General features: G+C 37.6%; 6 protein-coding genes across 14 annotated transcripts; 3 read left to right on the plus strand and 3 right to left on the minus strand.

The window, feature by feature from the left end:
* Positions 1-8,665: 8,665 nt before the first annotated feature.
* On the minus strand, positions 8,666-9,500 carry LOC108134565 (trypsin). The gene has a single exon (XM_017254918.2). The coding sequence runs from the start codon at positions 9,482-9,484 to the stop codon at positions 8,708-8,710; it is 777 nt and encodes a 258-aa protein (XP_017110407.2). The 5' UTR covers positions 9,485-9,500; the 3' UTR covers positions 8,666-8,707.
* A 7,254-nt stretch (positions 9,501-16,754) lies between these two features.
* LOC108134558 lies at positions 16,755-17,802 on the minus strand. The gene has a single exon (XM_017254910.2). The coding sequence runs from the start codon at positions 17,673-17,675 to the stop codon at positions 17,253-17,255; it is 423 nt and encodes a 140-aa protein (XP_017110399.1). The 5' UTR covers positions 17,676-17,802; the 3' UTR covers positions 16,755-17,252.
* Positions 17,803-42,786: 24,984 nt separating this feature from the next.
* Positions 42,787-43,850, plus strand: LOC108134562. Its single transcript, XM_017254915.1, has 2 exons — positions 42,787-42,884; positions 43,278-43,850. Exon 2 carries the CDS (start codon positions 43,286-43,288, stop codon positions 43,631-43,633), a length of 348 nt encoding a protein of 115 aa, XP_017110404.1. The 5' UTR covers positions 42,787-42,884; positions 43,278-43,285; the 3' UTR covers positions 43,634-43,850.
* An 11,095-nt stretch (positions 43,851-54,945) lies between these two features.
* Positions 54,946-101,163, plus strand: LOC108141852 (protein spire). 5 transcript variants are annotated; one of them, XM_041710630.1, is made up of 17 exons: positions 54,946-56,275; positions 67,740-67,798; positions 82,811-82,928; positions 83,591-83,700; positions 85,380-85,497; positions 85,557-85,639; positions 88,448-88,578; positions 89,446-89,557; positions 89,859-89,991; positions 94,526-94,599; positions 94,663-94,882; positions 96,177-96,263; positions 96,555-96,700; positions 97,550-97,894; positions 97,959-98,162; positions 98,226-98,551; positions 99,747-101,163. In XM_041710630.1, the coding sequence occupies exons 1-17, from the start codon at positions 55,660-55,662 to the stop codon at positions 99,964-99,966; spliced, it is 3,102 nt and encodes a 1,033-aa protein (XP_041566564.1). In that variant the 5' UTR covers positions 54,946-55,659; the 3' UTR covers positions 99,967-101,163. The 5 variants fall into 5 exon arrangements, with proteins under 5 accessions (XP_041566564.1, XP_041566565.1, XP_041566566.1 ...); XM_041710631.1 differs by having other exon boundaries at positions 85,560-85,639; XM_041710632.1 differs by lacking the exon at positions 96,177-96,263.
* Positions 101,164-101,172: 9 nt separating this feature from the next.
* LOC108141853 (la protein homolog) lies at positions 101,173-103,514 on the minus strand. Its single transcript, XM_017265444.2, has 2 exons — positions 102,427-103,514; positions 101,173-101,649 (listed from the first exon to the last, which is right to left on the minus strand). The coding sequence occupies exons 1-2, from the start codon at positions 103,408-103,410 to the stop codon at positions 101,455-101,457; spliced, it is 1,179 nt and encodes a 392-aa protein (XP_017120933.1). The 5' UTR covers positions 103,411-103,514; the 3' UTR covers positions 101,173-101,454.
* Positions 103,515-104,117: 603 nt separating this feature from the next.
* LOC108141841 (rho guanine nucleotide exchange factor 7) lies at positions 104,118-121,289 on the plus strand. Of its 5 annotated transcripts, XM_017265430.1 has the most exons (9): positions 104,119-104,525; positions 109,898-110,282; positions 110,349-110,549; positions 111,221-111,641; positions 111,734-111,973; positions 115,369-115,798; positions 116,421-116,657; positions 117,877-118,752; positions 120,244-121,289. In XM_017265430.1, exons 2-9 carry the CDS (start codon positions 109,945-109,947, stop codon positions 120,435-120,437), a joined length of 2,937 nt encoding a protein of 978 aa, XP_017120919.1. In that variant the 5' UTR covers positions 104,119-104,525; positions 109,898-109,944; the 3' UTR covers positions 120,438-121,289. The 5 variants fall into 5 exon arrangements, with proteins under 5 accessions (XP_017120915.1, XP_017120919.1, XP_017120920.1 ...); XM_017265426.2 differs by lacking the exons at positions 117,877-118,752; positions 120,244-121,289 and adding an exon at positions 112,046-114,320 and having other exon boundaries at positions 104,118-104,525; positions 116,421-116,525; XM_017265431.2 differs by lacking the exon at positions 117,877-118,752 and having other exon boundaries at positions 104,120-104,525.
* The last annotated feature ends 1,453 nt before the right edge of the window (positions 121,290-122,742 follow it).

The following is a 122,742-nucleotide window of genomic DNA, read 5'->3' on the forward strand; positions in this document are numbered from 1 at the left end:
CCAAAAGGAAAGCTTTAGATGAAAATAAATTAAAAGTGAATTCACAGTCCTTGAGCTGCTTTTTTTAAAGAGTTTCAAGCATTGTTAGGGTTACAGAAAAGTAAAAACAAAAAAATTAAAAAAAAATATTATAATATTATCACAAATGCACAAAAAGTAGGACAACAAAAATTTAAAAAATATTCAGTATCAAAAGTATACACAAGTATAAATATTTCTGCAAAAATCTAGTTTTCTTAAGGCAGCTTAGGAGAGTAAGCTTCGAAAGCGTCCACAAAGTAAAATGACAGGTTATTATTTAAAGTATTACATACATTAATAAAAATCCTGCAAATATGCAAACAAAATATCAAAGGAAAAATGTAATATTGAATTTCTATTTCCAACCATTAAGTAAATTAAAAAGATTTTTGTAGATCAATTCAAACTCAGAAGCAAAACAGCAATAACAATTCTAGACCTGTTGACAGAATTTAAAACAAATAGTTGGCCTAAATACCCATTTGCACACATGTGAAATGAACGCACAGCAAAAGAAAAACCGAAACAAAAAAAACAAAAAATAAACTTTTTGTATAAGCTGCTCCTAATAGTCAACTCAATACAGACATACAAAAATAATGGCGCAATTTGTGTGAGCAACAGGAAAATATATTGCCATGCATTTTTTATGATTTTTTCCGGAAAAATGACGAAAAAAACGAGACACCGTCAAAACAGCAAAGCGGCAAATGGGAAATGCGGCAGCAAAGCGAAAACAATTTAAGTGTCCTTCGGTTGCCACGCTAAACGCCTTCAATTTAACGCCAGACACACGCCACAGGGGCAGCAAGGGGTAGGAGTGTACCAAGGGGGGCAGGGGGAGGAGGTCCTGTGAGAGTGTGCGAACTGATGCCGCAGTGCGTGTTGACCGCCAACGCCGCTTTTGCCGCCACTTTAAAAATCTGAACGCATGTGAATGGCATTCGAAAGTATGCTACAGCGAAAATCACTTAAGCGTTGAAAATTTGTACTGCAAAAAAAAAATAGAACCCTCCGAGCTGAAGTGAAACTTTTCCGAAAATGTTGATGAGGTGTGGGAAGCAAAAACAGCAACGGCAATGTCTAGCGAGAAGGTAACAAAACTTTCAGTCAAGAAAAACATAAAACTTTCGCCCCACTGCCGAGTCAGGCTTTCACTCTTTACCACCCACCCCCTTTCCACCTAAAACTGGGAACTCTTACTCATTTATAGGATGGAGATGTTGAGTAGCTTCCTCAAGTATGTGTTTGGTTGGTGGGAGCTCCTTATGCATATGTATGAACACTCAAAAAACCAATATTTACGTTTTGCTATACAAATGGCAATCTAAAAAAATCTTTAAGTCAGATGTTTATTTAAGCAGTCCAATTTGTAATTAACGTTTTAGATTTTACACTGGATTTCTGCTAATTTTAGGCAGAAAAAATTCAAATTGAGTAGAACGTTTTGTTTAGACGTAAAGCTATAACAATTTTTTTTTTTAATTATTTTAGCCGCTTACTTTACTAGGCATTCTAGTCTATAAACTGACAATTTATTTAAAAAAATAAATTTAACAAAAAGAAAATGAATTAAGACTAAATAAACTGATGACTGATTTAAAAATAAAAAAAATATAGAATCTATTATATGATCTAGGTATTTATGCAAAATTATTAATTCGTACTACGTTCTAAAATCTAAGTATTTTCTTTATTTTAGAACAATATGTTTAAATTCCAGTACAGAAGATATATCAACAATTTTAGAAAATTTTGTATTAAAACCTTTTTTACAGTGTATGCGTAGGACGGCTGCAAGTGCACTCTGCAATTATGATAACATGTGCGCCCTTGCCTCGTCTGTCCCCTGGCTCGGTGCTTTGGGCCACTGCCTGCTGCCAACAAAACAAGTTAATAGTTTTTACGCAAAATTTTCTCAACAGGCAGCTGCCTTGTTTCAGATTTTTGCGGCATGTTGAGCTCTGCTCGGAGCAGCTTCCCCTGGTGAAAGTGCATTTGCTGTTCTGGTTTGCCGTTGATTCCTTTTAAGTTCCTTTTGGTTTATCTTTTTATTGTTGAAATAAAATGGGTATGGGTCGTCAAATCGTTTCCATTGTCTTATTTTTCAGCTAGGCCTTCTGCTTTTTGGGTTCTGATTTTAAAAAGTTTATTAAATTCTTAAATCAAAATCCTATTTAAGGCTAATATAGAGTGCAATTTTAACATCTGAAATAATTTTGCAATATATATAATTATTTTTCATTTTTATTGGCTTTTGTACGAGAAACAAGTGAAACAATTATGATAAGGGAGTTTAAATTGATGGCAGCTTAAAGAGGGAAAAATTAGCCAAAGCTTTTGCAGACTCACGAACCATTGACCCCAATCATTCCCTACACTGGTTCACTTCACCGCCTTGCGACCCCGGAAAAAATGTCGTTCCCTCTTTGGAAAATACCAAAAAGTTGTTAAAAAAAAGAGCCAAGAGGAAACTTCTGTGGAAACATTTCCCATTCAACTTCATTCGTTTGAAACCGAACAATTCCAAGGCCTTTTGCAGCCACTTGTTGTGGTTCTGGGTGGGTGATATGGTGGTTTGACGTTGAAATTGGGAGTCTGAGAGGCTCTAGCCAAAAACACATGTAGACCACGCTCCCTTTTTTTTCAGTAAAAAGTATGTTAAGCCAAATAAACTCTGCAGATAAGAAAAGTCAAAAAAGAAGTTGTACAAAAGTAAATTACATTTTAACCAAAAAAAGATGTTTGACACAAAAAAATGCACGAAAAAAAAGAAAAAATTACGACAAGGATTACCATAAAAGGCCTACCCAACCCCCGTTGTAAAAATGATTGTGCAAAAACTCAACCAGAAATAACCACAACAACAACAACAACCAAAAACTGTTGAAAAGTTTTTAAGTGCAGAATTTATAGCTAACGATTTGTTGTCTGGCCCTGGTCCTCCGGCTTTTTTGGTCCACCCCCGATCCACTTGCACTTAGTGCTTGAGCAAAATCAATATGGCCTGGAAAAGCGCATAATGAGTGTGCCACCGTGTATGTGAGTGCATTTTAGAAAATATGAAAAGTCGAGGAAAGTTTATGGCAAATGAGTAATGAGTGGCTGAGCCGGGTTGACTATGCAGCAGTTGAAATCTCCATTGGCTTCTCCTTCCCCAAAAATTTTTGCAGTTGAAATCTCCATTGCCTTTACCTCCCCCATTTGCATTGAGCCCAAATTTGAAAACGTAACGTTGAAGTTAGCGAAAATGGATGTATGGTTTATTTAGAATCAGGAAGGCAACATATTGTGAAACTTATTTATATATATAAGTTTGGTTAGGCGAAATAATTTTGTTATATATTTTCGAATTGATTCTAAGTTGGGAACCATCAAACAAATATCCTTTTTGCCATGAAATAGTCGTACAGGGCAAATGGAAAATCGGAATTTTTGGATTTAGAAAATTATTACTTTTAAAAACTTGTTTATAAGTTACTTTGTTTAAAATATAATATTTTATTACTTATATTTAAATAATTTGTAAATTGGAAAACAGCGAAAGATAAACGTATCGAAATAGGGTTCTAAATTCACATTAAATGTTCTCCATAACTTACAGCACTTTAAAATCGGCTATAGGATCTTTATATTTCTTAACTTAATATTTTCTATACACAAAACAAAAAAAATTGAAATTCAAGCTCAACACATGGGGATTCACCAACAACGTTCATTCACTTTACTATTCGTGATACAAAATAAGTTTTTGTTGAAAGCTACTTCCAGGCACTTTAACATGTTGCAAGCTGCAATTGCTGATTCTCCTTTTTTTAATTAGTTTCTGTTTGTACTCTAAAGTTTGATAAGCACTTGAAAAACTTGTTCCGCTTGACATTTAAATGCGTATACGTATGTTTGAATTCGTATGTGTGAGTGCGTGGGCAAGTACGAATGTGTGCCTTGGTCGTGCGAATTAATTAATTAAATATGAAATGGGTGTGGCTTAATTGGCAGGCCTGGGCTTCGAGTTCACTATTTACTCCGATCAGCTTAATTCAATTTGCGTTCAGTCAAGAGCCAAGCCGGTAAAAATCCACGACTTTACCATTATCAACGCAAACTTAACTTAATTAATTTAAATATGATTGACGATGTCACATCCCCCACACACATTCAGCGCAAAGGCCAATGCAAACAAACTATAAAAAATATAAAATAGGTATTGTGGGGAGGATGGTTTGATTTGTGACAAGTTAAAGATGCAATTTATAATCTATATGGAATCTCAATTGATTGTGAATTTGATGCATGTTATTCTTTGATGATAAATAAAAAATTATAAAGCTATCAAAGTTATTTCAAAATATTTTCGTTTTTTATTTAAATATTTTTATTTTTAAATTGATTTTGGGTTAGTAAAATGAAGTAGAAAATGCCAAAAAAAAAAATGCCCATTTATTAAAAAAAAAAATCCGATTTAAATATGTTCAGTAATAGCTGAAACTTTTTAAGCCCCCCGATACTGACGCAATCAGAACCCAAGTTGACACAGTTTCTCCCTTTATCTGCCAGTCAGGCAGACGGGCATAAATTATTATTATATTATGCAGAATGAAAAGGAAAAAAAAAATACGAAATCAAAACTTGACGTTAAGACATCGACCGAGGTTGAATTTTTATGCGACTAAGTCCGCTGTCTGGCAATTTGAACGGCCCCCGTCGTGAAATCGAGGAGTTTTGGGCTGGGATAAAATACTCGTAAACCTGGTTTGAATGATGAAATAGCGATGGGAGGTCGAGAGTTAAAAATGGCTGATTACATTTGAATCCCCCTCATAACTGTCAGAAAGTTACTTTGCTGCAGACTGGTCTGCTCGTGGCCTGCCAGCGGCAACGTGGCGTATGTGTGATGTGGATGGAGAGGGAGAGGGTGCGGAATGTCCGGGAACGAGAGTTGGCTGTCATTATGTCATAAACACATGAGAATGCGAGATGTTTATACTTAAAAAGCGCTCATAATAAGGCTGCCTGTCAGTTTCCTGGCTAGAGGCCACCGGTCGTAGACTCTGCGATCCGATACAATGCAATGGAGCTGAGCTGAGCCGAGCTTCAACCTGTCCTGCAGTTGGAAGCTTTTGTTCTACGCCACAAGAGTTCGCCCCCAGCACGCCCCCAATTTAAAATGTATCGCCGTAGATTACTTCAATGTATTCCCCTTTGCAGTTTCGGTTAAGTGAAACTCAAAGAATTTCACTTGGCATATGGAAAATACCAATTCTGAAAGCTTTTGTTCGGTAATTTAAAATTAAAATTAAATCATAAAGGCTTAAAGTTCATTCAATATTTTTAAAAAAAATTAATATTTGGCTGGAAATTGATCACCCTTAATTTGTTCTTAGTTGCTAGAAAAAATTATTAAAATTCAAAATATACTACTTTTAAATAGTAATTTAAAATTAATTGCCGTTTTCAGTTTCGGTTAAGTGAAATTAAAAGAATTCCTTTATGTTTGCTTATTTAAAACTATAGTAATATCTTAATACGCTTTAGGTTCGATAAAGTCCACCACAAATTTATAGCATTTGCGTAAAGAGCATTTTTGGCCGGGAATTTATCGGGTTCAATTTTAATTAAATACAAGTTAGAAGAAGGCGTATGAAAACTTGTATATAAATGTTTTGGAATATATTTTAAATTTTTTCTAGATTACTTTTTTAGTTTCTTATTTTCGTCACCAGATTGGACCTCCTATATATGAAAAAAGCCATACATGTTATGGTTGCACTCTAGTCTATGTGGCGGCTCCCTGGCTGAGTGCCCAGACTGGTGCGGTTGCCAATATTTCGCAAAACGTTGTAATTAAAATTGTTATCTTTTGAAATTGAAGCGCACATACATATAGAGTAAGTGTGTAACGGAAAACCGGGCAGTACGTCAGCGATTTGTACTATGCCACACGGCTGGCATATAATTTTACACCTGTCTCGATGACTAGGATGCTTGATGCCCGGCTGCCGGGCTCATAACTGCCACCTAACCCGTTCGACCTGGCGCCATTTCCCCCTGAATCCTCCTCTGAATCCTCTTCTAAAACCGCCTCTGGTACCTCCTCTTGGATTAAACGATGCTGCTGCAGTCTATATATAGCGATGCATGGGTCAAATGCCGGGACACAATGTGAGATATTTTTGGAATTTTTCAAACTTGTGTGTTTTTCGGGGATATGATATTCTATGAAGTCTGGCAGGGCTGCAGCTAACAGTGGGGTTGTTTCGGAAGTAAAACTGTATAATAGAGGATAGATTAAAAGAGTGCTCTTTACTCGGTCAACAAGGTGAAAAATTACCCGTAATTTTAATGAACAAATCAGAAATCAGTGTGAGAAAAGTTAGAAGGTAAAAGAAAAAAAAATAAAAAAACACAAAAGAATACTGTTCAGAACTTTCATACATAAGAATGGATTATTTTCCTATTTAAATATAAACACTACGCCAGCTAATTCGTTTGTCAATTAAATTCAATAAGCAGCAAAGCGATTGCATGCATCACAATTCACTTTAGAATTAATGATTTGATTAGAAAATATTCTTATGCAAATTGATGAAGATATAATACATATTTATTTGATTGAGGGGAGTAAATATTTTGAATTTACATCTTCAAATTGAAATTTCAGCTTCATCATATATATAATCTAAAAATCTGGTTTTATTATTTAATGGCATTCCTGTTGAGTCTTTTTACATTGTCACAAGCGACGTCAATCTGAGCTGGTAACCTATCCTGACAATCCTTACATGCCACGACATGACAGCAAAAGGAGCAGGAGAAGGGCTTGCCTATAACTTGCTCATTTATTAAGTGGTAATAGACTGGCTCCTGTTCACGCAAAACAAGACAAGCCCCAAAATATGCAAAGAATTGTGCACGAAGTGGGAGTTGCAAACTTGGCCATTTGGGCATGGTGGCCACAACAATTTCACAAGAAATTCGTGTAAGTCTGTTGACGTCCTGCCCAACATTTTACTCACCAGATACTTGGGCATACTAATTCAGGGCCATCGTCATCCCCAAGTCTTTGTTGTTGGGCTTAGCCATATCCATGGTCGTTTAAGTTTGGGTTTGGCATATGTAAAACTTTTAGCAAACATGACAACACACAACCGAATAATATCGCATGCCATAAATTACACTTAAGTATTTAACAGCTTTATAGAAAACAACCAGTGGTTACGCCCCCCAAAAACGGAGATCGAGCCAAGCAATAAAATACCGACGAAGGCGTTTGGACAGAGTGGGCGGCAACACGAGTTGCCAAGAGTGTGGTCGTATTTGCATGGCTCTTTGTCGCAGTCGTATACTAAAATTTTATCTAGTATCTAAATATATTTTTCATCAAAATTCCAGTCCAGTCTGGCTGTGGGCGGAGGTCCTCAGGTTCCCAATGTCGTCTGGGTGTGTTTAGTCTAGCCAAAATCGTGATGACAGCGAACCAAGTGGTGAAGCAACAGGATGAGCTTCTCGAATTACTTTAAAGGTTTTATGAAAGCGGTTTTGGTTTTATTGTTTCCAAATTTTTTTGCTAAGCCAGCCAGTCAAGTCAAAACGCAAATTTCTTTTGAAAGTTGAAAATTGGACATTAAACGAATCGTTTACATAAACTATTTGTCAAGAAAACTAAATACTTTTATAAAAATGTGAACAAATTTTCTTTTCCTTTATAAAGCGAAATGTTTCTATAATGCTCGGAGCGTGCAGTTCCACGATCACGAAATAGATTTGAAGAAGTTCATGAAAGGTCTACACGAGCACGAGGTCGTGCTTTGAAAGATTTGTTGTGTGCTGCATTTGATTACGACCCTCTTATCGACTATTATATACATGGATATATTGGAATGATGGATGCTATATGCCCACATTGTGAAGCGGCTATATTTAGAAGAATCGTATTTTTCACATGGACAGTTACATGTTGCATGCTCCAGAGTCGGTTTACACCCATTACATTGCACATTGTTTATTCATTTATGCACCGGGCAGCAAAACTAAAAACGTAGTTTATACAAGTGTTTTGGAGAATAAATAGTTCATATATTTGTTAAGAATAAATTTTGAATTTTTTATTGAATCGCTATGACAATTTTATTATGATTCGTCTTTTTGTAAGATTTTCAATGAATGCGTTATATCAATTAAATGGAGCGAACGGATAATATTATACTAATGCATCATCATAAGCCGCAAATACTTTCTCAATAATATCTTGGTTGATTCTCATTCTAAATTCATAATACTATTTAATTGTATACTTACGAGCTGCGAAGCGAAGCGTGCGGGGTTAGCTAGTAATTCTTTGAACATTAATCCTAAAGAGAATATTACAGAAATCTCTATGGACTTGAAATAATTTATTAAGGTGTTTAAAAATACAAAATAAAGTGTGTTTATAATATATAATACGGAATTCCGATAGATTCTTTACGAAAGAAGAAGTTCATATTTTTCATTGTGTGTTCCATGACACCTTTATAAAATTGTTTCTAAACCATCCGCATATTACTTTTTTTAGGTTGTCTTTTAAGTTTATGCTTATCAGACAACAAAATTAAAATGAAATATTTAGAAAAGTTTCACCAAAATCCAAGTCAGCGTACAACAATTTTTCATGAAATACTCGATTTGTCTCATTTATTCATTCTGTTTACAACGAAGCACTGGTCTCCTCGATCCAGCTCTTTAGGGCGGCGACATCGGCATAAACGCCGGGGTAGCCGGTCCAGGCGCATCCGCTGCCCCAGGAGACGACGCCCACCTGCTTGCCGTTGGCCACCAGAGGACCGCCGGAGTCACCCTGGCAGGCGTCCTTCTTCTCGCCGGTGGCACAGACCATGGTCGGTAGGATGGATTCGCTGCCGTAGCTGTAGGTATCGGAGGCACAGTCCTTGTAGTGCAGCAGATCCACCTCCACCTCGAGCAGGGAGTCGGGGGAGGAGCAGAAGAGGAAGCAAGTGGTGCCCCAGCCGGTGACCACGGCACTGGTTCCGGAAACGGGCTCGGAATCGGCCAGTTCAACGGCCCTGATCTTATTGGTCTGGCGGACGGGGGTGCTCAGCTTCATGATGGCCACATCGTTCACCATCAGCTTGCTATTGTAGCCTTCGTGGGACTTGAAGGCACGCACAGTGACCACCTCGCCACCGGAGCTCCTGGAGGTGGACCCCAAGCGAACCTGCAGCTCATCGGCGGCATAGGATTGCATGCAATGGGCAGCGGTCAGGATGGTGTCCGAGCTGATCAGACTGCCGCCACAGAAGTGGGAACCCTTAGTCGTCTGGATGGACACCTGGTACGGGTGGCTCTCGATGTCCGAGCTTTCTCCGTTGACAATCCTTCCGAACGGGAAGTCCATGTCAGGATGTCCCTGGCACATGGCAGTCAAGGCGACCAGCGCCACCACACTCAAAAGCAAACGATTCATTCTCTTAGCGATCACTAAGCTCCAGTCCATTCATTACCTCGTCTTTTATAGTCCCGTGAACTCAACCCTGGACCTTATCGACTGACCATTCCACTGCTAAACTTCCAAGTTGTAAATCAGAGTCTCTCTATCAGGAGTCTAATCCATCGACGCTCTTTTTAAGTCTGCTGATTAAACGTTCAATAAAAGCGTGCCCATCCAAGGCGTTATCTGCAGATAGTAAATCTATCTGCCAAAGTGCTCAGCCAGTACCCATAGATGGGGAAATCTACGATTTGTTTGTTAATATTACTCTGGCTATTTTTGTGCTTCTCAAGTGGCTTAATTCAATGGGAGAAATGATCTTTCATAGTTACTGTTGTATTTTTTTTTTTGTCACTATAAACACTTTGTTATGAAGCATATAGTATTTTTCTTGAATTAACACACATCTATAAACAAAATGTAATAAAAATGTACTCAAAATCATACCACCTATAGCAGCTAATAGTATATAATTTTAACACCAAAAAGCAAAAACAAATAATTTGATTTGGGTGTAATGTTTATGAGAAAGTACTTAAACAGAGTAGAGAATTAAGAATTAAAAATAAATTATTTTAATAAAAATAATATTGTTATCAAGTTAAATTAAAATGTAGATAACTAAAATGAAATGAAATACAATAAAAAACAGAATACATCAAAACTACTTCATATATACTTTTCCCAATATTTTTCCATATCTTTGCATTGCAGACTTTAAGGAAGTAAATAAATAAATGCTCATAAAACATTTAAGAGTATACACATATATATGTTCGATCCCTTATAAATTATAACCAGAATTCAAATATATAAAAACATATTTCATGGTTTCTCCCCTTCGGAAGGTCATAAACCAATTATGACTAATAAACCAAGTCCCTTAACCGCTAAACTACAACCACTTATTATTCAGTTATCTTAACGTTTTACCGATGTTTAAACCTATAAATGCATTCACATGCGGGAGACAGCTGCAATCTGCTGATCCCACAGGGGAGCAGTCAAAAAGGAACCGCTCACAGAATAAGGCTTTATCTTATCATACAGACTCTAAAGCCAGACCGTAACTAACTTACCAAGGACATCGTGTGTCGAGTGAAGTTTAGCGTTTGGCGTTTGGAGTTTGAAGCAAGGACTTCGAGGGCCACGAACAAGACAAACGATGGGCGAACTGAGTTGACCGGCCACGAGAGCAAGTGCAGCAAGAAGTTAACATGACCATGAATTTGAGCTGCCAAAGTTCATTTTTAATTTAGCGAACACAAAGATCCGCATCCCAAACGCACTCCAAGGAGAACAATCTATTAAGCTCGACGAACAGGACGGGAGTGGGGCATTTCACGAGATTCGAAACCCGTCTCATGTTCTTCTTGTTCCGAAAAGTTGTTGATATCTATTACCGAAGATTTGAAGCAGTTCGCCGGCATCTCAACTCAACTTAACTTAACACCTGCAGGATTCGCAGTCGAAGGAGGATGTGTATCTGCTGTGGCAGGGACTTAAAGACAGTTGCCAGTTGAATGGAACCGACTACCACTGCCAACTGGGCAACTGGGCACATTGTGGGTGGATTCGGATGGCCCTGGCACATCCACATGTCTGACATGACAGTTGGTTATGCCGGAGCCACAAGGCACGTAGCGCATTGCAGTTAAGATTTGGATTTCCTTCGCCGGGCGTATCAAAGGAAACAACGCAAAAAATCTAGAAAATACTACAAAACACTTATCTGGGTGACAAATAGAAAAAGAGCTGAATAAATGGCGGCAGGGGTGTCCAAGACGGGGGGCCAACATTGAAAGAAAAATGTCTGTGAGTAGATTAAAAAAAATATGAGCAGGGGGGGCTACAAACGAAGCGAAGAGCGACTGCAAAATGGAGCTATACAAAGCGAGGAAATGGCTCACGTTGTCGTTATAATAAAGGCACGACAAAACACAATCCCACAGTGTAGCTGTAGTGTAGGAAAAATGGATTTTGAAAAAACCAGCGCCATATATTATGGTATGAGTAAGGATTAGAATTAACTCAAAAAAATAAGTTTGAATAAGAAAGCTTAAGACGAAGTACATTATTATTTTAAAATAATTTAAAGGTATTTTATGGTTTTTGTTCAACAATGAAATTCGTTAAAGCATGAACATATATTTGTCTGTTAAGCCTGGGATCCCATTCAACTTTTACAGAAAAACAAAAATAAATAAAACGCATTCTTTCACCAAAATCTCAAAAAAAAATATTTTGAAAGACAGATGGCTGTTTAGGAATTTTGAAAAAAGAATCCATTTTTTCAGAGGTAGCTAAAATAACAATTTTTTAACTTTGAAATCTACTATCTCAAACGTTTACGTGGTGGACTATTTTTGTTGCTGGAAATTATTACAAATATATTCATTGATTAATGTAATAAATAAAGGTTTAACTATCTACATAGTCGATGGCATAAGCAGCTTGTTATATAACCAGCATTATTAGACTTAGTTTTTTAAACAACTATCCAAAAAATACAGGTTTATTTTGTAAAATTATTCAAACGATTTTAAATAACACGTTTAATGCACTAACTTTTTCTTAACAACATGTAATTATTAAAATGATTTAACAAATAGTGAACTGTTAGATGGTTAAGTAAAGTTACAGAACTTGAAAATGACTATATCTATAGTCCTTTTTAAGTTCAGTAAACTTAGCTTAACCATCTATCCGAAGTAGAACCACTGTATCCGCGGTGCAATCGTGGCCTGATGGTCATGGCTGCTTCATATGTGTGCCGCTGTTGTCTGTTGTCTTAGCCTCGACTGCCTAGGCAACCTGAAGGCGCTTTCTCCACCGTTTTTGCGTTAGTCTGCTGTTGCCATTTGGTTTTTCACTATTTATTTTTTCCATCAACTTACGTATTTGCTGCTGTTGTTGTTAATATTTGCAAGGCGACTTTATCTTAACAAGATCGAGGGCACAGGACGAACAGTGGCAGGAATGTGAGTGTGCGTTGCGCCATTTCCTATGTCATTTAAAATCATTTTGCAAGTTTTGAGCAGACCTTGAGTTTGTCTTTCTGTTCCACTTGCTCCTCTACTTGCGTCCATTCTTCCTTCAGCAAGGACTACTGCTATGCTGTGTTCAGTTCATGTGCACGGATTTGTTTCGTTATCGTTTGTTGGAGTGTCAGAAAGGACAAGCACAGGAACGAGGCCAAATTGCTGGGAAAAGGGAGCCAAGTAATCGGTTGTGTGGGTATGAAGGCACTGCATACGAAGGCCAGGGGTTCAGTTAGTGCTAAGTCCATCAAGTGAGCAGACAAATTCCCCCGTTTGATCCGGTTCGATCTCAGTTAATTTGTTTATAGCTTCACCGCAATAGGTGGTAAGGTACATAAAAAGCTGGTACCAACACTCAGCCCCGGTGCTCGGTGTTTATTTAGCTTAAATTAACTTGACATACTCTCGTTACTCACTTCGTTTTATGATTTTGTGCCAGCTAAGAGAACATTTTTCATTTGCTCAATTTCAGTTGGATTAACTTTACCTTTTTCAGTTATGTTGAAAATAATATTCTGACCCACTCATAAACCACTTTCAACTTTTCGGACAGACACTCTACTAAATCATAAAAAGAGATGAAAATATGATGTATCCCAGTCCCCAGACCATAAACCATTTGAAAGGAATCAACAAAAAGCGAAACAAAGCTCCCATTCCGAGGACATATTTCCACCATAAAACTCCTGGCAGGAGCACAACCATTTCTGGTTAAGGCGCCCCACACATATGAGCCATAAAAAGAGTAACAACAAATACTGAATTTGTTATTAAATAACAACATAACGATATCTAATTTCAAGGGCGGGGATGGGAGTAGGCTGAATAATATTTAATAAATTGCGTTAGATTAGATAAAGGTATGGTGGCGATATGGGGGACTGACTCTGGTAACTGGTAGGTCATAACCATTGCATATTTTTCCCGTGGGGTGCCATTGTGGCCCATTGTTGCCATGGCTTCCAGTTGGAAGTTGGAGGCTCCGCCAGTCGGCCTATTAACCACATTTTAAGCATAATTGAATTTCGTGCATAAATTTCGGTTTATGGGTCGTCGCAGGGAGACCACGACCCGGCCAGATTATTACATTATTTACTGAGTGTTGTGTGTGTGTTCGGTACGTTTTGGGTACATTTGTTGCCGGGCCGGAAAGAGACGGCCAGATGTCGAGCAAAAGAGAGGCCAGACCAGGTGGCGCCACCAGACGACAGAGGCATCAATTTTATATGACTCTCTGTGCGGCCCGACTCCCTCTTGTTTCATGCTTTTTTCCGCTTTTTGAAATGGTTCACTGCCTCCCGCTGCTGCTGCTGAAAGCCCAAAAAATATTTATTAAATTTCCCTTTTATGATATAAACACAAACATGCGACCATACACAAGCGAAGGCTGAAATAAGCCCAGCAATTGGTTGCAGTCTCGCCTTTAATATGTTTTGTGGTTAGATTGGGGATAGGGAATAGGCTCAGCGGTCTGAGATGAGGAAATAAGTACCAGGCTAGATGACCAATCGGTCGAACGAATAATAAGAGTAGTAAATAAATAACAAATAAGTTATGGCATACTGGTCTCATAGTTTTTAGTCAAAGTTTACTTTTGATGTAAATAAAGGATGGACATTTGCAACAAAATGTATATATTTGTAAACGTATATAAAGTAAAAATTTATCTCAAAAATATTATATTTAAATAATTTTTTATTGAAAAACTCTACTAAAACGATTCTGGACTTTCAGGCCAATGGGCAATTTCTGTTGACTTCAATCAATTTTTGTATACTTAAATAAATTACTTAATTACTTAATTTTATCACTCATGAAATGGTGAAATAGCGTCAATAACATCAGGTGCACAATCTAAATCAAAAAATCCTTATCTTAACCTTCTTAAATAATTCTCAGAACTGGCAAAGGTAATAACTTCTTTGGAATGCGTAGTTAAATTGATATACCACTATTAATCCTTAGCTGCAATTACCAATATTCAATGACAAACATTCTAATTCTCAGCGATTTCCAACTGAGATCAACTAAATCCCAACTTGGGAAATCTTCTGTGGCGGAATGAACAAATCTTTGGCTCCCAAGCTAGCAAAACCAAAGTTTCCAAACAAACAATTGCCGCTCCATTTAACAGACATTCCCTGCGCACACACACATATGCCGCAGTCATATGTTAAGCCTCAAAGCGGTGCCACAAAAAAAAAAAATGAAAAAGGAAAAGGGGCAAAAAATGCCAAGTATGTACAGTGAAAGTTCATTGCCGCTTTTTAGGCGCCAACAGAAGCTCACTGTGAAAAATTCTGAACAATAAAAAAAGGCAGCCATGAACAGAAGCAACACATCAACTTTTTATTAGCTGCAAAATAAACACAGGGAGGAGAAAGGGGCTAAAAAACAGAGAGCAAGACGCAAACAAGAAAACAAACAGCCGACAACTTAAAACGCAAACAGCGGTGGCAAGAGTTGAGTAACAAATATTTGTAACGCGGTACAGACTGGCCCAAATCCCACCCACCATTCAGCCCCCATCCTCCATTCAAGCCCGGCTATTTGCCTTTTTTTGTTGGTTAAGACACTGCCAAGGACCCAGTCAATGTCGAGCTCCTCGCCGCGGTCCTTCGCGACTTAATAAATCTTATTAAAGTGCGCACAGCCTCTAAAGTACGCTACGTTTTTATTTTTTTCTTTTAAAAGGCCTATGCCAAGCGACGCGGGGGTCTGTCTACCTTGTTTTTGCTTTACATAAATATATTTCTTACTCCTCCGCGACTCACTATTTGGCATCGAATCAGGAGCAGGAGGGCAGACTTTAATGTACATCAATTTGGGTTGATTGTTGGACATATAAATGGCGGGTTGGGGCAGATTACAATTGAGTTTTGGATGGGGTGGAAAAAGTTTACTTAAAAAAAATGTTGTTATACATTATGACTACGTAAATTCGGGAGCCTGTTTCTTGTTTTTTAGTGAATCGTTGCTACTATTTGTGGCAACATAAATAACCGAAGCTAGTTTATTGGTAAATTTTTTTTTGATTAAGCTAAAAAGTATGCTTCAAAGTTAAAGCATTAACAATATTTTTAGTACAAAATGCCCCATATGATAAGGGGATTTTCCACAAATGAGAAGTTAGATTTTATTTTTTAAATTAGTTTTACTGGAAAGTATTTAAATAGCTCTCTTCAATAATAATGATCCTACATTTTCTCTTTCAACAAAAAACAAATTCAAATAATTTATTAATTTACCTTAAAGGTTTGTGATATACCAAAAACTTAATAGCTTTCACAAACTATTACAATTAAATAATAATTATAGTATATATATATAAATATTTAATATAGTATAGAGTTTTGTTCAAACGAATCTGCCAAATGTTATGTTATTTATTTAAGGCTTTCTGTTAATTACATTTCCTGTTTACAAGAGATATTCTTAGTTCGTTCGTGTTAAAATATTTGTTTATTCCTTATTCCTTATTTCCTATTTAATTTTTTAGAACAATGTTTATGTGTTGCCAAGTTAAAGGTCTTCCCTCTCCAACAGCAACATCTTCAAATATCCTTACAAAAAAATGTTTCTTGTCAACAGAAGGTTTCCCTCGAGCGAAACCTTGGGGATTGGAGATTGGGGATGTTGCCACCAGCCGGTGCCCATAAATTTGCGGTCTTAATTCAGTTTAGTGGCCTGCCCTCGATTTTGTTTTGCTGTTTTTTTTGTCGGCCCTCTTAATCGCGCTAAATTAGATATAAGCCGATGGCCACAGCTAAAACGCAGATTCAACTGGGCTCAACACCCAAATGGCGATGAGGACTACAGTCATTGCTTTTTGCTCTTTTACTTTGCCATCTAAAACAAATTATCGAATTTGTTTGTTTTTGTGTGTGTGGCCAAATTTTTTATTAGCTGCTTAGCTCTTTATTTGGTTAATAAATTGATTTTCCCTTTGTTTCTTTTCGAAGAAAACTGACCAAATAGAAGATAATTGCCGGACAGTAAATTAAGTTTGCCCGTGCAGACAGCTGTGAGAATTCTACGTAATTGACAAAGGCATTTCCCCCGATTAAAAACGGAATTCCCAAGGCTTCTCTTATCTTATCGTTGATTTAGCTGATATAGTTGTTCAAGTGTTTTTTTGTTGGTTTACTAGGAATTCCCCAGAGAATTGGTCATATATTTAGTATTTGGTATCTGATTAATGCTGATTGAAGGTATAAAGGGTATTGAAAATTTTATTTTAATTTAAATAAATTTTTACAAAATCTTTAAAAATTTGTATATTGCTTTGAATAAATACAAATGCTTTGGGCCACTTGCAACAATTCCTGGCCCAAATCGACGTCATCACCATGACTTGTATAACCTTTTGACATATCATAATAATTGTGATAAGCATTTGCCGAGTGCAATCAATCATTGGGCATATGGATGGCGTCCAGTCAGATTGATTGCCCATTGGATGGGCATTGGGATTGGGATTGGAATTGGGGAACGGAGAATGGGGAATGAAACTGGAATCGCTGTTGACGGATATCATCTCAGAATCGAACTGTTTACAGTGCGTGTTTTTCCACCGGACAGGGGATAGGGAATAAGTTTTCACACGTCCATATTCTCCGCTTCCTTTTTCCTGCCCGGTTTCTTTATGCTTTTTTTTCAAGGAGCCTTCTGCCACCTTTTCCTCGACTGAATAAACACTATGGCTATGGCAGCAATGGCTGACCACCAGTGAGCAGCAGATTTCTTTTGTCACGACTGAGGCATCCACGGGCCGCCGAGTATTTCTCGTGGACCAGCTCGAAGAGCTCCTGCTGGAAATATGCGTGCTCCAGCCAATGGGCATCCTTGTGGCCACGTCGTATTTGCTTATCCCTCAACCGGAACTCGCGCCACAGCAACTGGATGTGCAGCCATTTTTTGGCAATGAAGTCCAGTGTTTTTCGCTCGGATGGCGTTTTCTTGTAGTTGGAAATCGCATGGAAAATGAAATTCGCACTGATTTGTTGCTGCAGCGCCAATTGGTCCAGCACCAGGATTTTTCCCTCCTCCTTTCGACCTTTGTGACCCTGGTGACCCTCCATAATCGGATAGCTGGCGCTCAGCTTTAGTGCGACAATGTTTGGCATAATTTTTAGCTGTTTAATTTATCGCTCGCACTGCCACTTGCTATAAATTATTCGCCAGACTCGGCTTATTCAATGAATTTAATTAATACTATTAGTATACCTGCAGCGCACAAAGCCCAACGGTTTCGTTGAATTTCTGCAACTAAATGCATCGAATTGACTGTCGTGCTTTTATAGCTATTTCAGTTTGACTTTGATAAGCCCCGGCACATTAAAATAAAATGTCTAAATGTGTGGTTTTATTAATAGGTTATTTCATACCTGATAAAAGTCGATGACGTATTAACGCGTGATTCAAGGCGACTATCAAATAATCTACAGGAGAAGAAAAAGTGCGGGAGAAGTTTATATTCAATCTGAACTAGTTGTTAATTTATACCCACAATAAATTTATTGTAGAGTAACTATAAAATTAATATAAACATTAATTTGGGTTACAATTTATAGCTTAACTTATACTTTGCAAAACTTTAGAACTACTTAACTTTGTTTAAGATATCATATCAGAAAAGCAAATTACTAAATTAAGAACATTTATTTTAATTGACGTTAGATGATTACAAATATTTGTCGAGTTTTTTATACAATTTTCTTGTCATTATAAAGGGTAGATTCTTTAAGTTTATAGAATTTTTAAAACTGTGTAAATAAACATTTATTTTAAATTTATTATACCCTTGCAGACGGTATTACAATTTCAGTCAGAAGTTTGCATAGCAGTGAAGGAGACATTTTCGACCCTATAAAGTATACATATTCTTGATCAGTATCATCGATCTAGCCATGTCCGTCTGTCCAACTGTCCGTCCGTCCGTTTCTACGCAAACTATTCTCTCAGTTTTTAAGCTATCTGCATGGAACTTTCCCAAAAGTTGTCTTTATTGCAGGTAGTATATAATTTCTGATGAAAAATCGAGCATTTAAATTTTTTTAAAGTAATGCCTACGTTTAACCCTCAAAAGTCTGTTCAAATACCCTATATTGTACGAGCATGTTTCGTATGTCACGTTGAGTGGGCGGAAGCGGGCAGACAGAGCCAAAACGCCAGTTATCAAATCACACTCACGAATCCAACGGCTGATTCATGAGGGCCAGTCGAATGTGCGCAATGCGCTATCAGGGAATTATTGGCCGATAAGCTTGATAAGCCCCAGTTCGCACGCACTTAACTATGTACCTCACACCGCCGAAAACCCCTCGATAAAGTGGCTACAATAGGAATAGGGCCCGTCCTAACATATTAGCCTACTCAACAAAATCGCTAGACCAAAGTCAATGAACACAATCGTTAAACGTTACTCTAGGCAACAAAATTTTATCACACCCAATGGGTGGGATTTTGGAAATGGAAGGGGCAATTACAAGTTCGAGAGAAATGTTTTGGGGATAAAGCGTGACAATGTTTGTCGTCAAGTGTCGCAGGCTCATCGCTGATAATTGTAACGATTATCCACGCCCATGGCATCATCATTATCATCATTGACGACAACATTATGAGGAAACGCCTTAGTTGAGCGGCAATCTATTCGACCTATTGCTTACACTCATGACTTAATTACGTTTCGACTGCATTTGTATATAACTTATTGTATTACAAAAACGATGTGAAGGCCAATTAGAAATATTACATTCCTCCATTATAATAAATTTTCTAATTTTTGTTTAAACATTGTAAGCTGCCTTTTATTTCAATAAATGTATTTATAAAATATATCCTATTTAAATGTTATCATCACACTCCACAAACAGCATAATTCGTGTAATTTATCACGGCTATTTTATAATATGATACAGATTTTGATGCCAATAGCGTGATATCGGATTTGGCATAATCACTATTTGCATCATTAAGCAAATAAAATGAGCTGTCAGTTGTGGCCTTTTTCATTTACTTTTACTATATTTTTTAGTTTCTGATATTTATTTGTAATCTGACTTTATTATAGCGGCATTAAATGGGCTGTTAGCACTGCTATTAAAAAAAAATTTTAAATCAAATGAGCTGTCAATTACGATTATTGCTGAAAATTTGTTTTACTGTTTGCAATTTGCTTATTTAACTTTGTTTTTGATTTTAAATAATACATATCGATGTAATTCACCCACTTACTTTTTAATATTCTATATTTGTAACTTTGCGCATTTTCTCAAATCCATTTTAAAATTAAATTGTGCAGATATACATATGCATTTAATTTAAAATTCAAAAATGCGTAAAATGTGTGGAGCAATTAAATGTCTGGTTGGAAATGAAAATAATTATGGGTAAGTTTGAAATAATTAATACTTTTAAATTGGTTTATAAATTCTTTTTAAGAAAATAATAGGCCCAATTAAAATTTTTTTATAGAGGAGTGTACCAAAATTGAAAATCATGAATAATTATGCCTTACGGCTACAATCAAATTAAGCTTTTGACGACTTTCAATCCACTTATTGCTATGGTGGTCATTAAACATAAATTATGTTTTTTATAGATATAGAGGTATTAAATTTTAATTAGCATTGATCTTTTAAAATATATACAATAATGCAGTCAAATATAAGTTATAAAATGTTCAAGCGGCTTGAATGACTTACATCGGAGACAACAGTAGTTCTGCACCTTCCGTTATATAACCGCCCATACCATCGGCCATTCCACATTATATACGCTTCATTCCTCTGCACATTTCATTGGTCAATTGACTGTGAAAACCTGTGAAAACAAAAACACAACCGTGGGAGGGACAGCAGAAGGACCGAGGTCCTGGCCAACAGGCCATGGAAAATTACTAATGCATTTCTAAAGAGTTTTTCATCAACTAAAGTCCCCAGCAGCAGTAGCAGCTGCTTACTGGATGTTACCTGTAACCTGACTCTCGCTGCCATTCTTTAAGGCAAATATCATTAGCATTATGATGCCACGTCACACCCACACCCACTTCCATCCAGCTGGGTCCCGAGCGGCAAAGTCGTTGCTGTGGCCCATCATCAACCACGTTCCATATGCACATTTACACAAGCCGCTCGGTGGAAGCCACACTTTCATACAACCGGCGGACATATCAAACCCACTAAGATACACCTACAATCGTATACCCTTTCAGAACATTTCCAACAATGTTCTATCAGATTAAGTCTTCTTGAAAACTTCTTCCGTTAGTTGAAAACTGGGTTTCAAAACTAGCTAATGTGTGTAAAAGTATGAAACAATATATTTGAAGTCGACAACTTTTAAACGCCTTTAAAAGAGATTTTAAAACTCTGGTGATATATAAGCTCAAACAATTTGATTAGGCAACTTAAAATAATACTTAAATATTTAAAATTAAATTTCTACAGTCACAAAAATGTTTAAGTGAATCTTTAAGCTATGTTCCTAATGTTCTTATTCTTATCCGAAGCCTTTTCCCCAGATAAAGCTAAAAACAAAATAATTAAAGTGTTGAATAATAACTGAAAGAATGCAAATGTTATTCAAAAGTTTTGAAGTACTTCGGATAATATAGACATGAAAGTTCCTGAAATGCTTACTCTTGCCTTCCTTAGTCACAGTAACAAAGACAAGTACTTCGAATAAGAACAAAATGAACAACAACGCGAAAAGGGAAGCCAACGCACGATGAGTGAGAAAAATCATGTGCGCAAATACAGAGCAGATTGCTAAATCTATTGCCCGCTTGTAGGCGCAAATATACTCTATGGGCTGCACAGTGGCACAAAAGTCCCTTTATTTAAATAATCAACAATAAAAGAATTGAACCTTTAGCAACAAAGCTAAAAATAAAAAAAAAGAAGGTCATGTCTAATTATTTTCAATATTATCTGTATTAAATATATGTATAGGTATATAGGTCCATTGTTTTTAGGTCCATTGTGCACTGAAAACATGTGTGTGAGGAGAAAAGGTGTGCTTGTGTCAGTTGGTTGCCTGTGTAAGTGTTGCAATCGAGTTTGCCTAGTGCAACTTTTTGCTTTTCCATATTACTTGAAAAGCAGGCGATGCGAGCGATAAATATATACAACATATTTCCATTTGCAGGATTGCATAAGCTACAGCCATCTGGCCGTATTTCAGTATTTCAGGATGTTTTTGCGGTGCCTGTGGTGGTGTTAGTGGTTGTGCTGGCTTAACCCAAACACACACGCATGGCAAACTCAGCCCAAGTCTGGCATTATTTTATTCAATTTTTGTCAATTTGTTGCTTGGATACTGGGGTACTAAGATCCGAGGTAGAGAACTTGAGTGGGGGTAAGCCATTCAATCAGAAAGATATTTCACCTCTACCCCCCGGTAAAAATGCACTGCATACATTTGGGTCCAAACACTGTTTACTTTATACCGGGGCCAAAAGCCAGCCTGCCAGCAGAAATTGTTATGAAATTCTCGGCTCACTGCAATTTTTCTCTCTATCTCAATCTGTGTAAAGTGGCCTGGATGTTTGACAAGTTGTTGGAGTTGTTGTTCGTGTTTTTGCTGCCTTTATTGTTGTTACCCGATTGTGCTCTGGTTTAAGCCATTGATTGCATTGAGCCTGCTCCTCGTTCATTTTTGACTTTTCCTGTCCAACCAGCAGAAGCAAACTGAAGTTTTTAAGTCTTTTTAAAAATGTTTTAGCCCCTTTCCAACTCTGTGTCCTTTTTTGTGTGTCTGCTAGTATGTGTGCGTAGATGAGAACATAATCTGACTGATGTTGACTGAATGGATAGGCATTTTGGTAGGCCTTCTGCATTATGATGACGCACAAGTCAGAACAAGCATACTCTGTCTGCTCTAAAACGATAGTTGAAGGCTTACAAATATCCTGCGTAGTCAAGTGGACCCGATTTTGCTGAGCCCTATGTATCCGATATTAAGTACTTGTAATTGCCAGTTGGGCAGTCGGATTGTGCGCATTATGAAATGCCAAATACCAAAGTTAATATAGTCTTGACATGCATTAAAATTAAGTAATATGAACGGAGCATCGCCTGAGGATTGGTTTAGAATTATTGCGTTTCAACATCGGATTCAAAGAAACTGAACTAGGAGTTTCTAAGAGATTACGACTAAGAACATGATATTAATTGTCAAAATTTAATACACACTGTTGGTCACTACTATATTGGAATTCATATACCAACCATAGCTCAACAATACTACTTAAAGATAGTTGAAATTTATTTTAAGTTTACATTATTTGTAAAACTTTCTTTTTTTTTAAAACCAAATTGTAAACCTTTTCCAAATTGTAATATTTTATATTGTTAATATTCAATATTTCATTGAAACTTTTCCATTATTATTTGGAGGCTAATGTAGCTAACGCAATAAACATAAGTCTGTACTTGCAGCGTTATATTAATAAACGAAATGAAATCTTGAAAAAAGACTTGTAAGATCAATTGTTTTACTTCTATTTTTACAGAATTCAAAATAGCAATTATTAAATTTCGAATGATTGCGTTTTAGAATCAGATTAACAGAAGCTGAGCTCTAAGTTACTTACCTCTGTATAAAACGTAGCGTTTTTAATGATCCATTTGAATACATATTGTTGGGCACTATTTGAAGTACCAAAAATGGCTCTATAATACAAAAAATATTCAAATGTATCAGATTGAAGGTTTTTTCAAAATTACAAAATAGCAATACAACATTTATTGCCTAAGAACATTTAATAAATAAAGACTAAAATTGTATTAACACTTACAATAACTATCCGATTGATACTACATAGTTAATATGCATTTACCATATAAACAATACAATGCCAAAACAATTTTTCCCGAAAATATCGCATAAATTTAGTCTTTCTTAAATTGCAGCATATTCGCATAGATTCCAACACCTGCAAAACATTATTACACCCCGCCGGCGGTGCTCAACTATTTTATTTATTTTGCCCCTCAAATGCTTTGTTTCGAAAAGGGCGTTATTTTAATCAACGCTTTGCCGAAACTCGCCCAGCAGACAACACACCTGCTCCTGCTGCGACCTTTGCCCTCGCAGTTGCAATTGCCTCTGTCCGGGAGCATAAAACCCACCGGTGGAGGGGTTGGAGATTGGGAGGGGAGTGCGTTACATAGCTTGCAAATAAATTAGAATTTGCTACAGCCAGCGGCAAGCAAATTAGAAACCGCTTGAACTACACGAGGCGAAATGTGCGTGTTATAACTGCCAAGCACATAGATACTAACACGCACCTAAATACACGGCCAAAAATGAATACAAATGCCGCCAGCTAAATGTGCGTGCAAAAGTAAACACGAAGCCGTCGATTTAGGGCTGGGGTGGGAAGTGGGCGTGGGAATGGGCGGAAGTAAGGGAAAGTGGGCGGAAGTAGGGGGCAGAAAAACAACAGAAACGCCCCGAGATGAAAGTCGAACAAAAGCCAGGAAACGAAAGAGTAACCGCAAGTGTAGTTCTTGATTGTACAGAAGTGACTTGAAAATCCCCAAAGAACCATTGAGTACCCTATATCATCCTGTTTTCAAAAATTAAAAAACAAAAATAGAATATATAAAAAAAAATTTTATTTTAGTTTTGAAATGTTATTATTTTCTTGCAAAAATTTGTATTTGGAAACTTGTTTATTTAAAAAAGAAATTAAGGGGCTAGAAACTGAAACATTGCTTTTTAAATTTGTGATATCAATTAAAAACTAAATGCTGTTCAAATAAATATTCTATTATTATTTCAGCCAATTTAGAAGGAGCAAATTCTCTTCGAGAAGTAAAGAGAAAACAAGGGATACCTATGAATCGTGTGGAATTCGGCTTTCTAGTAGACTAACAGAAAACACCTTTAGCCACTTTTTAGAGCCAGTCAACGCCTCCATCGCCCTTTGGGTTCTTCCACTGCTCCTCCTGCCCACCACATGCATTTCAATTAACGGCCACCGAAAGCACTCCACGGGCAAAAACACGTGCTTGTATCACCCTGGGCACGCCCACACAACAGTCGCGGAGGAGTGGCCGCCCATGGAAGGCTGCTCCTGACTCCTGGCCACATATCCTCATTGTTTATGCTGCGGGGACTGCACTTTATCAAAGCTCCAGGCCGGGGCCAAAGCTAAAAACAAACTGCGGTCGCCAGCGCCATTTTGACTTACCATCCGCCATCTGTTCTGCTTCCCTAGATCGAGGGTATTTCCAAGATAAGCTTTTATTTTTTTTAGGATAAATGGAAATCATATAATGTTTCCAAGACCTTTATATTTCATATAGCTCTCTTCCCTTTTTAACAAAACTCTAATTAATTGCTTACAATGATTTACATAATACAAGCTGTTTTTTGTAAATCCCATTCGTAGGTGTTAGCTAAATTAAACCATCACAATGAACCAAAATCAGGTTTTTGTCGATTATGTTAAAAAAAAACCCTCAATAGCATGCAAGCTAATTAGTTATTAATTGTGCTGGTAAACGCAGCTTATAAAAACCAAGTCTTTTTTTAAATTTGTATACTTCACAAATGAATTACACCCCAACATGTTCCTTTTATGCTTATATTATCTAAATATTATTGTGCCGGCGAATTCAGTGCACAACTAACCAGTCTCATTTGTAAATTTTCTAACCCTTACAGTCCCAGTTACTCCAGACATATTCTTTAAGTTATCATATTTATATTCAACCTGCCAATTTAAAATGAAGGTTATATTCAACCTGCCAATTTAAAATGAAGGGTAAAACCAATTCAACAGTTCAATTAAACTTGGCACTCCTATAAATAGTATCTTTTCCACCACATACCCTTCAAGGGTACTTGGGTCTCTGATTTTGCTGCACCACCTGCCTCGAATGAAGGGATGTGTGGGAAAAAGCTTTTCAACTGGCACGCGCACGCACTTCCGGTTCTTGTTGTCTGTTAACTGCAAGTTACCTACCTGGAGTCGGTCAAAGGACCAAGCTCCTTCCGCCCAAGGATGTTTGGGGAGCTGTTCGTGGGGTGTGGGACTGCGCACATAGCCCGCCAGCCATCGCCATGGCTGTATATTTTTGTTATCCATCGGAGGACAATTTTGTCAGCTGCATATGCAAACAATTACCGCAAAATAAAAGGTAAACAAAATTACTTCCGAGCAATTTCGCGTGCAAAAGCATGACGCACACCCAGGACCTCCTGTTTCCATTTAACCACTCCACCGTCACGCATCCCTAATGCATGTGTCTATATGGCAAATTATAACTTTTGCTTGTTTGTCGAAGAGTCCGCGGTGGAACGCTGAAATGGTGATGGAAACAAATTTACTTCCTGGAAAAAATAAAGGGAAAACAGCAAAAAAAAAAGGTTGTTAATCCTGTTTATAAAGTTTGAAACTATGATAATACTTTAACGGTAGAAAAATAGAAGGTGAGAGTAGAAAAAAGCTGTATCCTACTTCAACTTAAATTTAAGTTAATTTATAAGTCAAAAGCTTTGCTTATGGATACTCAATTTAAAGCTATGAATTGAAATAAGGAAATTACATTTAGAGTGCTTAAGGGGGTATACTGTTCTAGAAATTTGACAAAATCAAAATTTTGTTAAGCATATTTTGAATGTTTAGACATACATAAACATAATACTTACAAAATTTTTCAAAATTCGAATTGATTACGTTTTTTTGACTCTCCATCGCGCCTGCCTCGGACTTGAACAAAGCGATTTTTTTGAAGACCCCAATTTACAGGCCTGTATCTCAGCGAATGTTGTTTTGTTGTACCCTTGCAGAGGCAATCATAATTTAAGTTAGAAATTTGCAACGCAGTGGAGGCAAAATTTCCGACCTTATAAAGTATATATATTCTTGATCAGCATCACTAGCTTTTGGTAATTTTTTTAAAATTCTTTTTGACTTATTAATAATTTGACAGTTTAGAATTACTTAAATAAAATTATTAAAATCGGAAAACGATATCATATAGCTGCCATAGAAACTTTCGAATAATTGAGCTGCAAAATCAACATAGCTTAAATGTTTTTATACATATGCGCAATTAATTTATAATTTTAATTTTTTCAAGAATACTTAATTTTTGCAATAGCTGAAAGGGTATATGAACTTCGACTTGCCAAAGCTTGCTTCCTCTCCTTATTTTTTTGTCTTCTTAAAATGTCAATAAAAACCATATAAATAACTGTACATTAAATATGTTTTTCATTACATATTTATCTATTTTGAAAAAATGCCTAAAATTCAGGCTTCTAGACCAGATCACCCCTTAAAAGACTTTGTGATATGTTTTCATTTCTTTTTGATTTCGTTCTATAGTTGTGAACAATGCTTTTGCCTGAATCTTTTTCGAATTATTTCTTGTACTCTTTATATAAAAATTCGACTCTTCCAAACTGCCCACGATTGACTTAATAGTTTGAAAGTGGCCAATCTGGCAATATTATGCCTTGCGCTTGATTTGGCTTGCCAGTAAGTTTAAAAGCATTGAAACAGTTCCAAGCAATTAATTTATCCACTTAACACGCAAACTTAAAGTGTAAATATTGGTTTCTTTTGCTCTGGTTTCTGTTACTCTTTCTCTCTCTCTCTCTCTCTCTCACTTGCTTTCTCTGTCTCTCAATTTTAGTATTTTCCATCTCGCTCACCGCAACCGCAAAGTATGCAATTATTATATGAAAAGAAATCAAGTGGAGAATAGTTGGAAGGAGTTACTCGAGTACAATTTCAATGGTGCCACAATCGACTTTAAAAAGCAGTTGAAAGTTTAATTTTTTCCTCGCACTTTTAATGATTTTTGTTGTAGCTGTTGGCTTTTGGGGTCTTTAATTGGCCCACACTCGACGGGACTTCGGATGCAGCTCACAGTTGGGCGCCATTATTATTTCCCTTGCGTACCAGAAGGCGTTGCCGTTTACCTCAGTCACCCCTTTTCGCCTTTTTCGGTTCAGTTCGGTTTGGTTCGGGCCAGGCCAATAAAATGTCTGAGTTTTGTCTCCATCTCCATCGTCTGGCCCCCTCCGAAGCCCACTGTGTGCATTTTAGTCTCTTATCGGCTCCGGGCGCTTTGCCTTAAGGCGTGAATGGCTTGAAAAGCAGTCGAATTGTAAAGAGGACTGAGGGGTACGAGTGCCAGGAAAACCGCTTATCAGGCAAATTTCTCGCCTTGTGTTGGCGCGTATTATTGAGAAATTAAGCGCACAGCGTGTGCATTCACACACAGCACGTAGGAAAAAGGGGTCCTTCCAGCCACAAAGCGGAAGTTCCAAGCTTCGCTATTATGTATAACCAGGCAACATCATCAGGTGCAGCTTGACAAAAGTTGAGGCAAAACTTTAAAGATAAAACTGGAGAATGGAAGCGAGGTAAAGAAGTGTTATGTATATATATATTTATATGCTGTTAAAGTGTTGGTCAAAAGACTATCGAGAGTATTCTTCACCGTATAAAGGTAAAATTAAAATTATAGATTTGAATTAGAAATCATTTTTTACCAGATTAGTAATAACTTTCAACCAATGCCGATTTAATTTAAAAAAAGATCAGAGGCTTTTATACAATTTAAATTATATCTCCATGCAATTAATCGTCTAAGCTACTTGTTCGGTAAATGATCTGCGTAATTTAATGTGAAAGTTACAAGTGGCACACCGAAATCAAGTTTCTGATAAAGTCTTATTTAGTAGACCAACAGCAATAGTAGTTTAGCCAGCAATCATCGAATTCTCAGGTTATACATGACTATTCGATTAAATTTTAAAGACAATCAACTAAAAGGGACTACTGTTTTCATTTTAAAGGCTACTTTCGGCGACCAGCGTTAAAGCGGTACGAGTCCCAGACACACGGTGACAAGGCAAATAAGTCACTGGCACTTAACGAGCGGCGCTGGAAAAGGATTTGTATAACGGTGGGCGGGGTCGTAACAGGCTCTACAAACATAATCACAGGCTCAGCAATGGCCGCAGGCGGCAGGAGGAACAGGGACGAGTGCAACTCGAAGTGCATCCCGCCCAAAAGTATGCAACAATTTATGCATGTTTACAAAGGCAATTTCTGCAACACGACGGTGGGCAGGTATGGCTGGTTATAACGGCTATATGGCTATATGTCCGAGTCCTGGGAGCGGCAGCAGCAAACAAATGACCAGTGCCCACTGGTCAGGACTTTTTGGAACGACCAGGGTTTTTGGCACACCGCAGAGCATAGACAAACATTGATCACTTACAGGAAGCCACGGGGACTGGACTGGACTGGACTGGACTGCACTGGCAACTACTGGCCATGGCCATAAGCCAACTGGCCATTTTGTCAGCTGCGCTGAGTTGCAGCAGCCGTCGCATGTTAATATCTGCCCCGGCATCCCAGTATCCCTATCCCCATGGTTCTGTATCCTGCCGAATCCTGTATGCCTGTATGCCGGCATCCTGGCAGGTCGTCCGAATCGAGGGAATTGCTCTTGGTTGTGGTGCGTCTATTGGTCAATGGATTAAAGCCAAATGTCCGCGTGGGAGATGTGCAAAGCCATTGGTGATAAAAACTGCCGCTTGACAAACGTTCTTTTCTAATTGTTTGAGGTAAATTTGTGTAGCCTTTGCTCAACATCACATAACTACTATGTCAAATAAGTTTGTTTAGCACATAAGATTTTCCATAAAAGAAAGCAAGGAGAAATAATTTGAAAAGCAATAACTTTTACTATAGTTTACATACACACACAAAAAACACAGTTCGAATGTTAAAAAATAACTTGTAGTTTAATTTTCAATAATATAAAGCTAATAATGTTTTATTTTGAGCCATTCTTCTCATTTTTAAAAGTTTAAGCTAACAAGCATCTTATTAAGGCGTATTTTATACTCAGATGTTCAAGATTCATGTAAGAAGAGTTTAATTTCTATTTTTTATTTCGATCCACAATTTTTTTCTTTTATAAAATAGACATAGCCCTTTGAATATTAATAAAACAAATCAATTAAGGAAACACTGAAGAAAGAAGTTAAGCTTTGGCACCTTTATAGTGGCTAAGAATGTAATTTAAGGCATTTTAATAAATTCAAAAGGCTTAACTTCAAGTTAAGTTCGGTCTTTATCATTTTACCTTAACTTTACACATTTTCAAGATATGACAAAGCAAATCATCAGATTGATTTGTTTACCAAGTCACTACCTTGCAACACAAATAGATCACTCAGTGACGTGAGTCATCATCATTTGGCAGACAGCTTTAATTAGTTTGGCAGCGAAAGCTAAACCCCCACTAACCCCCAATCGCGTATCCAGGCAAACCGAATCCAACCACTTGCCCTCTCAATTCGGGCGATCTTGAACCAACAATTTCCGCTACCAATAATATTGGCAAACATTTTGGCGCAGTGTCAATTAATTTGCCACACACTCGCTGCTCGCATTTCCTGCCACCGCGCTTTGCCCACTCGACAACAAAACTGGCAAAATGAAGTTGACGTTGGGTGTTTGGATGGTTGGATGGCTGGAATGGAATGGAATAGGGGTTCCCGCGCGGTGGTTGTCAGGTGTTTGGCATTCGGGTGTTGATGTCACCTGACGCCTTCTGTCGTGGCTTTCAGTTGCCCCTTTGACCCCGTTCCCTCTAAACTTTCCCCTCTTTAGTCAGCTCGCCAAACAGCCCAGCAATTGCTATTTAGCTGATTGTGCGGTTTCGCCTTTAAACGTCTGCGATTTAGCCCCACCACCATCCGCATTCAAGCCACCCATCTAAATGTAAATGGCATAAAGTGCATGCACTTAATTAATTACAGCATTTTGTCTTGTCGCTTAAAGTGAATTAAATTATGCTTTTGGGGCGGAGAATTCAGGGATTAAGCAAATTAATTCATTGAAATATTATATTAATAAATCAACCAAACCAAAATACAGAGGATGCCTTTTCTTACAGAAAATAAAAGTCATAAGCGAATTGGATAAAGTAAAAAAGAGTTCTAAATTCATCAGCTTATAGGATTTAAGATTAATTTTTACGATTTAAGCAGTTTAAGGAGCTGGTAAATTTGTTGAAATTATAGCCAGCCTTTTGCACAATTGAAAACGTGCAATGAAAAACGTTCACCACACAGAGAAAATATTTTAAAGTGAAGTAGAAAAACTTCAGATTCGATTACCTATTTAATTTCAATTTAAAATTTGCGCAGAATGTAATAAAAGTTTGTGGAAAGGATACATGGAATGGATTTTATTTTGATCGAAGCAAAAGTGCTACATTAAATTCCACTCAATGTTGACTTTAATTAAAACTGCACTTTATTAAAGCGGTCCATTGTTTACCAAATATGCAATACATCTGAGCATGTCAATATGCAATCGCTTCAGCAAATTTACCCGGAAAAATATGAACATTTATATAAATGTATCTGTGTGTTTATTTATCTGCCAACTGTTAACTTCATATTGCATTTTATTTATTTAATTCGATTCGTTTTCATTAACTTAACTCTCGCTTTGCCATCTGTCTAACCGTGGTTGGTACATTATTTTATTTTATTTTGGTACTTTGGCTTTTTCGCTTTACAACGCTGGCTTTACATCAAGGCGGGGACAGGGGAACAAAAAGGACCCCGCACAGTTATGCAAATGTAATTAGTTGCATGACCGAAACCATAGAGCAATATTTATGGCACAGACTGTGCCGAGAAGTGAAAGCGGCCTCTGGTTCAGCGTAAGTCCCCCCCCCCCATTTCACGATTCCCCTACTCTGAACTCCTCCTCCGGTCATGTGCAACTGTTGTTGCCGGTCGAGAGTATCTGGGAGATACTTTTAATTTTTTACGATTTTTGTGGGCAAGAGAGCTTTATGTTACCCTTTTTTTTTCCAGATCCCCGTGCTTCTTTTCCCTTTTTTATTCGGTGCCGTTTAGAATATTTCTCTGGTCTGCCCTCCTTGTTTTTGTTAATTTTTTATGGTCCCAGGGTCCGGTGATGGGACGGGTTTTGGGAAGGCAAAGGGATTCGGTTTTATGGCGGAAATGGCAACGCTTGCCACAAAATAAAACAAAAGATATTTGCAGTGCGGTGTGCGACGATAAAGTAGACTAGGTCGAAATAAAGATAAAATAGGCGATCGTTTTGGCTGCCCCAACACCATCCGTCGTCCCTCGAATTCCTCTTGTAATTGCTGTGCAGCTGAAAATCTAACAAAAAACGAGGAGTGTTTTAAATATTCTCCCTGCACTTTTGCCATGCCTTAAAAGAAAACTCTTTAACCAAAAAAAAAAAATGAGAGGGGGTGGCAAGCCGAGGTAAAAGGAAAACAGTTGGAAAGGAAAGCAGCTGAAAACTTTTGCCAGCCATTTGCCGGTGAAAATTGAGATTTATGAGTGCACCAAGGTGGGAGATAGAGAAAGGGAACGAGACACACACAAAGTCGGTCTGCATCTATTTTGCTGGGTTTGTTTTTGCCAAGTTGGAACTTGGCATATTTCTCCATTACGAACGGCGCTTGCAAATTGATTTGATTTGATTCGATTTTGAAGTCGATAAGCCCACTCTTCCGGCCCGTATTACCTTCCTCCCTCTTTTGGTTTCCTTTGGCTCAGTTCCCCATTTATCCTTTTGCATCCAATCGACAGACTTGGAAGCAACACCAAGGTGAGGGAATTCGTAACTTCTGCTGCCTTCAAGCAGTTGTAGTTCGCTATCAGGACCCCTTTTTTTCCACCTCCCAGTTGATTGGCAGACACAAAGTGAAAGAGTGGGTCCAAGTGAAAGATGGGGATAAGCCAACAGACAAATGATTATGTAAATATCTGGCATCTGGTCGACGAGAGTGGCTGGAAGAGATCTTTTCTTTCCAGGCATGTACAGATTGCTTTTATTAATTAAAAACGCTGTCCACTTTTATAACAGCAGAGCGAACAGCTCTGAGTGCCTTTGAGACATACATTAAAAATTGCATCAAGAATATACAAAGGATGAGGTAAGGCTTCTTATTAATAACTTAATTTACCTCTTTAAAATGTTCTTACATATCCATTTTATTATTTTTTTATAAAGTTATACAAACACCCCGAACTTTAATAACTATGTTGGCCAACAAATATCATTAATATCATTGCATAAAAATACCAATATTTTATCTTACAGCATTTTATTCAGACTCATCGGTTACTTAAAACAACTGCGCGAATCTTTCGTAATATGCACGCAATTAAATTTGCATTCAAATAAGCTTTGCTTTTAATGTTCACTTTATATGAATTATCGCACACACACATCTCTTAACTGAAACATCCGTGTTATTTTATACATTTTAATTTGGCAAATTTGTTTTGGCACCTATCCCTGTCGCACCTTTGTTCCTCTCGCTCTTTCCCCTTTCGAAAAACCAACAATGAGCCATAGCTAAATACTAAAATGTGTTGCATACTTTGGCACGGCGAACGAAAAATAGGCGCCAGACCACAAAATTGCTGGGCACACACAAACAGCCGCACATGCATTCCAAGCAGTAACACCAACAAACATCTGCAAAACCAAAACCCAGAGCGGGAACATACGGGTTAAGGGGATACGCGGCTCGCGATAATTATGTATGAAGCAATTATTTTGCGTGTCCAGCAGCAACAACCGCGGGCGGGCATGGCGGCTATAACTGTTTTGTTTCCATGTTTAGGGTTATTTGAGTGTGCGCACAGTCGAACTTCGTTAAAAGGGATTTAACGACAATTCACTCAATTAACATATTAAAATGAGAAAAAAAGTGGTGTCAAAGAAATCACTAGGGTTTTTAGATCACCGGTAAAGATGTCTATGAGTATTCTGTGAAAAACAGAGCATCGTCTTTTGGAATAAATCCATCGACTTTCTTATTTAAAATATAAAAATATAAAATTTCAGTCAGAAATTTACAACGCAGTGGAGGAGACATTTTCGACCCTATTAGGTAGGTATTGCAGGTAGTACAAAAGTCGGAACGAGCCGGATCGGACGACTATAGCATATAGCTCCCATAGCAACAATCGGAATAATAAATGAAAAGAAGTTACAACTTTGCTGTTTTTTAATTTTTTTTGTAGTGCTTCGACTTTTAGTAATGGTTAAATATTTCAGAATTACGATTTAAATTTTATTAAAATCGGACGACTATAACGTAAAGCTTCCATAAAACAACAAAAATATTAAAAAAATTTTTTTTTTTAATTTAACTTTTATATTTTGTAATTTTTTATTAATCTTTTTGAATTCTTAATAATTTTATAGATATTAGGAACTATCGAATAACTGAGCTGCAAATCATCATAGCTTCAATGTTTTTAAACATAAACGCAAGTAAATCATAATTTTAATGTTTTGAAGAATATTTAATTTTTGCAATAGCTCCTTTCTTGTTTTAATAGATTTCACAATTCTCTGATTGATTTTAGTGCCCTTTTTATATTTTCATCGGGTTTTCGGTCTAAAATTAATCTAAAAAACTAAAATTACCAAAAAAAACAAACAAACAAAAACAAAATTAATTGATATGTCGTATCAATACTAATAGCATAAGTCGCTCTTTGAATAAAAACATTTTGTCAGATGTTCCACAATAACAATTATTTTTTTTAAAGGCATCTTTAAATACTCAGTGGATTCCAAATTTCTTATTGCAAACTGTTTTTAAACAGTTTTCTTAAGCCAACTAAAAAATTATAGGTTTAGATGTTTGACTGTGCATTTGTGTAGCTAATGGTGTGAGTGTTGTTGCTGCCGCTACGTGAGACCCACACAAATTGAATACGACGAGACTGGCAACAATTTCGCTCCTGCTGCTGGGCTTACTAACAACAATCGCAGCAACAACATCGCATATTGGTTAAATGCCTGACTGACGTCTATAATTATAAAGGGGGCAATGGGTGCAGCAAAAACAATAATAGCGTTGGTGGCAGGGTTAAAAAACAACAACATTTTGAGCAACATTTGAGCACGTTTGCCGCGTCCTTCGCTTATCCAATCCATTTTCCACTCACACTCTGTGATTTTCACAGGTCAAAAAAAATAAGTGGAAAATATATATAATTAAATCGCCGGCCCAAAAGTATTCAATACAAAAAAACACCCAAATGTGTATATCTGTTGGTTTGTATTTGCCCCTTTTTATAAAGTGCTTTTTGTGTTTTTGCCCGCCTTTTACTCTTAATTTCTCTGAAGGATTTTGAACAAAAACAAGGAATGTAAATCAGAGTTTATTGGAATGGAATTTATGGATACAAATGCCCGCTGTTAAATCTTTCATTTAAATGTACATTTTTTTTTTAGTCCAATTTATAATATTTTTATAATTTTTTGCTTAAAATTACAAATAAAAGAGTTATGGGGCTTTAATCCGATTAAACTATTTTTTACGCTTATCTTTGCAAACTTTTTATTAAAAAAACCAAATTAGTTTTATTTAATTGTAATAGGAGTCAGGTGTTCGACAGTAAGTTGTATCACGACTATTTAAAATATCTTTCAGCAATTCAAACACATTTAGAAGCAATTCCAGATTACTTTCCGACATTTTTGCAATGCCAGACATTGCAGAGGACAGGATCCAAAGGACCACCTCTGGCCGGCAGCCGTTTAAATATGTAATGGGGCTGTGGGTCAGCTGGCAGCGCTCCCTGAGCTGCTCGGGATCGAAGGTGAAAACACATGACCCGCTCACTCACACACACCAAACTAATTAAGCTATTTATTAGATTTGAGGTTAAGTTCAACGGCAGTTAGTTGCAGTCATTTGGTGGTCAGATGCGAGTTTCCTAGTCCATTCAGGAGCTGGCCATGTCAGAATCTCAAAATGGGATGGAAGGGGATTTGGGCGAGGGATAAAAAGAACTGCAACGCGCTTTTGGCTTATAACTTTAACTTGGTTTGCTGTCCTTTGAGCAAAGTCCCCTCTGAGGTTGGCATAAGCCACTGCCGAGAAACCAGCACCATTCCAATTCCATCCGCAAAACCCTTCAACGTTCCGTGCACTTCATTAAAGCCACATAAATCAAGTCAAGCGGAGCGAGAGGGAAAACATAACAACAGCGAGCCATCCATTGACAGCACTGGTTGATTTTTCCTCTGAACTACCTTTTTCTGGTTAGTTGTCGGGACTTTGCGGAGGTGTTGATAACCGCAAGGTAGTGCAAATTCAACCGGAAAATTTCACATGCACTCGATGCAATTAAATGATATTGCCATTTCAGTTTTATCGACTGCTGCAACTTGGAAACCCCAGTCGCATTTACCATTTCCAACATAATTGCTTTCATTGCAATTCGTTTACATGTTCCAACAAGCCATGAAGGTTGCAATATCTGTTCATTGTTTTATGGGACTTACATAAAATGGCTTATACCGAATTGAGTTCTGTGTGAAAAAATATTCTGCAATTATGTGGTTAATAGTTATTAAATCCTTTCAACATGGCGACAAACATAACACCCTTTTTATCCATTACTAAGTACCAAGTCTCTCTGATAAGAAATGCTAAATTTGTTACCAAAAAGAATGTCCAAATAGAATAAAAGACAAAAATGTGTAACTGGAAGAGATACAAAGTGGCCTACGGCCGGATTCACGCAATGTTGGTAGCATATTTCAACATTGTTGGTCGTTTTTTATTTTTTTTTGGTTACGTTGCTCTTTTTCCCTAGTGACAAGCCCCTTACTCAGCCAATGTTACTACACTGATAATATAATAATGGGAAATTGTTTAACGTATTATAAATTTCTTTCAAAACAAACGGCTGTTTTAGAGCAGGACGAAAAGTGTCCTTGATATACAGGCTATACGCCTTTTACACTACGAGTAACGGGTACAAAAACGTATGTTACTTGAATAAATATTAAAATTAAAATTACTGAGGACTTTTATAAAACCTAATAATTAATATATACTTTTATGTTAAGGGAGCTCAATTTGTAAATATGTTTTAAAGTATAAAATAAAATTGCAGTGTCATATCCTTTGTTCCTACCCTGATTTCGCATGTAAATCTTTTCGCATTAATCCACGGCCTCAACAGTTTTTCATCTTCTTGTTATTGCTGCTTGGGCTCACATAATGAATGAAAAAGAAAAGAATCCTCATGCTAGGGCAGGCCTATCCATATATGGGGTATGTAGGTGTGTACTTCCACATATCCACACATGTTTGGACGTGGGGATTGTCCCGCATATGTCCGCGAACGGCCATGGGAAAATAAAATTTAATATTAATGCACTTAACACTTTTTCACTTACGCTGTAAAATTTATACATTCACCCAACGTGATACAATTTTTATCATTTTTTTAAAGCTCTCACACTTCTGGTGCACATAATTGCAAATTGATTTTTTTAATGATCATGTTGGGTAGCTCTCCAGTTTTTTACACTAGGTAATGGAAGAGTCTGTTGGTTAGTGATTATTCATTAACTATTGGAAAAATTCCATATTAATTCTTTAAAATGTTGTTAAAATGTTTATTCTTATGAATATAAGAACAAAAAGGTGATAAAAGTCTTTACTTTAAATTGCATCTAAGATAAAGCAATATTTGTATATATTGGTAAACGCAAAAGTTTCATTTAGCACAGCATTCTTTGGGGCACCCTTTTAAAAGATTTAAATCACAAGTGATTTATGCCTGATAAGCTTGTCGGAACATTGGGTATATTATAGTCTGAAAACTGGACGACGTTATTATTTCCCGCTATTGTTTTTTTTTGTTGTAGTTGTGGTGCTCATTAAGGCCTTTTGGGCAAGTGATTAACACAAGCTGTTGCATACCCTGGGCGAAGGTTGAGAACACCAACTCCCCCACCAACACACCAACATAACCCAGAACAGCAGCAACAGTAAAAAAATTAAGTGTTGCTGCCTTTAGGCTAACCCATTTCGGGTTGGTAAAATCGCAGGCGTTGGTGCATGAAGGACCAGGCCACATTTATGTACATGTAAAAGACAATTGCCAAATGAGTGAGGGAGAGTAGAAAAAAATTTTGGGTGTGAAATGAGAAAATAGTTGGGCAACACGAACAATAAATAGCCGTAAGGTACAAGCACTGATGTGCAATTATATGCAGATCTTGTTGAAGGGTCGTTGCAAAGTTTAATGCGAGTTTAAGCAAACTTAAGTACCCCTTTTACAATTAAAAACAAATCCAGCTAACTTTTGTGGATTTACCTAGCTTGCTTACCGATATAGAAGGTAAATGAAAGACAAGTCCGTTAAAAAGTTCTTGAGAATTATCATTCAACTTTTTAATCGATGCATGTTAAGGGACTTCTAAAGAATAACCAAAACTTATTATTTATCGGTATTTAACTAAAACTATGTTATTTTCTTGGGAAAAATGGTAAAGTTTAAAAAAGATTATGCACATATATGAAAAAAAATGACCACAGGATTTATACGTTGACAAAACGTTTTGTCTATAGTCCAGACTCTTTCACGTTTTCATGTACCAACAATAAAAAAAACCTTTTGGAGAACATAAGCCCAAAAAAAAAAAACAAGATCAAACTGAACTAAACCTAAGCTGCAACACGAACACCGGGCTTAAACTTTCAATTAAGACCGATATGTGCTTACACTTCATCGCCTCAAATCACATTTGATGCGAGTTTTAGTTCACTTTATTTTTCGCTCTTTTCCTTTCACTGTGTTTGGCTAGTGAGGACTTTTCGCATTGTTACCACGAAAACGAAAATAACAACTACAATCCCGGAGCACTTAAATCCCCATGTAATTACAGCCATGAAGAGCAGTAGAAAAAGAGGGGAGGATGTGAGCTTTCAATACTGTCTCTCATTGTTTGGACCTCCCATCATATTTACTATTGGATTTCATCTGGATTTTTATTGTTGTGCTCTTGATCTGCTGCAGTTGCAGCTTTGCCTGCCGTATTCTTGTCTTTTAACCATTCTCCGATTATTGCAAATATTTTTGCGCTAAATACTGCTGTGCCTAAAACTATATTTCCCAGCCCTCACCGAACTTTTTCCTTAGTTATTTTCATTGTGGTAATTGTCCAAGTTACGCACATTAATGTCCATGGGACAAGGACATGTTATGACTTACGCCAATAACTATTGCAGCCAAGTGAATAGTACCCATTTTGGTTTCATGAATAAAAAGAAAGAAAGAATAATGCAAATATTTGTATATATTTTATTGTCTTTACTAAAAAAACTAAATTGAATTTGAGGAATATTACTTTTATCATTAGAAGTTATGTACAAATTCTTATTCGATACTTATACTTATATAATTCACAGAGACTATTCTTCATGTAAGTTACAGGTCTGTGAAAGAATCAAAAAGGATTGATATAGCATTTTTGCAGTCTAATTTTTTTGACGATGATCAGTTCTTTCGTTTTGAGGGGCAGCAGATGCGCGGCAGAGCGGCGGCAGAGTACTTCATAATCCTCATAACTTCTAAAATAATTACTCGATTTAGAAACTTGTTACACGTAAAGTAAAAGGGTATATTGTATTGGATGAAAAGTATCGTACAGGTAGAAGGAAGCGTTTCCGGCCATATAAAGTATATATATGTTCTTAATCAGGATCAATAGCCGAGTAGATCTAGCCATGTCCGTCTGTATGAACGTCGAGATATCGGAAACAATAAAAGCTAGAGATTAGAGACTTGGCATTTTAGTAGTTCCTAAGCAGCGCATGTTTGTTTCAAAACGGAGTCGCGTCCACTCTGACGCCTACAAGTCCTGAAAGTATGTACTATCACTCTGATACATGTTAGTATGTAGGGTTTGGTGATGTCTGTGCGTTTCGGTCATATCTTTCGGTATATACAACAAATTTTAAAAGTTTTTATTTTAGAAGTTATGGCGCCCCTCAGCCACTGATCGGCCGGAGGGAGGGAGAGAGAAAGTAAATTACGGAACTGTTAGCGGGGAGCAGGGGTGCTGCACTATCTTAGCTTCTAGTGTTGGGGAAAAAAACTTCGTTTTTTTTTTGTAGGGGAAGTTTGTCGGCTGAGTAACGGGTATCTAATAGTCGGGAAACTAGACTATAGCGTCCTCTCTTGTTTGTTTAAATGTAATTATTAAAGTGTTTATTTCACCTTTTTTCAACTTGACCCTAACTTAGATACTTAAAAAATTGTGCACCTTTTACTTTACCTACATAAGTCTTACAACTTCTCTTTAACATAATATGATAAACTGACTGACTTAAATAGCCTTTCATATAATTAGTGTTAGAATATATGATTGATAGGTTTCTTTCTTAAAGCATTTTAATTAAATGTTTAATTTTTTCATGTTTTGATAAAAAAAATATTTCACATTTTTTATTTCCCTGAAAATCTTTTTATAGTTCCTCTTTGGTAAATAACTAAATACGCGTGACAGCATTTCGAAAACAATTTCAAATATAACGACAAAATTCATAAATTACGCTCTAAATGAAGCTTTTTATTTTCGCAGCGGTCCGATCGACTTATTATTATTTATTGATAAAATTATTTAAAATGTGACTGAATAAAAAATGTTCGTCTTGTAAAAGAATGACACATATGTTTAAGGTTAAAGATCTAAGTTAAAGGTTTAAAAAACTATGCAATGAAAAATTAATAAATGTAAGAGTAATAAATCGATCGGACTTTCCGAATAAAATGCAAACCTTTTATATTCCGATATATTTTATTTAACAAAAACTGATATAATTTACAATTGATAGTCCGCTAACATCAATTTAACCGCAGCTGTTTAACCACTTAAGTTCCCCCACTCCCATATCTGTGGCTTTCCTTTTCCGTTGTTGTCGTGGTTGTTCGGGTTCGGGGCGAGTCAGCAGTCAAGTGGTTGTCTGTCTCCACTCAAGTGTCAGCAGGACTCAGGACTGTCCTCTGCTCATCACACACACTAGCACTGACACACTCGCACACCCCACACACACCCGAACACACACATCAACAAAAGGGGAGGGACACAAGCTGGCAGCGATCCAAGTGGAAAGAGGACTTAGTTGGAGGACACTGCGTGTGCCATTTTCACTTCTACTTCCGACCGTGCACACACATACACACCACCTCACACACACATGCACGTAATGCATAATATACATACATATGCATGAGTCCTTCACAATGTTGTCTGAACGCGAGTCCTGCGACCAATCGTAAATATTCTTAGGCCCTGTTTTGCTGCTTGATCCCTGGCCTCGGCACCGTCGTTGTCCCCTCGTTTTTCACCCGCCCCTCGGGTAAGTTGTGTAATTTTCCGGCTTGAAAACTTATCTCGCTTTATTCTGCTCCCTCTGTTCCAGATTTCTTTGTTATTGGTGTAGTTTTTGTTCCACTTTTCTCTAGTTGTCCAAGTTTATGAGAGCTAGAGAGAGCACAGTGAAATAAGAAAAAAAAAAACACAGTTGCAAAGGCATAAATATATAACAATAAAAAAATGAAAACAATTGGTAAAAACCAAAAATTTTATTTTATTTATCCCTTTGTTTTTAAATATATCAGTTTTCCAAAATAGTGTTTTCCAAAGTAGCTCCTTTTACTTACAGGATTTCCCTTTCACCTGACATACGAGGAAAACGCTTCATTAATCCTATTTCCTTTAAATCACACGCTCAAACAGGAAATTTCCCTGAGAATAAACTTTCCCACAATCACCTTGTATTGCCTTTTAAATCTTTAAAGCGAAACTCTCGCACCAAACTCGCTTAAAAACTTACACTCGAAACTTCATCTGCTTTTGCCGAACAAAGAGCAAACACAACACCGAAAAGAAGATCTGGCGCAGGACATGCGGGGGCGGCTGATATGGGGGAAAACGTGGAAAACCTGCGGGAGTGTAAGTGGGTGGGTGGGTGGAATGGGTCGAAATGGCCACTTGTAGGCAAACTCAAAGCGGGAACGGTCCCAGTTTCAAATATCAACGACGGCTTCGGTGAGTGCTTAAGCTCATCTATCAAAATATTTGTCGTAGCTTAAGCAACGAAAAGTATGTTAAAAGAAACTTAAAAAAATATTGCCAAAGCAACAACCAGAAAAGTACAACAACGGAGACATTCAAATAAATCCCACAGAACTTGACAAAAGGCCGCGAGTGCTATAAAATAGAATAAATCGGATCCCGGGTGCAAAGGGTTAATTGAAGATTTATGTTGTTAACTACACATTTTTGGTTTTCATTTAAATACTTTTTTAATGTACCTTTCTATTTCAGGCACACTTAAGGCTTAACAATAACGCAGGCATAATAAATATATATATTTTACATGAAAATAAAAATTAAATTCTTACTTCACTTCAAGGCTGTCGACAATAAATGATTAAAATTAACCTTCAATAAACACTTTAAAAATTAGCTATTTTTTATTTTGTAGTATCCAGTACAAGACAATTGTAGCCAACTAGCACTCAATTTAAGGAATCTGATCAATTTTTCGAATAACCAAAAACTATTAAATTTTATTTTGCTAATATTTTCACAAAAACTCTAAAATCGTTTCTTAAGTATTTTTTCAGACGACCAATTCTTGAACTAATCAAAATGTGTTGTACTACTTAGCTTTTAGCCATGGACTGAGCACTGAGCGCGGACTTCAACCAATACTTTGGTGTAGATCTTTGCTTATAATTGGATGCGTTGACTACCCCTATTTTTGTCCGCGCTTTTTAAAATTTTCTCGAATACTGAATTTTTTGAGCAATATATTATTGAGTAAATTTTGAATCCAAGTTAGTAATCTTTTGAACCCATCAACTCCGAGAGTAATCGTTTCACTCAAACCGCTTATCTTTTTATAAACTTTAATTAAATCTAAGTGTCTGAAATTATATTCGTTAAGTTGTTAAATAAAGATAAAAAGTAAAAGCTATTCTGGATTTACATAATTAAACTCATAAAGTTTTCAATTATTTTTTATTGGGTATTTGCCCTGCAAAGTTTGCTGTGGCATACCAACTTCAATAAAGCCATCGCATTGGAGATTTTCGCACTAATCCGAAAACATTCGCTCAGTTCATCGCACATTTTATATAATAATCCCATCCATCTCAACAATTGCCTGCGCACGGAATTCCAAATTACAATTTCACATCTCTTTTTGAGTGCTCTGTCTGCGGATCCGAATTGAATTGAAATCAGGCCTGCGGCTCATATCTTTCATTAGCATTTTTAATGCCTGTTTAACCTTTGTTTATGAACCTCATCAGTCGATTGTTTCCTGCTGAACTGTTTTTCCCAGCTTTCAGCAGGCTATGGGTCTTCCGTATTTGCAAGTTAGCTGTCATAATAAAATAATTTCTATTTATTCATTTTGTTTTGATCCACACAGGCGTTAACAGCTTTGGTAAGTGTTATATCTTATCATACAAAGAACGGGGTTTTATTAGTATATGGTTTATAATACTTTATTGTATAAATATAGTTTTTTTCGATTTTATTCTTTCTGAATCAACAATATGCTGAGAATGTTCTGTACAAATTTCAATCCGAGTAAAATTAGTTTTTTTTTAAACAAAAAATCGCTTTGTTCACTTTAAAGTGCTCAAAACTAAAATATAAAAAACACTTGATGACCTCAAAAAGCCTTAAAATGGATAATCGCAAAAAAATGCGTTTTGTTCGCCTTTAAAACCCTACCCCTACACAAAAATTAAAAATGGTCATGGCCTAATTTTCTTTATATTGGACATAAAAATAAAATTATATTCAATTCTTAATAATATTTTATCAATTTCAGAAATCAACATGAGTTTTACTTTGGTGCGAAAACATCTAACCCAGATGGGGGTCCTTAAGTCCCAAACTACTTTGGATCGTAGCTATATACCCATGGCCGGTCCGCCCCGCTTTCCGATGAGTACCGCCCAGCGTTTCATTATTGGCTGCGGATCACTGGCCATCATGATGATCATTCCCTTCTGGTGCCTCTTCAACATGCCCCGTTGGTCCAGGATGCATCTGGGACTTCCGCCCTTGGAGGAGGAGCTGAGGGAGGAGCCTCCGCCGCCGGAGGCGCAGGAGGCGCAGGAGGAAAAGGAAAAGGACAAGGACAAGGAGAAGGAGAAGACTAAAAAGGAAGAAAAGAAAAAGTAGATTCTGGACCACACAAAACGCACTCTTTTAAACGGTGACTTCTGAGGAACTTTTTACTGGGGCTTCAACATTAAAAACCCATACAAGCAACACTTTCTAATTAAATTCTAGAAAAATATATTGTCCCTTACATTATTCACTGGACTTGACAGGAAATTTGCAACAGCGTGGAATTATTTATCACAACCATAAACTATTAAAATTTAAATCGATGAAAGCAGTTGGCAATTTTATTTTAGATATAAATTTAAATTTTTAAGCCTTAATAAAAAAAATCCTTTGGAATTAATATTATTGCTTTGAAATTCATTAAAAAAAAGGGCCACAAATAAAAATTGAGTTCATATGCTTAGGTTAATACAATTCAAAAATTAAAATAAAAACTCACTTAATTGTGAACGCACATTTTTTTTCAAACCACTCCACTTGTGACTATCATAAATTGTCGCCCTCATCGAAAGTGAAAGTGAAGACGTCTTATTAAATCATTTCTGCTCAAGTTGTGATTTAGTCGACTTGATTTACTTTGCGCCCCACAAACAGATCCGCTTTGATGTCTGCCCACCAATTAAGGATCCGCACCAGCAGCGCAGACAATAAACCATCCATTGTCCACATCCAATTAGCTGGCTGAAACACCTCTGCTTCAAGCCAAAAGGAGAGCTCCTGTGGAACTGCTCTTCAGAAAACCACAAAACCATTTTCCTCGGCTGCCGCCTGGCCTGCCACAAATCAAAATGCTAGAAACAACATACATACGAGTACGAACATACGAAAAAAAAAACTAAATGGCGAGAAAAACCGAAAAACCAAAACAAGCCGAGGAAACCCAAAAAGCAAAGTGCCAACTTTCATTAAAAGTATTTTTGCGCTCATTGGCAATGCATTCAATTGTGGACTTTGTGGGTCTTTTGGATTGGAGTCCCATGCCTAGTTTAAGCCTGCGACTTGACTTTGACCACCTCCTGTTGTCTATGGGCCTTGTATCGCATCCAATCCTCATGATCTACAACACACCCGTGACCTTCTTTGCCTTCACTGCCCAAGAGGAGCCTCGTGGTACACGCAAACAAATTAGTTATTTTAGGCTTTAAATACTCAAAAGTTAAATGTTGTAATAACATAGTTATCTTCTTTACCTTACTCTAAAAGTACAGAATATACTTTTTTTATATACGAAATTGTAAGCCAACATGACATGGGACAATTTATTATTTTACTATTTATTATAATTATTTTATTAATACACATTTTTTATGACATCCATGGAAGCAAACATAATTTTATAATTTAAATTACCAAAATTGTGTGCCTATTTTATTGGAGAGGTTCGTAAGACAATTTATATTCGTCTGGACGACTTTGAAATATGTAGTTTTAGTATCATGTTTCCATAAAGTAGTTAATTTACTACAATTTTAATTTAAGCTGTTATTTACAACAATGTTATTTCACAACATATAAAAGTCTGTGTAAAAAATATTTCTGAAACATTTAGTTATAATTATTTTATATTATAGCTTTATAAAAGTCATCATCAATAAAACTTTAAAATTATTTTCCGTGCACAGAGAGAGACTCGAAAGAAAATCCAGAAACGGCATACATTCGCACACAAAATTTGAAAAAGTAAAACCGTCGAAGGAAAGTGAATTTCTTTTTAAGCAAATCAACTTGCCACGCCCCCCATCAGCCCCTGCCCCCACTGGGCAGCTAGGCCTGGAGATTCACAGATTTTTTTTGGTGAAATTTCATGTGCCATTAAACTGGTTCTGTCAGGCACTGGACTGTCGATCGGATTTTCTGTTTAGTTTCGGTTTCTGTTTTACTTTTGGGCCTGCGTTTGTGTTTTTTGTTTACGTTCGGCGACTGCAACTAACTCCTTGCCGCAAAATGCTTAAGATTCTGAAGCATCACAACCTTAAGGTTTTAGTGTCATGCCAAAAGTAACAGTATTTAATCTATTATTATTTTTTTTAATATATTTTTATTGACATTGTTATTTAAAAATGTTGTGAAGTAATTTCATTACCATATCTTCACAATTTAAAAAAAAAATTGAAATGTGATTTTAAACACTATTTTAGCAGTACTGTGATCACAAAATTAAAATTAACTTAATAAAATAAATAGGAAATTTGTAGCTACCAATTTACGCTTGTCTTCGATTTTGCTTATTTCTTTGTTTTAAAAAATCGAGATAATTAGAGTAGAGTAACCCAAAATTAAAATTGATTTAATAAGATTAATTTTTAAAATGTTTTTAAAATACCATATCATTTTTTTGGGATCAGAAAGTAATAATAATGTTTTGTAGAAATTTGGCTACCAACTGTCGATTTTGTACTATTTTTAAGTATCCTCTAGTACCAATTACAGCGTATCCTGAGCATGTGCTGCGTGTGAATGAGGCATGTGGCCTCCAGTTCCCTTTCGTCATCACACAAATACTTAATTTTCATTTTTTTTTCACCCAACCATTCAAGTGGAATTTCAGGCAGCCCAGGAAGCTGCCTCCTTGGACTTCTCGTAGGCGTTACAAGATCTCTTATTTTTTGGAAGGAACGAGGATTGAGTGGCGGCAGACACTTGCCACACTTGCCACACTTGCCACACGCTGCGTTGCGTCAGTTTAGTTTTAGTGTGTCAGAAGCCGCAAGAAGAAAGTTGCCCCGGCTACAAAATCCAGCCGTTTTGATCCGGTTTAGTGGTGACTACAGGTTCGTTGTTCCTTCGATTGGGCTTTTTTTTTGCTTTCTGCCGCCACGAAAAATCGTCGTCCACTTTCGGTCGCAATTAATTATGCGGCGAGCAGCAGAAAATGAAAGTGCGCTCAGGTTGCAAGTCCAGATCTTGGGTTCTCACTCTCTCTTTCTCCGGCTCCAGCGCATCCAGCGGCTGTGTGGTCGCTTTTTTCGAAATCGCAACAAGATGTTGATTTTTTTCCAATCATTAGACACAAGGCGACTTTATTCCTGGACACAGAGAAAAAATAACTCAAGCATTTACTTGGCCTGAAGAGTTATTTAAACTTAGATTTATAGTTTTTCATCTCAAAGTCATATTTAAATTTATTTATTTAAATTAATTGTAGGTATAGAAAATGGCTGGGTAAATATATTATATGTACATACATATACCATTTTTGAGATCTAATATCTTTGTAATTCAACAAACCAATGCCATGTCACCCTACCAAGATCAAATACAACATTGTTTTCTCTAACAATTTCTAAAACAAAATATTAACTTGTTGCCAAAAGCTCAGTCTTTAACATATTTTACAGAATTCCTGGTGGATTGACAAGCTCCGGAACGTATAATTTTTTAATTTACTTCTGGTATTAACAAACACAAAGAAAATATAGTCTTAAGAATCATTTTTGTTTAAGAGTGAAATATCGAAACGAGGTACTTGGCTGTTTTTTCTGTGTATCTCGAAAAGTGAGAACATTCTGGCAAAGATCTTCATTATCATCAAACGAGAACGCCGATCTCCATGGCCAGAACCATCTCCATCTCCTCCACTTCCACCGATGGCTTCCCATCGAGATGTCGTTGTCATCGTCGAACATAGCGGCCCATAAAGAGTTTGCTTTATGCCCGCCGACCATCTTGCAGGTGGTCACTTAGTTTATAGCCGGGCAACCGCAAGATCGCACACCGATCCGCGCTGATTTGTTGTCGCCATTCCCGCATCGAAGATTGCGGACTAAAGCCGGTCTAAAGAGTTCTCAGAGCGCTGCCTCTAAAATATTAACCAGAAGGAAGGACCGAAGCAACGATTACTCAGACAGATCCAATGTCAATAAAGTAAATTAGAAATACTAGAATTAAAAATAAAATAAAAATAAAATAATAATAAAATATTTGTATTTTTATTTTAATATAAATAGACATTATAAATAATACGATTTAAGCATTTATACAATGCTTGAAATGACTTATTTAAATCTAACAATTTTAAATTAATACTATCTCACATCCATGGTAAAAACAAAGCCAGAATTAGTATTAATTACAAGTATAATAAATTTTTAATTTCTTTTCTCTTATATTGTTTTTTTTTTTTTTGTAAAATGTTAATTTTGAAAACATACTTTTGAAACGAAGACTTAAAAATACATTTAAATAATGTGTTATTATGGTCTTTAAAATTTCGTTGGTGTCCGTACTAAATAGGTGTTTTATCAAACATTTAAAAAGTCAATTCTTTTCTTTTTCTTTCAGTAAAGATTTTAGAACAAATAAAAAAATATTTTTTATTGATGAGCAGTTCTTATTGATAGAACTGCCTGTTATGCCATTCCGTTTTGACTCATCGCATCGCATCGAGGCCATAACTTTTATGACCCCAATTATGTCCGCCAACACTTTTTTGACCATTTCCAGTTTACCCAGCAGATTCGGAAGAGAGGAAACCTAACTTAAATTTTTCGGGCTGTCAACACGCCAACCCCTTTGGGGGCTACCGATCGATTTGTTCCCATGAAAAACTCATTTCGACTGTGCGCTAATAAAAATTAAGCGCCAGCCAATAAACGTTGTAGACAATTCTGTTAAATAAATAATAGGAAAAGCCCCAGCCCCCACTCAAAATGGCAATCGATCGACGGCGGCGACACGATCAGCGGTTTTTATTTAATCTATTTGGGAGTGAGACGCGGAGCCTGTGACCCCGTAAGCAAAAAATTGGAAAAAAAAAAACAATACAAGCGATATGGAAAAACTGTGGCATGTTTACCCAACATCAAGTTGCCTCCGAGTTGGAGCTCATAATCATTTAGGACGAAACGCGCCAAATGCGAAGACAGCGGGTCGGGGCGAAAAGTAACTCTAGACACAAATTATATTAATGGTCTTTTGTTGTGCTCTACTGAAGATCGGGTGGTGGATCAACTGGATTTCCTTTGGGGGTTTCTGGGGGAGTGGAGTGTGGCATTTTGTCTCTGCACGAATCACGTTTTAGAAATTGCATTGCACATAGGAGGCAGCCGAAATGATCAAGCAACAACTACTAAATGTGCCCAGTCGGACCTACAGATGAACACTGAACAAAAATTAAAAACTTTTTAACGCATCCGCCACATGGAACAATCTACTTTATACTCTGAAAATATCAAAGGCGCGGCTCAATTTATTTCCAATGTAAAAGAATATTCTGCTAACTAAGATAAATAAAACAATTTTAACAAAGTGAGCAATTATCGAATTTGCTAAACTAAAACTAATCAGTTAAACTAAAACTAATTTTGAACATATGACTTTCCTGTCATTTTATGCAGTGGAATAAAAGAATCTTTCCAAATAGTTGGAAAAACTGACAATTGAAACACGCACCCGTCCGGCCCTTGAGAGTATGTTGGTGTTGTGGTCTCCAAATGTTCTGTTATTACTGGGGAAAAATAATACAATACAGGAGGGAAATAAGAACAGGTTACCATAATAGATGGTTCATGAAGGGAAACTTTGTTATTTAAAATAAAAAATTTTTAATTAAATAATAAAGAAAGAAAGTGTATTAAAAAATATTTTAATATCACTGAATAATAATAATAAATAAAAATTTCATTGACACTTAGGTTAAAATATATGTTTTATTTTGTAATTTCATGTACAAATTTAAATTAATTTACATTTGCATTATTCTTAATTGGACATGTCATTTCATTTCTTTTTTTAACAAAATGTCAATAGCTCAACTCACAATATAAATATTTGAACCAAATATTTGAACTTAATCCCAAGAGGTATTATTTCATGATTCATTAGCTATCATATGCCATAATTTTTCTGTCTGCACTTGAAGTCTTTGGCTTGAGTCGGAATTAGAGAGACAATCTCTTTGGCTGTCAGGGCTTTTTGCGCAAGTTCTGGATGTGAAGAGCTTTTGGGCAGGCAGGCTGAGCTTAAGTGGCACTTAGTTTTAATACACTGCCCTACCGTTTAAATGGACCGCGCTAGCTCACAGGCAAATCGGAGTTACCTGAAATAATTGCATGAACACAAATTAGAGCGCGCCGCATAGGAATTGTTCTGCAATTTCGGTGATTGTGATTGCGGCTCTTCCGCCGATTCCGATTCTGATTCCGATTCCTCCGCTTTCTCCAGAGGTCTCTTGTCACGTCTACTTGAGCACGGCCCCCGAGTCTTCACTCTTCCCCCAATTATAGTTCTCTGATATTTTAAGCCCCGCTCAGAAGAATGCCTTATAGCGAGCGAAAATAATGCGTATTGTGATCATTGAAGTTGGCTCAAAGAAAATAGAAAATATTACTTACTTCCCAGCAGAGATATTCTTTTTGTCATTGGCGTTTTCTGGGTTAGCTGGTGTGGTATTTGGCACTTGGGTCAATGTGCCACATGTGGCTCATGATGATGGGTTCCCAAGCAGCTCTCAATTACAGGTGGTTAGGGTTATTAAAGGGGTAGAAACAGCACACAGAATTAATTCATCCTAGGATTAATAGAAGGCGAATTACTTTGATTTGCATTTGCAAATTAGCTCGCAACTGAGACTGTAATTAGGAATATGAATTCTGGGGCCCCCATGAATATAACCCACATTAAACCCTGCACAAAATTCCCACAATCGTAAATACAAATCATAATGAAGACATGAAAAAAATTGATTACCCGAGAAGAACACGTACGATAATCATAACTCCGCCGCCCTTTTCACACAGTTTTCCCCTCTTTTTTTTTCTTTTTATTCCTGTGGCCAACTGCTTTCAAAGGCCTAATTGCATCACGTTTTTAGAGCAGCTCCACAACTGCAGGGGCACAAACATGCCGACAGAATATTACACAATTGTGAAGTGCCAGGAGACAACGGAGCCAAAGAAAAGTAATGCCCATTAGTTGCACTGCCGTGATTTCCACACGTGAGTCGAGATCCCCGCCCTAAAGCCAAAGTCAGACCCTCTGTATCTACTATATATCTATATGCATCCGTATATTACGGGTTGACGGAACGCCTGACTGGCAGGTTTTGTCCATTTGCTTTAATGAACGCCAAGTCGGTGGCTGTGACAATAATAACAATTTCCGAACAAATCCCCACATGGCAGACAATTTCAGTTCCCTTACCTTAAAACCAGATAATTTGAGAATAAGAGTCAGGAAAATGTTTTCAGCTGGAAACCCAACAACACCTTTCTTAAACCTGAAATTAAAATGAAAATTATCATAAACTGAATCAAAATTGAATCAGTTTTCAAGTTGTTTAATATCAGTTTATTTTAAAATTAGAATCAAATATTTTAGTAGTTCATTTATATCAGTATTAATATCCATATAATTTATGTCAAGCAGATAGAAGACTGAATACCTGAATACCCCCTAAAACCAGTTCCGCTAAAAGCAAAATTTATGGTTTTCAGAAATTAGGAAAATGTGTTAATTGGAGAAATAACATTATTCATTTTTCTAAACACCTTTCTTGAGCCCGAAATTACATGGAGTCATCTTACTTTAAAAAAATGTTTTGGTAATGCAAATAAAATTGTTCATTTTCTCAAACCTTTCTTAAATCAGAAATTGGAATGCAATGTAAATGGCTGATTGAATTGTTCAATAACTTTTTGTTAATTTGTTTTATAAAATCCCTCAAATTTTCAAATTTCCAGTAGCCAACTAGTTAGTTAAAATACCTTCTGAAAGGGCTTGAAGTACAACTCTTTCGTCTGCGGATTTATGCAACTTCTGGGCAAAGTGTCAGGCGCATCGAAGCGTTGCATCCTCTGCAGAAATTGCAGCACCATCGTGGCAACCATCGTACGCAATCTACAGCAGCCAAATTTGGCCAAAAAGCGATTTCATTTACCTACGTTTGACACACATTTTCTGCACCTCCCCATTTTCGTTGGGTGGAACAAAACTAAATACTGGCATTTAGACGGTGGAGTAGATGCAACTCTGGCCAAAAGCGGATGCACATTTCCGGTGTTATTTCTTTGGGGGAGAGGTTCGATGCATGACAAACAATGCTCAGAATCCACGCCCACCTACTGACCAGCCAAAGTTGAAAGTCCAGCGTCTATATGCATATAGGCAGATATATGTGTTTAACGCTGAAGCCGAGGAGCTTGGCATAGTGCCACCCGCGCGACAAATGTAATTGACCAAAAATGCAACGCTTGGCTGAACCTCCCCAATAGAACAGCAGTCGTCAACAAGCAGGGAATGAAGTCAGAAGAGAAATAGAAAGGTTACGACTTCCAAATGACCTGTAACCAAAAATAATTATCCTACAAAATTGTGTTTTTCTGCATTTTGTTTAGGAAGTCAAGATTTTGATTTAAAAACTTTTGTTATGTCTACAAAGTGTATACAAATAACATATTTAAAAATATGTTTGAAACACCGATTATTTTCAGTATAAATAGTACCAAACCCTGTCATTTTCTACTTTCAGTGATTTTATTGTGTTAGCCTAAACACTAAATTACGTTTATGTAATTTAAAATAATTTATTTTGCTTGTATTTTAAACCATTATAATTAGTTCTCTGTGTTTTTTATTAAAAATAAATCAAATTAAAAGTAAAAAAATAAGCAATAAGAAGCTTATAATTATAAAAATAAAATTTTTTGTACTTCTTAAGATAATCTTTGTTAAAATTATACATTAATAGGAAATAAACATACCTTCTTAAAAATTTTAAATTAATATTGACGACAAAGAAAATATAGAAATGTTTAAACTTTAAACAACAAATAGAGCTATTTTTTATTGCAAAATGTTTGTTACATTTTTACAAACGTATTTAATTAGATATAATTTTTTACAAAAGCACTTCCCATAAAAACTCCAGTTTTAATTGACTTATTTCTCAGCCTCTTGCCGCCATGCATATATGCCCCAATTTGCGGGGCATCATAGCTACACCTATTCTCATTTGTTTCTGGCTTTGTTTTTCGCGTGCACATTTTTTTTGGCTCTGGCCCGTTGAGTTCTGTGAGTTATTGTGAGTGATTCATGGGAGTCAGGTTCGCATATTGTGCGGAGAACAAAGACCGATCCGATCCAGCTGCAATATCCGACAGCAGTGGGTTGAAGTTCGCCACCGGCTGTTGAACCCGCCATCTATGCCATCAGATCTGGCTGCCCATTTGGCCAATAACTATTACTTTTATCGGGTGTAAGCCAACGCAGTTGTTGGCTAATTAATTCATTAGCGATTGGCTCATAAAGTTGCGACAATTGCAGCGACTTGCTTCTGCGATTTTAATGACAATATCTGCAATGCGATGCGATCCGCGGAGGTGTCGTCATTTTTCCTGGCCAGCTGGGACCAGCGGTTCCCTAGCGGAGGACACACTTTTTATGGCTATTCAATGGCGATTACGTGGGCAGGCTCCTCTCCTCGGCCAATTAATTAAGTCTTTTTGTTTTGTTTTATTTCATTTTTATTTTTTGCCAACGGATAAAAACAAGTCGTTAAAGTTTACCGCAGATGCCGATGATGCTGTAATAATATTGTATGCAAATCTCTCCCCCATCCAGCGAGTCGGCATTGATATAAAGTTTCAATTTACGGCTCATATATCATAACTTGGACGATGAGCGGGGTGCTGGGATGCTGGGCCGTACTTATGGGGCTTATTAACTCGTAAAACTGCGCCTGTCACTGATCTTTTAGTTACAAATGTTGTCGGATGCTGCGCGGTTTTCCAGAGACCTTGAATCGGCGATCGGTGAAATGCCATCCAGATTAGTAACATCCTGAGGTGGTTTGCAATTATTTTTAAAAACATTTATTTTACTGCTTTTTTTTCATAAATAACAACAAATTTTTAAAATTTAGTTTAACTAAATCTATTTAAGCAAAACTTTTACATATTCAAAAATAAAAAAAAAATGGCAAATCCGTCTGAAACTATACAAATTATATTTTACCTTTTCATTATGTTATTTATATTTAATAAATTACTTTTTTATGTTATTTATATTTTCAGGCGTGTGAACAAACACTTTTCAACAAAAACTACAATTTTCAGTAAAATATGAAATCATACATATTAATATACATTTTTTTTAAATACCAATTCAACAAGCTTCAAAAAATTTTTATTTTTGAGTACATCTTTACAAATTGCCGGATGCATTTGGTTTACAAGATTAAGCTAACATCTCAAAGTCGGACACCCAAATGAAATCAGTAACTCTCATTAAGTGCGACTCTAACTGGCTTTATAACATTTTTATATGAAGGTATATTTTAAGGTTTTATCATTTCCGCCCACTCAAAGAGTTTTTTATGAGCAAGTGCGCCACTTTTGACCTTAACACAAATTGCTTTCGAAAAATTACCAAAATTAAAATGAATACAGTAAATAAATCCAACCAGAGCATTAACAATGGCATAAAGCAAAAGCAAACGTTTCTTATCAGCAAAAAACAAAGACAGCGAAAACCGGAGTCAAAATAAAAAGCCAGAGAGCGGGAAAGAAAGAGCGTAACAAAGAGAGCTAGTGAGAGAGTGCCCAACAGCTGAGCGCGACTTCCAATTGGAATAACGAGCTAGAGCTGGGAAAATATCGATGGCCCGCAATTCGATATTTATAAATAGTATCGAATACAAAAATAATGTTTTTTTTATGTTTGGAATTTAAAAACACGGCATATAACGGGAAAAATAATTTATTGCCTTTTTAAAATTTTGGGCATATAGCTTTCCTATAGCATAATCAAAACAATAAAGAGTAAACGTAGCTACTCCATAGCTAACCATAATAAAATATGTTATTGATGTTTCCTTTGAGATCCAAAAGTTTCTGTCGAGAAAGGCTACGTGCTCACATTCTTTTATTTTAAAGATGCTCTCCAGGCCGATAAAAATTAACCAGTTGCCAACCACCCTCTCAGATCCGGTCGAAGACGTAAAAAACGCCGTTGGCGGCAGATTTTAAGCTGGAATCGGTCGGTGCGCAGTAAAATTAAAGGTAAATAATATTAAGAGTTATTAAGAAATCCACATACGGATTCCTAAAACAATTACCTACCAAACCAACAAAGGATCTGCTTGATGAGGTGAATGAGCAACTCCTATTTATTGCTGGATGTCCCATATCGCATCCACGGGACTTGTGCTCCTCATACTGGCAATATTTTTTCCATTTTTGACCGCCAACACAAATAATTTGCCATACGAAAACTCGTATTTCTATTATCAAATTGTAGTAATGTACCACTATCGTTTACTATCGAAACTAAAACCTCGATAGTGCTTCGAAGCCCAAATATATTCTCTATCGATACTATCGTAAGTGGCTGACCCAGCTCTAAGCTTAAACAAAATTTTCAAAACAAAAAAAGCTTTGACGGAATCGGACGTGAATGCGTGTCGCTGAGATTTTCACCAATTTTTCGCGTTTTCCTTCAAATTTCGCGTGTGTTTAGCAACAACAGCAACTACGAAATACTGGCACAAAACAAATGGAAAAAAATGTAAAGGGGAATATAGTTGGAGAAACACTTTTCCTGGCACTTTGCTACAAAAATATAAGCGCAAAACAAAACGAAAGAAGTGCGATTAACATAGAAAAACAAAGATTTAAAATTACAAAAAAGAGCAAATAAAATAAAATAAAATAAAGCAAAGTGCGCGACTACAGTGCTGTGAAATTACCAACAAAAGCTAACGGCAATTGCGAATGCCAAATCAAAAAGTGCACACAAAAACGTGACGCCAGTTTTTCAATATTCTCGAGCCGAAAATCATGTGTTTTTTGTTGTACCTATTATACATGTACCCTTGTGTTTTGTGTTAAATGTAGCTGACGAAACAAACAAAATAATAAATTGTGTTCGGCGAATATCTCTCGCTTTGTGTTTGTTATAAAATTCCCTTTAACCCGTTTTACCGCACACACATTTAAATATAACCCACATAATTGCAAAAAAAAAAAGGAAGAAAAACGCAAACAAACCTAAAAACAAATCGCGAAATTTGCCTAAAGAGGCGAAAAAATCAATTATATGTTTACCAGTGCCGGATTTGTAGTGGAATCGATAGCCACATAATGACGGAGCACCAGGCGGAGGAGCAGGCGGCCACGCCCCCGATGAAGGTCAAGGCCTCGCCCAACACCGCCACCCCAAACGCAAAGTTCAAGGACATTAAGGAGGAGGGATTCTTGTCCACCTCGCCGGATAGCGCCAATGGCGATGCCCAGCTGCAGCAGAAGATGCCATCGGATCAGCTGGCCATTATTTCCTCGAATGGCCTTCATCCGGAAAAGCAGGTGGTCAGCGCCCGCCCACTCATCCTCCAGGCCTTCCATCGTTGCTCCTCGCCGGAACAGTGCGTCACACTGCACAACATCCTGGACTCGTTTAAGGCCCCCCTCTCGGAGGATCAGGCCTGGGCGTTGATCCATCAATTCGCCGGACTCTATCACAAGGTGGCCGTACAGGCCCATACCTGTCCGGCGGACTACGAGGCCTCTTTACCCACCGGATTCGAATTGCACTTCCATCGCGACGGCAGCGTTCACTTCTCCGGCCAGGAGCAATTGCCCCAGAAGGAGGAGCGATTGGTTCAGGAGCGGATCCCCCAAGAGCAGGACAAGATCGAGGATCAGCCGGATCACAGCGCCAGCAGCAGCAGCGATAGCAATGCCATCGTCATCAATAGAGGTACGTAGAAGTTAACTACAAAACATTGTTCGGTCACAGTTAGTGAAAAATCATGAAATATGAACAGAGCATTTTGAAAGTTTATATTTTCAGACTTAAAAATTGCAATATTGTAAAAAAAAAAACTATCAGTGCACTCACTAAATATTTTAAAAAAGTACAATCATTTTAGACCATAAAGATTTCAAATGTGTAGTTTTCAATTTTAGTAATTACAACTATATTTTTGTTTCTCCTCTGTAAAAACATAAAGGGAACCAATTTTAATATTACAAAAAATGTGGTTTTTGTTTAGGGAAGAACAACAAAATGAATTCTAGTAATTTTTACATTTAAACAAATTAATAGCTACATATGTACAATTTTACTTGATTCTGATTGTTCTTATCAGAACGATCGCCGTACATAACTAATATTCTTTATGATCTCTGAAGAAGCGGAAAAGTTTTATTGAACATTGAAATGAATTAAAACCATTAAAAAAGTTATTTCGAATTGATAGCATGATGAACCAAACAACCCCAAATGATAGATTTGCTTCGGTATTACACAAACTTTTTCAAATGAATAGTTTCAGTTATTAGGTACAACTATTTTCTTAACGTTTGGTTAGTATTCCCCTGATTTTTCTTCAGTGGCTTCCTAAAAATATATAAATCTATTCTTTTTTTATGCGTTCGGCCTGTCAGAGGTCAGATGGGTGTTGACTTCAAATGCGGAGCTATAACCGTGATGAAAATTGGGGCTGTGATTAGCTGGGCCGGAAAACCGGTTGAAATGATTCCCCTCCGGCCAGGGCTTTGTCATTTCGGCAAACGCTTTCATTTTCAGTTAATAAGCCACAGTTAACTTCTTTTTTTCGGCCTTTTATTATTCGGACATTTGCCGTGATGTGCGTTTCCGTGTGCCATCCAACTGACTATTGGCATCGCCGTGGCCATCGGAATCCCAGCGCTTTCCAAACAAACAACCCACACTATCCAATGATGACCTCTGCATTTAAGTTATGCAGCCAGCTTTGATTGAGTTTTTTCTCCACTTCACTTCTGCCTTCTGTCTGATTGCGTGCTGGCTTGGGAAAGTGTAAACGGCGACTCCCATGAAGAAGGTCCCATCTCAGTACCCATTCCCCAGCGTTTTTCACTTTCTTTTGAGTCTCTGAATGCACCGGAAAAAAAAGAAGGATAATTTTCTGCCAGAAGTCAGAAGATATTTGGAAGTCGATAAAGATTCATATATATGTATTTCTATCGAGTGTTTATATAAAAAAAAATTATTTTAAAATGTTGGTTGAAACAGAGGTCCTTTTGTGCAAAAAGAAGGTAAAAACATAACAAGTAAATACAAAAATTTTAGTAGAAACCAGAAAAAAGAAATAATTTTTTGAACTACAATTTTGTTTTTTATGTTTTAAGATAACAACTGTTCTTTCGTTTCTTACCCCTTTTTTTTTGTAATTGATGAGGGGTATTTTTTGTCTCCCGATCTACGAATCTGGAGAACGTGTCTGAAGTCTGCCTCGCAGCTAATTGTTTAATCATTCTTCTGGGGACCTGTCAAAATACTGGCCGGTAATCTATCGGCTTTTAGATAAGCCACGTTAATTGGAGAATGCTTTTGTGAGTGGGTAGTGAGATGGGGATCTTCTTTCTCCTAGGTGGCCCTTAATGTGACTCACACAGCTTTTGGCCTGCGGCATTTACTGCATTCTACTGCATTTTTATATGCCTTCCAAGTAATGATCTTTGTATGGGCCTCTCTATTTGGCCAGGCCAACTCTCTGTTTATAGTCGGCTTTTCTATCAGCACGGCCAATTAGTTAGCTCTTATAAGCAATTAACCAGTTACATGGCTAATCTTAAGGGCACGTAGATACAGGAAGTTTGTTGGAAATAATAATTGAATTGTGTATCTGTGAGGTGAAGGAACTAGAAAAAATAGTTTCTAAAGATGGAAGAATGTGATATTGAAAATTTGTTCGTGTATCAATTTTTTTTAAGGTCTTAAGGGAATGTTATCCTAATTTTAAAAATCCACTCTTGAATGCTAAAACTCTTTCTAAAACACTTTGATATAAGTTCTTGGATTCAAAACCTTTTAGCATTGTAATTTAAAGATACACTATGACAAAATCTTAAGCTCAACACAAAAGCTTTGTTTATATTTATCATCGGGAACATTTTTCTTCGGGGCAAACAGAGATCACCTTGTAACACCTTAATTGCTGCTAATTTAGCAGCTAAAATCCAAGCCATTAGGTGAGATATCGAAAGGTTTAGCCCCGAGAACCTCGAGAACCGCCAGCAGCGGCAATTAGTCTGCTCAAACAAGTTATTACAGATGGTAGATGATGGTAGATGCCAGCAGACCCTAGCACCTTCTAATGGTTTTCGTTTGTTGGCTGCTTCTGTTTTATCCGAAAAGAATCGGTCATACAGTGGAACATTTTCGCAGGTTACATTTTCGTTTGGGAGGGGGCTTTGAACTTGCCGCATCGATTTCGATTTCGGTCTTGATTTCAGTTGGTCTCGGACTCGGAAAATCGCGCTCCATCGTCTCCTGACAACCGCATCGCCAGGCGCAGCGAATCATTGATTGTGTTGAATTCCGCTCCAGACCCTCGTAGCCCTCGGAACCCATCAAAAACCATTGGGACCATGGAATTGGAGACGTGGGAGATGGTGCTTTTGATGGGAAAACGTTGACGGCGCCGTCGGGTCGCCGCGCCCTCTGGCGCCTCGATTAGGCGCGCAGCAATTTCCACCAGAGTTTTCCACATTTTCACGGACTCCCCCAATAAAATTGGCGCTTGAATCTGTCAACACACAAACTCGCCATTACGTTTTTCATCAGGCTCTCAGAAAATTCGACAAACGGATGCACAGCAGGTGTTTGTGGTTATTGAATATTTTTCCACTGGAAAATTTCGTCCACATATTGTCTAATGGAACCTTTTCCTCAAGGTCGTGGGTCATGCGCACTTGGTGAAAATCGGAAAACTCAGAATATGGAAAATGGAAAGGGACCAATTGTTGTGGTAGGTTCTCTCTTTCCCAGACAGCTGTTGAATGTGTTTAACAACTTTTTTGTTGAGTTTCCTTTGAGATTCATCGCATTTAATCTGATTCTTCCGTTTTCAAACACATTTCGCTCGAACTAATCAAAGAGATCTAAAAGAAAGCTAGAAAAAATCCCTGTATGGGGCTCGAATCATCCGCTTGGGTGATGATATTTCATTTTCATGTCTATGACTTTCTTGTTTTCACTGACAAAACAAACAACCGGCCGCTCAACTGGTTTAATGTTTAAATAATTACACTAAAACTTACCCCAACAACAGGCAACGCAAAATGCCCCGAAACTAGAAACCCAAACAAAATTATAACGAAACTAAAGCTCTGCAACAAATTGGTTCGCTTTTTGCTGTTCGTTGTTTGAGGGAAAAAAAACGCTTGATGGTAGTATCTTTAATTGATCGGTGGGGAAATTGTGGCTAATTTTTGGTTAGCCCATGCTTATCTCTTTGTCTAGTAAAAACTTCGGGTGGAGTCTAAATAAAGAGTTACCAAATGATAATTGTAATGGGCCGCCTATTTATTAAGCCAGTTCAATTGGCGCATTTAGCTATTAAAGTTGAGTGTATTTTTAGATGAAGGAGTTTTGAAAAAGCTATAATTTAAGATAAGTTCAACGATTTCTTGCTAGTCCAATTTTTGTATTTAACATTTAATATTTCTTGTGTTCTTTTAAATTATTTTAATGGTCTTTTATTAAATATATGTTTTTATATCCTTGCATAGGGTATTATAATTGCAGTCAAGACTTTGCAACGCAGTGAAGGTGACATTTCCGATCCTATAAAGTACATATATTCTTGATCAGCATCACTAGTTTAAATTTCATAAAAATCGGACGACTATAACTTAAAGCTTCTATAGGAACAATACAAAAATTACAAAAAAAAAAGAAAAAGGGTAACTTTTCTATTTTGTATTTTTTTTAATGCTTTTTGGCTTATTAATAATTTGACAGTTCAGAATTACGGTTTTGATTTTATTAAAATCCGACAACGATATCATAAAGCTGCCAAAGGAACTATCGAATAATTGAGCTGCAAATCATGCTTCAATGTTTTTGAACATATACGCAAGTAAATGTTAACTTGTCTTTAGTTTAGATTATGTAGGTTTATATATTAAAAAACATTGTTACATTCAATTATTTTAATGTTTAATTTTATATGAGGCTTTTCTCTCGATGTACTTTGAAAACTTATATGCTTCGTAAAGCTATGAACTAAACTATCTCTAAAAACCTAATCTATTCTGAAACATAATCTCCTTGTAGGTAAATATTTGGAAATTAACCATCTCATTTAATTTCACAACTCCCAAAAATTTCGATTTGTTAACTTATGTTGACTTGTAAGCCACTTGAAATTTCTTGGAATCTGGGACCATATGTTATGTTATGCATTTATTATAAACTTGCTGCAATAGTTTATGCTTTTTTTGTAGGGGACCCACCACATGCTTTTGGTTTTCCGTGTTGGCTTATATATATTTTTTTTTGACACATCATACCCAAATTTAATTGCCAGCTATTGTTGACGCTCCAGTTTTTGGGACACAATTAATATAATAATTTTTTCATAATGACAACAAATGACATAAGCACAACGACGAACCTGAACCAAATTTCCGAGACCCAAATGCGGTGTGTTATTTATTTTTTTGGTTTTAGTTTTTGGGCCTCTCCTAAACTTGTCCACCTGTGCAGTTTGCATTCGAGTTACGAAATCCGCTGACCATTGGCTGCATTTTGAAATGGAAATACTTTGTGTCGCCGTCGGACAACAGAGTCTCAATGCAAGTTCCCCCTGAGACAAGATAATCCAAATCGTGGCTCGATTTTCCCTCTGTTGTTTGGATGACACTTGTGGGGTCCATTGATCTGACGTATTGGGGCCTTACCTTTTCGAGTGACCCTGAACCGTTTGTTTACGCGTCAAATTATAAATACATTTTGATGCAATTAAACGCAATCGAAAACGGCAGAAGTCGCTAAGTAAATGCGCCTTCGATAGAGCCACTTTTCGTATTCCTATCTTATCGTTTTGCCAGCATATAAACCCATCTATATATGTCATGCCAGGCGGTAATGCATGTGCTAAAGTATATATTCCAAATGTGTGTCGAGTGGCAGCCACATAAACAACTTGGACTCGGAAGGTAGACAAGAAAACTTGCTAAAAGGTTTGTTAACCCGTGTTTCCGACGAATGTGAGGAGTAGAAATCTACTCCATGGGAACCTGACTCTCGGATATGCGATAAAGCCAACATAACTTGAAAGAAAGTGTTGCCGTTTGATAAGCTCTACCTTTTAATATATTTGATAAGGTTCTATTTGTGGAAGTTTATTTAAGCTAAACAGTCTTGTTACGAGGGGGTCGGTTACTAAACCGTATACATTAAAAAGTGTTAGAGAACTGTTTAGGTAGACTTAAGTGTTTATTTGATTGCGTGATTTAATTTATATTTATGGGAAAATGAGAAGTAACAAAAAAGTGTACTTGGCCCTAGGTGTTACCAATTTTTGATATCTTGATATCAAGTTAGCAGAACATCCTACTAAATTTGAACTTTTCCAAAATGTTTTTAACTGAGAATTTGCCGTTATTTATCCGTAAATTGTTCGTGAAATGAAAAATTTGCCGTTATTACTTCTCAATTTCCAAATTTACCTTAATTTAAAGAAAGATCAGCAATTTGTTAAAATTCGGCTTACTTCCATTCCTACCTATATTCATTTTTAATATTTGTTTGGCAATGTTATTCTCTTTTTTATTTTGGTTATATAGACAATTTTTTAGACCAAGGTCAGCAATTGAAAACTCAAAAACTATTTTAGTTTAGGTAAATCCCAAACTAAATCTTATTTTTAGTTTTTGGTCATTATAGATAAGTTTACATTAACTCTCAATTTTAAATTCTAAATAAATCTAGTAAGGCATTGTAAATCTTTTTTTCCTTATCGTCAATTCAAACAAACCACCAGGGCGAGCAGCTAAGATTTTAAAATCTCAATCTTTCTTTGATTTTATTTAGGTAAATCCAAAGCAAATCTAATTCTGTTTTCGGAAACCCACATACATTAATAATTTTTTTTGCACCTTCTGTTGCAATCGCTTAACCGTTTAATTTATGTATTCGTGAGCACATTCATCTTCAGCCGCCGATCCAATTTCGCTTGACACATTTACTCGGGGGCGTGGGCGTCTCAGGTTGGGGTAATTCACCTTGATGGCGATTTTCCACGGGGCCGCGATGACTGCGCAGGCGCAACTAAACTGTAATCGAGACTCTCGCTTTCTACGCGGCTTGATACCGCGCCTTGATGACTGTGAAATTAGACGGCAGTCTGCAGATTGGAGACTGAAGATTGAAGGCTGAAAAGCTGAAAAACTGAAAGACTGCAGACTGCAGAGCGGTTTTATCGCTGTTATCATAACCGAGTAACCGAGCGACTGATTGACTGACTTCGACAACGACTCTGAATCGCTACCAAAGTCAAACCTCTTTCACTTTGCATTTTGCCGGCACTGAAATTACAATATAAATTTATATACACGGCATATACGTATAGAAGAAACAATCTTTAATCAGCATTTACGCTTTCATCTTTCACATTTCTCAAAGAGTGGAAAACAACACCAGCAACAGTGCCATAAACAACAATTGTTGTTGGTCCACAGCACACAGCAACCTGTTGATGAGTTTGTCGAGATACAAAGATACTCAGATACAGAAACTCGGGGATAGCCGGCTATCTTCACGGGGTTTTTGGCCTAACTTTGGCTGCAAACTATTTTAATTTGGTGGCAAATTTGCATAGTCTGCATATCTTACGAATTTGTTCGTCTATTTGTCGTTTTTAATTTGGAATCAGAGGCCATAAACATTTAAAAGTTTTGCTATTTCTCTGGCGGGGACAAAAGATGAAAGCAAGAGTGACATTAAAAGCGGTTCAGCCCAAAGTTTGGAACCTTTTGTGTCCACCCTTTTGTTGAAAATTATTTTCCAGATCTTATGCAATGCTTGAACACATGCTAATGAAAAAGAATGGGGATCATGGATATTGTGGTTTTGGGGCTGATTTCGGAATGCCATTCACTTGATTGGAAATATGTTGGAAGGAATTGTTACTAAACTGTGGTCACAATCGAATTGTGTACGGTTTTTATTTTTGTGGGGAATATAAGTTGGTATTGTGGGTTTTCTTTTCATTTAAAATAGCTGCCATCAATGAAGTACCAAAAAATATAGCCTGGGAACTTGGAAATATAGCTTTTGAGATAATGATGTATGAAGTAACTTTATGGCATACATTGTGGGAAAAATATTTACAGCTTCTGGAGATTAATGTTTCTTTTAACACAACAATTTTCAATACTTGTAAGCTGTTTAACAGAAAATAGGATTTTTTATTCTTGCCAGTGCAACAATTCAAGGTCACGTTGACTAACATATCTTAAGTTAAATAAAAACCCCTTAAATTCGATTCTTTTTCTGTTATTACAAAATTTAGTTCCGCTCAACTATTAAGTAACCGCTCCAAAAAACCAACGCCTATAATTAAGTTAATTGCCATCTATCCATCATTTCCTGATTCATTATTCATCCGCGCTTATTAATTAAAGACTCGGCATGCACTTAAGTGTAACCAAAACAAAATCGAAATTAAGCAGAAGAAGGTAGGAAACTCATCACCAGCTCCTCGCCCGCATTTATTAATTGATAAATATTTTAAATATACTTTAACAATTTTGTAAGCCTCCATCGCCACGTGAAACGCATGCCAAAAAGACTCCGCGGTTGTAAATTATGGGTTAGGAACCGAGTTGAAAAGGCAGATTGAAAAATTTGGTCTTTAAAATGCCGACGATTTTTACATTTTAACGCCTCAACGGATTTCGCTTCATCTAATTAATTTTGCTAACAAATCTGCATAGATATCGTATTTATGTCTAGATTATTCATCAATTTCCATAAAATATATGTAAACAAAAAGCAGGCGAGTCAGTCTGCGGTTGCCGTTGACTTGCACATGACTTTCCTGACATTAGAAAGTAAATTGCCATGAGGCCACTTGGTCAACCATCAGAGCCATGCACTCCACCACCACCATCAGCACCACAAAAACCCACAGCAACATTTATAAAACTTTATTATATAGTTTTGTATTGAACCTGATGAAATGCAAGTGGAGGAGTACTGGGATGATGAGATTGCCTGCCGAGGCTGTGGAAGGCAAACAATTGAAAGTCAGGCCGGCAAAGTGCTTTGGCTTTATTATTATTAATTGGATTCGACGGGAGGAAAGTCCATTGTCTGACCCTGAGACTGGTTTCCCTGTACTTGGACTTTTTTTTCGCAATTTTTCAATCGGAAATGCAATTTTCTCTATTAAAATTCGAATGTCCACACTTTCGAGCGGTTCCCTGGCAATCTAATCTAATCGAAAATGAGTTCGTTAATTCCTTTTTTTTAGCGAGCAAAGTGCACAGCACCATGTGTATAGGAAAGTAGAATCCCATTCTCTTTGGAAACGAATGTCGAATAACCAATTAACCGACTCAAAATTGACGCATTGGTCGATCGGTGAATCATTTTGAGATAAGGCTATGTGATTTTCTTCTTTTGCGTTTATTGATTTTATACATACCTAAAAGCACAGGGAAAATAATTGAAATTGAACAGAATCAAGATGAGGAAATACATTTTTCGTTATTTATTTCAACAAAAGTGGTAGCATTCACTTTGAGTTTCCGAAGCTATTACATACATATATACATATGTATATACATCCCATTTATTACTACCTTCTGCTAAATGGTTGGTGCGTTATTTTCAATACTTACAATTTGGCTGTAGTTACTTAAATGGCAAATATAAAAAAAAAACAATTATTGTTGTAAAAATGTTGAACATTAAATCCTTAAATTTAATTTAAGTAAATTTTTTTAAAATTGTTTTTAAATGTTTATAAATATTTTTACGATTTATACATCACAATGGATATATACATATCTAATGATCATTTGTTGAGATCGCTAATCTGAACATATGGCAAATACATTTCAGCAGCTTTAAACCCAAATTATTCACAGATGTTTTGGGCGCTCTGCTGATCCTCAGTAAACTTTCAAATTGTAACGCTCGCAAACTAATTGAATAACGCTCAATCAAATACACATGTTCCCAGAGAAAAATCGTTACGGCTGTCTCATAAATCAAGCATTTATAAAATCCAAACTTGAGCAAAATTCTACAGCATTCGCAATGCGCACAGGCATTCTTTTCATATGAAGCTCTTTGCTAAATGTCAATTAATTATTAACTGGAACCGCCTGTCTGCTTCGAAGCATACAATTTATTATTTAATTCATAAGTCGTGTCTCGTCCGCGTTGGAATTTCGGGCTGAATTTGCCTAAAACCCAACTCCTTTTTGTCTTCCCCCAAAAAGATTCCTCCACTTGCTTCATTTCCTGCGAAAGTGATGGACAACCCAGCCAGAGACAAAAACACATCATAATGATATCATGCTGGGCTTTTGAGCTCATCTCTTATTTTCGTGTGCAGCCTTTTTTTGTAGTATTTTTTTCGGTTTATTTCCGAAAACTGTGTTCTGGTTGTCTGACCTGCTAACTCCACTAACCTGTGGTTAGGTCAAGAGTTTAATGCGGAACCAACACAATGGAGGGGCCAGAAGAGTTAAGATCAAATGCCCATAATTCATGGGCTGTATGAATCACTCCGGGGTTGTATAACTTTTTTCTCTCCGGTAGAAGTAATTCAATTACTACCTGAAGATAAAGAGCGGAAAAAGTGTTTTTTTGTATGCGAGGAAGAACCAATAAAAGAATCGCTAAGTACTTTATCAGAGTATATAAAATCTAACAATAACACCTCTAAGCGAGGTAAAAAAAAACGTGAACATCGCACCTTCGACGCACAAAATTTCTGATATTAGATTTTTTGACGAAAAATTATTATTAGCACAAACGTTGTAATTTTAAAAATGCTCAAAAATCTTATTTGTTGAATATCTTTTGAGCGCAATATCGGATTGAGATGACTGAGATGACACTGGACGCGGAATTAAAGCCAGAATAAAAAACACCCCCTTTTCTCCGGAACCAAATGACTATCTAAACTTTTAGTATGCACAAACTCTTATGAAACCGCTACCTCTCGATTGCTATATCATTTATTAATATCCGACTATTTTTCCGTGATATTGCGGCTATATAAAGTATTCTCCTTGCGCACGCTTTCCGGTGTTCATCGTCACTACGTGGACGGCCGTCCACAGTGATATTTAGTTTGCCATAATAATTAAACAACAAATTATAAATCTTTGTTTAACGAGCACTACCTGAAATATTAAAAGCTTTAAAATAAGTGTAGTAGTAAACAATCTGAAACAATCTATTAGACAGAGACAAGTAAGAAGGAATTACCAATTCAAAATATTTAAAATATTTATGAAAAAAGAATTAAAAAATATTTGGTTGTAAAAAAAAGTGAAAAACGTATAAATATTAAAAGCTTACTGTGCAAGTGTTTTCTGAACGCAAAAATCAAGTTGATTGCAATAATGTTCGACTCCCCTGGTCAAGTATTTATTGTGGGTATGGGTATTTAAAGTTTGGGTGTACCAACCGGTTGGTCAGTCACGCTTAATAAACTGCAAAGTGGAATTGCTGGGCCATGATATGGGGGGATTGGTGGCACCCCCTTTTTGTCCCCTTTCTACCCCGTTTTTCCATGGCTTTATTGTCGCAGCTTGTAATCAAAAGCCGGCCGGTCAGCAAATCAAACCGAAAACCGACTCAACTAGCGGCGCTGCTGAGTCAACTATTTTGTATTTAGTTGAAAATTGCATTTAATTGTTAAACAAAATGCCAGGCGCGTTTTGTGGCTTATAGAGATATGAGTTATAATACAATTGCTCGAGTTGTCAATTGACAATTTTCCAGCCCGCCCCTCCCAGTCACCAGTAAGTCACCTGTCCCAGTCCCGCTCCCAGTGTACCGCTCCCCGATCTGTCTGTCTGGACAACAAGTTTATGATTGCTGAACCCGTTTGCAAGTTTTGTTATTTGTTATTTCTGTTACAATTTCTGCCGTATTTTTTCTACTCTTTTTCCCCTTTTTTATGCTTTGGGTTTGGCCATCAAGTGCGGAAGTTACAGAGCCAAGAAAATACAGACTCGAAATGTTTGCATATTTTAAAATGCAATTGGAAAGGTGAACAATTTCTGCTGTTGTTTGGCTTTCTGTTTAATTGCAATTGACTCGTTTATGATTTCCCGCTAACTGTAACCGAATTTATTGATTGCACTCGACGAAGTCTTTTATTTATTTACAATGTTTAATCTCCGTTTTGTTTGCTCAACAGCCTTCGACAACAACCATCATCATCATCATCACACGCCGCTAGTCGTTTCGCATAGAAAGGTGAGTTCTCCATGGATTGGACTTGATTTGATTTCAAGTATTTCACTGTTTTTTTAATTGTGTACCCGGAGATTTAATGGATCGTAAAGCCTTTGGACATCGTTGACGTGTCCGTCGATTGGTTACTATTAAGTGCCCTTAGATTACAGATTAGAATTATTGGCCGTAAAGTTCACTCAAATGAGTTAATTTTGTTGGAATATTGCTGTATTGTTACGGTTCCGGCTCAGATTTAAATTAAGCTCTAATGATTTATGATAAAAGAAATGAGTTCTTGTCCAGCAGAGGCGATTTCAAATCAAAGAAGCGGAAAACTTGAAACAAGAACGCATAAATATCGCGTCATTAAACACTTTGAGTGTCACTTAACTGCATTGCACTAATTAAAGCTCAGCTCACTGGTTTATAATAAGGTTTAGTAGTATTCTCAGGGAATGATTCAATCTCTTTCTATAAGTCTGTAAAAAAATAAATTAGTAATAGTTCTAAATAAAATTTAAATTGAAATTACAAAAATAAATCAGTAGATGAGCTACAAATAGTAAAGGCTTTATAGAAAGCTTTACATTATAAGCACTTAGAAAAACATACATCTTGAAGTTTGTTATTATTTTGCCAAGAAAGAACGAAATTTAATTACTATGGAATGAATAAATTCGCAGATGAGCTATTAATAATAATGGCTGTATAGAAAGTACACAGGCTAAACATAACCCTAAAAGTTAATTATTATTATTGAGGCTATAAAAAATCGTCGTGTTTTGTTCTGATGAGTTCTATTAGTTATGTGTACTCCCCAGTCAGCGGATTTTCCTCGCTCCAGACTACTCCTCTCCTCTTTTCAATCAGCCCAAAAGAAAACCCCCACATGAACACCTATCTCGAAAGGCCCGAAGCTGACATCAAAATGAACAGGCCATAAAACAAAATGAGCTACAACAAGTAAGACAAGCTCCCTAGCATAATGTGTGAAAGTGTTGGCGGCCCAACAGCCACATCAACGATTTTATGGCAATTTTAGCAGATGTTCAACACACAGCCGCACATGCGAAAGTGTTTTTCTCTTAACGAAAAAAAAAAAGCCCATGAAGAATGCACTTTAAGGTTTCAGTTCCCATAGGCCAGAAAAAGTAAAGAAACAACCGAAAAGCTACAGAAAACTTAAAAAGCGAGGCAAAATAACCGAGGAAACGCGCAGGCGCATCGGTGAAGAATTCACATGATGATCGTTAGTAACCCTGTTTGGGGGCAGGCTTGAATCGCTGGCTAGGTAATTAAAACCAACTGCAGCAGCTAAAGCAGCAACAGGGCCAACTGCATTAGGCCCAAGAAGATCGTAACATGGAAGCGCCAAGTTTCTCCACGCCTGGAAATTTTTAATGTATCTTTTAGTTTACCTCGTTGTTGTTATTTTCCCCTGCCATATAGATGCCGTTTTCAAGTGGGGTGTGTGTGAGAAATATGCATGTTTCACCGCTCAATGGAGGTCGCTCCTTAGATACCATAGCCATACTCATTCTCTACTATTCCCAACTCGCACAAGTCAATTCCATTGTCTTTCGGAATCATGAGAAGCTACCGAATGCATTCTTACCGCCTCGCTGGGGTTACCATAAAATTCTTATAATTTACGGTCATATACAAGACCTTATTAAAGTCGGAGAACACACATTCTTTCATAAATATGAAAATAGTTGAGAATTCTTCTTTTAGGTAAGGTTGCCGTTTGTGAAAAAATTGGGCTTCATTTGCAAAACAACATGTTTTATTAAAGGCATTAAAATTATTACACTGGATATAAATATTTAAAATTTCATAATTCGTAATTTAAACATAAAAAACTTTGAAGAGAGCTGTGTAAATTTGTACAAAGATCAGTGTTGATTGAAAAACAAATCAAAACATGATTTATTAAACATTTCTATTGCATTTTTTATCTTGTATGTTAATTAATATTAAGTAATAGTGATTACATTTACAAACGCATTCAGCTGGTTCGAATAAGACGCAATAAATACAATAAATTTTTACCAATTAACTCGGCCACCCCATCGTAAATTCCCCAAATTGCGATCCACTAAAATCAAGGGGCACGTTAGCGGCCGAAACGAGCTGAAATTGGACTTTATTATACAACCATTGCAAAAATTACCCAAAGGGGGGTGGTTTGGGTTGTCGCTGGTAAGGTCAGTCCTCCACACCGAAAAAGTGGGCGTTAAAAGTGCGACTGCAATGCGCAAAAATGTTCATTTGTTTGTTTAAAGCCCCCGACTACAATTTAAATTGAGTGGAAAAAAACAAAAAACAATTGTCGGAGACCAAAGACTTGAGATTTAAGAGTGACAGCGCGTGCAGTGACATTTTCCGCTTTAAACTGCACTTTAAGCATGTTTGACCTTTGTTTTGGGACCCGCGACTTGGGCCGCAGTCATTCCCATAGTAATAGCCATGGAGATATTTGCCCAAGTTGAGGTTATGCAATTGCCCAAAGGACCGACAAGCGATGCGGAACTTATGGCGCTTTGCTGCCTATCATATGACAAAGCAGACATCATCATCATTGGATATTATGCAAAGTACAAAAATTGATGATCACATATTCGCTAAGCGCGCTGAAGATAGAAAAGAGATATGTTTATGGCTACAAATTGCAGCTGGCAGGCTGGCAGGCAGCCCACTAACCGCAGAAGACTTCATCGCTTTTCCGGACTCGTGATCTGCAACTAACTGCTTGACTAGTTAAAAGACTAGCTGACTGACTAACTGACTGAATGACAGGCCGTCTGCCTTTCGGGGATGCGGACTAGGAAGTCGGTGGCAAATTTCTGCGGTCTAGCCCAGCCCACTAAGGTCGCCTAGAAATTTGTAATCCATATCCCAGATTGTGAGTCAATTTGTGATGCGCCTCGCCACACTCCACTGCGTGTTGGGGGAAAATTGAACAAAATGACTAAATCGAACCTTCAAAAGTACTACCTATCCCCATCCCATCCCATCCATCCATAAGATTAAATTTAAGGGCTTGGCCAGCTCCATTTGTTGCGCTTGCATTGCCATAAATAGCGTATCGTAGAGTTTGACGCGAACTTAAATTTTACAATTCATAGGGGGCATTTTTGTAATTGGTTTATGGGTTTCCGATATAATTTGGGTGCGCCATTTACCCGAGGGAATCCAAGTCTGAATCGGTGGCTTTGACGGCTTTTGAGACAGCCAAATAGGATTACTTCTCTTGACAGCCAGGTTTTCATATTTGATTTTGGCTCTTTAATTTCCTTTAATTGGGTTATAGGGGCCAGTTGCAAAATACTCAAAATAGGGCAGGGCATAATTAAGATGGATTTGGAAGAGTTTATATCCCGGAAGACGAATTCGTAAGGTTTAATTTCATAATTTCTTAAGAAGCTCTAGTAATCATCATTGTAATTACTTTAAATCACGAAACTGATGTCATAAAAAATATATTATTTGTTCCACAAATATTTTAAAAACTTTGAGCAATAAAAGTATTGTATTTAAATGTTACATGTAGTTATTAAATTTAATTGACTTAATTGAGTATTCTTTAAAATTGTAGCTTTAGCTTTACGTGATACAATTAAAAGTAGTTCTACTCAAACAACAAAACCCTGTAATTTAGTATACCACCCAAGGCTGTTATCTAGTGACTATTTAAACATCACATAATTTAATTTCATTTATTTGCACAAGGTTGTGCAATTTTAATCTTTGTGTCTTTCAACCTCCATAGCTTATCTTCCCTGCTTAAGTCTAAATTCATTACACCAAACAAACAATTATTTCGTTATGAAACCACCTTTTGGTTGTCAGGGCTAAATGTCTCGTGCAACGTGTTTTCATATCTCCAAAAAAAAATAGATAGAGCCGTGGCCTAAATTTTCTTAGATATCGGATGACACACTGTAGGCCAGTGTAATGTAAATCGTAGCAGACTTCAAATTTATTTTCATTTGACCGGAAAATTGGGTAACGTCTGGCCATCGATAGGGATAAATATTTCACCAGTGAAGTCACAACCCGTCGATGAGCAATTACCAATGCAAACTGCAGTGTGAGATCTAGGGCTTTGAGATTGTTGAGTACTCCGAGCAAATATTAACTCCCAAAAGCGTGCACAATTATTTTCAGTAAGTATTTTGCATGTAATGAGACCCTCAGGTTCTCTTCTTTTCCGCCCCAAACTCTGGACCTATATCGCTGAAAAAAATACCAAAAAAAAAACAAACGAAATAAGTCATAGTTTTTTCAGAGCGTGAAGAGCTGGCCTACCTGTTCCATTTAACTGGCCCGCCCGTACTTTTATGGATTCAGTTCGTCCCGGTGTAGTCGTACCTTATGCTCTAGTAGCAACAACAGCAGCAGCTACATCAGCAACACCAGCAACAGCAACAAGCAACAGTTGTTGCCACTTCCACTTGCAACTTTAGGTTGTTGCTGCTGGTGCTGCTGCCGTTGGCTAGCTCCAAAAACAATGAGTCGCCTCTGGATTGCGACTTGGTTGAGTGCCTCGCCGTTTGTTTTATGCTTCGTCTGGTTCTCTGGTTTTGGCTCTGGTTCTCTGACTCTTTCTATAGCTTCGACTCTGGATCTGCTATAGCTACGCATTAATATTAGGCGAAACATGGCACAGTGAAGCAAGTCACTTTAAAAATTGTGTTGAAACCCTTTAAGTAATATTTTAGAATTCATAAATTTTTTTTTGTTTCGGATTGAAAACTTTAAAGTTACAAATAAGTACAAGATTTTCACAAGATCGCATACTTCTTTCCGATGTTTACCCTTCGTTTATAAATTAAATCACTATTGTAATAGATAATATGAGATATAAGATCTTTTTACAGACTTAAATTATTTCATGTTTTTGTTAAATCCCTTGATATAATTAAAAAAATATATATTTTGTTGTACGATATTGAATAAAATATTAATATGAAAATGTCCTCATTCTAAGAATGAAATGATTTGAAGAAACTAAAAATACTTTTGTATTTGTATCTCCACTGTGCCACTCGACGCCTGTTGGCTTTTCGCCTTGGTGGCGGCGCAGTCACATCGCTCCTTCGGCCCATTGTTCTAGGGAATCAATCAATGGATGGCAGGCACAGCACCAGAACTGCCAAGAGAATGGCTATGGGCATGGGGATCGGATGGGGATTGGGGATGATGACCATGTTGATGACGATGACAACGCGCGCACGACGTCAACATAACAGTGTCGATCAACTAAACGTTTTCGGGCCTGCGGATGAAGATGATGGCTGAACTGAAAAGGGAATGGAACTGGGAACGGGAATGGGAATGGGATATGGGGGAAAGGTTTGAGAGGCAGCCAAGAGGCAAACTTCATGGCTCGGCGGAGCTAGAGCTACGGGATTGTCTTTGGCGCTGATTCTCTGGAGCAATTGTATTCACGAACGTCTGCTATTGCATGCACCGCCGTGCTTTTACTCATACCTTTAGCATAATCATACTGAGCGAAAAAAATCATTCTTGAAATATGCTACTTGCTATTTAAATACCCCAGACTGTGCTCAAAATATTTTTAATAAATTTAATATAATATTTTGAATAGTAATACAAAAAAAAGACCTTAAAACCTTTTTTTTCGATCCTATATTGATGGATATGTTAAAAAAATATAATAATGGGGCACAGCTCTTACGTTTAGATATGAAATAACTACATTTGTTTTTTGTATATATACAAAATTAATAGAAGTTCCTAAGAGTTTTCTCAGAAGCAGATTTCTTTATATTTTTTTATAAGTGCACTCCTTCAAACTTTAAACATTTGGGCGCCTAAACAAACATTCAATATTTGAATTGAATGCATGTCAATATTTGAAGCCTGCCGTTGACCGCCCATCATCATCACCCCCTCCCACTCCCCCTTCCTCTTCTCCGATGACCGTTAGGCAAACAATGAAAAATTTAAGAACCCAAAATCCACAAGGAGTGATTCAAGTGCAGCCCCACACTTGAAATTAGAATAAATGCAGACGACTTGGACTAGCACTTGGGCTTTCTCTGAGGGAATGAAGCTATAATTCGGGGCTCTTTCGCTGGACAAACCAAACCCAACCCAACCCAGTGAAACCCATTTCTGGGCCTGCCAGTTTGTGGCAATGGACGTGATAAAGGACTCATTAAAACATCACTTCAATGGGCCGGCCCAGCAGCCTCCAAAGGCGCAGTTGAGCTGCAGTTGAGGTCCCAGTCCCAGTCTCAGGCCACAGATACACACAAATGCCAGACACTCACTTGCTCAATTGCTCTGCCACTTTAAGGCCCCCAAACAAGACTCCCAAAGCGAACCAGTCTTTTTGTAATACCCTTTTTCCAATTTTGGGGGTAGAATGAATGGGCTAGAAAACTTAAGGGAAATTAGAAAGGGGTTAAGGGTTTTAAACGTACTTAATTTGGTCAAAACCCATTACAAGATATTTCAACAGCTAAATTACTAATCACAAATTGTTAAGATATAGGATCATAAATTATTGTAATGATCAGCGATGAACTCTGAAATGTAATTCTTAATGAATTTAATAGTGATCAATTAATCTTTTGCAACATGATTATTTTAACCGATAATAACCGCACTGCTTATAAATTACAAAAAAATTAAGAACAAACCATTATATATTTTAAAGTTAGGTACTTAATAAAACTAATTATTTTATACAGATTTAATTTAATAATCTTGAAAAAATACCCTGATTTGTCAAAGCAATTAGTTAGGATCTGTCTATTAACCAATTGCTAAAACATTTTCTTCGCCCTAATAATGAGTATCCGGAATTCGCCAACTCCTTCTATATTTTGAGCAAAATGGAAAGAAGACGCCAAACAAGTTGCTGGCTCACTTGGGAGAGTAACAGTTACTTTTCCTACATATATACACGGATATATACGTTCATCGTGTATAAATATATATATCTAATTTTTTTTTTGGGACCTGCTGCATAGAGAAGGAGTCGGAGTTGCTGCTGCTGGCGTCCAGTTTGGTGCCCGTCATGGGAAACCGCTGGCAACTGGTTGCCAGTCACGAGTTGGTCCCGGCACCAGCCATTCTATTCTATTTGCCAGTCCCGACTTCTCTTGGTCAGGCTCGATTCATAAGCACACTTGCAATTTTGTGGCATTAGTGGTGTAGTGGTTGCTCTTACCAATGCACAGGGAAAAATATGTTATCCTAGTTTTTGGGGGGTTAGAGAAATCTTCAGGTATATAGCAATAATATTTCAGGATGCTTTTAGTATTTAAAGAACACTTTTAAAATCATACATTTGTATTAAATTAGCAAAAACTCACACAACTCACATTACCGAATATAATTCCATAAATAGTTTTTAAATCGCATTTTCGATCATATCATATTTTTATTGCTTATTTTGGGAGGCAATGCCACTTCGTTTCCTTTTAGGTAATTCTTGTAAGACAATTTTAAATAATTCTAAAATTTACAAATTTGTTTCTCAATTTGTTTTAAATATGTAATTAGACACTTATAATTCAATAAAAAAACAATTTGTATGCCTCACTTGTATTGCTTTATATGGCACATGGTTTTGATGTCCCAACTGTTGTTTTTTATGCCCCAGATAAGAACAATATTATAACGATGTATATATATTTTTTTCGTCGTGTTTGCGGTCGTTTGATTTCAAGGGGCCAGTTCAGTTCAGTTCAGTTGAGTTCTGCAGTCATGTGCGAGTATTTCAATTTCTGTTTTGGTCCGCCGGTGGTAATGTGTACGGTACTTGAGCCAATTACCCAATTAAACGCCAGCGTTTTGTGCTATCTCACCGTCGAGATCACCATCACCATCGTATGATCACCACCCCTTTTAGATCCGCAGATGCCCAAATATTGATATATAGCATTTTGTAGGCTAAGGCCCCGTGGCCATTTCTTTGATTTGAGTCATGTTCTAGAGGCGTGTACAATTAGCGTTTTGTTTCGGGTTCCGTTATAATGCTGTTAGGGATTATGCTCCACCTCGCTCTTCAATATCCGAAAACTTGTTTATCGATTATTATCGATGCGTTGTTTGTCGGTCTGTTGCTGTGACTTTGTGACGCCTGGGTCTTAGGCTCTGAGCTCGATATTGATGGCCAATCTGCTGGTTGTTGCTGCTCATTGATTGCTGTAGGGCTTTGATCGCAATCTCCGATCTCTCCTTCTAAGCCTGTCTTTCAAAACGAGTGCTTGTGAGTGTAGTTGAAAAGTCTTTTCTAGGTGGCCTGGTCCAATCTTGGGACTCGAGAACTTATGCAGTTCCGGGCATTAAGCGTTTTGATTGAAGCATTTGCTATTGATGGATGGGTTGGGTAAATTGCGATTTGGCAAAATGGGTTCCCATGGATCCATGAGAGCACAAATGCGAGGAGTTAATGACTCTAAGCTCTTTGATTGTCCACTGAGGAAAATTATCTATGATTAGTAAGCGTTTTTTATTAAAATATGATTAGTTTTTAAGAATTGATATTCAAATTTTATGAAATTTTAAATTGTAAATCATAAAGCTAAAATAAAACAAAAAACTGGTGCCTCACTTACCTATATTTTGACTATTTTACAGTGCTTTCTAAAAGGCTTGTACGAATTTTATCACACCTCAAAAATAAATTAAAAACAACAATTTTTCCTATTATTTGCAGGCAAACAAATAAATATAAAAAAACAAATGAAAATAGATTCTACATACACATTTATTCTTTTTTAATGATTCATGAATATATGAGTTGCTCCAGGGGTTTTCCTGGTATCGCTCTCAGTGCCCCACATTCTCAACTTAATTATTGTCCTATCAGTTCTCAACAGATCCAAAAGCCAGTCGTATATATTTATGGTATCAGCAACGAAAGAAACTAATGGGAAATTATTATTATTCACAAATTTAGCCGTTGCGAATCGTGTGAATTGCCGTTTTCTACATGAACATAAACAATAATTGTAACACCACCATTATATCTTGTACATAGATATATATATTTTTATATATATATAGAAAATTAACCCAGTTCGCACGTCTATGCCGAAACAAACAAAAGTTTCCTAGGCAAACGAGTCGGTGGCAACAAAAGACAAGAAAACGACGAAAGCAAACTCACCTGAGGCCCAAGGCAACATGCACCTCAAAAAACAAAGAAAAAGGTGGAAAAAGGGGAAAGGTGGAAGGGCGGGGAATCAGCTGCCTGATAATCATGTCGACGGCTAATGGCAGGCGGTCTTAGCAAAATGTGCAAATATTATTTCAAGACAGTTACAAATACCCAACCAATACTTAAGACTACGCTCATATTCGCATTCGCATTCACGTTCAGATTCTCATTCCCATTCACTTTCCACTATTTTTAAGTGCGGAGACGACACCTTGTCTGATAAGCAGAGAACGCAATTATTAGATGACATGCAGCATGTGTGGCACACTGAAAAAAAAATAAAATTCTGCAATATTGGTTTTAATAGGTCTGGATGTGGATGTGTTATCAAAATTATGTGGCAAGTTAAAAATATAAACTATTATTTAAAGAATGAAAATGAAACAAGTTAAACCAGAAGCCAACCCTAACTTTAAATGCTTAAAATGTCTACCTTAATGTTCTTAAAACGGAAATAGTTCAAATTTATTTTCGAATTTTTAAAACGTCAATTTAATAATAATAATGCAATTCAGCCTACCGTAAAGGAAGTTTTAATACGTTAAACATTACATTAATACGTTTAATCGACGGCAACAGTACTAAAACATTCTTATTAAATATTAAGACATTTTTACAATAAAAATAAAAAAAGAAAAATGAAAGTTTAACTTTAAATTTTTAACTGTCTTCAAGTTTGGAGACTATTTCCTATTTTTCCTGCTGTGTGCCGTTCAAATTCATAATTCTCTCTTGGTTGTTCGACGCTCGTCTTGAATTTGGGTCAAACATACATACTCATTGGCCTCCCCTGCCATCTCCTTATCACAAGTGATCCCCTTTTGCCTCTGCCTTCCAACTTGGACGCCTGGCAAAAGAAACTGGAAAATCTAAAATTGTATAACCTGCTCCCAGCCGGCCAATGTGGTTTCCTTCAACCCACTGGCCTGTGTATCTCGGTATCTGCGGCCATAAATTTCAGCCACTTTGATCTCGCCACATCGAATGTAAAGTGCTTAATGGGCCCGAAACAGTTGACCAGGCCGAGCAAACAAACAAAAATAGGAGAACGAGAAGCAAAAACCAAACCTTTTGTGTGGCATAAAAATTGCATTGTAATTTACAAAAATATTTCCAGTTCTCATTGTCTCTCTACTGCCTTTTTATACATTTATTTTTCTTTTTTGTGTGTGCTGTGTTCCCCAGAGATTTTAATCGTTGTCGCCAGCGTCGCCTTGTCAACGTTGTTTAGCCCCCGATCCCTCCCTAGAAAAAAGAGTTCCGACCGTTTTATGCTGCTTTACATTGGCGTCGCATTTTTTGCCAATGTTGCTGCAGTGCTGCGATGTTGCTGCTGTGCTGTTGCTGTTGCTGCTGCCAACATTGATCACGACTGACCAGATAGGCGGGAGAAGTGGACAAGTCGCGAGAGCTACTTGTGTGCCGGCTGCCGATTGTCGTTTGCCTATATATATATATATATATATATATCTCCTTCTATATATATATATATATATATATACGTATTTATACACAGCATTCTTTCTATGGAAACAATTGCATAAAATGTGAATCCTGATAGCGACAGAAAAAAGAGACTAGGAAATGGTCAAGTCAAGTGGGCAAACCACAGAAAACAGTAGGAGATCGCCGAAGACGACTGGCCACGAAGAAAAAGGAGTGGAGGGCAGATGGCCAGACAAGGAGTTTTTGATTCCCCCAGATGGTTAGCAGACAATGGGTACTCATAATGGAGGATGGCAAGAGGTCTGCACATAAATATAACAAACAGAAATTTGCGACTTGCAGGATAGCACATTATTCCGCTGAGAAAAGTGGTAATAAACTACCTCAACTGTTAGGAAACTGAAAACACTTTTTTCTTACCAAAAATATTAATTAAATTCAAGTTAAATTTGGTTTATGTTGTGAAAACGTAAATTTAATTTGTTTATACATTTAATTTCTTAAAAAGACGTATTCTAAATTCTTAAATTCAAAAGCTCTTAAAGCAAATTATCTTTTAAACGTACTGTTTTGTACACCGACTTTTGTTGTTATATTTTTGTGCGTCCAAAAGAAATTCAATTGAGCGCAAAGAATTTACAAGTTTTTATTATGATTAAGGAAAACAAAAACGAATTATTTGTAAATTTAATAAATGCTTAGCATAATATAATTGCTAGAGATAGTTATTTGTTGATAAAAAAATCAACCAACAATAACAAGACATATTAAAAATCACATTATTTGTTATTTTTATACCCTTGCAGAGGGTATTATAATTTCAGTCAGAAGTTTGCAACGCAGTGAAGGAGACATCTCAGACCCTATAAAGTATATATATTCTTGATCAGCATCACTAGGCGAGTCGATCTAGCCATGTCCGTCTGTCCGTCCGTCTGTCCGTCTGTCCGTCCGTTTATATGCAAACTAGTCTCTCAGTTTTAAAGCTATCTGCATGAAACTTTCCCAAAAGTTGTCTTTCTATTGCAGGTAGTATATAAGTCGGAACGAGCCGGATCGGACGACTATAGCATATAGCTCCCATAGGAACAATCGGAAAAATAAATAAAAAAAAAATTATAACTTTGCTGTTTTTTAATTTTTTGTTTAGTTCTTCGACATATAGCAATGGTTAAATATTTCAGAATTATGGTTTAAATTTCATCAAAATCGGACTACTATAGCATATAGCTCCCATAGGAACAATCGGAAAAATAAATGAAAATAAATTATAACTTTGCTGTTTTTTAATTTTTTGTTTAGTTCTTCGACATTTAGTAATGGTTAAATATTTCCGATTTACGGTTTAAATTTCATCAAAATCGGACGACTATAGCATACAGCTCCCATAGGAACAATCGGAAAAATAAATGAAAAAAATTATAACTTTTCTGTTTTTTAGTTTTTTGTTTAGTTTTTCGACATTTAGTAATAGTTAAATATTTTCGATTAACGGTTTAAATTTCATCAAAGTCGGACGACTATATCATATAGCTTCAATAGGAACAATCGGAGAAATAAATGAAAAAAAATTATAATTTTTCTGTTTTTTAATTTTTTGTTTAGTTCTTCGACATTTAGTAATGGTTAAATATTTCCAATTTACGGTTTAAGTTTCATCAAAGTCGGACGACTATATCAAATAGCTCCCATAGGAACAATAAAAATATATAAAAGACCTATCAAATAATTGAGCTGCAAATCATCATAGCTTCAATGTTTTTAAACATACATATACGCAAGTAAATTATAATTTTAATGTTTTCAAAAATGTTTAATTCTTGCAATAGCTGCAAGGGTATATGAACTTCGGCTTGTCGAAGTTTGCTTTCTTTCTTGTTTAAAGAATATAAGCGTTATCATGTCCAGTCATTTTCTTTACTCTGGTTTTAAAATAAAAATAATTTCCATGAGTGTTTAGCTTTACATAAGTTCAGTCACTTTATAGCTTGACCTTTAGATAATTTTACACAGAAATAAACTCGAGTACTTTGCGCTTGAGTGAACACTCGCCAATTGCAGCTGTGCCCCAAAGTGCAATCAAATATTCACACCTCAGCAGACAATCCTCCCCCTCCTTCGATTTATGTCGCCTGACTCAGCAGTTCTTGTTTAAAAAATAATTTCCAAACTGCCCCCAAAAAAGGCAGGGTAAAAAAATAAGTAGCCAATGAGAACCAACAGCTAGTATAGTAACTTTTCGAGCATGGAGTTCGGGCGAAAGGTTAAACTGACAAGATTGACAATGATGGGAGTGGAGGCGGGGCGGGGGGTGGGGGTGTGGTTTCGTGGGGACCCTTTGTTGGCCAAAAAGCGAATTGGAACTTTGGCAACTGCCTTATAATTGCCGCATTGCATGTCCGTAGTTTCAACTTTGATATTAGCCCGAGTTCAGGCCATGGGGAGTAGTTTCTTTTTCTTATTTTGGCGGTGAGAATATGCGGATTGGGAACAGGCACACCCTCAACAAAGACAGTCTCATTTATTTATACTGGATGTATGCAAAGTGGGGACAACAGCAAAAAAATAGTACGCCTTTGGCATATTACACTTCAGTTTGCCATCCACAATGCACATTCCGAATCGAAAGATACTCGAAGCTCTCTTTTGGGTTCCCAGTTCTGTTCTCTCTGTTAATTGCATGGGAAAATTCACATGACGGGACTCCAAGATGAAGATGGTTCCTGGTTAGAAGTTGCCTGATATCCACCTTTATAGGCTGTAATTATGATTTTAATTGCAGGTATGGTGATTAGTAGATGGGCTCTTTTTGTTAGAGTCTAATGAGACTAGCTTCTATTAATTTTTATAGACGATAAAGAAAATATACTACTTCAAAAGAATATAAATAATTTTGTTACTTTGGGTTTTAAAGTCAGTTTTCTTCTGCTTTAAAACGAATCTGCTCACATTTATTTAAAAAGTTGATGAGCGTGAATAATAATAATAATATTCGACTGATAGTTGAAACTCGTCATCAAAAACTTAAAAACCCATAATTTTTTTTTAAGAAATAAAGTTTATTTCGTTATATTTTTTATTGTGATTCATAAAAACATACTTTTATTGGCACTAAAAGTGTATGCCCTAAAAATCAAATTAATCCAATGATGTTTAACGATTTAGTTTATTATTAAATCAATATTTGGTGTATTTAATATTTGTATGTTTAAATTATTGATTTTATGGTTTATTTACCATGTTATTTAATTGCCTGCATTAATTTGCTATTCTGTGCCAGAGTATTATTAAATGACATTTTAAATTTGTAATAAAATCGTGGTTTTAAATTACATTTTCACACAAAGTCTTTCAATTTCCACTTCCTTCACCTTTACATAGTGTATTTCCATCCCCCTCTTGGGCACACTTGACTTCCACCTCTTCCATAATTTTCCCATTAATTATGTCTCTCAACCTTCAACGCCTGCAACTGCAACAGCAATCTGCCGTAGCAGCAACAGTGCAACAACCATTGCAGCTGCAATTCTTCGGCAAATGATGTAAGGGTCCTACTCCATGGAGGGGCAAAAAACGCTAGAAGCATTTAACTGACATTTGTTGTCAACCTCTTCAGTGGTGCACAGAGCCTCTGGTGGAAATGCCACTCGGCACTGCATTCAGCGCATCCACTGCTCAGCTGTCACAATGTTTTATCATTTAATTTCGACGATAAACACAAATCTATGTGAACGTGTTGGGAAAATGTACCATGATGTGCATAAAGTGTTTGGGCGGCGACCCACACTCAGATTTGGATTGGAATCAAGATTGAGACGGAGATGAAGCGGGTTCAGTGGCTGGGCTAAAAATAACGCAACCGAATTATTACTTAACGACTTTGGCTTGGTTATTTCGCTTTGGTGTTTTAACACCTTGTAGCTTTTTCGGATAGTGTTTTCGCCAACGCCAAAGTGAAAGTGAAACAACAGTTGACACTGCACTTGGTTGTTTGAAGTTGCTGCTGCTTGTTGTTGCACCTGAACTCTACAACTTCCCAAACACCAATAACATATATATATATATATATATATACATATATATATATACATATATATATATTTCTGCTTTTCTACGAAGCTCCGTCAACTTCAAACTCCAATTAGAGTTTCAGTTTAATGAACTGCTGCCTCAACAAGGTATATGAAATCCCTCGTCTTGTCGATTTGTCAGGGCTTAAGGGGGTTGACTGCATTACACGCTGCACATTTTTTTATGGCTCGTCGGCCTTAACCTTTGGCCTGCACTTCAATCGCATTTTGCTGTCGGCATTCCTTGCCATTTTTCATCGCCTGGTAATTATTATATTTAATATTTTCCCGTGCGCTTTTTTATTATTGCAGATTATCAGCGAATTGGCGGAAATCGTCTACACCGCTTTGGACTACAATCTGCCGGAGGACGAAGAGTGCCAAATGTCACAGGAGCTGGAAAACCTATTTAACTTTATGACGATAGATGGTGAGAATAAAAATTAAAATTATTATATTATCAGTAGCCCAAAAATGACGTATAGTCTTGCCCTATCTGATTTCATATTTTTCAAAAATGTTCTAACCAAACTTATTTTGTGATAATAAAATAAAAAATATGCATAAACTGCATTTCTCACGATGACTTGTTGATTTAAGACAGTTATCAATTTAATGATTTTGATATTAGTAATTATCCGTTTTATTGTTTAACTTAAGCTAAATTTTCAATACAAATTAATTTCTACAATTGGATGAAAATATCTCAACAAAATTTATAACTTTTAAGTGATATAAAAAATTTTGAGGCTTAGTTTTGTTTTACTTTATGAGATGATGAAAAAGTCTTGTGCTTATTTTCTTTGAGATTCAGATTAGTAAACTCTCGCTGAGAATAGCATTTGAGTCATTTGATACCGGTCATCTCTTAATAAAGTCCCCCAATCGGGGTTTAGTTGACTTTATTCTATCGTGGCCTTCCCTTCCTTTAAAAAAAGGCCCCTTTTATCGGCCAAACACAAGCGTCAACAAGATGAAGGTTATGCCGAACCGCGTGCCATGAATCACGTAAACCTTATGATAAATTAAACGAAGTTATAAAAAACATTAAATTCGTATTTTTAAAAGTGGATTGAATATCACTCATTGCAGAGACAGACGATGATTGCATTGACGAGGGCATCGACGAGGGCGACAAGCGCTGGGACGACGATTCCGAGGAGGAGCGCAACGATACCAAAGAACTAGAGCACATTATTGAGGTGGGTTTCCAATTCAAACCGATCGTATCTGACATTTGCAATCTAGTCGTGTCATGATGTGCCAAAAAAAAATGGGCAGGCAAACAAAACAAACCAATGCAATGCAAATCGAACTCCCATCGAAGTGTGAGTCAGAGTTTTTCTTTATTTTTGGTTTGGGGGTGCGCCAAGATCTGACCTTTTGACCAGGCTCCAATACGCTCCATTTGCCAGCTCTTTTGACATGTAAATATATATAGAGCCAATGCATCGATATTCATCGGTGAGAAAACTTGTTTGGCTCTCGTTACAGTTAACCAAAGCGAGCTTACACGGAAAGAAAATTTCTAAGTCTATAAAATTGCGAAATGTTAATTCCCAATAAAGCAAAATAAAATAGTTTTGATGTCAGGAGATGAAAAGTGGGCTCATTCACATTTAAATGAGGTTAAAATTGATAAATATTAAATAAAATTTATTTTATCTCATATTTACTTTCTATTAAACTTTAGGATTTGTTTAACCAATTTTACTTATTAATTATCAACAATTAGTTGTTAAATCCTTCTACCAATACAAATTTATATTTAAGACATTTCTGTACTTTGTAAATGCTGGTAATTTAATTTTAAATAACATTAAACAATTAGTTTGACACATGAGTATCTTTTCGGACAGCAAAAAAATTAATACCATAGTACTTTATGCACTTTCAAGCAATCAGTTTTCTCTCTGTGCAGAAAAAAAGTAACTTGCAGATACTTGTTGTGCGCGTATCTATAACGCGGCTAACCGCAAACAAGCCGGATTCAGTCCGGGTTCTAGTCAGATACTAAGATTGCCGATGCCCGGCCGACCGACTGGAAAACAATTTCAATTGCGGCTCGATTGCATCGATATTAAATAACCGAAATAACCATAAAACCAAACGCTTTCGTAATCGTACGAAATCAGCCGCATATCTGTAAATCAGAAATCTGAATCGGAAACCGCCTTCAAACCGCTGCACTTGATTGCGCATCGGGAATTTTTCCGCGTTTTCAGGTAGAGCCAGTGCATCACCCATCCCATTCGATCCCATCGAGATGGAGGATCCCCGATTTGGCAGTGGGGCGTGTGATAAACCTCACACCGTTGCTGATTGAGCTGAAGTCTTCGGTTCTGTTTGAGTGCTCTATGAGGGGCGGGGCTGGGTGGTTCTTCTCTAATGAGCCACTTTATAGAATTGACACATTGCTGTCAGGCAACAGTGAACACTGTGTGGACCCCTGATTTTTTTCCACTTGCCTGAGTTTTCTAGCACACCAACGAAAAGTGGAAAAGTATCTGCAACTAATATGGATAAATTAGCATTTTTCCAATGTATGTTCTCTTACGGTTAGATAAGATTTGTTTTGGTGGAATAAATTGAGTTGGTCTATATCGAGATATGATTATCATGAATAAGAAGTGAAAGGAAATTGCCAAAGGCGCAAAACGTAATTAGCTTTGGTACGTAGAATTTATGTAAGCGGGATATCCGCAGATAGAAATAATCTTTTAAAGAGTTCCCAGAATATTTTGACTTCAAAAAAATGTAGTTAGGAAAAGAGCACTCACATAGTGTTTTAGAAACCCAATTTTGCATTGGTTTGTTAAGACAACACATAAATAAATTTAAATATTTTACTAATGGTAATTTTAAATATAACCCTTTTTAGACCTGCAGAAATCACATAAAAACCACCCTGCCGGAGAATCACTATAGAGCTGTTTGCAGAGCCCTCGTTACGGAGACCATAGAACTCCGTGTGTTTCTGCAACAGGTCCTGAACAATGGTAAGTACTCTTATCCATACAACCAAGCAGACTGCCAACTAATTAACAACCTCAAATAGCAGGTGCCGAGAAGTTGATCAAAGCCTCAGAATCATCGGCCACCACGCAACAAGAACTGGCGAAGCTGGGCTTCAACGACTGGGTAAGATTCTTCAAGAGTCCCCACCCCACGTTCCCCACAAAAAATCCCCAAGAAACTATAGTTATGTAATGGTGCTCCACTAATGGCCTACAGTGGCTAGCGACTCACGATTTGTTTGGCGCACCTCTTCGAGCCGCATTTTAACCAAAAACATATGTGCCATAAACCATCATCATCATAATCATTATCGAAGAGATCACGAGCATTTGTGGCGGGGTTTTCCGCTCTGGGTTGGTACAAAAAAAGTGAACTATTTCATGCATTGCCAAATGAAATTCACTTTTAATTTCAATAATTGGCCCGCGGTGGTCGCCTCCATTTTGGCCATCATCCTAATGAATTCAACACCGCCGTTCCATATACACATAGTATATATTTTCTGCGAGGTATTTTAATGGGCGCATATATCATCTATAAAGTTTTGGCGCTTGCTGTGACCTTTAGCGAATATGTCGAGGCCGTCACAGGAGTTTGCCATCATCACATCGAGCCGCTATATCGCCGTCACCCAACCTCCGAAACTCATTGAGACACACACGCAAATTGGTCAGACACGCAAACCAAAATTCGCTCTTGTTTTTTGCTTCTGTTTTTTCTTTACTTTTTTTTTTGTCGTGAAAACGTATACTATAGATGGATTTTACCGTTCGAGGTGTGTTTGATTTTTTCAATCATATAGAAACCTAAAACCGTCAAAGAACAGTTGGCAAAGTGTGTTCTAAAATAGTTGATAATAAGGTATAATAAAGCGTAATGGTTGAGGGTTTCTTAAATTCTTATGGTTTCAGATTTACATATTGGCATGCCTTAAAAAAAAAGTCCAGCTGGTTAGGTATCGCTTATGTTTCAACTCAGCAGATTGGATTACAAAAAAGCCAGGCAACTTGTATTTTTTTATTAACAAATATAACTAATCATGAAAACTACAACTTTAAAAAAAATATATAAATATTATTATAGAGATATTTAAAAAAAAAAATTGATAACACATTAATTTCATATAAACATTTCCGTCAATTGTTCTGTTGTTAATTTGTTTGCTTAAAGTATATTGCACAATTCCGGGAATGATTGTATTTATATGAACTGCTAATTTATATAATTCAATCATTTTTGATATGTTATGGAGGGTCAACAAACTCTTATAAAAATTTTATTTATTGGCTACCAAATGCTTCTAAAATATATAGTAATTTGAAGATCCTTTTAAACATAAATCCACTGCACAAATATTTTTTGTATGCCTCACTGCCAATCGTGGCATGTCCGAAAAAAATACACGGCAAAAATAAGAAACCTTTGCGTGTGGAAGAGACGACACATCATTATGCCATAATATTTGCTTATAGTGGAAGTGTACAGTATGAATACAATCAGATAATGAAATAGACCATAAATATTTTTCGCTTTGTATATATAACTTAAACCCGTAAATTTGCATGTGCCAAAAGGCGGGGATTAAACAAAAAAAGGTGCAGCTACGGAATTGGCCAATTAATTGGCCAGACGTATACAATATATCATATGTGCAAAGAAGAGTTGGTAAAAAGTCGAGTATGTTTATTTTGTGTCTGTTTTTTTGTTGTTGCTATTGCGAAACGTAATTTCAGGCCATTGTAGAGGGTTGATTAAAACCCGTCTTATCATTTTCTAGTTCTTCGATAAGAATTCTCCGCCTCTGTTTGGTCTATTGTTTATAGGGAGAGTGTTTTCTTTTATTTCTTGTTCTCTTTTTTTTTGACTACTATGAAAGAAGTGTGTCTTTAGTCAGCGGTTTTTTCATGTTTTCTGCGAAGCCAACAGCCTTCAGAATGTCACACAGCCAACTGATTCTTAAAACACTTTTTTTTAGTGAGTTTACATTGTTTTTGTTTGGGTATCATTATGCTGGAATTGCGGAAATTCAACTGGTTCTGCTTTGGTTTTTATACATTTTCTTGATGGGTTTTGGACGTGTATTGCTGCTGTCGGGGGAAAAAAGGTTTTCCGAGGAAATCTTTCTTTTTCAGCAGACATTGAGTCTGTGTTTCGGTTAGCTGCCTTTGATGATGTCGATGATTTGGTATGCTAATTTTTGCATCGAGACGATACCAATTTTGTACGCACATGGGCAAAAGTATTTCCACAGCAACTAAGATACATCCCAACTCTTGCGGAAGCTGCTGCCACTCAAAGGTGAGCTGATGTTGCTGCTGTATCTAATGTTGCTGTTGTTAGCGTAATTGAAGCGTGGCGCGGCATCTTATGTATGTGCAACATGGTGTCAAAACATGTGCTGCCATTGATGACTTCAGCTGGGGCTGAACTGAAATCGGACCCTAGATACTACTACTGTACACTCCACCTTCCGCCGCCGTTTTGCATGTTTAATGAGGTGTCTCAAAATGCATGGCCACCAATTGACGGTGAACAGGAAGACGGCGCGAATGGAAAGTGAAATTGCGGATCACTGTTACATATTAGCCCCATTGTGTGCTAAATAGTCTTCCTGCCATCTCGCGCAGCTTTCAACACACATTACTCATACGCACGGTTAACTTGTCATGGCGATGGATTGGCCCCACACAGCGGGAGTCTAAATTATTGGCTAATTAAATTGAAAATAATTGCAAAAGTGAATTGCGCCTCCCACTCAATGCCGTAAACTCTTATTTCTTCCTGTTTTAAGCACGAACTGCAGCTGTGGAGGGCACTGCAAGTAGGTCCATAGTTCCAAAGCATGTTTGTAATTGCCCTGTCCCCAATCTCCAACGATCTGTCCCAAAAAACTGGTCTCTATTGACTAACCACACCTTTCCAAATCCATAGGCACGCTTCTGGGTGCAGGTGATCGACGAATTGCGGCGGGGTGTCAGGCTGAAGAAGAGCAACCACGAACGCACACCCATCGAATATGAACTAACACCCTACGAAATACTCATGGGCGACATTAGAGCCAAGTGAGTACAATCTTTTTGCTCTATTATTGTGTTATCCAACAAAAGTTAAGCAAACATCACATATAGCTGCATGAATGTGACCAATATACACAATTATTAGTTATCATTATTAATGTTATTACATTATTATAGTTGAATGCAACTTTTGATACATTTTTTTTTTTTTTAATTTTTATTGCTGTAATAATTACGAATCTTTTTAATGTACATGATAACGGCTTACAATTGATTCAATTATATTTCTTAAAAACACCTTTCTATTTTAATGGTTTCCTATATAATACAATTTGTCAATTTATTTTAAATGTGCCATTACTGATATAAAATTATAAAGAAAAATATATTTATTTAAAATCTTCTTTAAGGGATAGGTTTAGTAGATTTTGAATTCACGATCTTTAAAAAAGACGTTTTCGGAAAAATCAATTCAAAGTTCTTTGTCAGTGAACAATCTGTTAGTTTTACTCGGATTGACTTGAAATTTCTACAGAATATTCTCAACATATTGTTGATTCAGACCAACTCCTTAATAAAGCCATTGAATAATGTTACTCACTTTGTGTTTTTAAGTTGAAGTACTTTTTATTATTTTGAATAAATAAATAATTAAAAACAAAGCTTCTTAGAAATTAAATGTGAATAAAAAGGTTTATTTATTCCACAACTTAACTTTTAAACAAGAACATGACCTAATGTTGGAAAAATGTTGCTCGTCTTAATTTATTTCTTTGTTATGTTTAGGAAGTTTTTCTTTTTCTTTTAAAAATTATAAATTTTTGTAGCCTACCATTTTTTACCTTTTCCCGACGATAAATGAAAACAATGCTTAATCAGAAACCGCATCTAAGCCCAAATTTCTCTTCACAGAAAGTATCAATTGCGCAAGGTGATGGTGAACGGTGATATTCCGCCGCGCGTCAAGAAAGATGCCCACGCCATGATCTTGGAGTTCATCAGGTCACGGCCGCCGCTGAAGAAGGTGTGTAAGACCCTCAATCCCAGTGCCACGGCAAATTCCAGATCCATCTGCACCGCCAGTTCCGAAAGCAACCTCAATTCCAACTGCAGTCCCCCACCATAAAAATCCCCATTTGCCGCTTGCACAGTGTGAAATATTGATCATGTGGCTTTCCTTCCTGTCGATTCAATTTCATTTGTCTTGATCTCGTGACCATTTCTTCTTTTTTTGTACCAAAAGAATCAAATTGTTTTTCTTACTCGAAATAAAAATTATTGGTTCACCTTTCGTTTCTGTATCTGTATTTTCCCGGATCCAACAGGCAAGTGAACGCCAATTGGGACCGCCGCGCATGTGCGAACCGTCGCCGCGGGAGCAGCTGATGGAGTCCATCCGCAAAGGCAAGGAACTGAAGCAGATCACACCGCCGGAAGCGCCAACCCTGAGGCAAAGGAGTAAGTCAACATATTATTTATTAGCATATAATTATTATTTTATTAGCATACAAATACTGATAACTGGCAATATCTGCTACATCCGGGCATGTATTATATATTTGTTTTAGAACAACAAGATCTTATTCATTCGCATATAATAACATAGTGTGGGTTGGATTTTATAAGAAATGTAAGTTGGACCGAGAATAACTTTAATGAACAATTTTGGTTGATTTTATAATTGCTAAACATAATCAAAAATACCAAAAACATATTTAAAATCAATATTAATCCAAGATTATATTTTCCATTTAAAGATACAAATTCTAAACAATTGTTATAATTTGTTATTGTTATATTTTTTTAAATAACATATCCAATAACTAAATCCTAAACAAATTAACTAATGGGCTTCACTCTCACTGACTTTTCCCATGAAAAGCCAAGCCCATTCTCGAAGGGAAAACTTATGGATTATGCACAGTGCCAGCCAAAAATAGATGCCGCCTCTAATCTTTTGCGAGCATTCATCGACTAAGTTTGGGTTCCTTGTGTTGTCATCGTCGATTCCAAATTTTGAACGCCAGCAGGCCATAAATTGTGGTCGCACATGTGTGCTTATATAGACAACCGATGTCTCCTGCCGCCCAGAAATCTAGAGAAGTGCAGAGAAGGAGAGGTGCTGGGGAAAACTTGTTACTGGCAAGACTTTTCACTGCACTTGTCGCTGGGAGAGCCCCATTGTCCGTCTGTCCGTCCGTCCGTCCTTCTCTTTCTCTGCCATGTTTGTTTGTTTGCTGGCCGGTTTGTTTGTATGTGTTTGCCGGGCGCTGTGCTGTGCGCATGCTAACATAGATCAAAAACGGCAACATTTTCCAATCCCAACACGGAAAAAAATGAGTTCTAGTTAAACCAAAGTATTGGTGAGAAATTTAAATAAGATAGTAAATATTAAAAACAATACCTTAAAAACAAGAAAGACCGACAAAATATGTTGTATATTTTTTAAAATATCAAACTTTAGAGCAGAAATATTTTAATTAATATTTATGAATCTGTTAAAATAATTAGTACAACAACAGGTTGGGATCATCCGTTTAATGTACAAAACATACATTTTTTTTCTGTGCAATCTGCATCCCGAATCCAAGATTGAAATCCCCAAACCGCTCTGTTGGAGGAAGCGTGCAAAATTGTGACACACAAAGATAGCGACAACCCGACGACAACAAAGACATTGCAACAACAGAAATAATACCAACCACATTTAAGCCAAGAAAATCCAAGAAAAACCAAGCACGACAACCTCACCTCAGACGAGGTTGTTGGCTATTGTTGGTTGTTTGGGTTGTTTTCTTTTCGGGGCCTCCGCCTCCGGCTGAAAATATTGTCCTCTGTCTTTAGAGTTATTTATAATACTGCAACTGCCAGCCAATAATGAATTGTAATTCTTTGTAAATCTTATTGACGTGATTAATTATTGAGTTGCATATTTACAAACTTAAATTCATAGATAAGAGCGGGTTAAAAACAAAAAAAAATGTTTCAAAATTGTTATAAAAAAGTGCAGTATAGACCGCTTAAATAAATTTATAAATAAACAACTTTTAAAATAGATTTTAACAAATTGTAAAATGAATTCTGTTTATTTTTCTCGTTAGTTAACATAAAATTTTTCAACAAAAACATTTTACATTTTACATGCAAATTTTAAAGCCTATCTTTAAGGCAAAAGCTTAAGATTTTTGAAAATAAAAGCATACTTAGAGGGTCTAATGCACTGGTAAAAATACCTAGTAAATTCAAACATTTTGTACTCAATTAAAATTTTGTTCTCTTTGATTATTAAAAACCGCAATGGTAGTTATTTTTAAGGTTAAAATATTTAAAAATTGTAAAATTTTGTTTTTTTTTGACTATTTTTGGACTTTGACTTTAATATCTAAAAAGTTAATTATTTTCCATATTTAAATTAAAAAATTCGCTAAAAATAATTTGGAATTACTTTTCCACATCTATTTAAACTTCAATACTATTATAAATAATGAAATTTTTAATGCATTGTATTTATTATTACGATTAAATATTTAATTTAAATATTTAATTTAAATATTTAATATAAATTTTCAATTAAATAGTCAGTATTTATTTTAACTGTTCCATTTGTGTATAAAATTTATAGTTTGTTCTTTAAAGAAAATTTAAATTGTACTCTTTTTTAAAAAGGGAAATCATTAGTTTTTTTTCCAACCTGACCCTAAACCGACCACGACTTTCTTTGTTCTTGAAACTTTAATTGCCATATCCTCAAAGGGTTTCATGCGCTTACTCATCTTCGAGTGGTGTGTGTCTTTGTTGTTGCGGGATCCTGCCGACGTCATCACCGAAACGATGACGTATAAATCACCCACGCAACAACAGCGACGACGGCTAAACAACTTTTTAGACGCTTTGAATGTCAAAACAAAACATTTGCGCTCTCTTTTTTGTGAGCGAAGCGCATGCGCGAATTGAGTCGAAAAGTGGGCAAGCTCGAGTTGACAGCTGCCACATTTCTCAGTTCCGTGTCGAGCTTCACTAGAGACGCCTCGTTGGCCCATGGGCTCTTCAGTTTTGTTATTCTATTCGGGTTAAGTGAAATTGAAAAACGAAAGCGGTGGCTTTTTAATAAAATAAACCGAGTATTAGAAGAGCCAAAAAGTGACTTTCCCAAAAGTTAAACCGCATTTAATGGAGCTGCAGGCTGGACAAAACCTTATCAACCCTCTCTGAAAAGAGAGAAAAGCGGTGACCCCACAGAGGGGTGGCTTCCCTTTTTTCCGCATACGGTATCGATCCGAGTACCTCATGCAACCGTGTAGGAAAAGCGAAAAGTGAAACGCCAGTGGAAAATGTGCCAGGCTTAACCCATGGATGCCCGGCCAGCGAAACGCTCCACGGCGGCCGCCGTCTTCCGGTCGCATCATATGCCCAGGGAGTCGGATCTGGTGGACATTGGCAGCGATGCCTCACTGTACTGCGAGTCCAGTCAGACCACCAGTATCACTCCGAATCCCAATCCCAATACCAGTGCCGATCAGGATTTGGAGCAGCCACAGCCACAGCCAACGCCTCGGGCGGCGCCGAGAGCATCGGCCTCCAATAATCCACCAACTCCCAAGCCGCGACAGGCCATCAAGTCATCAAAAGGTAGTCATCATCAGCATCTTAGACCCCCCTCGAAAAGTACACAAAAGCCATTCCCCATTGTTGAATGTGCTCCACTTTGACCTGGTTTCGATTTCACGTCTGCCCCAAAGTGGGCTAAGAAGTGGGTGGGGTTTCGTAGACCGTAGACCGTAGACCGAAGACCGCTTCCCCAAGGCAGTGTTTTGTGTTCAAGGAGCTACTCCGAGGCAACTGCGGTAATTGCCGTCATGATATGACTTCGATTTTAAGCTTCAAGTCATTAGAGCCATGAAGAAATATGGCCAAGAAAGAGTTTTAGATGTTGTGAAGACTTAATACTCTTTGTTGTTAGCCAACATATGGAATGGCGTGTGGGAAATAAGTGGTTAAAGTTTAACTTACTTAAAAACAAACAACAAGAATTTGTAATTAAAATTTAAAGGGGGTGTTAAAGTTATTTAAATGTAAAAAATATTAAATAAACACTATTTTTATTATAGATTATTCATTTTATGTAAAGTAATCACGGGTAATATGATTAGTATCTTACCCTTAGGCAAGTGTTATTCAAGATAACCAGTAAATAACTACAAATAAAACAATCCACAAACAATTAACATCTTCAACCTAAATAATCTTTTAAAAAGTATTTTTTTGCAAAATGTTCTTGTTTTTATCAACAATATATTTATATTTAAGCAATTGTTAGTTCAATTTCTTATATTAATTTTTAAGCAATTGTTAGTTCAATCTCTTATATTAATTAAGAGTGAATACATTTCTTTTAATTTTATGTGTTAGTTTTTGGTACATAATTTACTTTCTAAATTTTGAACTGGTCTAAAAATGCTCCACTCCAGTCTAGTATATATTTTTCTTGTCGAAATCCAAGACAAACCAAATCGATAGAAACATTCGTGCTTGCCGCCGGTGGTCAGTAGTCGAATGGCCAGCCGGATCACGTAGCAGCTATTACAGAGGCCGTAAACCCATAAAGTTCAAGTCGAAAGACTTGCACAAAGGCGAAGCGAACTCTTCCGCTGCAGATATAAGTTCTCAGGCGTTGCACAAGCGGAGTGGGTTTCATAAGTAGAACCATTAAGTGCGTTGGGCTTAACGGCTTTAATGGAGTAACTAACTACTACAAAAAAAGGAAAACAATGACTTCTTTTAACTTCGGTGGAAGCGAGAACCCAGTCATGTCACCTCTCATTGCACAATGAGCGAGCAAAAAGGGTTGAACAAAAAATCCGGTTTCATTACGAGTTATCCAGAGATATAGGTGCCTGCTTTATTGCCCCATGATATTCATTAGATAATCCAATCAAGCGCATTTTTCCCACCACTTTCGACTTATTGTTACGCCGATCTATTTTTCTTGCAGTGCTTCCAAGTGCAAACTCCACGCTGTCACGATCCAGACAGCGGCTCATCAAAGTGGATTTCTCCAAGTTTCAGGTGGGTGCCATGGCATTAAATAACAGCCAAAGAAATCCTATTGACTTGCGTAATATATTCCAGGACGAAGATCTCTTCTACGATGAGTCCAGCATCAGCAGCTCCCACTCCACAGCGGCCACCCACCAGCACCACCATCAGCATCATCATCCTCACCATTCCGAGATGCATCGCTGCTCGCAGCCCAAGATGCCGCCATATCCATTCGGTGGCTACATGGTGCCCAGCCAGGCACGACAAGATTGCCGGGAGACGGCGTCGCTGATGCGGCCAAGACGCACAAGTGAGTATCCTATTCTACCAGGGTATTGTGCAATATATATCTATAACCCACTCGGGCACTTTGGAGCACACGCCACTAGAGCACAAAGTACAGAAAGCGGTTTTGATTTGTTTGTAATTCGAGAACCTTTTGGATGATGTTTTGGCTAAGCACGTAGTCTTTCGGTTTCGGATTGGTTATTTTTACAAGTAATAATACTTTAAGGTCAATTACATAAAAACAAGTATCAAAAAATAAAGAAAAAAAATCATTTTAAGAAACAAGTAGAACAAAAAAATTTTCTTAGATATTTAAAATATTTAAAGGTCAAATTAAAAAAAAAAATTTGAAATTAAAATGTTTTTTCTGATATACTTGTTTTACCAATAAATAAATCATGTAAAGCTTTCTCCAATTTATATAACTGTCCGCTTATTTGTTAAGCACTTGCAATTGTGTAATGCTTATTAGCTATAAACAAAACTATATTTAATTTAGAAAACCGGTTTGCTTTATGCTCTAGCTTAAATGCCATGGCCAAAGCCATTGCCTTAAGTATCTCTCTTATTAATTTGGGTTTTTATTTGCATACAGAAAGTTGAAAAACCGCAAGACAAACATAATCAAGTTCTACAGACTTAAAATTTTATTAAATGTCTTATGGTAATTCAACTTACTGTATGTGATATGGTTTTAGTTTTTATCATTTTAATTTATATTATTTTTATTTCTTACTTTTTTCCTTTCCTTCCACAACAAACCAAAACAAAAACACAAACTTAATTTTGTCAAGGTATTTGATCGATTTTCTGTGAACACACGCTGCTAACTTATATCGATTAATTAATTTTTATGATTTTGTTTGACGCAAGCGAAGCAATAACAAGATCGAGTGAATGAATTGTAACCAAAAACTTGCACTAAGAACAAAAAACCAGTCAAAAAGAGTGTTTGGTGTGGGCAGATCTACAAACAGCAATTTAAAAAATTGGCTATCGGTTGAGGAGGCACTCAAGCACACAAAACAAGGGCACACAAATATACATCAAATAATCTCGAAATATTTTGTAAAAACGAAAACAACCAAGTAAACCTAGAAATATAATAAATTCAACTGCAATTTGCCTCTTAGTATTATTTTATATGGCACTCCCAAATAGTTTTTTCTTTGGTTCTAACTATCAATTTCAATTTCATTATTCGTATAAAAATAATGTATTTTCAACTTTGCCAAAAAATTACGCTTACAAAAAATAAACGAAAACAAACGAACAAAATAAAAATGCTGACTGAACTAATAATGAAACCTGATCAGTGGAGCCAGCAAGGCAGACGGCGCCTCCAGAAGAGCCATCCTTTACGGAGGACGAGTACCACAGGTTCTACGACACGGCCCTGGAATGTAAATATTTGCTAAGAGAATAAAACGAAAATATAAGATTATAATGCATTGCCATCTTGCATGATTGTCCCCCATATATTGGATCTCGAAATTGCATCAAGACGTCAGCCATAAAAGCATACACACATACACACATATATATAGCTTGCTTTTAAAATAAACATCTAACATTTGACATATGCCTTTTCCCCTTTCTTTCACCTCCTTCACTGTCCACGTACTCGCATATAAAAATAACTCATCCGCCCTGTTGACCCTGACTGATCCTTTTCTCATCCTTTTCATTGACAGCCTACGACCTGGCCACTCAGTGCGAGTCGAGACGGGCTTCCCTGCGCCGCCACACCATTGTGGGATGCCAGAGCAACCTGGACGAGACGCACTCCATGCCGCCCACGCGGCCCGAATCGCGTCAATCGGACGACGTCAACAAGGAGGTAAGTCCCCCAGGACAATAGTGAGGATTTTATGGGGAATGGGTCGTGGTAACTTTTGTATTATCCTTCACTAAATGAACACAGACATATCTGACTGTCATCCCTTGGGTTTTATTTCCTTAATTTTCTTTTGGGGCAATATGCTTGAATATTTTAATGTCCCCTTAATAAATCATTGATGTCTCATGTTTCCTTTTTATTTATTAACTAATACATACTCCATGTCATAGGTTTTTGCAGTCAATATAAAAACTCACAAAATTATTGACAGATTTTAAATTATTTGCTAATTATTTTCCATTACTTTTTGAATTTATTGCTGGTAAATCTTTTTCTCAATTTAATTTCTGAGCTTGAGTAATTACAATAATCCAGATATATTAATATTTAATATTTTGCATATTTTTTTCAAGACATTTATAATACAAATTTCTGTTAGCCACAGAAATCATATGTTGTTTTAAATTAATAATTAAGTCGAGAAAACAATATTTAACCAACACTGTTAACTGATTTAAAACTTAATTATTTCAACAATTTTTAAATATATTTATGAAAAACTTTAAAAATAAATGTAATTGCAATTAATCAATCTGCGCTCTAGGGTTTTATTTCCTCTACATTTTTGGGAGGCAACATGCTTGTATAATTCAATGTCCGCTTAATATAAGCCAATGTCTTTTGTTTTCTTCTTATCTGTTAAATTACAAATATTACAGAATGCTAATTAAAAAAAAAAATGTTATTTATTAATTACAATTATATTTTAAAGAAATTTGATTTAAAATTTGAATTTTTCAAAGATCTTTATTAAGTATTTGTGTTAAATCAAATATATTTCCTTCGCAGACGACCAAGAGAAGTCCTGCGGAGCTGACGCATTCCCATCCCTCAGACGAGGCCAATTCAACATCCTCGCTTGGGCCATGGAACAAGTCCTTCATGGACAAGCAGACCTGGATGGAACGGGGTGACGATCGCCTGTCCGTCACCCTGGCGGAGATCGTTCACATTCGTTCCGTCATGACCAAGGCGGAGCTGGAGGGCCTGCCGATGGACGTGCGCGTCAAGGAGGATGTTGAAAAGCGTCGCGTCTGCTTCCTGTGCCTCCGCACCCGCTTCTCGTTCTTCGGCCCGTGGGGCATCCAGTGCAAGCTGTGCCAGCGCACCGTCTGCGCCAAGTGCTACACCAAGGTAGGTTCTCCTATTCTCTCAATCTGGAGAATATTTGCTATATAATTTTTCTGGCCTTTCTCAGATGCGCATTCCCTCGGAGCACTTCCGCAACGTGCCACTCGTGCTGATCTCACCATCGCTGCTGTCCAGTCCGGCCAGCTCGAGCACCCCGTCACCCTCCCATCACGCCCAGCAGGCGCACTCTTCGTCGACGGGGAACATTATGGATGACCAGTTCCCCAAGTCGCTGATCGAGCGTCTCTTGCGCTCCGAGTCGGAACGAAAGGTATCGCTCTTGCAATAAAGCCTTCTCCTCACACATTACTTATAATCAATCCGTTTGCTCCAGACTCGCAGCACTGTGGGCAGTGCCCCATCCTCACCCAAACACCAAAGATCAAACATGAGCACGCCGGGCATCAGCGTGGGACCCGGAGCATCCTCCTCCGCCGCCGCCGCCGCCTCCGGGGCCACTGGACAGGCTGTGGAGGCGCTGCATGACCAGGCGGCCATGTCGGCCTCCTATTCCGCGGCCATGCGACCCTCGGGTGTCCATCAGCACCAGAAGCAGCACTACAACAACGCCATGTCCCGTAGCATGGAGGGACCCCGCAGTCTGCCTGTGCACAGCCCAGCATATCGACCGCTCTCCAACAACAGCACGCTGGAGAGGAAGTGAGTTTCATAACTTATATAATCTATATAAATAATTTTAAGCCAGGACATATTTTACGAATTACTGCTGAGTGGTTTCATAAATTTAACTTTATTCTACACAAAAAACATACAAAATCCAAAATTACCTTAAAAAGTATCAAAATTACCTACATTTTAGGAATGATTACCTTGAAAGTGTCAGCATTAACTATAATGTCCTTATTTTGAGGCCATACAAGTCAATTCTTAGCTTATTTTTCCCAAAACTTAAGTACATTTCGACAGATTTAAAGTAATTTTTTCTTAAATTTAATAGTGAGTAATAAATTTAATGTCATTTTGTATTTTTTTCTTACGTACAGTAGAATATGTTTTGTTCCAAAATGTATACTTTATATAAATTAATTCAATTCAGGATAAATTTCATAAAATATTGCTAAGGGGCTTGGCAATTTCTTATATTTGATTAAATTCATATTCATAAAATATTATATTTTAGATATAATAATATTTAAATTTCAAATCTGTTTGAATAAAGCTCCAATGCCATGTTAAGTATTGAAATTGAGTTAAATTTTTCTTTCGAGAATATATTCTTTCTTAATATCATGTTAGAGTTTTAACATTGAGCTAAATCTTTTCTTTTCAACTGACTGAACACTACATAAGTTTACAATTTTACTAAAATTTATTTAATTCAGGATTTTCTACATTGCTAAGAGGTTTTGCAGTTTCACAATTTTAATTTCTTTTATTATTTCTACATTATTCCCAAAACTTTAAAGTTCGAAATTCTTTTTGTGTTTTAAAAAATAAACCTCATATTTAGAGAGCGTATGTGTGCTTATTTGACTTCATGATAACTTCATTTGGCCATTTATAAACTAGAAACCTAACATGAAGTCACATAGAATTTTTTCGGTAATTCTTTTTTCAAATCATGACTAATCTTTAAAAAAAAGTATTTTCAAAATACTGTTGATGTATATTATCAATGTAACTTCGTCAAAATAAATATTAATTTTTTTTTTAATTTATTAATGTTTTTGACGAAAGCGTTTTTAATAACCTACAATTAAGGTATAAATTTGTTTGACTATTAAACTATTAAGGCATGTTATCTATTAATGTCACTTGTTTAAAAATAATAAAAATATTTTTAAGTTCAACGATACTGTAAAAGTGAGTTATTAAACTAAAATTCGTCTTCCAGATCCCGCTTTTCGAGGGGCTTCAACCTCTTCTCCTCGGGCAGCCATTTGGCCCAGACGCAGGAGCAGAAGGAAAACCTGCGGGGCGAGCAGGTGACCGTGTGCAACGACTGCCAGGGATTGGTCAACGAAATCACCAGCTCCGTAAAGCAGAAGCGCAGCTCTGCCCGGAACCGCACCATTCAGAATCTCACCCTGGATTTGACGCCCGTCTGGAAGTAGGCGGGTGGGTAATCAATCGGAAAGGATCACACTGCAGTGCGTTTTTTGAAGACCGTAGGATGATGGCAACAGAGTTCCAACGACTGACTTTGCTCCATCGCTATATAATTAATATCGTTGACTTGATGACTTTGGTAGACTCATTAACGAGAACGGACATTATTTGATTACTGACCACATATACCAGAACTGTTTGAACTTTTTCATTTTCAACGTAACTGTTGTAGGGCCTTCGAAACGCACTTGAATAATTAGCTATTTAGCATATGTATGGATTAGATCGACTGTTGTACACATTAAAGGATAGAGAGCCTCAAGGAGCCTCGTTTGTAAATCATCGTGTTAGTCTAGTGAATAAGAAGAGAAGAAGTATACCGAGAATTCCTGGCTGAAGCTTTGTACATTTTCTGCCGGCTACAGAGAGATCCGCTTGAGCGCACCCCACCACATACCTACTTATAAAGATGATAACTTACACGTCGCTATACATTATATTATCGCAATACGATGCCGTTGTTTGTAACTGTTTAATTTATGCGTAAATGTTGATTAAGTACACGTAATCATTACTCTTGTATCCGCGTATATCAAGTGCACATATATTCGATCTTAGTTGAATGCCCCGGCTCTTGCTATCGTTAAAGCATGAGCGAAGTATCATAAATCAATATTCGCAATACAATCGCCAGTTCAGAGAAAGGATTTCGGTTGTTGAACATAGTTAATCAAAAATGTGAAACTTTTGTGCTTGCGCAGATCTTTGTTTACCTTGTGAAGTTTTCGTTTTGTTCAAACCCACATTAACTACAAAAATTACATGATAGCCTAATTTAATTTAAGTCGGCGTTGCAATGCGACCCAAACTATTCAGTTAATTCATTTAGTTTTAATTCTTCTGTAAGTGCGTCTATTTTGTAAGCGACTCTTTATAATTGTACAAGCTGATGATGCAAAGCAAACCAATAACAAAATCATTATTATATTATCTACTTGTAACTGCTACTAAAGTTTTTCTAAACAATTTTTGAAAGTTTTTGTTTCTTTTCTCTGTAATTGTAAATGCATTTAAGTACTTGTAATATTAAATTTTATGATTTTAAGTTCAATTCGTTTGCAATAATTTAGCACACACACGAACACACAAAGAGATCGAAAACACACAAAACAGCAATAATAAAAGAATACAAACTAATTAATGAAATAATGTTTTGGGTTTTACAAACTGATCTTTATTCTTAGCTTTCTTTTGAAGGAAACAAATGGATTCGTAGTCTTCTATGTAAAATAAATTAGAGTTCATCTCGTTATCTATGTAACAGACTATACATATTTTTTGGAGAATATTCTGTATCTTTTACGATTATTTTCGCAAACTACAAGAAAGCATATGTTATATAAGTAAGAGCTTAAAGCTAGGTCAACTAGATCTACCGAGTAACAGTTAAGCTTGGTCTACACTGCCATCAAGGGACTCGGGTGGTGAAGGAGTTAGTCTCCACGCGACTTCTTATGCCCATGCTTGTGGTCGTTTCCTCCGTGGCGCTTTCGATTGAATCGCTTGCCCTTGTTGCGGGTGAAATCGCGTCGCTTCTTCATGAACTCGATAGCCTTGTCGATGAATTCCTTCTCCTCCTCCTCGGTGGCCTTGCGCAGCGTCAGAGAGACCTCATCGTTGAACTTGAGCTGTCGATGTGGAGGGCAGCACAAATGGTAATGGTTAATAGTGAATTCAGATTTTAAAATTTTATGTGCTCTAATTTATGTATTCATGCACACAATTGAATTTATTCTTTGTAATCATAAATGCTTTTATGTATAAGTTATAGCGCGCGAAGTGATAAAATCTTTAAGACTTAGTTTATATATATTTATTATTATTATTATTATTATATATTTATATATTTATTTTGGGCACATACAAAAATTAGTTTAACGACAAGCCATGCTTATAAAATGACTTGTGACCTGCATGTTTGACTTATGAAGACGAAATGGTACGAAGTTTTAAAAGTTACATTTACTTTTAACTAGTTATATAAAAAAATCACTTCTGTTTCACTTAAAAGAGAATGCTATACTTTTATATTTATATGACATAATGTTTGCTAGCTTTTACATTACTTTTTAGTTTACTTTTAACTAGTTGTATAAAAAAATCACTGTTCTGTTTTCCTTAAAAGCCATGTTTTCCATGTCCAAAGAGGTGCATGATAGAAATATAGTCGGTTTACAATTAACTTGTATAAAAAACAAAATTGGTTAAAATCTGCTTACATATAGAGAGGATACAAAGATATCTTTGCAAGATGGTAAGTTTAAAAACACGTTTTTAATGTGTGGGAATTTTTGTTAAATATGTATCTTAAAAATGCCCTATGTAACAGAAATTAAAGAATTACTGACCCTATTTTTTAAATGCCTAAATTAAGGAACCTTGTAATACCAGTTTTGTAATCTCACCTTGCCCTCCTCACTCTTGGCGATGTACTTATCGGCCGCATCGGCCTCTGTCAACCGGACGGAGCCCTTGGTTTCGCCCTTGGCGAACTCGATGTAGGCCACTTCGAAGTCCTTGATCTTCTCGAATGCTTCGCGAATCTCTTCGCGGCTCGAGGTTTCTGGGGCACCCTCAAAGACCACAATGGCGTTTTTGGGCAACTCGAAGGCGGGCTCCGGCTTGGCCTCCTTCTTGTTCTTGCGCTTCTCGTTCTTCTGGGCGTACTCCTCCTGCTTCTCCTTGAGATAGTCCACCTGCCACTTGCGCAGCAGCTCGCGATCATTGTAGGCCAACTTCTCCAGTTCGATGAAGGCCTTGGCCTGCTCCTTGGTCTCGAAGGTGAGGAAGATGCTGCCCTTGAACTTGTACGACTTGGTGGGCTTGTCGTAGTGCTTGCGCATGGTCAGGTTGACCACTTTCTCATGGTTGGCGGCGAAGTCGAGGAGCTCACTCATCGGCGAGTCGAGGGGGAAGCCCTTGGCGTAAGCGGTGCGCTCCTGGATCTCCTTGCGCCGCTCCTCGTTGTGCTCCGGAATGGGACGCTCCGGATGGCGACGCAGACTGAGCTTATCTTCGCTAATCTCGATAAGGCCCTCCTCGGATTTGTTGAGGGCAGCCACAATTTCGGCCAGATCCGTGGACAGCGAGGCCAAGCGCTTGAAGGTAATCAGCACGGATAGCGGCACCCAGCCGTCTTCGTTCTTGCCGATCTGTTCGCGCAGGAATTTATCCCGATTGAGATTGGCATCGCCGAAATAGTACTCCACTTGCCGAATTATGGCGCGCTCCTGTTTCGTGAAGTCGTCACCCGCGCCGCCGCCGGATTCGGCTTCCTCGGCCGCCGGTGCAGGCTGTTGTTCCTCCTTGGCGTCGCCATTCTTGGATTCCGGCACCTGCGCCTCCTCCTCCTGGACTTCCACACTCGGGGTTTCAGCAACTTCCGCCATATTAGCTGTGAGTATTTCGCGCAGAAAGGAAAATTAAACGTGCGGTGACTTAAACACGTGTGCGGTGGCAGAAACGAAATTACGGCGTTTCACAACACTGCTCGTAAAATGCTGTGGTAGAGATGCGCAAGCGGGAAACTGTGACTGCTACTATCGGCTGGGAAATATCTTGAAGTCATCTTGACTTCAATTCAATTCTTCGCCCATTTCTATTTCTTTCAATTAAATTAATAGACTTATAAAAATATTCCCAAATTATACATTTCAACGTTACCTTTTGCTCGAAATCCATTCGTTTAGAACTTCAGAACTAACCATCAACCAGCTAATTTTTTTTCTTAAAATATTTCGCAGTACTTTTATTATGTCAGGGTCCTTGGTTAAATTGCTATCTGCAAGTTTAGTTGGCGCCAAAAATATGTTTAATGCTTATCACAAATTTAGTGCTTAATTTTAGAATTAAAAAATATTTGTGTACATTTTTTCTATGAGTGATGATACATAAAGAGTTAATTTTAGAAGAAATAAAGAATTTTAACAGAAATTGTAACAAAAATAGAGTGGAAATTAAAAGCAGTGTGCAAAACTGCAGTTAACAGTGCGAGGTCGTTAGAGATGGTATGACAACGATGATCCCTGCCGAACATCGATAAGACCTATACTATGAAAACATCGAAACAGTCGATGCTGGCATCGATGTTCTTTCCATCTCTATTTCTATTTCTATTTTGGTCGTGCGCTACGTTTTATTTATGTTTGCCATGGGAAAATACTGTTGTTAATAGTGCTAAAATAGGTACTCCTGGTAAACCTAAAAAGTGCTTTTGTCGATTGACCTATACAACAAACCATCGGCACCAAAGTAAACAAGTTTTTCGGAGTACTTGTGCGTGCATTCCGCATCGGCCAGAAAACAGAAAATCGGGCAATAAATAGTGAAAAGTGAGCTCTTTTTGGTATATAACTAATTGTGTATATAATAATAAGAGTGAAACAGCCACCTAAGCAACGATTGTGAAGAAAAATTACTCACATATCTATTTTTGCACAACGAACGACAACGAACAACAACAAACGGAGCAACAAATGTTTGTTAAAACGAAACGCAGCTGAAGGTGAGTTACTAAGGAAAAGGCATTAAAATCCCATAGACAGCTTGGCTGGGAAATGGGAAAATGACTCAGGTTTTTGCATAACTATTGGTCTGGCCAAAGGTTCAGTGGCATCAGAAAATTAACCCCTACCGCACTGCGATGCGTCATCCAAATAGAGGCATCTATAGACATTCCCCACTACATCAGTTTACAGTGCGACCTCTGTAAGTCAAACTCTTAGGAAAGCTTTTCATTTCTAGAATAAAAATTTAAATCCTGCTGATGCCCAGGTAAATATTCTAAGTTGTTTTATGTACTAAAATTTTTATTTATAAATTGAATTTCCTTTAAATAAGTTCTATTAAAATGTTACAAACCTTTTACTACAGGAACTTTAGTTATCTATCGAATGTCCTTAATTAATTAATTGGTTAATTAATCGGTTAACAAAACAACATTGACCAGACAACTTTTGTCTTTCAGTTTGTAAATTTTTCCACGTAATTCTATTTTAGTTCTAAAAAGTTTTATAACTTCAAATAACCTTCAATTCTATTTTAACACATTTATTTTAAAATATGGCAAAAAACAACCTAAGGTTTTTATTTTATTGTGGTAGATAGAGGTTCAAGTTGCTAAATCTTAATTTTATGTTCTATTCGAATTTAAATTTCATTCATCTCCAATGGTGATCCTCAAAAAAATGATTATCGAAAGACTCGAGAATTGTTCTTGTGTGTTAAGTAGGAAGTTCTTCTGTATCTCAACACATTTCTTGTTCAACTTCCTTTTCCTCGTGCATTTGGTAATTTGTTGCCGGTTTTTCGGGGAAGTCTCCTATGCGCCGTCTCCAAGAGGTCGACGAAGTTCATGAGGCCGCCTGCATAATCCATTGGGTCAATAGCAAAGGCTCCTACATGGCATCCATTTCCGTTCCTGTGGCAAGTGTTTGTTTGTTGCCGCCTTCTTCTCGTCCAGTGGCATTCTTTGTGAAAATAAACTGCACTGCCGGCACGTTTCGGGACCTGCCATTTGCCTCCAAACCCCAAAACCCCCAATTGGATCCACAAAACCAACAAGCATCATTACCCAAACAATTTTGAACCGCTGCCAAGAGAATTTTCTATGAAAGGTGGTGGCAAAACCGAATGCAGATGCTTTCTTTACTTTATTCTCAAACGAGGTATTCGTTTCAGCTTAAGGCAAACACTAAGTTTAGTAGCAGTCTTTAAAAAATGTTAAATTATATAATATAATATGTTACTCCAAAAACTACTTGGATAGATAGATTGTTTTTATATCTTCATAAAACTATTCTACTTTGTTTTATTTAAAAAAATATATTTTGTTACATTTCTAAACATTTAAAATTCAAATATTAAACTTATTTAATTTAATTTAATTCAAAAATATTTTCAAATGATTCGAAACTACTACGAAACTACCTAAATGTTATGGGTACAATTAAGTCGAAAGTCTCCAGCACTCGCCTCATTTCGGTTTCCTCGTTCTGCATTATTATTGCTATTTTTGCGCTTTAATGAAAGCGTTTCAGGAATATCTGTATATTTTCCCAAAACAAACCGCTGGCCGTCAATTCATGCACTTTCATTCGTGGATGCTAGGGAACATAATTTGTTCATATTTCCGCTGTTGACCTCGTTTTTCGGTTTGTGCGATATGAGAACTTCAGATCTCCTCCAGCTATGAACTCCCACTCGCTCACCTCTTTTGTGCGCCCACATCCACCGATCCACCGAAGACTTCCTCCTCCGCCATGAAGTATCTATAAATACTGGCGAAGCAATCAAATTATATTATGTCTATATATCTGAGGAAATGCATCTCAAGTGGTGGCAGCAGCCTGTAAATCTCGGTATTGACACATTGAAGGGGCATCGAGTGCAGTTCGGTCGAGGTAGTAGTCCCTAAAAGCGATCCGGATCCGGCCGTGACAAGATAGAACTGCATAAATTTGGTTTGTCTTTGGCTCTGCCTTTGCTTGTCTTTTCTCTGACTTTGCGCCAAGCAAAACAAAAGCACAGCCATTCAATTTTCTCACATCTCTCGGCGTTGTTTACGTTTTCGGTTGCCCCACGAAAATAAACAGTCGGCAATTTAAGGTTTTCCGTCCGATGCGACGTTTTCTTCGTCAAATTGCGCATTTCCGGAAGCCGTAGGACATTCATATGATTTCTGCCTTTAGCGACAGATCTCTTATAACCAAGAGATCGCGTAAATTTAGCGAGCGTGGGCCCAGTGTTTCTGAATCTGAATTTGAATCTGTAGCTGTATCTGTATCTGGGGTTGCACTATGCTGCTCTGCGCGACGCCATGTGCAAGTTTAATGAATTAATTAAAATTTCTTGCGGTCGTGGCTTTTAATTCAAAGGGTTATGTACATATATGCATGTGTGCATCTCTGTATCTGCATCTGCAAATCTGACCTCCACTTGCATCATTTGGAACACTGCAACCACAGCAGCGGCATCACCACCTACGGAAATTTGATTGTTGCCGGCCATGGACTTTTAAAATGATTTCAGGGTCAGGCGAAGCGGTGGGGAAATGGCATAGATTTGGCTTGGCTTTTGCATTGTAATTGCAAAGCGTATTTAAGCAGATATTCTGTGCTCAATTAAAACTGTTATACTAGATTATTCCATTTTGTAAGTTGAAGAATCCTATTATCTAAAAATTATGTTATTTTGATTCAAATATTACCTAAGCTCGTAATCTTCATTTTTGTTTTTTAATTCTTTTGGCTATATTCATTCTTCTTTATTGTAAAAGGTTGAATTATAAATTTTTGTATATGCTATAAATATATGTTAAGTAAATGAATTCCATGTACCATTTCTTAACTTATTAAGATGGTTTTTAGGTAATGCGATCATATAAAGATTTTCTCTTGATTTTACTATTAAAATATACATAGATTGGTTTCTTTACCAAATTGGATATAATTTTAAACCAAAAAATAAATCATATCTACATGGAAAGGTCTATAAATTAAATCTCAGCATAAGATCTGAAAAGATATTTAATCTAAGCAACGTTGCCAAAGACATAATCCTATTAAAATCAAAATTCCAAATTATTACTTAGATAACAACATGTGTATTATTTATTCTGGTAATCTGTGACAGAAGCCATATTCAATGGACATAGCTTATGAATCACAGGCATATGTTATACCTATAAACCAACAGGAAACTGAACGGAACAGGTGAAATTTTCAAAAATAATTCAGAAAGTGGTCTGACCAAGACCTACTAATATGCAGAAGTTCCCAATTGATGACCGAACCCGCAAACATGGAAGACTTCGCATCCAATAAGTATTCCGCATATATTTTGGCACAAATATTTTTATGGGTTTTTTCAAAACACAAAGCAAAAAGCATATAGAAGCATTTTTCTGCTGCTGCCGTCGCTTATTTCTCAATGAAATAAAATTAAGATATAACACGGTCCCCTGAAGTCCCCATTTTGGAAACGATGATGAAAAGGTTGTCCCCGGATCCATTTTTTTTTTGTCACATCTCTGTTGATTTTCGGTGAAAATATGCAATGTATCCGCTCGAAAACGTTTCAGATATACTATGTGAAAATAAATTCCATTCTCTCACGATCCCGAGAAGAGTGGCACTTTCGGTTGCTGTGGAAAATTCGGCTGCCATTTGTCGCCAGTCTTTCTGTATTTTCCGCTTTTCTGTATTTTGTGTTCTGTCGTCTGGTCGACAGTTTCGCTGAAGCAATGAACGCGTGCGGTGCAACGTCTGAAAGCAGAAACGGCGGAAAACGGCAAATTTTCGATCAACAATTTATTGTTGAAAAAGTATATATCATTCTATATAACAGACTGTTTAGCGGGTAAATATACTTCAGTGTCTAAGTGGCGAGTAGGCGACAATTTAAAGGCATTTTCTTTCGTGTGTGCAATCAAAACGTGACCTTGCCTCAGGGAAATAATTTCGGTCTAAATTCCTAGGAAAATTGTTTGATTAATCTCAATAATTTTGGCGGTGTTTTCTCTCTCTCTCTCTCTCTCTATGGAGCTGTAATATAATTATTCGGAAGAGCCACTATCGAATAGACAAATTCCCGTCTGCCATATGGGACTTTGCGAGTCGGCAAAGATGTATATTTTCGGCGGTTTTTTATTTTTAGTATCCCAGCACAAAAAAAGTGTTTTTGGGCAAAATAACAAACTTGTTATTCATATTTTTGCTGTCACTCATTGAGGCAATAGCGCAAAAATGTGATTAATCTATTTATATATAGGTATATGGGTTCTACAAAGAATACAGAAAGATTATTTATTTTATTTGTCTTGTTTAGTGTAGTGTTATTACTCTTTGAGATAGAGTTTTTTCACATGAGCTACTGGTATAATATTTAATTAAATGTATAAACTATTTATTAGCATTATACCGATTTTTATGCTATAAATGCGTGATATTTAGACATTAATATTGACGAAGTGATACCAATTCCAAAAATGAAATGACTTTTATAAATGACTCATTACTATTCTTAAAGTCCATGTACCTTTTCCCCGTTTTTATTATTCGACTATTTACAAGTTGTTGTCGCACATACACAATAGATTTTCAGTGTGCTATGAAACATTGAGAATTTATTGTGTGTGGCATTAACATTTTCCAATGTCGCTGTACAGTTCATGAGTTTTTCCGAAAATATTTTTTCATAACTGCTTCTTTATATAGATGACTGATTTCATGGATCGAAATGCACTTGCCTTCAGAATTCAGAAAAGCCGAACCCATTTCCGCCAACGAAAGTGTTTAACGATTACCATAAACATTCAACGATTTGCAATGTGTTGATCTCTTAAAGAATTGTTCGAACAACCCATAAAAAACTGGCTCGTGAATATATTCAAACATGACATGGTCGTTGTTTATGATTTATATTTTGGCCTGTCCGGTTTTTCAAAATGTTTTTATGGCCCTAAGCGAAATGTTTTTCCTTTCGCAATAACTGAGTGATTTTTACCCAATTTTCGTAATGGCTTTTCCCTGCTTGTGTGACCTTGGCCATCGCTCGAGTTTTCCAGTGGGCTAGAAAATAACGTCCGTAGGGGAGTCTCCGCTCCAAAGTGTCAAGAAACTTGCGCACGCCTTTATCGACAGATGTTTTGAAAATAATTTCTTTTCCTGGGGGCCATATTTATTGCTTGCCTGGCAATTGCCAAAAAAAAAAAAAGCCAGAGGAATTCCAAGCAATCATCGCTGCAATAATGCGTAGGTGCTGTATTTAAAGAGATAGAAAGATAGATAGATATGTTGCTCACATATGCTATGCGTTCCATTGAGCAAATTGCCTAGCTGATATTTCAAGTTCAATACCTCAATTGCCTCGTTTCAGTTAAAGCAACCTAGTGCGGATCCGGAGCAGCCTTGAACAGCTCGACCATGGACCAGCCACTGGTGGTGCAGGCGGAGTACTCCTTCATGGGCAGCAACAACGACGAGTTGTGCTTCCAGAAGGGCGATCTCATCACTGTCACCCAGCGGGAGGATGGCGGCTGGTGGGAGGGAACGCTGAACGACAAGACTGGCTGGTTCCCCAGCAACTATGTCAACGAGTGCAAGGTGCAGCTACCTCTGGCGGAGACCATTCGGCCGCCGGAGGAAATCCAGGAGTACCGATCGGTGGTACTCAAGGATCTGCTCGATTCGGAGCGAGCCCATGTGGCCGAGCTGCAGGGACTGCTCGAGAATTTCCTGGAGCCCATGCAACAGACTCAGATGTAGGCATTCGTATATTAGCTGTAATTCTGTAATTTGAGTTCCTTACTGAATTTCTCTCCATGCAGTCTTAGCCAGGATGAGTACGCCCAGCTGATGTGCAACTTTGTGGAGATCGTGCGAACGCACGAGGATCTGCTCATACAGATCGAGGAGTGCAACGATCGAGTCGGCAAGCTGTTCCTTACCAGCGCTCCCTTGATGAAGAAGGTCCACCAGGCCTACTGTGCTGCACATCCCAAGGCCATTGTCATATTGGACAAGTACAAGTGAGTCTAACCTTATGCTTTTTGCACTGATAAAAAACGTAGTAAATCCAAGTATTTCATACTCAATTTAAATATTTTTCGCTTTGTTTTTTATTTATTGGCGTTTTTAGTTACTTTAAATATTAAAATATTTTTTTTGGAAAAATAGTATTATTGCTATTTTTACCCAATATTTTTCACATTAGTTAAATATTATGATTTTTATATGTAATTTAAATATGAGATATGACACTTTGGATTCAATTAGTAATTTATTCTTACTATTGCAATATATAATTAATTTTCATTAAAAGTTAAGAAATTGGTTTTGCTATTTCTTTTTAAAATTTGGCATATTTTATTTTTTAACTCTTCCATATCCTATTTGTACCTCCATTTTATGTTTAACTTTTTGTTAAACCTAGCACAACCTAATTTGATACGATTGCTTGTTTCTGTTTTGTTTGCTTACATTTATCGATTTCCAAGGAAAAATTTCTATTAATTATGATTTTCGGAATTGCAAAAACAGTTTATTTTGTTAATAATAATAAACAAAGAACGTAATTTGTTGTAAAAAGTAACTTAATACTTTTGATTATATTGAAAATATAATCACTTGGGCAAATCAAATTAGACTTAACAGCACCTATCATTAAACCATTCTAAACATATTTATTTGTACCCCCAAGAGATGACTTGGAAAAGTACATGGAACGACAGGGAGCAGCCACTCCAGGCTTACTTGTGCTCACTACGGGTCTATCGAAGCCCTTCCGCCGGCTGGACAAATACTCAGCCATGCTGCAGGAACTGGAGCGGCATATGGAGAGCAGTCATCCGGATCGCGGCGACACACAGCGGAGTGTGGCCGTGTACAAGGACATAGCTGCCACCTGTTCGGCCACACGGCGCCAAAAGGAGCTGGAGCTGCAGGTGCTCACGGGTCCAGTGCGTGGATGGCAGGGCCAGGAGTTGAGCACCCTTGGCGACATCATCCATATGGGCAGCGTGGCAGTTGGAGCGGACCATCGCGATCGATACTTTGTGCTCTTCCCACAAACGCTGCTCTTCCTCAGCGTTAGTCAGCGGATGAGTGCGTTTATCTACGAGGTATGCCACACAAGCATAATGAGGAAAAATCAATATAAATAATTAGTTACTTTAAACCACAGTGAACTTAGTTATTATCTCTTTAAATGCAGGGCAAACTTCCCTTAACCGGGATCATTGTGAATCGCCTGGAGGACACGGATGCCATTAAAAACGCCTTCGAGATTAGCAGTCCTCTGATCGATCGCATTGTGGCTGTCTGCCAGGGTCCAAATGAGGCCAACAAATGGGTGGAGCTGCTCAACGCAAACAATCCCAGCCTGCCGATGGGCATTAAACGGCAACTGAGCAATCTGAGCAACTCCTCACTTGGTCACCTTAATGCCGCTCATGTAAGTAGTCTACATTTATTCGATTTACCCCTATTATCATTTCGTTTTGGCGACACTTTAAATCGTGAGCAGCTTAGTCAACACTTAGATTCACGGGGCTACTGCACACGGTTCTCGCTCTGTGCCTACTACACGAGTCCTCCTGGTCAGGTGCGTCCACTCCGAGTGACTCTTCCACCCAGCAATTACCCGCCCACAGCTCCGTACGCCAATCTGAGTGCCCACTTTTCGAGGCTCGTGAAGGCGGGCGGATTGAGGAGTGCCATTGTGAAGATGCTGCTCTATCCGCAGGCTCGTCAGAGCATAGATCTCAAGCGGATTGCGCTGCGTAAGAAGCGCTGCCACAAGGCGTCCGCCAAGTTGAAGGATCTCAATGCCAACCAGGATTCGGGGCAGTCGGAACTGGAGCGGCAGGATGCCATCGAGTTGCCTACGGACTCGGAGAGCTACGATGATGATGACTTTGAGGATGATTTTTTGCATTCCTGCGACTCAGATCCGTTTGAATATGTGCAGTTTTACCAGAACCAGCGCAACGATTCCATGTGCAACTCCACGGGCACTTTTGTGGACCATGGCACGGCAGCCAGAAGGCACTGTTCCTCCATTAATCTCATCAAGCTGGATTCTGTGGACACGGACGAGGTATTGGCTCACAACGAACTCAAAAAAGAGTCGCTAATTATAGGATCCAGGGCTCTGAGAGCCTTGGCTCGAAAGTCTACCACTCGGAATTCCAGTGTGCACACCTCTACGGCAACTCTGGAGTTGGGACTAGGTGGCAGCGTCACCAACTGTGTGGAGGAGGAACCGCCACCAAAGCATGCCCTGAAGCAACAGAGTTCCGATGCCAGTTCCATGTACGTGCCCAGATTGGGCGGAGCCTTCACCGCCTGTGAGAACCTGGCCAGCATGCCCGATGATTTCAGCCGGGAGTCCAGTGTCCAAGAGCCACCCACTCCACTGCCAGCTTCGCCGACAGAGCGGCACAGCATGCCCACCATATTCGTGGGCAATCGCTTTAATCAGAGCAAAAACACGGAGGTATATGTGCCTACGTGGCGCGATCGCCAAGAAATGCAGATGCAGAGCGTGGATGCAGAGCAGGAGGATGAGTTGCACTCCAGTTCCGTGGATCTGCCGGCGGCCTGTCGCATTGCTCCGGATAAACTGCAGGCAGAGCTACTCTACAACTACGACGAGGTCGTGGCGAATCCTCCGGCGCTGCAGCGCGAGCTGACTCCCTTTCCGGGGCACAAACTCAATTCGGACAAAAGGGTTTCCCACAAAAGCGACAGTCCGTCGACGGGAAATGTGAAGGCGGATTCAAATGCCGCTGCAAGAAGCAGTTCCACCACCGAACTCTGCATTGATACTGCTTCTAAAAAGCGCAATCCTCCGCCGGAGAGGAGTAGGGATTCCATTAGGCGGTGCATCAGCTATCAGTTCCTACAGATGTCCAATCGCCCGGATCCTCCACCACCGCCGCCGCGCCGGGATCCGGACCTCCACTTGGACACCAAGTGCCGCTGCTGCGAGAGCTCCCAGTGTCCCAGTCCGCGATCCAGTGACAGCGGAATGGCTGGCAGCTGCACTATAACCTCACCCGATCCTCCCAACCCGGAGTCTTACTTTCCCATGGAAGCCGTAGGCCAGGATATGCTGGATAACGTGGAGCCGGAGCGATTTGATGTATGCGGAATGTTCAGGGAAAAGTTCCTTACCCCAGAGGCCACTCAGGATGTTGTGGAACCACTGGAGGATGAGCAGCCTCAGCTGCCTGATGAACCCATTACACCCACCAATCGAAAGGAGGACTTCCCCTGCATAAGCTCTGCCCAAGTGCAAGTGAACACGAGGAGTATATTCCTGCCCTCCAGCTCGAGCATGGATGAGACCAACAGGAGTGTCCCGTCCAACGATCTCCTGTTTAGCTCGAGTTCCACTGATCGACTGGGACCACAGGCCACCTTCCGATCGGGAATGTATGCGCACTGGTGGAAGAAGGAGCGCCTGCCACCGGAGGTGGTGCGCGGCATTGCACACGCCTACAACAAGAGCCTGCCCTCCAAGGACTCCAAGGACTCGGGATCGGTGTGCTCCAGCTGCTTCTGTTCGCTGGGGGCCAGCGGTTACAGCGAGGGTGCCCTGTACTGCTCGGTGTGCCAGAACTGCGCGGATTACTACAATGGCAGCAACACTAGCACCACCAATACGACGACCACCACCTCATCTTCCAGCTGTCCATTGTGCAGCGAGGACGAGGGGATGATCGCCTCCATCCACGACTCCTCCTCACTCGACTGTCCCATTTGCACGGGCCGCGTTGCTTCCGGCGCCGAAGAAGGCAAGCAAACCGAAGAGTTGGGTCGCCGGCCAGGTGACCCAGGGGATTCCACTCAAATGGCTTCCCCGGTTCTCCTGTCCGGCGGCGTTTGTTCCGTGCACGTGTTCCGTTTGATTGTTTTGTAAATTCGTTTTGCTCTCTCATGTTTCTCACTCATGTCTCAACAAAACAAAAAAGACCCTAATGCTCAGACCAACCAGCAACCATTTGGCCAAATGCAGCACGTCCAAAAAATGTCTCCATTCGCAACCACACAACGCTTCCTCATCAGCACATTGTTTGACTAACCCAGTGACCGATTATTGGGATCTCTTGATATCAAATAGAAATTTCTGCCAAGAAAGGGTTTTAGAATTAGTATTCGGCGTAACATAATTTCTCTCAAAACAAAAGTGTTCTATATAAAAAGTTATTGCTTCAAAATTTTTTATAAAGTCTTGGTACCTTGAAAATTAGGTCTTAATCAGAAAAAAGGTATAATTTGCAATAAATTTAGCTTGAAAATTTTGGTCAAATTAATATGTGTAGGAGATTGAATGATGAGCTAACTTAAAATGTAATGTGAAGTTGCCAACTATACATAGACTTACAAAATAACTGATATTCAAACTATCACGTTTATTAATAAACCACGATAGATGATCCCTGAACTTCAGAAATATAGCTACCATCCTTTGTTTCTATGTTTGAGCTGAAATTTCATCTGTCCAAAAGCTAAACGAATTACAAAACATTTATCTAACGCTCAGCAACACACAAATTCGAAATGAGAATGTAAATTCGAAATCAAACCAAACCAAACCAAACAAACGCATTCAATTCGATTTGCTTGCTGCGCTTTGCTCGCTGCAGGAATTGCCTGAAGGACAACCTGCCTCTGCCTGCCGTTGTACGTTGTCCTTGTTGTTACTGATCCGCTGATCCTGTTGACAGCGGACCACCAAGAGATTCTCCGATCACTTAACTAACTTTTAAGTTACTTAATAATGCTCATGATGTGTGCAGTAAGAATCCATATTAAAAGTGCTCTTTATGTCTTAAATTGCAGATGTCACCGCCATCGGGCCACAGCCTGCTCCTGCCAACCGGCGGCCGTCCACCGGCCACGCCCAGCAGCATCCCGCCCAGCGGCAACAACAGCGGCGGCGGGAGCAACAGCCACCAGGGATCACCGGCAACCAACTCGATGTCGCATCACAAACGGAGCCAATCGTTCAACCACCATCTCAGCTACAATCAGTACACGCCCACTCAGCCTCCACCACATCATCTGCATCCACAACAACCACCAAGTCTGCCAAGTCATCTGGGGGCAGCCGGCCCCAGATCAAGTTCAGTCCAGACACCAAGCAGCAAGACAGCAGCTCCAGTCCCGGCCTCATCCATGGACGCCAGTCCAGCAATTCAGGCAGCGGCAGCAGCAGCGGCGGCAGCGGCGGGAATGGGGGTGCCAAGCGCAAGGAAAGGAAGCACAAAGGGTGAGACATCGACTTCTTTAAGCCTTACACAACCCGTGTCTTAAAATCAAGAAAATCGGAAACAAAAAATCAGATAATTCCCGACTGTACCAATCCAGAAACTCTTTAAACCAATTTGATTTTCTTGTTCGCAAGCGGCAAACCATAAACTCTAAATCGACATCTGTTGTGATTTTAATTCCTAAATATCGTCTGAAATAATTGTTAGATTTTGAAAATTTTTGGTGTGTCGATAGATATCGACCGCGCTAACATATACCGCCCAATAGAATTTCGCGATATGTAGTCGTTTGAGTAGACGTGGATTTTGAAATACATTTGCGATGAATGGGCAGAACTGTAATCAGTATGCTAAATTGCTAATCTTTAGCTTGTTTAGTTTTTAGATAGTGATCAATAAGTTATATTATTTAAAAATAAAAAATAATATAAAATAAATATATATATATGTAGATATATATTTAAATATTGAAAAACGCTTTTTTCTTACATTTACATTTTGTAAAATTGTTTTTCTGTGTTTTGTTTTTATTTCTAGTCTATTTTCATCGATTTTATTACTTAAGTTAGTTGTTTGAAATTAGTTTTAAAGCGTAAACTAACGCATGATTTATATCTCCAGCTAACTGGACCATCAGCTGCCTGCGTCCCACCCCGCCTTTGCGGCCCAGTTTGTTGAATGCCACCAGTGGATCGGGGAGCGGCAGCGGTGGCGGCAGCAGCTCCAGCAACGCTTTGGCCAGCTACTGCAGCGGGAGGAAGAACCAGCCCACCTACGAGGAGGACGCCCTGGTGCTCCGGGTGTTCGAGGCCTACTGTGCCGCCTACCAGAACAACGCCAGGAACACCATCCACTCGGGTAAGTGGCGCCGGCCATCCCAGATGTGCTTCATCTAGCTGTAAGGATTTCCATGTGCTCCCCGAACCAAGTTTGATTATCATTTGCTGAAGAACAAAAGCTACAAATTGTTAGCTAATCTGCTTATTTACTACACACACTCACAAACACACACACAGCTGTACAATCCTCACACAAACACAGACTCATTTAAGAATCCAGGCGCTAAGAACAAACCATTTATCATTTTATTGGTTGGTTGCTCCACAATAATTTCATGATTTTTATTCATTCATAACAAGGCTCTGAAGTTGCACTAAACCAAGATCAATTTTCCAAATTTAACCGAAAATATTGTATTAGGCTAGTTGAACCATTAACTTTAAGCTTACACATTGTTAACCGATTACCAAATTATTTGTAAGAGAAACTATTGATTTTTAGTTGTATAAATTGGCAATTGATTTCGTTTTAAGATCCACAAACTCAACTCTGCAATTGGTGCTAAAGCAGCGCGCAAAGGAAACCAAAGTTTTTTGCTTTACATAATGTCAATTATTCTGTACTATAATTATTTGTATTGACCAAATTGAATTTGATCTATTTTGTGTTTTACTTTAAATAAATACTGTTTTTGTTACCCCATTACCCATGTAAACTTTAGTTTAATTTATTCTTACCGCCGTTCGTTCCAACCCGCATTCCCATTCCTCGGACCAAAAACATGTTCATTTGACTGATTTATTATCATTAGCATTAAGCTTGCACATCCTGTACATATGTTGGATTCATGGTTGAAGGTTTTTTGTTAACCATTCCTGCACACTCATTCCACAGTCCTGATTCTACTCACACCTAATGGTATTAATTGGTTTAAAAATAGTCCATACACTTACTACTGGTAATGGTACTGGTGTCTTTTGTTGCAATCCTCTGGCCGCTTTCCCAACTCAGTGTTGTCCTCATCCTTGTAGACAATACAATTCATTTATCCTGAATTCTTTCTTTATTTCACCCTCTTTTCATATGATTGTTGTGATTGTCTCCTTGTTGGCGTTGTGATCTTTTCGCTTATAACCCTTTATTTTCATTTGGTTCTGTGGCTTTGGTTCTCTTTATTCGTCCCTCCTGTTGTCGTATTGTCGTGTTGTCGGTATTTCGTTTTTCCGTTTCTTCAAAACTCTTCATTTTTCTCTCTCTCTTTATTCCAATCCGACCTGATCCAAATCGATCTATATAGCCTTACAACCCTGGACTCCGTGTCTGCCCATCCGCGGCGGCAAGCTGAAAACGAGCAAAACCTTCTCGACCTCCAATCCACAGCTGCCTTTCATAGCCAATATCGGCACCTCACCCTACCTCAATCATCATCAGCAGCAGCAGCAGCACCAGCAGCAGCAACAGCAACAGCAACATCTGCAGCAGCAACACCTGCAGCAGCAGCCACATCACACACAGCAGCAAACTGGTCGTCAGAACTCCGCCGGCAGTTTGAACTCTTCGTTTATTTGGCGCGAGGCCAGTCCCAACAACTTTAACCTGTACTCCAGCTCGGTGTCTTCCTCGCTGAATGCCACGCCTGCGCAAAGATACTCCTTAACTGGACCAGGAGCAGGAGGATCGCCCTCGATCAAGGACTACCAGAGGGCATTGTCCGAGGAGAGGGCCACCAGGAAGTCCCTTAACCGCTTGAAGAGTGGTTTTGGTTCTGGCTACGACAATGTGTGCACCTCACCCCTGCTGCCCAGGAAGAACAAGCCTGCTCCGAAGTTGGTGGCCCAGCAGTCGTACCAGCGATCCCCGACCACCACCATAGTGAAGCCAAATCCGACAGGACATCCGGGACTCTACGATCGACGGTTGAACCGCTCCTTTGAAACCTCCACTTCGCATCGCTATGCAGGCTACGGAGCTGGTTACTTGATGAACTGTGGCGGAGCCCTGCGGACCAGCACGCTTCAGAGGAGCACTCCTCAACTGGCTGGCGGGGATCGTTCGGACGACAGCGATGTGGAACGGGAACGGGAATTGCTGAGGAGCAATGGAGCTGCAACCTCAGCCACTTTAGAACTCAATGCCGATGGCAGCAAGCGGCAGTCGGGCAGCTGGTGTTGCGGTAATTTTGTGATGAAACAGTGGCGCAAGATCAACCATCTTTGAGTCGGGGTTTTAGGGCATCTCATAATGCTGCCTTCATCAGTCATCCGCATCGCATCCGCATATTGCATCCGCATTCGCATCCTGCTGCTCCAGCTACAGCTCCAGCTCCAATTACTGATACAGATACAGATGCTTTGCTTTGAATGCGCTCTGAGTGCAAATCTTTATTGATTTTTAGTTGAATTTTGTGGCTGCGCAAAGCTTTTGAATGCCCACGAGCCTTAGATTCTAGACCAGCGATCTATACTATAAATAATGTTGTAAGCGAATGACAAATAACATGTATTTGTTTTGATTGTCTTAGCCTTAAGCTGCGCCTTGATGTGTCTGCATTGAAATTCGCACAGATGTCAGACTCTATATTTAAGACTTTTTAGGCAGCTGAGCGAATTACCTTGCGTCTAGAATTTGTGCTTAGCTTATATTGTTTTACCTCTAACTTAGCTTTACATATTAATTTGTAATTTGTGAAAAGACTTAAATGCTATTCGATAATTTGATAAAAGATGCTTACCACAGAAGTGGAATTTCGTAATTCGCAATTTTATAGACTTTAATTTAGCTAACAGAAGGTAGCCGAAACAGAAGGACTTTAAATTTCCGTCCACGGCTTTAAAATTATATGTTTTTTACTTGCCCATACGAAAGTGGAACACAATTTTGCCATAGAATACACAGTCTAAACTGTTTACTAGAATACACCCGTACTTTTTATTGCATCTGTGTTTTCGGAGAATATCGACCTAGTGAGTTTTGTATTTAAATGTGCGTTACCTGCCAACTATCAAGCAATTAAATCAAAGAGTGTGCAATGTGTAATCAAAGAGTGCGCTATAAATGTTAGTCAAATAGCTAGATTCAGCAACTAAATCAAAGTAACCTACTGTTGTGCATTATTGACCCAAGAATAAACCAACTTATTTTGTAAGTGTTTTGTGAAAAAACGTTGTCTAACCAAATGAACTACTATATACTCTACTATTAACCAGTTTATACGTTTGTACTGCAATTGAGTTGATTTTTGTCGACGAACGAGAAAAAAGAGAGAGATAACTCAACGAATTGAAGCGAACCATGAATAAAATCCTTTACAAGATGAATCTCCCTTTGTTTGTCTGTGTGGTTGTGTTTTGTTGTTCAATAATATAATAATAAGTGAAAATGATATACCTTTAAACCTTTAGAGTAGCCCATAGATTGATGAATTGAAGTGTCAATAGCCCTAGAATGTTTTAGATAGACACTTTTTATGTTTTCTTAGCAATGGCTTTGACTTATTATTTTCGCTTAAACATTTTACTATACTCGTCCACAGTCACATTTTGTACATATGCCATTAATCCACTCTGATCCCCTAATGATCTCTCACACACAACACTAACATATTCTGTTCTCTGTTCGATTTTCTTTTATCCACCGAAAAACATCAATACAAATTGACAAGCAGGCCTAGAAAACGAGGACATGACCCCCACCTTGCGCCAACTGTGGACCGCCATACGGCAGATGCAGCAGGATATGTCCCAGATAAAGCTCCAGATCAACGAGGAGCGCGCCCTGCGAGCCGATCTCCAGCAGCTGCTGATGCAGCACTTGGAGACGAGCAGCGTGAGCAGCGGGGCCAACACGCCCAAGTGTTGACTATGCAAGTGAACCGGGTTCTGGAGGGGATTACCCGGTCATCCGATCACCCAAACACCGAAACTATACCCGCCGCCGCTGCTTTTAGCTTTAAACCTTTTTTTAGATACTTTACTTTGCATCTCCAAGGGGGGCAGTGGGTCAATTACCAAAAAATTATCTAGATATGGAATCGTATATGGATTGTATTTACCGAATTACTATATATGTGTATGTATATTTGTGAATGGACAATATGCCAATTGTGTGTTTAATTAATGAGCAGTCGATTCTATATATTTTGTTTTCCTTTTTTCTGTGCGTTTCATTAAGGATGTATGTAAAAATCTTGAGATTTATAAACAACAATTCTAATGTCAAAAAGTATTAAAGCAATAAGTTTACATTTTTGTCTGATAAATAACATTGTTTGTATCGAAAAATGCTAAACTGTATTGACAACAAAACTTCTTGAAATTTAAAGATTGTTTTTAAATTTGTAAAGATTTGAGCAAGACATCCGTAATTAACCCATCTGATTTATTTATATTTTTTTTACAACGGTTAGATTAAGACCCTATTATTAATTTTTAGCACAACTTGCACTTTGCATTGGCATAGATTTACATATTTTAGTTTATAACTTATTTTAATGCAATTCTTAAAAGCTGCTTGTGTAAGTTATGAGAACAGTTAGTCCCAGTTTTGATCTATGTTTGGATGATGATTTAAAAATGGATAATGCAAAATTCTGAAAAAATGTGCCAATACTTTAGTAAGCTGCAACAAACAACAAACGTCGCTCAAAAAAGTTGTATTTACGTATTATGTCTAGAACATTTATTGGATAATATATACACAAATGTAAATGAATTAGAGCTTTTCATTGAGTTATTACGAGTACATTTCGCGTAGCAACTGGCGATTGCAATCGGAACCCACATAAGCAGAACAGAACAGAAACCACTCCGGATCCTAAGAATGCCTAACGATTTAACGAGTCTAAAACAATGTATAACCGCTAACGCTTGTGTCTGACAATTTTGCTGAATAATTCGGAATGCCTGGGGATTTTTCTGCTCTGCTTCGTGCGACTTGAAAGAGGAAACCCATGTCGGACTGCCGGGGAACGTAATGAGATTGCAATCAGTCAGCGGGGAAAAAGGTGGAGGCAGCAGCAGCGGCAGATGGCGACAAATGAGCAACAAACCACGTCAAGAGCGAGCCACATTGTTGGCACAACAATTTCAGTGTGTCAGTAAGGATTTGAGAACAATGCAGGCTGACTTGGCCGGAATGTGTCACTTCCACTTCCACTTCCTCCTGGTCGCTTTTGGGGCCGTGGAACAAACAGGGTGCGAACTAAACTTTGGACTTGCGGATGCGATGGCTTGCGGAAGTTTTCACATGCAATCTCTCTAGCAACTTGGCAAAAAGGCACCTCCCACCTTCCCCCAGCTTGTTGGCCAAAATTTATTGCAGCTGCTTTACTAAACGGTTAGATATTGTGGCACCTCAGCCCTGCGGCTTCGCACTCTAATGTTAATCACAATCACTGGAGCGCTGCTCTTCGCCTGGCTTGTCTTTCATATTTTCCATCCATTAAATTATTAATAATTAGCAATTACTGGCTGCTTGGCAATTTATCAAGCAATACACGCGGAGAAAGAGGATGTTGGCGGCTTGGCTGGGAAGAGTCCCAAAGAATTAAAGCCTTTATGGCTATAATTTTATTGCAAATCTATTCAACTGTATGGATACTTAGTTTCGTTCTATTTTCAGTGCAAGCATACCTGCTTAACATAACCAGGAAAGATATAACACCTTGGATACATCTTGAAAAAATAAAATATATTTTAAGTTATTGAATGAAAATTTGATAACTTACATTTTTATGATAAACAACTGTTAAAAAAGTCATGAAAATTATCGGAACGGGGTTGCCCTTAAAAAGTTTTTTATTTTATATCTTATTTTAGAACATTTTTTTGAATTTAAGTATAAAAGCCTTTAAAACTTAAAGGCCTCTTAACAAATTCGTATCGTTTTGAGATCATTTTTGATTGACCAAATGACAACTTTATATGTAAAATAAAAAATGTAATCGTCTGAGCAAAAATCACACTTAATCTTTATTAATATATCAGAATGGGTATAGAGTTCACCTTTTACAAACTTCGCTTTAGTAATTTATTTATATTTTCTTTATATTTTAATTTTCTCCTTGTGTATCGAGCTGATGCCCGTCCTTAGTCGGCCACTAAAATAATAGGCTTGAATGGCTAGGCAGGTAGGGAAAAATAAAACTGGCTCTGCACTAGAATTA

The sequence above is a fragment of the Drosophila elegans genome, unplaced genomic scaffold, assembly GCF_018152505.1.
Source record: "Drosophila elegans isolate 14027-0461.03 unplaced genomic scaffold, ASM1815250v1 contig_814, whole genome shotgun sequence".
Lineage (NCBI taxonomy): Eukaryota > Metazoa > Arthropoda > Insecta > Diptera > Drosophilidae > Drosophila > Drosophila elegans.

What these genes read in the sequence shown, in the direction of transcription:
- LOC108141841 (XM_017265426.2), top strand. Translation starts at nt 109,945, where the DNA reads ATGGACCAGCCACTGGTGGTGCAGGCGGAGTACTCCTTCATGGGCAGC. An exon ending in GTCATATTGGACAAGTACAA is followed by an intron (nt 110,550 to 111,220) that starts GTGAGTCTAACC and finishes TGTACCCCCAAG; the next exon opens with AGATGACTTGGAAAAGTACA. An exon ending in TGCTTCCGGCGCCGAAGAAG is followed by an intron (nt 114,321 to 115,368) that starts GCAAGCAAACCG and finishes CTTAAATTGCAG; the next exon opens with ATGTCACCGCCATCGGGCCA.
- LOC108141852 (XM_041710630.1), top strand. Translation starts at nt 55,660, where the DNA reads ATGACGGAGCACCAGGCGGAGGAGCAGGCGGCCACGCCCCCGATGAAG. An exon ending in TGCCATCGTCATCAATAGAG is followed by an intron (nt 56,276 to 67,739) that starts GTACGTAGAAGT and finishes TTTGCTCAACAG; the next exon opens with CCTTCGACAACAACCATCAT. An exon ending in CGGACGACGTCAACAAGGAG is followed by an intron (nt 96,701 to 97,549) that starts GTAAGTCCCCCA and finishes TTTCCTTCGCAG; the next exon opens with ACGACCAAGAGAAGTCCTGC.
- LOC108134565 (XM_017254918.2), bottom strand. Translation starts at nt 9,484, where the DNA reads ATGAATCGTTTGCTTTTGAGTGTGGTGGCGCTGGTCGCCTTGACTGCC.
- LOC108134558 (XM_017254910.2), bottom strand. Translation starts at nt 17,675, where the DNA reads ATGCCAAACATTGTCGCACTAAAGCTGAGCGCCAGCTATCCGATTATG.
- LOC108134562 (XM_017254915.1), top strand. Translation starts at nt 43,286, where the DNA reads ATGAGTTTTACTTTGGTGCGAAAACATCTAACCCAGATGGGGGTCCTT.
- LOC108141853 (XM_017265444.2), bottom strand. Translation starts at nt 103,410, where the DNA reads ATGGCGGAAGTTGCTGAAACCCCGAGTGTGGAAGTCCAGGAGGAGGAG. An exon ending in CCAAGAGTGAGGAGGGCAAG is followed by an intron (nt 101,650 to 102,426) that starts GTGAGATTACAA and finishes CCACATCGACAG; the next exon opens with CTCAAGTTCAACGATGAGGT.